We start from the raw sequence: 116884 nt of genomic DNA, 5'->3' as shown, positions 1-116884 counted from the left end.
GCTTGCACTCCAGAAGCAGTACTGCACTGTTGGAGCTACCGTCCTTTGGATAAGACATTAAACCAAGGCCACGGCTTCCTCTTGGGTGGATGTAAATGATCCCACGGCACTATTTTGAAGAAGAGCAGGGGTGGTGTTCTGACTAATATTTATCCCTCAATCAGCATCATAAAAAAAAAGATAATCTGGTCATTATCACATTACTGTTTATGGGAGCTTGCTGTGTGCAAAGTGGCTGCCACGTTTTCAACTTTACAACAGTGACCACAGTTCAAAAGTACTCCATTGGCTGTAAAGTGCTTTGGGATGTCCTGAAGTCTTGAAAGGCACTATAGAAATGCAAGTCGTCTTTCTTTATTTAGTCTATCTAAATCCTTCATGATTTAAACACCTCTTATCAAATCTCCTCTTGGCCGTCTCTGCTCAGAGGAAAACAGTTCCAGCTTCTCCAGTCTGTCCATGTAACTCTAATATCTCATCCCTGGTACCATTCTAGTAAATCTCTTTACCCTCAAGTCTTCACACCTTTCCTAAAGTGTGCCCAGAATTGGACACAATACTCCAGCTGGGGCTGAAGTAGCATTTTATAAAGGTTTAGTATAACTTCTTGGCTTTTGTACTCTATGCCTCTATTTATAAAGCCTAGGATCCTGTATGCTTTATTAACTGCTTTGCTAACCTGTCCTGCAACCTTCAAAGATTGGTGCACAAACCCCCCCCCCCCCCCCCCCCCCCCAGGTGTCTCTTCTTGCACCCCCTTTAAAATTGGACCATTTAACATAATTGTCTCTCCATTCTTCCTACCAAAATGTATCACCTCTCACTTTTCTGTGTTGAATTTCATCTGCCATGTGCCCTCCTTGAAGTCTATTACTATCTTCCTCACTGTTTATTACATTTCCAAGTTTTGTGTCATCTGCAAATTTAGAAATTGTGCCCTGAAGCCCAAGTCCTAAGTCATTACAAAATCAGCAGTGGTCCTAGTACTGAACCAACAGGATACCTCCCTCCAGTCCGAAGAACAGCATTCACCACGACTGTTTTCGATCCCTGAGCCAATTCTGTATCCAAGCTGCTGCTGCCTTTGTTTGACTTGCAATGACTATTTTTGTATCTGCAAACTTTCAGGTTTTATATCGGATACCCTCGTTCAGATTTATCTAATTTATTTTAGCAGAGGTCCAAGGCTGAAAAATGGCACATCAGCTTGGTTGGGAATCACAGGAGGAGAGGTAGTATGGAGCTTGATTATTGGCTTAACGGCAGTTCCTTGTTAATTGCTGTAAGCACATTTTCGATCAAGCTTCATACTTTACCTTGTATAATTCCTCACCATAGACACTAGTCACCTGTGTGGAACCTTGTCGAGTGGTTTCAAACGTGCCCCCTGGAGACCACACAAAATCATTTCAAGCTGAGTGTGTCTGTGTTGTGCATGTATAAGTAGATCAGGTTATTGAAGTCATCAAACTGATCTACATGCTGCTAAATAAAGATCTGAAAATGTCTGCCCTGTACCGTTGTCATTTAAAATTGTTTTTGTTTTTAGTTTCGGGGCCAGTAGAATGGGATAATGTATGACAGTCGATTGTATAGGATTTATATTTTGCTAAATTCTATCTCTTTCTCAGTGTGTCAAGGGGCTCACGGCTTGGTCAGGAACCTCGGAGCGTAGAACCAGCTTCTTTGGAAGAAGGTAATGTTTGCATTTAACTTCACCCTGGATTTGTTTTTACAGATTATTGTGTTCTATTTGATTTCTTTCTTTTTTCCCCCACCCCCCTCAAAGAAATTGCAGCTGTTCCTCAAATGTGGATCGCTCCTTCAGAGAGCAATTGCAGGCACAGGCTGCATTTTATTCTGTGCATTTCTATGCAACAACCTATCGCAATGAAATTATTCAAGTTCGGCATTCGTGAAACATGGCTGGACTCGATCTATACACAGATATGGAGGCTGTGGTATCTCTTGCGACCAGTATTCCATTCTCAGATACCTCCTCATTGAGATTGGGATTGCGAGATGTGACTTGATTGCTCAGAGACCTTCCCTTGAAGCTGTCCAGGCTGGCACATGAAAGGATAGAAGTAAATCAGACTGGGGGCCAATACCCATTCATTCAATAGGCATTATTGCTGGAGGAAGACAATTGGAGGTTGAACTACACGTGTATTTGAAGAACTGATGTACTGTCATTTGGGAAGTTGATGTGGGGCTAAATCTATCACTGCAGGAAGTTTAGGGACCAGTTTGCAGGTTTAATTTTACATCCGCATATGCAGGCTGGTAAGATTAATGATGGGATAAACTGTTGTATAGACTTTAATTCTCAACAGAAAGTACAAAATCCACAAAAATAAAGCCCATTAAAACATCAGTATGATGGAACTTGTGTTAATGTTGTTACTTTGTACTTGTACCTACCCTATATGTTTATTGTGGGAGGAAAAAACTTGTTCTAAAATTAAATAAGGGCAGAATATTTTTTCTCCTTTTGTTTTCCTCTTTGCTTCCACCCCCTCCTTATGGCTCTCAGAGCTAGCTCAGCATAGAATGAAGAAAAATTCCCAGCAGAGGAGCAGAAACCTGAGGATGCAGGAGTAGACCTGGGACTGGAATAGAGGCAGTTCAGCAGAATACAGTCTCAGTAGAAAGTGGAGGTCACCATAAAGTCCAAAAAGCCAGTGGAGAAATGGAGTTCAGCCCAGGAGAAAGTGGATTTCTGACCAGGCCCCAGCAGCAGAAGAGATTTTCTGCAATTAGTGTCCTATTCAAGCATCAGATGTACTGATGTGGGTTGATCAGTCCCCATGGCCAAGTATTGGGAATCTGGATTTGCTTTAAAATGTCATTTAGATCAGTAATTCAGAGTTAATGTGTTTTCCATCTGCCATCTCTTACCCCCACCCCACAGAAAAAAGTGCTTTGAGCAACATATATAAACACACTCTGGAAGGGTCTATCAGCACCCAATGTGTTTAAAGTTAACATATGCCTTGGGTCAAAGAGTGGGCGAGTGACTCCGAGAATTCAGTGAAAGAAAAATACAGACAAAAATCATACTGAAGTTTAAGAATGTGCCTTATTACCAGAGCCACTATCCTCTATATTGAGCAGCAATTGGGCACAACTTGAGTTGCAATTATATTGTTTCTGGTGCTTCTATAGATGGTGTGTTTTCTGAATACTCTACTGCAAATTGCATCAAACGTGTGATGGTAACATCCTGTACTACAGGATTCTAAAATGTGCTGTTGTTTTACCTTTGTCAAAAAAACTGTGTGGTTTTTTCCTCCTGTTTCATTTTTGGCTATTACCTTTGAAGATGTTTATCCTAAAGTTCAATGTTTTTATTGTAGGACAAGCAGCACTGGAACATTTTCTACAAATCTATATGGAGCCTGTGGAGGCACAGAAAAGATTAAAGATCCTAGACCCCTTCACGATAAAGCTTTTGTACAGCTGTGCATTCGACAGCTTTGTGAGGTATTTCCACTTGTAGCCAGTGGTTAGGGGAATGGGTCAGTGGTGTACATGGGTCTGTGTCGGCATGGGGCGGGTGTTACAAGTTTTGAGCCAGTCTTGGATAATCTCTCTGGTAGTGTTGCTAGCCATTTCTGTAAATGCTCTGAGCGTCCTGGCTCAGGGGTGTGCCCACACTGCCCAATATCTAATGATACAAGAGCATAACTGGGTGTAATAAGAGGAACTGGTGATCCAAACTGGATCACCCTGTATTTCTGTGTGCTCTCCACTTCTCCAATGCTTCCAATGATGGACTGAGAAACACTTGCTGAGCCAAGGACAGGTACAAGTCGTTAATCTGTCTTGTTTACAGGTGGTACATGAACATACAGTAAATTCCATCGGATTCACTCAATCTTCCTTTAAAAACTAAAAAGATAAGTAAACCACGTGGGCTGGCTCATTTGTTTCTGGCATTGCCTTTCTAGACCACTTCCAAGTACAGAAACTGACCACCTTCATTTTAGCGTCCAGTTAACATTCATTCCCTCCACCACCGACGTACCGTGGCTGCAGTGTATACCATCTACAAGATGTACTGCAGCAACTCACCAAGGCTTCTTCGGCAGCACCTCCCAAACCCGCGACTTCTTCCACCTAGAAGGACAAGGGCAGCAGGCACATGGGAACACCACCACCTTCAATTTCCCCTCCAAGTCACACACCATCCTGACTTAGAAGTATATCGCCGATCCTTCATCGTCACTGGGTTAAAATCCTGGAACTCCCTTCCTAACAGCACTGTGGGAGTACCTTCACGTGGACTGCAGCGGTTCAAGAAGGCGGCTCACCACCACCTTCTCGAGGGCAACTAGGGATGGGCAATAAATGCTGGCCATACCAGCGACGACCACATCCCACAAATGAATTTTTAAAAATAAATAAATAAATAAATCTGGGCGAAGGACTGTCCCTGCTGGTCCTTTGTTTAAACCTCACTGTCTCCTGAACATGAATTTTTCCTTTTTAATTCTGACCCCAAGAAGCAGAGGGATGTGTCTTGACAAGTGGAAGAATTTGCCAGTCGCCCAAACGATTGCTCCCTCGTGTAATATTCTCCAAAGGCTGCTCCTGCCGTGCCTACATGAATAGAATCGTCCTCACCACACAATGTTGGGCATATTTATTGTCCATCTAAGACGCTAATTGCTTAGTGTCCCCAGACATTGTGCAGATCTCTACAATGCCGGGCTCATTAACATCTCGAGCAATGACTTGGTGCCCTAGACTATGCCTTTAAAAAAAAAAAAAAGTGAATTTGCACAAGTTTAAACAGCCGCAGACTCATTCCTATTCTGCAGAAAATTGGTTGAAAAACATCAAAACATGACAGCAGACTTGTTGAACCAGATGATTTTTTTCCTGTCCTTTGTGTTCATATGGTGGAATAGTACAGTTCTTGAAAAATGCTCCATGCAAGATTGTATCATTGCCTTATCCTCTCATTTCTTTATTAAACTATTAGCTTTTTTTAATAAGTTGATTGTACTTTTTCTTTAAAAAAATCACCTTGTGGGCTAGCCTCTCAATTGAAACGGTAAATTTTTAAAATTTGAGCTCTAGGGTACAGGAAACTTTGTGTTATCCGGAGGCTAATTGTCCGGAATGCTCAAGCCACTGGCAAAAATCAGGTGCCGTTTTCGTTAGTTTTTTTTTCTTCTCGTTGCTTTTTTCCTCAACAGTCAAGGTCTGCTGAAGCTGTTGCTAAGCTACAGAGACGCTACAGAGATGCTTGGACTGCAACAGGGTTTGCTGACAGATATGGAGCTCAGAAGCTTCCGTATCTTTCAACATTAGCGCTGGAGTGTCCGGCAGTTTTGAGGGAACGGCAACAGCTCTGTGCCGGATAGCACAAAGTTTCCTGTACCTACAGATGCTGTAATGCCAGTGACTAATATAAAATAAATTTGAGTCGTTTTTAAAACTTAATATAATTAGATGGGAACCATATCTTGACTCAATGATTTGTGTAACACTGGAAATAATTACTATAAAGACTGCCTTTTCAGTGGGTAAAAACCATTGAGTGTAAGCTGTCAGGTAAGTATCAAATAACCACAGCTATTGGGCAGCGTGGAGGTACAGCATCATGATTCTCTAATGTTTTCTGCCATGAATTGGTAGAATATGGGTTGGTGTCAGTGATAGCCAAACAGGAGAAATCACACTGGTGAGGGACCCAGTAAATGGCTATCACTGGTGAGGGACCCAGTAAATGGCTATCACTGCCGTGAGGGACCCAGTAAAAGCTAAAGTGCTTTCTCGCAAGGTTGAGGAAACTCGTGCCTCTGGCATTAGATTCCTCTTGCCTTCTAAGGATATTAGCACAGGCGAATTCTTCTTGTCCTTTCTTGCCATCATAATAGTGTGTATTGGGAGGGCATCGCAGGGTGTGTGATTCCTGGAATTCTCCTGCATATACTTAGTCAGAATTTTATTTGTGATTTTGAGATTTTAAAAAATATATATATATTTTACCATATTTGTTCACCAGTTCCTTGGGGAGTTTGGTTACCCGCAATCGGTATCCATCAAGGGTCTGCAATCGCCTACTACCAAGGAATTTCTGAAGATTTTCTCCTTCGTGTATAACTTGATCGATCCATCTTATCAACTGCCTGATTCAAAGTTTGAGGAAGAGATCCCCAGAATATTTAAACTTCTCAGGTAAGACTCGAAACATTGAAGTTATGGTGTTGGTTCTGTTGACAGCATTCTCACTTCTGAGTCGCAGGATATTGAATAACCCCACTTGAAGACATGAGCAGATAGTTGGGGCTGATAATGCAGCATTCCTTCAGTACTGCCTTGACGTGTCAGAGGACTTGTTCTTTGCGTGAGATATTAACTCCCTGTTGCAGTGGCTGAGGTCGACGTTAAAGATCCCAAGGCACTTTTCAAAGAAGAGCAGGGTGCCCCCCCTGTGTCCTGGCCAGCAATCCTCCCTAACCAGGGCTACCAAAAATCAGTCTAACTGGTTATTCATCTCACTTGCTGTTGTGGAATCTTGCTGTGCACAAAGTGGCTGCCACATTTGTCTAAACAGTGTATTGGGGCTGCAATATATACGTGTTTGTGGACAGCGAGGCTGTCCCGGATTGCCACATCTGCAGGAAATGTCTCTACCTTAAGACACTCCGGCTCAGATTCATTCACCTGGTGTGCAAGCTGGAGACACACAAGGAAGGGGGAGGAATTTCTGGATAGTTTTCTCCAGAATACAGTCACCTTCCCCCCCCCCCCCCCCCCCCCCTCACCAGAGAGGAAAGCACAGATGTAGGAAGGGGAGAGTGTGATTGTCAGTCAGCAGGGTAGGGGGAACTGAGGGGAGATCGAGGAGGAGGTCCCCAGATACTGATTCTGTCCAACAGGTACGATCTACTTGCTACCTGTGAGGTTAAGGAGAGAAGTGGCGAGGACAGCCACAATGCTGACCAAGGCACGGGGAGCAGAGGCCTGTCCAAAGGAGGGAGGAGCAGAATAAAACTACAGTAGTTATAGGGGATTCAATAATTAGGGGGATAGATGGCATCCTCTGCAGCCACAATAGAGTCCCAAAGGGTGTGTTGCCTACCTGGTCCCAGGGTAAGCGATATCTCAATGTGGCTGGAAAGGGGAAGATCCAATTGTTGTGGTTCATGTCTGGATCAATGACATGGGAAAGAATAGGGAGGAGGTCCTGCTGTGGGAGTGACAGGAGATGGGAGTTAGATTAAAAGGCAGGACCTCGAGGGTAATAACCTCCTGGATTATTACCTGAGCCGTGTGCAAATTGGCATGGGGCACACACGTGATTAAAGGAGTGGTGTGGGAATGAGGGGTTTCATTTCATGGGACACTGGGACAGGAAGGGGCTGTACCGCTGGGATGGGCTTCACCTGAACCGGGCTGGGACCAAGGCCCTCGAGGAAACGATAAATAGGGCCGTAGAAAGGGCTTTAACCCAATAAAGGGAGAGGGCTCAGGCAGCAATAAAATAAAAATAGGTGAAAGATTAAACAGGCTGAGAGTGAAATCCAGGTCATCCATACTGTTAAAGGTAATTGTAAATACTTCAGGTTCAGAAACAAATGGGCAATAACAAAATAACTGAAAAATACAGAAGTGATCATTTAAAAAAAAAAAAGTGTAATCAGTAAAAATGTGTAGAAATATCAGGGCAGTACAGGGTCTATTGTTTAATTAAAAATTCTAGACACTAATGCATCTAGCATAATATAAGCTGAATATAGGGAGTTAGGAGGTAAATTTAAAAAAAATAGGACCTCAAAGGTAGTAATCTCGGGATTGCTACCAGTGCCACGTGCTAGTCAGAGTAGAAATAGAAAGATATTTCAGATGAACATGTGGCTAGAGGAATGGTGCAAGGGGGAGGGATTCAAATTTCTGGGACATTGGAACCGGTTCTGGGGGAGGTGGGACCAGTACAAAACGGACGGTTTGCACCTGGGCTGGGCTGGGACTGATGTCCTAGGGGGAGTGTTTGCTAATGCTCTGGAGGAGGGTTTAAACTAAAATGGCAGGGGGTTGGGAACCTGAGCAGAGAGACAGAGGAAAGGGAAACAAGGATAAAAGCAAAAGACAGTAAAGAGAAAAACAAAAGTGGCAGGCAGAGAAATCAAGGGTTTAAATCATACATGGCCACAGTAAATAATAATTCTGAGAGTTAAAAAAACAAGCCTGAAGGCTTTGTGTCTTAATGCAAGGAGCATTCGTAATAAGGTGGATGAATTAGCTGCGCAAATAGAGGTAAACGAATATGATATGATTGGGATTACGGAAACATGGCTCCAGGGTGGCCAAGGCTGGGAACTCAATATTCAGTAAAAATAGGCAAAAAGGAAAAGGAGGTGGGGTAGCATTGCTGGTTAAAGAGGGGATTAACACAATTGAAAGGAAGGATATTAGCTCTGATGATGTAGAATCTGTATGGGTAGAACTGAAAAATACCAAGGGGCAGAAAACGTTAGTGGGAGTGGTATATAGACCTCCAAACAGTAATGCGGAGGTCGGGGATGGCATTAAATGGGAAATTAGAGAAGTGTGCAATAAGCGCACAGCAGTTATCATGGGTGACTTTAATCTACATATAGATTGGGCTAACCAAATTAGTAACAATACTGTGGAGGAGGAATTCCTGGAGTATATATGGGATGGTTTCCTGGACCAATATGTCGAGGAACCAACTAGAGATCAGGCCATCTTAGACTGGGTATTATGTAATGAGAGGATTAATTAGCAATCTTGTTGTGCGAGGCCCCTTGGGTCAGAGCGATCATAATATGATAGAATTCTTCATTAAGATGGAGAGTGAAATAGTTGACTCAGACTAGGGTCCTGAATTTAAATAAAGGGGACTATGATGGTATGAGGTGCGAGTTGGGTAGGATTGATTGGGTAATGACACTCAAAGGGTTGACGGTGGATGGGCAATGGCAAACATTCAAAGATGGCATGGATGAACTACAGAATTTGTTCATCCCAATTTGGCATAAAAATAAAACAAAAAAGGTGACTCAACTGTGGCTAAGAAGGGAAATTAGGGGTAGCATAAGATCCAAGGAGAGGACATATAAATTGGCCAGAACAAGCAGTAAACCTGAGAATTGGGAGCAGTTTAGGATTCAACAATGGAGGACAAAGGGATTAATTAAGAGGGGGGAAATAGAATATGAGAGTAAGCTTTCAGGGAACATAAAAACTGACTGTAAAAGCTTTTATAGATATGTGAAGAGAACAAGATTGGTGAAGTCAAGCGTAGGTCCCTTGCAGTCAGAATCAGGGGAATTTATAATGGGGAACAAAGAAATGGCAGACCAATTAAATACATACTTTGGTTCTGTCTTCACAAAGGAGGACACAAATAACCTCCCGTTACGGGGATAGGGTGGGATATGTGTTGGTGTAGGGGTTACGGGGATCGGGTGGGATATGTGTCTGTGCAGGCTCGATGGGCCGAAATGGCCTCTATCTGTACTGTGAGATTTCTGTGAGGATGTCGGGGAACATAGGGTCTAATGACAGGGAGGAACTGATAGAAATCAGTATTTCTGGGGAAATGGTGTTAGGGAAGTTGATGGGATTGAGGGCTGACAAATCCCCAGGGCCTGATAATCTACACCCTAGGGTACTTAAGGAAGTGGCCCTAGAAATAGTAGATGCATTGCGGGTCATCTTCCAAAATTCGATAGACTCTGGAACAGTACCCATGGATTGGCGGGTAGCTAATGTTACCCCACTGTTCAAAAAAGATGGTAGAGAGAAAACGGGGAATTACAGACCGGTAAGCCTGACATCGGTAGTGGGGAAAATGCTAGAGTCCATTATAAAGGATGTAATAGCAGAGCACTTGGGGGAAAAAAGTGACCGGATCGGACAAAGTCAACATGGATTTACACAAGGTAAATCGTGCTTGACTAATCTACTGGAATTTTTTGAGGATGTAACTGATAAAATAGATAAGGGAGAACCAGTGGATGTGGTGTATTTGGATTTTCAAAAGGCTTTCGATAAGGTCCCGCATAAGAGATTAGCGTGTAAAATGTAGGCACATGGGATTGGGGGCAAGGTATTGACTTGGATAGAGAACTGGTTGGCAGACAGAAAGCAAAGAGTTGGAATAAACGGGTCTTTTTCCGAGTGACAGGCAGTGACTAGTGGGGTACCGCCGGGATCGGTCCTTGGACCGCAGCTATTCACAATATATATTAATGATCTAGATGAGGGAACTAGATGTAATATCTCCAAGTTTGCAGATGACACAAAGCTGGGTGGGCGTGTGTGCTGTGAGGAGAATACTGATAAACTCCAGTATGATCTGGACAGGTTGGGTGATTGGGCAGAAGCATGGCAGATGCAATATAACGTGGATAAATGCGAGGTTATCCACTTTGGTGTCAAGAACAAGAAGGCAGATTATTATCTGAATGGCAAAGTTTGGGAGAAGGGGAAGTGCAACGAGACCTGGGCGTCCTTGTGCACCAGTCGCTGAAAGTAAGCATGCAGGTGCAGCAGGCGGTTAAGAAGGCAAATGGTATGTTGGCCTTCGTAGCGAGAGGGTTTGAGTGCAGGAACAAGGATGTCTTGCTGCAGTTGTACAGGGCCTTGGTGAGACCGCATCTGGAGTATTGTGCGCAGTTTTGGTCGCCTTATCTGAGGAAGGGTGTTCTTGCCATTGAGGGAGTGCAGCGAAGATTCACCAGGCTGATACCTGGGATGGCAGGAATAACGTATGAGGAGAGATTGGGTCGATTGGGCTTGTACTCGCTGGAGTTTAGAAGAATGAGAGGGGATCTCATTGAAACTTATAAAATTCTAACAGGACTAGACAGACTAGATGCTGAAAGGATGTTCCCGATGGTCAGGGAGTCCAGAGCCAGGGGTCACAGTCTAAGGATAAAGGGTAAGCCATTTAGGACAGAGATGAGGAGGAATTTCTTCACCCAGAGAGTGGTGAACCTGTGGAATTCTCTACCACAGAAGGCAGTGGAGGCCAATTCATTAAATATATTCAAGAAGGAGTTAGATATATTTCTTAAGGCTAAAGGGATCAAGGGATAGTGAGAGAAGGCAGGAACAGGGCACTGAATTTGGACGATCAGCCATGATCTCATTGAATGGGGCCGAATGGCCTACTCTGCTCCTATCTTCTATGTTTCTATAAGAAATAAAACAAGCAAATTCAGCTTAAAGGGTATGATGTGGCTATCACTGAGACCTGCCTACAAGCTGGGCATGGGAAAGAAATCTGCCATCCTTAACCTGGTCTGGCCTACATGTGACTCCAGACCCACAGCTTTTAACTGTCCTCTGAAGTGGCCTAGCAAGCCACTCAGTTGTAACAAAGCGCTACGAAAAACAATAAAAAGAATGAAACTGGACGGACCACTTGGCACCGGCTACCGACATGGCAACTGCACACCCAGCCCAGTCGATCCTGCAAAGTCCTCCTCACCAACATCTGGGGACTTGTGCCAAAATTGGGAGAGCTGTCCCACAGGCTAATTGAGCAACAGCCTGACATAGTCATTCTCACAGAATCATACCTTTCAGCCAATGTCCCAAATTCCTCCATCACCATCCCTGCATATGTCCTGTCTCACCGGTAGGACAGACCCACCAGGGGTGGCGGCACAGTGGTATATAGTCGGGAAGGAGTGGCCCTGGGAGTCCTCAACATTGACTCCGGACCCCATGACATCTCCTGGCTTCAGGTCAAGCATAGGCAAGGAAACCTCCTGCTGATTACCATCTGCAACCCTCCCTCAGCTGATGAATCGGTACTCCTCCATGTTGAACACCACTTGGAAGAAGCACTGAGAGCAGCAAAGGCACAGAATGAAGCTGGGGGGGGGACTTCAATGTCCATCACCAAGAGTGGCTCGGTAGCACCACTGCTGACCGAGTCCTGAAGGATATAACTGCCAGTCTGGGCCTGCGACAGGTGGTGAGAGAAACATAGAAGATAGGAGCAGGAGTACGCCATTCGGCCCCTCGAGCCTGCTCCACCATTCAATGCGATCATGGCTGATCATCCAAATTCAGTACCCTGTCCTGCTTTCTCCCCATATCCCTTGATCCCTTTAGCCTTAAGAAATGTGTTTAACTCCTCCTTGAATATATTTAATGAATTGGCCTCAACTGTCTTCTGTGGTAGAGAATTCCACAGGTTCACCACTCTCTGGGTGAAGAAATTCCTCCTCATCTCACTCCTAAATGGCTTACCCCTTATCCTTAGACTGTGACCCCTGGTTCTGGACTCCCCCACCATTGGGAACATTCTTACTGCATCTAGTCTGTCTAGTCCTGTTAGAATTTTATAAGTTTCAATGGGATCCCCTCTCATTCTTCTAAACTCTAGCGAATATAAGCCTAATCGACCCAATCTCTCTCCATATGTCATTCCTGCCATCCTAGGTATCAGTCTGGTGAATCTTCACTGCACTCCCTCCATGGCAAGAACATCCTTCCTCAGATAAGGTGACCAAAACTGCACACAATACTTAAGGTGTGGTCTCACCAAGGCCCTGTACAACTGCAGCAAGACATCCTTGCTCCTGTACTTGAATCCTCTCCCTATGAAGGCCAACATACCATTTGCTTTCTTAACCGCCTGCTGCACCTGCATGCTTACCTTCAGCGACTGGTGCACAAGGACACCCAGGTCTCGTTGCACTTCCTTTTCCCAATCTATTGCCATTCAGATAATAATCTGCCGTCCTGTTTTTGCCACAAGTGGATAACCTTGCATTTATCCACATTATACTGGATCTGCCATGCATCTGCCCAATCACCCAACCTGTCCAAATCATACTGGAGTTTCTCTGCATCCTCTTCACAGCACACACGCCCACACAGATTTGTGTTGTCTGCAAACTTGGAGATATTACATCAAGTTCCCTTCTCTAGATCGTTAATATATATTGTGAATAACTGGCGTCCTACCACCGATCCCTGCGGTACCCCACTAGTCACTGCCTGCCACTCGGAAAAAGACCCGTTTATTCCAACTCTTTGCTTCCTGTCTGCCAACCAATTCTCTAACCTTACCCCCAATCCTATGTGCTTTAACTTTGCACGCTAATGTCTGATTGATGCGCTGTCAATTCCTCATAAAAGACAGAGAGTTAATTAATAGGCTTTTATTAGCAAAGAACAGAGCATGCCTCTCGTGGTTGCCTGGTATCCAAAAGGGCAGGGGCTGCAGAGCAGTCACCTTTTATACCCGGGCATGTGGGTGGAGCCAGGGGCGGAGTCAGCTGAGGCATGCATAGGCACAACAGTGTGCAACAACAACAATAACAAACTGGTTTACCACATTGGGACCTTATCGAAAGCCTTCTGAAAGTCCAAATACACCCCATCCACTGGTTCTCCCTTATCTATTCTACCAGTTACATCCTCAAAAAAATCCAGTAGATTAGTCTTTTATAATGGGCTCTAGCATTTTCCCCACTAGCGATGTCCGGTCTAATTCCCGTTTTCTCTCTACCACCTTTTTTAAACAGTGGGGTTACATTAGCTACCCTCCAATCCATGGCAACTGTTCCAGAGTCTATAGAATTTTGGAAGATGACCAGTGCATATACTATTTCTAGGGCCACTTCCTTAAGTACCCTAGGATGTAGATTATCCGGCCCTGGGGATTTATCTGCCTTGAATCCCATCAATTTCCCTAACACCATTTCCCTACAAATACTGATTTCATTCAGTTCCTCCCTCTCATTAGACCCGATGTTCCCAGACATCTCTGGGAGGTTATTTGTGTCCTCCTTTGTGAAGACGAACCAAAGTATGTATTTAATTGGTCTGCCATTTCTTTGTTCCCCATTATAAATTCCCCTCATTCTGACTGCAAGGGACCTACGCTTGACTTCACCAATCTTTTTCTCTTCACATATCTGTAGAAGCTTTTGCAGTCAGTTTTTATGTTCCCTGCAAGCTTACACTCATACTCTATTTCCCCCCTCTTAATTAATCCCTTTGCTGCATCCTAAACTGCTCCCAATCCTCAGGTTTGCTGCTTTTTCTGGCCAATTTATATGTCCTCTCCTTGGATCTTATTCTATCCCTAATTTCCCTTGTTAGCCACGGTTCAGTCACCTTTTTTTATGCCAAGCAGGGATGAACAAATTCTGTAGTTCATCCATGCGATCTTTAAATGTTTGCCATTGCCTATCCACCGTCAACCCTTTAAGTAACGTTCCCCAATCCATCCTAGCCAACTCGTGCCTTATACCATCGTAGTTTCCTTTATTTAAATTCAGGACCCTAGTCTCTGTCAACTACTTCACTCTCCACCTTAATGAAGAATTCTATCAAATTATGACCGCTCCTCCCCAAGGGGCCTCGCATAACAAGATTGCTAATTAATCCTTTCTGATTACATAATACCCAGTCTAAGATGGCCTGATCTCTTGTTGGTTCTTCGACATATTGGTCCAGGAAACCATCCCGTATATACTCTAGGAATTCCTCCTCCACAATATTGTTACTAATTTGGTTAGCCCAATCTATATGTAGATTAAACTCCCCCACGATAACTGCTGTGCCCTAATTGCACGCGTCTCTAATTTCCCATTTAATGCCATCCTCAACCTCAGCATTACTATTTGGGGGTCTGTATACAACTCCCACTAACGCTTTCTGCCCCATGGTTTTTCTCAGCTCTACCCATACAGATTCCACATCACCAGAGCTAATATCCTTCCTTACTATTGTGTTAATCTCCTCTTTAACCAGCAATGCAACCCCACCTCCTTTTCCTTTTTGCCTGACCTTCCTGAATATTGAATACCCCTGGATGTTTGATTCCCAGCCTTGGTCACCCTGGAGCCATGTCTCCGTAATCCCAATTATATCATATCCGTTTACATCTATTTGTGCAGCTAATTCATACACCTTATTACGAATGCTCCTCGTATTAAGACACAAAGCCTTCAGGCTTGTTTTTTTAACACTTAGTCCTTTTAGAATTATTATTTACTGTGGCCCTGTTTGATTTACACCTTTGCCTTCCACTTTTGCTTTTCTCCTTCCTGTCTTTTGCTTCTTTCCTTGCTTCCCTTCCCTCTGTCTCCCTGCACAGGTTCCCAACCCCCTGCCATTTTAGTTTAAACCCTCCCCAACAGCACTAGCAAACACTCCCCTTAGGACATTGGTCCTGGTCCTGCCCTGGTGCAAACCATCCAGTTTGTACTGGTCCCACCTCCCCCAGAACCGGTTCCAATGTCCCAGAAATTTGAATCCCTCCCCCTTGCACCATTCCTCTAGCCACGTATTCATCTGAAATATCCTTCTGCAGGAAACTTTGGTTTATCCGGAGTTTGTATGTCCGGAAACCTCGATCTAACGGCAGAAATCAGCAGCCGTTTTGTTAGGTTTTTCTTTTTTTCTCTTCTAGCATTTTTTTAAACGGTCTCTGGAAAGCCTCTCTGAAGCTGTTGCTAAGCTGCAGAGACGCTTCCAAGGTACGGGCTGACTGTTTACAAGCTGTTGCTAAGCAACAGTGTTTGTTGTCAGATACGGAGATGAAAACCTCTGTATCCTTCAACATTAGCGCTGGTCTGTCCGGAAGTTTTCATAGATCGGCATCACATCGGTGCCGGATATCGCGAAGTTTCTTGTATTTCTAATCTGACTAGCACGTTGCACTGGTAGCAATCCTGAGATTACTACCATTTGAGGCCCTATTTTTTAATTTACCTCCTAACTCCCTATATTCAGCTTTTAGGACCTCATCCCATTTTTTACCTATATCGTTGGTACCTATATGCATCACGACAACTGGCTGTTCACCCTCCCCCTCCAGAATGCCCTGCAGCCGCTCCGAGATACCCTTGACCCTTGCACCAGGGAGGCAACATGCCATCCTGGAGTCTCGTTTGTGGCCGCAGAAATGCCGATCTATTCCCCTTGCAATAGAATCCCCTATCACTATAACTCTCCCGCTCTTTTTCCTCCCGTCCTATGCAGCAGAACCACCCATGGTGCCAGGAAGTTGGTTGCTGCTGCCTTCCTCTGATAAGCCATCTCCCTGAACAATATCCAAAGTGGTATATCTGTTTGAGAGGGAGATGGCCACAGGGGACCCCAGCACTAACTGCCTGCGCCTACTACTCTACCTGGCGGTCACCCATTCCCTTCCTGCCTGTGCAGCCTTTAATTGCGGTGTAACTAACTCATTAAACGTGATATCTACGACGTCCTCAGCATCGCGAATGCTCCAGTACGTATCCATTCGCAGCTCCAGCGCCGCAATGCGCACACATGGTCGTCAGGGACACAGGAAGTGTCCCTGATTTCCCACATAATGCAGGAGGAGCATGCCACGGGGCCGAGCTGTGCTGCCATGACTTACCCTTTAATTAATTAATTTAAATTAAATCAAATCGATACCACTAATTACACTACAATTAAATGATATACTCAAGGGCCCTTGTTTACTAGCAGTCCCCGCTACACAACAGAGACCTTGGAAAGTAGAACCACAAAATTAAGACCTTCTAAACTTTATAAAGTATTAACCTTAACTGTCAAACTATAGAGTAGTATAAATACACACCTGGCCGTACTCGCCCAGTCAGCTGCTTCCTCTTGCCCGCGTCACTTTTTGAATCGTGATGTGGCTCTGGAACGCTGCAGCTGGTCTGCGAGATTGGTAAGCCTCTGGGGGGAAAAAACCCCGCGAAAGTGAGTTTAAATACTCACTGTACCACCGGCCCCTTGGGGGGGGGGGGGGGAAATCCCACGAAAGTGAATTTAAATACGAGGGAAAAACCTACTTGACCTTGTCCTCACCAATCTACCTGTCTCAGATGCATCTGTCTGTGACAGCATTGGTAACAGTGACCACCGCACAGTTATTGTGGAGACGAAGTCCCGTCTTCACACTGAGGACACCCTCCATCATGTTGTGTGGCATTACACCATGCTAAATGAGATAGATTCAGAACCGATCTAGCAGCTCAAAACTGAGCATCCATGAGGCACTGTGGGCCATCAGCAACAGCAGAGTTGTATTCCACCACAATCTGTAACCTCATGGCCCGGCATATCCCTCACTCTACCATTACCATCAAGCCAGGGGACCAACCCTGGTTCAATACGGAGTGTAGAAGAGCATGCCAGGAGCGGCACCAGGCGTACCTAAAAATGAGGTGCCAAACTGGGGAAGCTGCAACACAGGACTACATGCATGCTAAAAAGCGTAAGCAGCATGCTGTGGACAGGGCTAAGTGATCCCACAATCAACGTATCAGATCAAAGCTCTGCAGTCCTGCCACATCCAGTTGTGAATGGTGATGGACCGTTAAACAACTAACTGGAGGAGGCTCCATGAATATCCCCATCCTCCATGATGGTGGAGCCCAGCACGTGAGTGCAAAAGACAAGGCTGAAGCATTTGCAACCATTTTCAGTCAGAAGTGTGGATGATCCATATCGGCCTCTTGCTGAGGCATCACAAGCCAGTCTTCAGCCAATTCGATTCACTCCATGAGCTACCAAAACGGCTGAGCGCACTGGATACAGCAAAGGCTATGGGCCCCGACAACATCATGGCTATCGTACTAAAGAATTGGGCTCCAGAACGCGCCGCGCCTCTAGCCAAGTTGTTCCAGTACAGCTACAACACTGGCATCCATCCAACAATGTGGAAAACTGCCCAGGTATATTCTGTCCGCAAAAAGCATGACAAATCAGTCTGGCGAATTACCGCCCCATCAGTCTACTCTCAATCATCAGCAAAGTGATGGAAAGTGTTATCGACCGTGCTATCAGGTGGCACTTAGTCACCAATAACCTGCTCAAGGATGCCCAGTTTGAGTTCAGCCAGGACCACTCGGCTCTCGACCTCATTACAGCCTTGGTCCAAACATGGACAAAGGAGCTAAATTCCAGAGGTGAGGCGAGAGTGACTGCCCTTGACATCAAGGCAGCATTTGACTGTGTGTGGCATCAAGGAGCCCTAGTAAAACTGAGTCAATGGGAATCGGTGGTGAAGTGTTGCACTGGCTGGAGTCATACCTAGCACAAAGGAAGATGGCTGTGGTGGTTGAAGGTCAATCATCATAACCGTAGGACATTGCTGCAGGAGTTCCTCAGGACAGTGTCCAAGGCCCAACCATCTTCAGCTGCTTCATCAATGACCTTCCCTCCAACATAAGGTCAGAAATGGGGATGTTCGCTGATGACTGCAGTGTCCAGCGCCATTCACAACTCCTCAGATAATGAAGCAGTCCATTCCCACATTCAACAAGACCTGGATAACGTTTAGGCTTGGGCTGATAAGTGGCAGGTAACATTCACGCCACAGAAGTGCCAGGCAATGACTATCTCCAACAAGCGAGAATCTAACCACCTCCACATGACATTCTACGGTATTACCATCGCTGAATCCCCCATGGGTGGGCATGGTGACCGACTTAAACCAATTTTTATCAGAATATTGTACTTGCTCCTTAGAAAGCGATGGCCGCAGGGCATCCCAAAGAGCTTCAGATCCGATGAATCACTTTTGAAGTGCATTCACTGTTGCATCTGTCTACACAGCCAATTTTACACCACAAACCCACAAACAATCAATGAGATGAATAACAGTTTGGTGGTTTAGGGAAAATGTTGATCAGTGATCTCGAACTCCCTGCTCTTTCAATAGTTTTCTGGGATTTTTATGTCCACCTCCACAGGCAGATGGGGCCTCAATTTAGCATCTCATCCACAAGGGCCCTTCCGGCAATGCCTCAGTATTAGACTGAAGTGTGCCCAGATTGTGGTCCAGTCCAGAAGTGGGGTGTGCACCATGATCTTCTGACTTAAGAGCAAATATCGTATAACTATTTAAAGAGAAATCTTTTTGCTTTGTGTGTCTCCTAACCGTCTAGATGAGTGGAACTTGTATAGGAAGAGATGCTACATTCTGCGACACTGCTAAGCGTTCAGAGTCAGAAGGCTGTGGGTTCAAGACCTTGGTGCATAATCTAGGCTGACCTACCAGTGCAGTACTGAGAGTGCTATGTTATTGTGGGGGTGGTGCCATCTTTCTAATCAGACATGAAACCAAAGCCCTGTCTGCTTGTTTGCTGGTTCAGGTGGACGTTCTAGACCCCATAGCTCCATTCAAAGAGGAGCAGGGAGTTTTGCAGTGTCCGTGTTCTCCTGCAGCCAGCACTGCCAAAAACCAGTGAACTGATTATCCACCTTTTGCTTTGTGGAATCTTGCTATGTGCAGAATGGCTGCCTACATAAGTCTTTACATTTCAAAATAATTGACTGAAGTGCTTTGAGACATTGAGCAATATGAGGTGCTATATATTTTTTTCTGGTAAATGTACAATTGCTTAATGCTTTGTTTGATAATAGCTAGAATCTTATCACATATTAACCTGCTTAAATCTACAATAGTATTATTAAAAAATTTAATTTAATTCTGAATACCAAGCTGTGATTAAGTTACTTTAATATAACCCCAGAATTATTTTTTTCAAACGTGAAAGCCTTTGCTTGCTGGGAAGCAATTCTTGTTTTAGCAATGATCAATTTGCTGTGCATCAGACGTGGGGCCCATTTGTGCAATAGTTCTGCCTTGTTTGTACCAGTTCATGAAGTGTGAAGTATTGGAAGAACCGGCAACTGTGTGTCATGGGGCTTTGTGGGACAGCTTTGGAGTTGGTCATTGTTACTCCCACAGTATCTCTCTCTTCACAATAGGTGTTCCTGTGGGAATCCTACCTAGCTTGCTTTGGAGGATGAATGGGAATGGACAGCTGTGAGGGAGACCAGGTTACATTACACAAGGCAGCTTCTACCTGTTGTTACCCCATTACCCTTCCAACTGAAGTTATTGCCAATGGCAGACCTCTCTGGACTGATCCAAGAATCAGTGTTCGCAAAGGCTTAGATTCACCAGGGAGACGACTGTGCCTCATGCTTCCAAATAGCCTTCAGCCAAGCTCCAGGGTAGGGATGGCATTGCCAATGGGTGTCGCGGTCTGAACGGGTTTATCTCTGGCTCTCTCCAGGCTGCTTCAGGGAACATCAACATCATTCAGTCTTCAGGTGCATTATGGAGGTGACTAATGCGTTTGCCAAAAAAAAGCAACTTTATCATTTTCCTATAGAAAGTGCATGAGCACCCTCGCAATTCTCCTAAAGTCCAAGGTGCCACTGATTGCACACATGTAGCTGTAATTGTTCCTACAATAGTGGATCATTCATTAACCCAAATGGATTAATACAAGTCAGAAGTCATCATGGTCAAACTGAGTGGTGCTGTGGTGGGAACAGAAATTGAGGACTGTGCCCAGTTCTGGTCACCAAGACATGAGCGAGATCTTCAAGTACTGAGGGCAGTACAGAGAAGAGCCATAAGACTGATCCCTAGTGTTGGGAATCTGAGCTACAAGAAAAGATTGGGGAAAACTTGTGCTTTTCAGCCTTAAGGAGGAATGAGTGGTCATAAAATTTATATGGATCAGAAGACCATTCGGCTTGTAGTGCCTGTGCGGACTCTTGGAAACAGCTGTCCAGTTAGTCCCACTTCCCTGCTCTTTCCCCATAGCCCTGCAAGGTTTTCCTTTTCAAGAATATACCCAATTCCCTTTTGTGCATTCCAGATCATCATAACTCGCTGCATTTTTTAATATCAAGTAGTTGCCTCCTCTCCGCTTTTGTTGCAAATTATCTTAAATCTGTGTCCTCTGGTTACCGACCCTCCTGCCAATGGAAGCAGTTCTACCTTACTTGCTCTATCAAAACATTCGTAATTTTAATCGCCTCTATTAAATCTCCACTGAACCTTCTCTGCTGTAAGGAGAACAACCCCAGCTTCTCCAGTCTCTCCACTTGGTGTCGTGGTCACATTTATCACTCATCACCACTAAAGCAGATTATCTGGTCATTTTGTGTTTCACAGAATCACAGAAACCCCACAGTGCAGATAGAGGCCATTTCGGCCCATCGAGCCTGCACCGACACATATCCCACCCGATCCCTGTAACCCCTACACCAACGCATATCCCACCCTATCCCCGTAACACCACGTATTTAATCCCACTAGCACATTGGCTATGATAAATTGACCTAATCATCCTAACCCGCACATCTTTGGACTGTGGGAGGAAACCGGAGCACCCGGAGGAAACCCACGCAAACACGGGGAGAATGTGCAAACTCCACACAGACAGTCGCCCGAGGCCGGATTCGAACCCGGGTCCCTGGCGCTGTGAGGCAACAGTGCTAACCACTATGCCACCGTGCTGTGGGAGTTTGCAGAGCGCAGGTTGGCTGCTGCGTTTCCCTGCATTACAGCAGTGACTAACTTCAAAAATACTTCATTGGCTGTGAAGTGCTTTGGAACATCCTGAGGTTTTAAAAGTGCTATTGAATGCAAGTTGTTTGTTTCTGCTTTCAAATCTGTCCATGGAGAAGCCAGCAGTGCTGCTCAAGATCCGTTTGGCAGCAGCCTGAGCATTCATGACCATTAGCATTAGGTTTACTGGAGCTGTCCCTGGAGTTGTCTTTTGATCTGTGGCACAGTCCTGCTGCCATGAGTGCTCACTGAAAGCCCAGCAAAATGTCATTGTAAGATCCAACAACAAAACCACTTGAAGCTGCTGTGGCTCTCTTAATCTGTGTAGCACGAGATTCAGCAGTGTTTGGGACAGATGGCCAGCAAAACCGCACACTGCCTGGCTTGTGTTGGGTCAACACAATAATTGGCCTCATTATGTCTGCGGTTGTAGCTTTTCTTTCCCTTTTAACATTGTTACAGCATCTAGATTGGTGGAAATGTTACTGAAAGCACCACAATTGTGGTGGAATTAAGATGTACTGCTGATCCAGACAGAATTCCCGTGCAGCAATTTCTGATAAGTGGCAGGTAACATTCGCGCCACACAAGTGCCAGGCAATGACTATCTCTAACAAGCGAAAGTCTATCCACCGCCCCTTGACATTCAACAGCATTACTATCGCTGAATTCCCCACCATCAACATCTTGGGGGTCACCATTGACAAGAAACTTAACTGAACCAGCCACAAATACTGTGGCAACAAGAGCAGGTCAGAGGCTGGGTATTCTGCGTTGAGTGTCTCACCTCCTGACTCCCCAAAGCCTTTCCACCATCTACAAGGCACAAGTAAGGAGTGTGATGGAATACTCTCCACTCGTCTGGATGAGTGCAGCTCTAACAACACTCAGAAGCTCGACACCATCCAGGACAAAGCATCCCATCCACCACTTTAAACATTCACTCCCACCACCACCGGCGTACCGTCACTGCAGTGTGTACCATCTACAAGATGCACTGCAGCAACTCGCCAAGGCGGCTTCGGCAGCACTTCCCAAACCCGCGACCTCTTCCACCTAGAAGGACAAGGGCAGCAGGTGCATGGGAACACCACCACCTCCACGTTCCCATCTTGACTTAGAAGTATATCGCCGATCCTTCCTCGTTGCTGGGTCAAAATCCTGGACCTCCCTCCCTAACAGCACTGTGGGAGTACCTTCACCACATGGACTGCAGCAGTTAAAGAAGGCGGATCACCACCACCTTCTCAAGCGACGCCCACGTCCCATAAACGAAGAAAAAAAAAAAAGGTGGAAATAGGTGGTCTTAGTTATGCCACGGATATGTGGTCGGAAGCTCATTTCAGGGTCAAATATGACAGCAAGATTGCGAACAGTCTGGTTCAGCCTCCGACAGATGCTAGAGAGGGGGATGGAGTCAGTAGGCAGGGAACGGAGTTTGTGGCGGGGACCAAAAACAATGGCTTCGGTCTTCCCAATATTTAATTGTAGAAAATTTCTGCTCATCCAGTACTGCATGTCGGAGAAGCAGTGTGTCAATTTAGAGACTGGAGGGGTCGAGAGAAGTGGTGCTGAGGTAGAGCTGGGTGTCGTCAGGGTACATGTGCAACCCGATGCCGTGTTTTCAGATGATGTCGCTGAGGGGCAGCATGTAGATGAGAAATAGGAGGGAGCCAAGGATCGATCTTTTGGGGGACCCCAGAGGTAATGATGCGAAGTGGCCATTGCAGGTGATTTTCTGGCTACGACTAGATAGATAAGAATGGAACCAGACGAGTGCAGTCCCACCCAGCTGGACGGTGTTGGAGAGGTGTTGGAAGAGGATGGAATGGTCAACCGTGTCAAAGGCTGCAGACCGGTCGAGAAGGACGAGGAGGGATAGTTTATCTTTATCAGTCACAAAGGATGTCATTTGTGACTTTGAGAGTCGTTTCGATACTGTGGCAAGGGCGGAAACCAGATTGGAGGGATTCAAACATGGAGTTGCGGGAAAGATGGGCACGGATTTGGGAAGCGACAACACGTTCAAGGACTTAGGAGAGGAATGGGAGGTTGGAGATGTGGCGGTAGTTTGCAAGGCCAATGGGGCCAGGGGTTGGTTTTTTGAGGAGAGGGGTGAAGACGGCAGATTTAAAGGACCTGCAGGTACAGTACCTGAGGATAGCGAACCGTTAACAATGTCAGCTAACATGGGAGCCAGAAAAGGAAGTTGGGTGGTCAGCAGTTTAGTAGAAATGGGGTCGAAGGAGCAGGAAGTGGGGCTCATGGACAGGATGTGTGGAGAGGTTATGAGGGGAAATCGTAGAAAAACTGGAAAAAGATGTGAGTTCAGGGCAGGGGTGAACCTTAGAGGAAGTTTGGCCCGGTGGGCTAGGGGAAGGAAGGGAAGGGGCAGAGGCAGCTGAACGGATGGTCTCAATCTTGGAGACACAGAAGTCCATGAGCTCCTTACACTTCTTGGAGGTGAGTGTGGAGGAGACGGGTGGGGGGGTGATAACATTTTTATCGTACTTGGGTGGGCGGTAGAGTACGACCATGTTAAATGAGGTGAGCGGGGTGGAACAAGGTGAGATGCTCAAAGGAGGAGAAAGTGCCAGAGGAGTAGGGGGACAGACCCAAGTGTGATTTGGTGATGAGAGCCACACTGCCACCACGGCGGTCTGGGCGGGGCAAGTGGTGGAAGGTATAACCAGGCGGGGAGGCTTCATTTAAGGGTAAGGTGTCATCACCCCTCGGCCAAGTTTCTGTCAGAGTCATGATGTCGATGCAATCATCCACAATAAGTTCATGGATGGCAAGGGCCTTGTTCGCAAGTGACCAGACATTCTACAGTGAAATGCGGAGAGGGTCGGTGATCGCTGATCCACTGCCAGCGTCCACAGGGTCAGCACGGGGAGGAGATTGGCAAGATTAGTCCCTCGCAGGCGCGCTAGATGGGAAGGTCGGGGTGAGAGCAGGATGGGACAGCTGGGGTCGCTACTCGTGAGGAGACTGCGATAAGTGCCAAGGTGGGCCCTGAGGAGCATGCCAAGAGGAGACGCAGAGGGAAGCTGCAGGCTTATCTAAGAGGGAGTCAAGCCTGGGATGGCGGCATGAGAGTAGGAAGGTCGAAGAGTAATGAAGGGTTGGGCTAGGGATTTGGGAGGGCAAAGTATCAGAGAGATGAAGGGCGACAGGAGAGAGTGGTCACTGAGGGATAGAGACAAGAAAAAGGTGGAAATAGAAGTGAACAGCTTGGGTCTGGAGCGACAGCCAAAACGCACATGCGAATGGACATGGAAAAACTCAATTACATAGGCTTGGTTATGTAGCAATTATAGGGATGCATATTTCCATTGTCTGGAGTGGTGAAAGCGGAGTTTCAGTGAGTATTTAAACTCACTTTCGCGGGCTTTTTTAGAGGCTTACCAATCTCACAGACCGGCGGCGTTCCAGAGCCATGTCCCGATTCAAAACGTGATGCGGGCAGGAGGAAGCAGCTGATTGGGTGAGTACGGCCAGGTGAGTATTTATACTATATAGTTTGAAAATTAAGGTTCATAGTTTATAAAGTTTAGACGGTCTTAATTTTGTGGTTATAGTTTCTAAGGTCTCTGTTGTGTAGCGGGGAGTGCTAGAAAACAAGGGCCCTTGAGTATATCATTTAATTGTAGTATAATTGGTGGTATTGATTTAATTTAAATTAATTAAAGGGTAAGTCGTGGTAGCAAAGCTCGGCCCCATGGCATGCTTCTCCTGCATTATGTGGAAAATCAGGGACACTTCCTGTGTCCCTGACGACCATGTGTGCAGGAAGTGTATCCAGCTGCAGCTACTGGCAGACCGCATTGCGGCGCTGGAGCTGCGAATGGATACATACTGGAGCATTCGCGATGCTGAGGACGTCGTGGATATCACGTTTAATGAGTTGGTCACACCGCAGGTAAAGGCTGCACAGGCAGGAAGGGAATGGGTAATCTCCAGGCAGAGTAGTAGGCGCAGGCAGGTAGTGCAGGGGTCCCCTGTGGCCATCCCCCTCTCACAGATATACCACTTTGGATATTGTTGGGGAGGATGGCTTATTGAGGGAAGGCAGCAGCAACCAACTTCCTGGCACCATGGGTGGTTCTGCTGCACGGGGCAGGAGAGCTATAGTGATAGGGGATTCTATTGTAAGGGCAATAGATAGGCGTTTCTGCGGCCGCAAATGAGACTCCAGGATGGTATGTCGCCTCCCTGGTGCAAGGGTCAAGGATATCTCGGAGCGGCTGGAGGGGGAGGGTGAACAGCCAGTTGTCGTGGTGCATATAGGTACCAACGATATAGGTAAAAAACGGAATGAGGTCCTAAAAGCTGAAAATAGGGAGTTAGGTAAATTTAAAAAATAGGACCTCAAAGGTAGTAATCTCAGGATTGCTACCAGTGCCATGTGCTAGTCAGAGTAGAAATAAAAGGATATTTCAGATGAATACGTGGCTAGAAGAATGGTCCAAGGAGGAGGGATTCAAATTCCTGGGACATTGGAACCGGTTCTAGGGGAGGTGGGACCAGTACAAACTGGACGGTTTACACCTGGGCAGGACCGGGACCGATGTCCTAGGGGGGAGTGTTTGCTAATGAAGTTGGGGAGGGTTTAAACTAAAATGGCGGGGGGTTGGGAACCTGTGCAGGGAGACAGGAAAGGGAAGCAAGGAAAGAAGCAAAAGTGGAAGTCAGAGAAATCAAGGGTGGAAATCAAACATGGCCGCAGTAAACAATAATTCTAAAAGGTCGAAGAGTGTTTTTAAAAAAAAAAAAAAAACAAGCCTGAAGGCTTTGTGTCTTGATGCGAGGAGCATTCGTAATAAGGTGTATGAATTAGCTGCACAAATAGATGTAAACGGATATGATATAATTGAGATTTCTGAGACATGGCTCCAGGGTGACCAAGGCTGGGAATTCAACATCCAGGGGTATTCAATATTCAGGAAGGTCAGGCAAAAAGGAAAAGGCGGTGGGGTTGCATTGCTGGTTAAAGAGGAGATTAACACAATAGTAAGGAAGGATATTCGCTCTGATGATGTGGAATCTGTATGGGTAGAGCTGAGAAATACCATGGGGCAGAAAACGTTAGTGGGAGTTGTATACAGACCCCCCCCCCCCCCCAAACTGTAATGCTGAGGTTGGGGATGGCATTAAACGGGAAATTAGAGATGCGTGCAATAAGGGCACAGCAGTTATCATGGGTGACTTTAATCTACATATAGGTTGGTCTAACCAAATTAGTAACAATACTGTGGAAGAGGAATTCCTAGAGTGTATACTGGATGGTTTCCTGGACCAATATGTCGAGGAACCAACTAGAGATCAGGCCATCTTAGACTGGGTATTCTGTAACAAGAAAGGATTAATTAGCAATCATGTTGTGTGAGGCCCCTTGGGGAGGAGCGATCATAATGAGATAGAATTCTTCATTAAGATGGAGAGTGAAGTAGTTGATTCAGAGACTTGGGTACTGAATTTAAATAAAGGAAACTACGATGGTATGAGGCGCGAGTTGGCTAGGATGGATTGGCGAATGTTACTTAAAGGGTTGAGAGTGAATAGGCAATGGCAAACATTTAAAGATCGCGTGGATGAACTACAGAATTTGTTCATCCCTGTTTGGCATAAAAATAAAATTAGGGACAGCATAAGATAAATGAACTAGATGTAATATCTCCAAGTTTGCAGATGACACAAAGCTGTGTGTGTGTGTGTGTGCTGTGAGGAGGATGCCGAGAAACTCCAGTATGATTTGGACAGGTTGGATGATTGGGCAGAAACATGGCAGATGCAGTATAATGTGGATAAATGAGAGGTTATCCACTTTGGTGGCAAAAACAGGAAGGCAGATTATTATCTGAACGGCAATAGATTGGGAGAAGGGGGAAGTGCAACGAGACCTGGGTGTCCTTGTGCGCCAGTCGCTGAAGGTAAGCATGCAGGTGCAGCAGACGGTTAAGAAGGCAAATGGTATGTTGGCCTTCTTAGCGAGAGGGTTCGAGTACAAGAACAAGGATGTCTTGCTGCAGTTGTACAGGGCCTTGGTGAGACCACATCTGGAGTATTGTGTGCAGTTTTGGTCGCCTTATCTGAGGAAGGATGTTCTTGCCATGGAGGGAGTGCAGCGACGATTCACCAGACTGATACCTGGGATGGCAGGAATGACGTATGAGGAGCGATTGGGTCGATTGGGCTTCTACTCGCTGGAGTTTAGAAGAATGAGAGGGGATCTCATTGAAACTTATAAAATTCTAACAGGACTAGACAGACTAGATGCAGGAAGGATGTTCCCGATGGCGGGGGAGTCCAGAACCAGGGGTCACAGTCTAAGGATAAGGGGTAAGCCATTTAGGACAGTGGTGAGGAGGAATTTCTTCACCCAGAGAGTGGTGAACCTGTGGAATTCTCTACCACAGAAGGCAGTTGAGGCCAATTCATTAAATATATTCAAGAAGGAGTTAGATATATTTCTTAAGGGTAAGGGATCAAGGGATATGGGGAGAAAGCAGGGACAGGGTACTGAATTTAGACGATCACATTGAATGGTGGAGCAGGCTCGAGGGGCCGAATGGCCTACTACTGCTCCTATCTTCTATGTTTCTATGTTTCCTGGTAGTAACAGGGAATAGGTTGGTGACAAAGTAGGGAGTCCAGGGTCAAAGTCGGAGGTCCCGTGGAGGGAAAAAAGTCGACATAGGTGGGATAGAGTGGGCGTGGAGCATCGACAAACTGTTGTCCAAGCTCGGAGAAAGGAGTAGCAGACAAGTGAAGGCCAGAAGCTATTTGAACGGTTGAGAATTGAAGGCTGGAGGTTATTGCAGTGGTAATAATAATAATCAACTTTATTGTCATTGTTAGTGCACAAGTGCAGTACAACAAAATGTAGGCTTGCGGCTCCTGAGAGTGTACATTTAGATTAAGACATTTAAACATTCAACATTCATTTGTCTTGTAATACATTAACATAAACATAACCATAATAAAGTGCATTGGCAGATGTGCAGGCTTTAGAGTTTATTTGTGGAGTTCAGTAGGATGACAGCCCTGGGAAAGAAGCTGTTCCTAAATCTGGTCGTTCGGGTGCGAATGCATCTGTAGCGTCTCCCAGATGGCAGGAGTCGCGGTGCAGGAAGATGATGGCGAAGTTGACGTGAAGTTGGAGGTCACCCTAGATCAGAAGCAACGGAGAAATAGTAAAATCATAAGCCAGCGACCAACAAAGCAGAAAAACCAGTAGAACGAGTCACTCAGCTTAGCAGAGTGGGAGCCACAGTGAGGAAAATAATTTTTTTAGCAGCAAATTTTTCACAGCAAATGAGTCTTGCGGTGTAATCCAGTGCAGTCCAATGCAGAAATGTAGCCTTGATGTCCTGAGAAGTCCAGGAATTCAGAAACCAAATTTGCGAAGTAGGGGATGGGTATTGTAGGATTAAAGCAGATAACTTGTAGTTAACTTGTACTTGGGGCTAAAACGCACCAACCGATGGAGCCAGGGGAACTTGAACAGTGGAAGCAAGGAGATTTGGGAGAGAAAGGGCAAAGGATGACAGGAGATTCCCATGGATAGAAGTGAAGAGCTCCAGCGGCAGCCATCTTTACCCATTAAACGGATTCATAAAGCTAGAGACAGTAATATGTTAATTCACTTCACTTATTATTGACAAACATTACTCTTGGCCACCCATACAGAATAGCCCTGCATCCAAAACTCACGTGCGTCGATATTAGAGGACCCGTGGAGACGGCTTCTCCAAGCCTGTTCACCCCACCGGATCTCGAAGGTAGCAGAACAAAGTGAAAACAAGGCGTCTCTTTATACCATTTTCCTTTCTGTCCGTCTTCCTGTTTGGTGCAACCCGATCTGATGATTTGACCACCCAGTCTGATTGTCAAACGATTGCCAAACCAAGAGGGGCCCCATGCCTTTTCACACCATACTGTTACTTTCTACTATTGCTTTTCCCTGAGCCATAGCTTTGCTGTAAGCACTCTTAGCACGCACTCCGATCCGCACATTGTCTCCTGCCCTTACACTGCCCTCTGCTGTGATGAAACGCCTGTGTTTTAACAGCTTCTATGTTTCAATCTTCCTACTTTAAGTTCAGTATTACTTCACCCAGCTTATTTATTTATAGGTGCCTATCTTTGTAATACAATGCTTTGGTCCTGAAATTCCTCTTTCTCCAAAGTCATTGAGGGGAAAAGATGAGCTTTTCGAGAATATAATTTAAGCCAATTCTGTCTACATTACTTTTATTTCTAACAAATGGCAAAACAGTAATTTAAAAACATTGATATTCTTACGATAAGGCCTTTAAAAATGACAGGGAAATTGGAAAAGGAGGAGGAGCAGCAATATTGACATGGGCTGCTGTTACAGCATTAGAAAGAATGGACATCAATCTGGGTGAGCAGGCAGTAGAACCACTGTGGGTAGAATTGAGGAATAGAAAAGGATGCAAGATTTTGGTGGGAGTTGTTTATAGACCTTCAGATAGCAGTGGTAAAGTAGTGGGATAAATAAATGCGGAGGTCAGAGAAGCTTGTTGCAAAAATAGAGCAGTTATAATGGGGGACTTTAATTTTCACACGCTGGGGGAAACACAACAGTTCGAGTCCCAAAGGCAGCAAATTTCTTGAGTGTTTAAGGAACAGTTTACTGGAACAATATGTTCTTGAACCAACTAGAGGGCAGGCCATCTTAGGTTATTGACTAATTCAGGTTCATTATCCAATCTAACGGTAAGGGAACATCTAGCTAACAGTGACTAATATAACTGAATTCGATATTCGGTTTGAGAGGGTGAAGGGCGAGTCAGGAACCAAGGTTTAGGTAAGGCTGACTTTGGAGGAATGAGGCAGGAATTAACCACAATAGACTGGTCGGAGCTATTAACGGAGAAAACTGGATGTACAGTGCGAGGTGTTCAAAAAAAAAAGTATTTGGTTGAATACAAAACCTGTTCATACCCTAAAGGGAACGAGCTCTACTTCTGTAATTAAACAACCTTGGTCAACGGGCGACGAGAGATCGTGTAAAACTGAAAGAAAGAGCTTGTACGAAGGCAAGGAACAGTAGCGATCCCATGGACTGGGACAGAGATTAAGAACAGCAAAGGGATACAAACAAAGTGGTAAGAGCTGTCAAAGGGGAATATGAGAAAAAGCTTGCGAGGGATATCGCGGACAACACTCTAAAGGTTTTTTTACGAGAGATAAAAGGAAAACTAAAAATAAATCGTGGGGAGGGACTTACCAGATTCAGTATAAGTGGAGAAAAAAATGGTGACTGAGAAACTCTTGAGATTAAAGATAGACAAATCCGATGCTTATCACCCCAGGGTATTGATGACGCGTTAGTCATGATCTTAAAAAGGCATATGGGATACTTGCCTTCATTAGCCGAGGCATAGAGTATAAGAGCAGGGAGGTTATGATGGAGCTGTACAAAACGCTGGTAAGGCCACAGCTGGAGTACTGTGTGCAGTTCTGGTCGCCTCACTATAGGAAGGATGTGATTGCATTGGAGAGGGTGCAGAGGAGATTTACCAGGATGTTACCTGGACTGGAGCGCCTCAGCTATGAAGAAAGACTGAACAGGCTGGGGTTGTTTTCCTTGGAGCAAAGAAGGCTGAGGGGGGACCTGATTGAGGTGTACAAAATGATGAGGGGCATAGATAGGGTAGATAAAGAGGAACTTTTCCCCTTAGTAGGGGGGTCAATAACAAGGGGGCATAGATTCAAGGTAAGGGGCAGGAGGTTTAGAGGGGATTTGAGGAGGAACTTTTTCACCCAGAGGGTGGTTGGAGCCTGGAACTCACTGCCTGAAAGAGTGGTAGAGGCAGGAACCCTCACAACATTCAAGAAGCATTTGGATGAGCACTTGAAATGCCATTGCATACAAGGCTATGGACCAAATGCTGGAAAATGGGATTAGATTGGACAGGGCTTGATGGACGGCGCAGACGCGATGGGCTGAAGGGCCTGTTTCTGTGCTGTAAAATTCTATGACTCTATCTTCCAAAACTCTCTTTAGCAATTGTCTCCTTGGATTGAAAAACTGCCAGTTTTCTGGAACAATATGTACAGTGGGAGGTGTTCAAAAAAGTATTTGGTTGAATACAAAACCTGTTCATACCCCCTAAAGGTCACTCCATTATTTTAGAAGGGTAGGAGAGAGAAACTAGGAAATTATGGGCCTATTGGTCTAATGTCAGTTGTGGGGATGTTACTGAATCATTAGGGACAGATTGACTGAGCGCTTGGACAAATATGAGCTGATCAGTGAGAGTCGGCATGTATTTGTATAGGGCAAGACATGTCTAACGAACCTAATTGAATTTTTTCAGGAGGTCCTTAACGTGGTAGATAAGGGAGTGTCTATGGAGGTTATTTTACATGGACTTCCAGAAGGCATCCGACAAGGTTCCACATAAGAGACTGTTAACGGAATTTGAAGCAACCTATTGGCTTAGGTAGGGAATTGATTAGGAGGTAGGCAACAGAGTAGGAATAATGGGTATGTACTTAAATTGGCAGCATGTGACTCGCGGTGTCCCCCAGGGATCTGTACTGGGGCTGCAGCTTTTCACTATTTATAAATGACTTTGTTGAAGGAATAGAGAGCCGAATATCCAAGTTTGCTGACGACACTAAGTTAGGTGGCACAGTAAATAGTGTAGATGGTGCAGAAAGTTGCACAGAGACATTGGCAGATTAAGTGAGTGGGCAAAACTGGCAGATGGAGTTCAATGTGGGGAAGTGTGAGGTCATCCACTTTATATCTAAAAGAGATCAGAGCATTCTCTAAATGGCAAGAAGCTGAGAATTGTGGAGGAGCAGAGAGATTTGGGGGTCCAAGTACAGAAATCACTAAAACCTAGTGGACAGGTGCAAAAATAATTTAAAAGGCTAAAGGAATGTTGGCTTTATCGCAAGCGGGCTTGAATACAGTGTGATGGAAGATATGTTACACCTGTAGAGAACTGTAGTTTGACTCCATCTGGAGCACTGCATTCAGGGCTGGCACCAGATCGCCGGAAGAATATATTGGTATTGGAGGGGGAGCAGTGCAAATTCACCAGAATGATACTGGGGCTGAAAGAGTTAGATTGCGGGCAGGTTGTGTCGACTCTGTTTGTATTCCTTTGAGTATAGAAGATTAAGGGGTGATAAAATTGAGGTGTTTAAGATTATTAAAGGAATTGATAGGGAAACTATTTCCTCTGGGACAGTCCAGAACAAGGAGCCATAAAATGAGACCTAGGCCGTTGGGGATGATTTCAGAAAGCACTTCTTCGCACAAAGGATAGTGGGAATCTGGAACACTATCTCTTTCCACCACCCCCCACCCCTCCCCAAAAAGAAAACTGTTGAGGCCAGGGGTCAATTGAAAGTTTCAGAGCTGGATTGATAGATTTTTGTTGGGCAAGGATATTAAGGGATAGGGAACCAAGGGTGGTGGCACAGTGGTATACAGTCGGGAAGGAGTGGCCCTGGGAGTCCTCAACATTGACTCCGGACCCCATGAAGTCTCATGGCTTCAGGTCAAGCATGGGCAAGGAAACCTCCTGCTGATTACCACCTACCGCCCTCCCTCAGCTGATGAATCCGTACTCCTCCATGTTGAACACCACTTGGAATAAGCACTGAGAGTAGCAAGGGCACAGAATGTACTCTGGGTGGGGGACTTCAGTGTCCATTACCAAGAGTGGCTCGGTAGCACCACTACTGACCGAGCTGGCCGAGTCCTGAAGGGCATAACTGCCAGTCTGGGCCTGCAACAGGTGGAGAGTGAACCAACATGAGGGAAAAACCTACTTGACCTCGTCCTCGCCAATCTACCTGTCACAGATGCATCTGTCCATGACAGCATTGGTAGCAGTGACCACCGCACAGTCATTGTGGCAACGAAGTCCCGTCTTCACACTGAGGACACCCTCCATTGTGTTGTGTGGCACTACCACCGTGCTAAATGGGATAGATTCAGAACAGATCTAGCAGCTCAAAACTGGGCATCCATGAGGCGCTGTGGGCCATCAGCAGCAGAATTATATTCCATCACAGTCTGTAACCTTATGGCCTGGCATATCCCTCACTCTACCATTACCACCAAGCCAGGGGCCCAACCCTGGTTCAATACGGAGTGTAGAAGAGCATGCCAGGAGCAGCACCAGGCATACCTAAAAATGAGGTGCCAACCTGGAGAAGCTGCAACACAGGACTACATGCATGCTAAAAAGCGAAAGCAGCATGCTATAGACAGGGCTAAGCGATCCAACAATCAACGGATCAGATCAAAGCTCTGCAGTCCTGCCACGTCCAGTTGTGAATGGTGGTGGACCATTAAACAACTAATGGGAGGAGGAGGCGCCATGAATATCTCCATCCTCAATGATGATGGAGCCCAGCACGTGAGTGCAAAAGACAAGGCTGAAGCGTTTGCAACCACCTTCAGTCAGAAGTGCCGAGTGGATGATTCATATCGGCCTACTCCCTAGGTCCCCACCATCACAGAAGCCAGTCTTCAGCCAATTCAATTCACTCCACGTGATATCAAGAAATGGCTGAGCACGCTGGATACAGCAAAGGCTATGGGCCCTGACAACATCACGGCTATTGTGCTGAAGACTTGTGCTCCAGAACTAGCTGCGGCTCTAGCCAAGCTGTTTCAGTGCAGCTACAACACTGGCGTCTATCTGACAATGTGGAAAACTGCCCAGGTATGTCCTCCACAAAAAGCATGACAAATCCAATCTGGCCAATTACCGCCCCATCAGTCTACTCTCAATCATCAGCAAAGTGATAGAAGGTTGTCATCGACAGTGCTATCAAGCGGCACTTACTCGCCAATAACCTGCTCATTCATGCCCAGTTTGGGTTCTGCCAAGACCACTTTGCTCCCGACCTCATTACAGCCTTGGTCCAAACATGGACAAAGGAAGCTGAATTCCAGAGGTGAGGTGAGAGTGACTGCCCTTGACATCAAGGCAGCATTTGACTGAGTGTGGCATCAAGGAGCCCTAGTAAAATTGAAGTCAATGGGAATCAGGGGAAAATACTCCACTGGCTGGAGTCATACCTAGCACAAAGGAAGATGGTTGTGGTGATTGAAGGTCAATCATCACAGCCCTAAGAAAAAAAGACAGGACGGAGAAAAACAAAAGTGGCAGGCAGAGAAATCAAGGGTTTAAATCAAACATGGCCACAGTAAATAATAATTCTAAAAGATCTAAGCGTTAAAAAAACAAGCCCGAAGGCTTTGAGTCTTAATGCGAGGAGCATTCGTAATAAGGTGGCTGAATTAGCTGCACAAATAGAGGTAAACAAATATATGATATGATTGGGATTACGGAAACATGGCTCCAGGGTGGCCAAGGCTGGGAACTCAACATCCAGGGGTATTCAATATTCAGGAAAGATAGGCAAAAAGGAAAAGGAGGTGGGGTAGCATTGCTGGTTAAAGAGGGGATTAACACAATTGAAAGGAAGGATATTAGCTCTGATGATGTGGAATCTGTATGGGTAGAACTGAAAAATAGCAAGGGGCATAAAACGTTAGTGGGAGTGGTATATAGACCTCCAAACAGTAATGCGGAGGTCGGGGATGGCATTAAACAGGAAATTAGAGAAGCGTGCAATAAGGGCACAGCAGTTATCATGGGTGACTTTAATCTACATATAGATTGGGCTAACCAAATTAGTAACAATACTGTGGAGGAGGAATTCCTGGAGTGTATACGGGATGGTTTCCTGGACCAATATGTCGAGGAACCAACTAGAGACCAGGCCATCTTAGACTGGGTATTATGTAATGAGAAAGGATTAATTAGCAATCTTGTGCGAGGCCCCTTGGGTCAGAGCGATCATAATTTGATAGAATTCTTCATTAAGATGGAGAGTGAAATAGTTGACTAAGAGTCTAGGGTCCTGAATTTAAATAAAGGAGACTGCGATGGTATGAGGTGCGAGTTGGGTAGGATTGATTGGGGAATGCCACTCAAAGGGTTGACGGTGGATGGGCAATGGCAAGCATTCAAAGATCGCATGGATGAACTACAGAATTTGTTCATCCCAGTTTGGCATAAAAATAAAACAAAAAAGGTGACTCAACCGTGGCTAACAAGGGAAATTAGGGATAGCATAAGATCCAAGGAGAGCACATATAAGTTGGCCAGAAAAAGCAGTAAACCTGAGGATTGGGAGCAGTTTAGGATTCAGCAAAGGAGGACAAAGGGATTAATTAAGAGGGGGGAAATAGAGTACGAGAGTAAGCTTGCAGGGAACATAAAAACTGACTAAAAGCTTCTATAGCTATGTGAAGAGAAAAAGATTGGTGAAGTCAAGCGTAGGTCCCTTGCAGTCAGAATCGTGGGAATTTCTAATGGGAAAGAAAGAAATGGCAGTCCAATTAAATACATACTTTGGTTCTGTCTTCACAAAGGAGGACACAAATAACCTCCCAAAGAGCTTGGGGAACATAGGGTCTAATGACAGGGAGGAACTGATAGAAATCAGTATTTGTAGGGAAATGGTGTTAGGGAAATTGATGGGATTGAGGGCTGATAAATCCCCAGGGCCTGATAATCTACATCCTAGGGTACTTAAGGAAGTGGCCCCAGAAATAGTAGATGCATTGTTGGTCATCTTCCAAAATTCTATAGACTCTGGAACAGTACCCATGGATTGGCGGGTAGCTAATGTTACCCCACTATTCAAAAAAGGTGGTAGAAAACTGGGAATTACAGACCGGTAAGCCTGACATCGGTAGTGGGGAAAATGCTAGAGTCCATTATAAAGTCTTGGAAAAAAAGTGACCAGATCGGACAAAGCCAACATGGATTTACAAAAGGTAAATCGTGCTTGACTAATCTACTGGAATTTTTTGAGGATGTAACTGATAAAATAGATAAGGAAGAACCAGTGGATGTGGTGTATTTGGATTTTCAAAAGGCTTTCGATAAGGTCCCGCATAAGAGATTAGCGTGTAAAGTTAAGGCACATGGGATTGGGGGCAAGGTATTGACTTGGATAGAGAACTGGTTGGCAGACAGAAAGCCAAGAGTTGGAATAAACGGGTCTTTTTCCGAGTGGCAGGCAGTGACTAGTGGGGTACCACGGATCGGTCCTTGGACCCCAGCTATTCACAATACAGGAAACTTTGTGCTATCCGGAGGTGAGCTATCCGGCAATCTGGAGCCACCGGCAAATATCAGCAGCCGTTTTTTTTTTTTTTTTTTCTTTGAACAGTCAAGCTGTGCAAGGTCTATAGCTATAGCAACAGCTTCAGCTACAGAGCTTTAGGGCCACACCCGAGTGTTTAGAAGCTGTTGCTAAGCAACAGTGTTTGTTGTCAAATATGGAGATAAGAATCTCCGTATCTCTCAACATTAACTCTGGAGAGTACGGCAGTTTTCAGGCAACGGCAACAGCTCGGTCCCGTGGGTGCCGGATAGCACAAAGTTTCCTGTATATATTAATGATCTGGACGAGGGAACTAGATGTAATATCTCCAAGTTTGCAGACGACACAAAGCTGGGTGGGCATGTGTGCTGTGAGGAGGATGCCGAGAAACTCCAGTATGATTTGGACAGGTTGGGTGATTGGGCAGAAGCATGGCAGATGCAATAGAACGTGGATAAATGTGAGGTTATCCACTGGTGGCAAAAACAGGAAGGCAGAGTATTATCTGAATAGCAATAGATTGGGAGAAGGGGAAGTGCAACGAGACCTGGGCGTCCTTGTGCACCAGTCACTGAAAGTAAGCATGCAGGTGCAGCAGGTGGTTACGAAGGCAAATGGTATGTTGGCCTTCGTAGCAAGAGGGTTTGAGTACAGGAATAAGGATGTCTTGCTGCAGTTGTACAGGGCCTTGGTGAGACCACATCTGGAGTATTGTGTGCAGTTTTGGTCGCCTTATCTGAGGAAGGATGTTCCTTCCATGGAAGGAGTGCAGCGAAGATTCACCAGGCTGATACCTGGGATGGCAGGAATGGTGTATGAGGAGAGATTGGGTCGATTGGGCTTGTACTTGCTGGAATTTTGAAGAATGAGAGGGATCTCATTGAAACTTATAAAATTCTAACAGGACTAGACAGACTAGATGCAGGAAGGATGTTCCCGATGGTCAGGGAGTCCAGAACCTGGGGTCACAGTCTAAGGATAAGGGGTAAGCCATTTAGGACAGAGATGAGGAATTTCTTCACCCAGAGAGTGGTGAACCTGTGGAATTCTCTACCAAAGAAGGCAGTAGAGGCCAATTCATTAAATATATTTAAGAAGGAGTTGGATATATTTCTTAAGTCTAAAGGGATCAAGGAATATGGGGAGAAGGCAGGAACAGGGTACTGAATTTGGATGATCAGCCATGATCTCATTGAATGGCGGAGCAGACTCGAGGGGCCGAATGGCCTACTTCTGCTCCTATCTTCTATGTTTCTATGACATAGCTGCAGGAGTTCCTCAAGGCAGTGTCCTAGGCTCAACCATCTTCAGTTGCTTCATCAATAACCTTCCCTCCAACATAAGGTCAGAAATGGGGATGTTCGCTGATGACTGCAGTGCCATTTCCAACTCCTCAGATAATGAAGCAGTCCATGCCCGCATGCAGCAAGACCTGGATGACGTTCAGGCTTGGGCTGATAAGTGGCAAGTAACATTCGCGCCACAGAAGTGCCGGGCACTGACTATCTCCAACAAGCAAGAGTCTAACCACCTCCCCATGACATTCAACGGCATTACCATCACCGAATCCCCCACCATCAACATCCTGGGGGTCACCATTGACCAGAAACTTAACTGGATCAGCCACATAAATACTGTGGCAACAAGAGCAGGTCACCTCCTGACTCCCCAAAGCCTTTCCACCATCTACAAGGCACAAATAAGGAGTTTAACGGGATACTCTCCACTTGCCTGGATGAGTGCAGCTGCAACAACACTCAAGAAGCGCGACGCCATCCAGGACAAAGCAGCCCGTTTGATTGGCACCCCATCCGCCACCTTAAACATTCACTGCCTCCACCACCAGCGTACCATGGCTGCAGTGTGTATCATCTACAAGATGCAGTAGCAATTCGTCAAGGCTTCTTCGGCAGCAGCTCCCAAACCCACAACCTCTTCCACCAAGAAGGACAAGGGCAGCAGGCGCATGTGAACACCACCACCTCCAAGTTCCCCTCCAAGTCAGACACCATCCTGACTTAGAAATATATCGCCGATCCTTCATCGTCGTTGGGTCAAAATCCTGGAACTCCCTACCTAACAGCACTGTGGGAGTACCTTCACCACACGGACTGCAGCGGTTCAAGAAGACGGCTCGCCACCACCTTCTCGAGGGCAACTAGGGATGGGCAATAAATGCTGACCTTGCCAGCGATGCCCAGATCCCATAAGTGAATAATAAAAGAAAAGGGAGATGGATGGAGTTAAGATACAGATCAGCTCTGATCTAATTGAATGGCGGAACAGACTCGGGCTGAAAGGCCTCCTGCTCCTATGTTCCGTGGAACTATACTTTTTAAAAAAAAAAAAAAAAAACAATACTTGGTTATGAAGTGCTTAGAGATGTCTTGCAGCTGTGGTAAGATGTTGTGAATGTCCAAGTTTGTTTTCTTCTTGCTTTCCTTTGTTTTCAATAAATTTATATTAATCTTGGAATTGAACCAACGGAACTGTTCTGGAGATTTTACCATATTACCTAAAATGAGAATTGTGTGGAGACAGTAGACTGAGTTAGTAAGGATTTAATGATTTAAAAAGTTTTGATCATGTTTAACAATATTGCAGAACATAAGACCGCAGTGAGGTAGTTCAGTCTATCTGACCTTTCATAGAATCCTAGAATGGTTACAGCACAGAGGAGGCTATTCAGGCCGTCAAGCCCTTGCCAGCTCTCTGCAAGAGCACTTCAGCTAGTCCTGCTACCTCGCCTTTTCCCCGTAACCCTGCATGTTTTCTTATCCAATTCCCTTTTGAAAGCTATGATTGAATCTGCCTCCACCCCCCTCTTGGGCAATGCATTCCAGAGCATAACCGCTTGCTGCGTTTAAAAATAAATAAATAAATTTCCTCATGCCGCCTTTGGTTCTTATAGAATCATAGAAAGTTACAGCACGGAAGGAGGCCATTTCGGCCCATCGTGTCTGCGCTGGCCAACAAAGAGCTATCCAGCCTAATCCCACTTCCCAGCTCTTGGTCCGTATCCCAAGTGCACATCCAAGTACTTTTTAAATGTGGTTAGGGTTCCTGCATCTACCACCCTTTCAGGCAGTGAGCTCCAGACTCCCACAATCCTCTGGGTGAAGACATTTCCCCTCAAATCCCCTCTAAACCTTCCACCAATTACTTTAAATCTGTGCCCCCTGGTTTTTGACCCCTCTGCTAAGGGAAATAGGTCCTTTCTATCCACTTTATCTATGCCCCTCGTAATTTTATACACCTCAGCCTCCCCTGTTCCAAGGAAAACAGACCCAGCCTACCCAGTCTTTCCTCATAGCTAAGATTCTCCACTCCCAGCAACATCCTTGTAAATCTCCTCTGTACGCTCTTCAGTGCAATCACATCTTTCCTGTAATGTGATGACCAGAACTGCACGCAGTACTCTAGCTGAGGCCTAACTAGTGTTTTATGCAGTATCCTGTTCTTGTATTCTATGCCACGGCTAATAAAAGGCAAGCATTCCGTATGCCGCCTTCTGCCAAGCACCTTAAATCTGCATCCTCTGGTTCTCGACGCTTCTGCCAATGAGAACAGTTTCTCTCTATCTAGACCTCTCGTGATTTTGAACACCTCTATCAAATCTCTCAACCTTCACTGCTCTAAGGAGAATAACCCCAGCTTCTCCAGTCTATCCATGTAACCGAAGTCCCTCATCCCTGGAACCATTCTCGTAAATCTTTTCTGCACCCTCTCTAAAGCCTTCACATCCTTCCTAAATAATAATAATAATCAACTTTATTGTCATTGTTAGTGCACAAGTGCAGTACAACGAAATGTAGGCTTGCGGCTCCTGAGAGTGTACATTTAGATTAAGACATTTAAACATTCAACATTCATTTGTCTTGTAATACATTAACATAAACATAACCATAATAAAGTGCATTGGCAGATGTGCAGGCTTTAGAGTTTATTTGTGGAGTTCAGTAGGATGACAGCCCTGGGAAAGAAGCTGTTCCTAAATCTGGTCGTTCGGGTGCGAATGCATCTGTAGCGTCTCCCAGATGGCAGGAGGGCGAACAGACTGTGGCTGGGGTGGGTAGGGTCTTTGATGATGGTCCGTGACCTCTGTAAACAGCGTTTCTGGTATATGTGCTCTATGGTCGGTAGCCGGGTGCCGGTAATGCGTTGGGCAGTTTTGACTACCCGCTGCAGGGCTTTCCGGTCATAGTAGCTACAGCTGCCATACCATACTGTGATACAGTTCGTCAGGATGCTCTCTATTGTGCAGCGGTAAAAGTTAGAGAGGATCAGGGGTGACAGGTTACATCCCTTCAGCCTCCTTAGGAAATATAGGCGCTGCTGGGCCTTCTTCACCAGAGAGGAGGTATTGAGGGACCAGGAGAGGTCTTCCGTGATGTGGACTCCGAGGAACTTAAAGCTGTCCACCCTTTCCACCGCAGCCCCATTGATGTGGATGGGGGTGTGACTTCCGCCTTTAGACTTCCTGAAGTCCACAATGATTTCTTTGGTTTTCTTGATGTTAAGGGCCAGGTTGTTATCGGCGCACCACTTCACGAGATGCTGGACCTCCTCCCTGTAGGCTGACTCATCGTTGTTGGTGATCTGGCCTACTACCGTGGTATCATCTGCAAACTTGATGATGGTGTTGGAACCATGAACAGCCACACAGTCGTGGGTGAAGCGGGAATAGAGGAGGGGGCTCAGCACACATCCTTGTGGGGCCCCCGTGTTCAGGGTCGTGGGGAGGTGTGGTTACCTAATTTGACAGACGGGTCCAGTTGCAGAGGGAAGTGTTCAGGCCAAGAGTGTGGAGTTTGGTGGCCAGCTTGTTGGGGACGATAGTGTTGAATGCTGAGCTGTAGTCTATGAACAGCATTCTGACGTAGGTCTCTTTACCATCTAAGTGATTCAGTGCAGAGTGTAGAGCAGTTGTGATTGCATCCTCCGTTGATCTGTTTGCACGATAGGCAAACTGGTTTTGGTCAAGAGAGGCGGGAACACTGGCTTTGATATGAGCCAGGCCCAGTCTCTCTCAACACTTCATTATGATGGGTGTGAGTGCGACAGGTCGATAGTCGTTCAGGCACGTCACAGCCGTTTGCTTTGGCACAGGAATAATGGTAGCGGTCTTGAAGCATGTAGGGACTACTGCCTGGGCCAATGACAGATTTAAGATGGCGGTGAAGACATCAGCCAGCTGATCAGCACATTCCTTGAGTACCTGTCCAGGGATGCTATCCGGTCCAGCAGCCTTTCGTGTGTTCACTCCGCATAGAACACCCCTTACGTCGGAGGTCGACAGAGTGAGCACCTGGTCTTCCGGGGGTGGCAAGGCTTTGGTAGCCGGCTCCCTGTTGTCCTTGTCGAAGCGAGCGTAGAAGTTGTTAAGCTCCTCCGGAAGGGAGGCATCGCTAACTGGGGGGCTGGTGTTTTTGCTCTTGTAGTCAGTGATGGACTGGATGCCTTGCCACATGCGCCGGGGGTCCGAGTTGTTGTGGAAATGATCCTCTATCCGCAGTGCCTGTTTCCTTTTGGCAGTCCTGATACCCTTTTTTAGGTTGGTCCTAGCTGCACTGTAAGCCGCCGCGTCGCCAGATTTAAATGCTGCGTCGCGTGCTTTCAACAGCGAGCGGACCTCTCCGTTCATCCAGGGTTTCTGGTTGGGGTATGTCCTGATATTTTTATGGGTCGTGACGACCTCGACGCAACTGTTAAGTAGAATAGCACTGTGGATGCGTATTCCTCGATGTCATTATGGGCAAACATGCCCCAATCAGTGCGTTCGACGCAATCCTGAAGCTCCGAGACTGCCCTCTCTGGCCATACTTTCACTGATCTCACTGATGTTCTCACTCTTTTAATCGGTTTGTATGCTGGGGCTAGAAACAGGGAGAGGTGGTCAGACTTCCCAAGGTGGGGGCAGGGAATGGCTTTATAAGCATCTACAATGCTCGTGCAGACTTGATCCAGTGTGTTCTCCCCTCTTGTGGGGCAGGAAACATTCTGGTGGAATTTCGGTAGTACAGATTTTAGGTTTATGTGATTGAAGTCCCCCGCGACGATAAAAGCTCCGTCTGGGTGCGCAGTTTGTTCGCTGATGGCCCTGTAGAGGCCCTTCAGTGCTAGTTTGGCATTAGCGTGTGGTGGGATGTAGACCGCAGTGATGATAACAGCCGTGAATTCCCGAGGCATTGCCCAGAATGGGACATAATAGCCCAGTTGATATCGGACCAGTGTTTTATACAGGTTCATCATAATTTCCTTGCTTTTGTACTCTATGCCTCTATTTATGAAGACCAAGATCCCGTATGGTTTTTTTAACCGCTTTCTCAACCTGCCCTGCCATCTTCAACAATTTGTGCAAATATATCCCCAGGCCTCTCTGTTCATGCACCCCCTTTAGAATTATAGCCGTTAGTTTATATTGCCGCTCCTCATTCTTCCTACTAAAATGTATCAATTCGCACTTTTCTGCCACGTGTCCACCCATTCCACCAGCCTGTCTGTCCACTTGAAGTCTATCACTTTCCTCCTCACTGTTCACTATACTTCCAAGTTTTGTGTCATCTGCAAATTTTGAATTGTGCCCTGTACTCCAAGTCATTAATATATATCAAGCAAAGCAATGGTCCCAGTACTGACCCCTGGGGAACACCGCTATGTACCTTCCTCCAGTCCGAAAAACAACTGTTAAGCACTACTGTTTCCTGTCACTTAGCCAATTTCATATCCATACTACTGTCCCTTTCTTTTCCATGGGCTTCAACTTTGCTAGGAAGCCTATCATGTGGCACTTTATCAAATGCCTTTTGGAAGTCCATGCCATCTGCCTCTTCTGTATATTTGAGATTACAATCTTACACTGTGTATGGAAGAGAGCGTCAAAGAAATGAGGATATCTACCTATTCATTGGGGGCTGTTTTCTTCCTTGGTTTAAGGTATCCATTTCCCTTGTCAAAGAGCTCAATGTATACAGTCGGAGCTCCACACACCTGGCCACAGATTCTTGGTGCGTTGGTTTGGCTGATGGATAATGTTAAGGTAAGAATCTCTAATATTTATAAAACAAATGAAAAGACTGGATGTATATATTTCAAGAAGCAAGCCTGCAGAGTACCTTCGGTAAAATCTACTCCCCGGACCTGTAGTGTAAATCACACTCGATCCTACATTCCTTCACACGAAGACCCCTCATTTCTGATGTGTACTCAAAAATTGGGCTACTCCAGCGCCATATGTAAGTGGATCTCAAACTGTAGATTGCACAACAGTTTAAAAAAAAAAAAAAAAATCTGGAAATAGGCTGGTATCAGTAAAAGTGACCGTGAAACTGCTGAATTGTTTTTTAACCCAACTGGTTCGTTAACGTGTTTTAAGGGAGGAAAGCTGCCGTCTTTACCTGGTCTGGCCTATGTGACTCCAGTCCCACACCAACGCAGTGTGGTTAACTCTTGACTGACCTCTGAAGTGGCCGAGCAAGCCACATCGTTGTAGCAAACTGAAGACCCACCATCACCTTCTCAGGGCAACTAGGGATGGGCAACAAAATGCCAGCCTTGCCAGTGACACCTACCTCCTGAGAATGAATGGAGAACAATCCACGCTCCTCCAAGGCCAGTACATCCTACCTGAGGTGCAGTGACCAGAACTGAACGCAGTGTCCAGATGGGGTCTGACCAAGGCCCTGTACACTGAAGCATCGCTTCTTCCGCTTTGTATTCCAGCTCCCTTGAAATGAAGGCCAACATTCCATCAGCCTTTATGATTACTTTTTGTACCTGTGCACAAGCTTTCAGTGATTTGTGTACATGGACACCCAAATCCCTTTGCTCATCCACAGTTCCTAGTCTCTCGCCATTTAGAGAATATTCTGATTTTTTTGTCTTTTTTGGAGCCAAGATGGATGACCTCGCTTTTCCCCACCTTGAACTCCAGCTGCCACAGTTTTACCCACTCACTCAATCAGCCTATGTCCCTTTGTAACTTCCTGCTCCCACCTACGCCACTTACTGTCCCTCCTAACTCAGTGTCATCTGCAAACTTGGCTATGCAACTCTCTTCCTTCATCCAAGTCATTGATACATATGGTGATCAGCTTGTACTTGTCAAGTGCTCAGTCCTTCTGTCCCTGATGATAAATTCCAGCAGCTCTCCCACAACTATCCAGAGAACTTTGGGGAGTTAACTTCACTCATTTGCAATTTCCTCATCTATTTCTCGTAACACTCTGGAATGGGAAACCAGGTCCTGGAGATTTGTCTCTTCAGTCCCATTTTCTCCATTACCACCAATTTTACTTGTATTAAATCCATTTGGTTTATTTTTAGGTTCCCATGTACTGGTATTTTGTCCTCTTCCTCTACTGTTAAAATGGTGTGGTCTAACTAAGGGTCTATATAAATTAACATTACCTCCCTGATATTTCTATTCCTCTACAAATTAGAGGGCACAGAATTCTTAAAATGCATTCAGGAGAACTTTTTTAGCCAGTACATTTCAAGCCCAACAAGAAACGGGGGCAGTTCTGGACTTGGTTTTGAACATAGAAACATAAAAGATAGGAGCAGGAGTAGGCCATTCGGCCCCTCGAGCCTGCTCCGCCATTCAATGAGATCATGGCTGATCATCCAAATTCAGTACCCTGTTTCTGCCTTCTCTCCAGATCCCTTGATCCCTTTAGCCTTAAGAAATATATCTAACTCCTTGAATATATTTAATGCATTGGCCTCGACTGCCTTCTTTGGTAGAGAATTCCACAGGTTCATCACTCTCTGGGTGAAGAAATTCCTCCTCATCTCTGTCCTAAATGGCTTAGACTGTGACCCCAGGTTCTGGACTCCCTGACCATCGGGAACATCCTTCCTGCATCTAGTCTGTCTAGTCCTGTTAGAATTTTGTAAGTGTCAATGAGATCCCCTCTCATTCTTCTAAATTCCAGCGAGTACAAGCCCAATCGACCCAATCTCTCCTCATACGTCATTCCTGCCATCCCAGGTATCAGCCTGGTGAATCTTCGCTGCACTCCTTCCATGGCAAGGACATCCTTCCGCAGATCAGGCAACCAAAACTGCACACAATACTCAAGATGTGGTCTCACCAAGGCCCTGTACAACTGCAGCAAGACATCCTTGTTCCTGTACTCAAACCCTCTTGCTACGAAGGCCAACATACCATTTGCCTTCTTAACCGCCTGCTGCACCTGCATGCTTACCTTGAGCGACTGGTGCACAACGACGCCCAGGTCTCATTGCACTTCCCCTTCTCCCAATCTATTGCCATTCAGATAATCTGCCTTCCTGTTTTTGACACCAAAGTTGCATTTATCCACATTATATTGCATCTGCCTGCCCAATCGCCCAACCTGTCCAAATCATACTGGAGTTTCTCGGCATCCTCCTCACAGCACACACGCCCACCCAGCTTTGTGTCGTCTGCAAACTTGGAGATATTACATCTAGTTCCCTCGTCCAGATCATTAATATATATTGTGAATAGCTGGGGTCCAAGGACCGATCCCTGCGGTACCCCACTAGTCACTGCCTGCCACTCGGAAAAAGACCCGTTTATTCCAACTCTTTGCTTTCTGTCTGCCAACCAGTTCCCTATCCAAGTCAATACCTTGCCCCCAATCCCATGTGCCTTAACTTTACACGCTAATCTCTTATGCTAATCTCTTTAGGGAATGAAGCTGCACAGATGGAGGGGCATCCGAGGGAGAGCATTTTGGTGCTAGTGATTATAATTCAGTTAGATTTAGCGTAGTTATGGAAAATAGACCAGGAGTAAAAGTTCTCGACTGAGGAAAGACCAGTTTTACTAAGCTGAGATGTGACTTGGCAAATGTTGACTGGAAACAAGTACTTGAAGGTAAATCAGTGTCCGAGCAGTGTGAGGCATTCATGGAGGAGCTAGTGAGGGTTCAGTGCAAATATGTTCTTGCAAAGAAAAAGAGTGGGACTCCAAAATCTAGAGACCCCGGATGTCAAGTGGTATACAGGGTAAGAGGGGGGGTTGGGGGGAGAAAATTGAAGCTTATGTCAGATGTCAAGAGTTAAATACTACAGAAAGCCTGGAGGTGTATAGAAAGAGCAGGGATGAAATTAAAAAGTAAATTAGGAAAGCAAAGAGAGGACATGAAAAAATATTGGCAAGGAAAATCCAAAAGATGTTTTATAAGTACATAAAGAGCAAGAGGATAACAGAGTAGGGCCTTTTTGAGAAGCTTGTGTGTGGAGGCGGAAGGTGTGGGTATGGGTCTGTCTTCACGATGATGCAGACTTTGTAGTTAAGGAAGAGGAGCATGGAAATATTAGATGAGATAAACATAGTGAGAGAGGAAGTATTCAGGGGTTTAGTATCATTGAAAGATAAATCAACAGGCCTGAATGAAATGTATCCTAGGCTGTTAAAGGCAAGGAAGTAAATAGTGGAGGCTCTGATCATCATTTTCCAATCCTCTCTGGCTACAAGTGTGGTGCCGAAAGACTGCTAACATGTGTCATTGTTTAAAAAGGGAGAAATAGATAGACTGAGTAATTACAGGCCAGTCAGCCTAACCTCGGTGGTGGGCAAATTATTGGAAAAAATTCTGAAGGACAGTATTAATCGTCATTTATAGAAAGGCATAGATTAATCAAGGACAGTCAGCATGGATTTGTTAAGGGAAGGTTGTGTCTGACTAACTTGATTGAATTTTTTTAGGAACAAGGAGGTCGATGAGGGTAGCACATTTGATGTAGTCTACATACATTTTAGCAAGGCTTTTGACAAGGTCCCACATGGCAGACTGGTCAGAGAAATAAAAACCCATGGGATCCAAGGGAATGTGACAAGTTAAATCCAAAATTGGCTCAGTGGCAGGCAGCAAAGGGAAATGGTAGACGGATGCTTTTGTACCTGGAAGGCTGTTTCAAGTGGGGTTCTGCAGGGCTCAGTACTAGGTCCCTTGCTTTTTTGTTATACACATCAATGATTTAGACTTTAATGTAGGGGGCATGATTAAGAAGTTTGCAGATGATACAAAAAAATGGCCATGTGGTTGATGGTGAGGAAGAAAGCTGTAGACTGCAGGAAGAGATCAATGGACTGTTCAGGTGGGCAGAAAAGTGGCAAATGGTATTCACTCTGGAGAAGTGTGAGGTAATGCGTTTGGGGAGGGCTAACATGGCAAGGGAATACACAGTAAATGGTAGGATGCTGAGAAGTGTGAGGAACAGAAACCTTGGAGTGCATGTCCACAGATCCCTGAAGGTAGCAGGACCGGTAGAGAAGATGGTTAAGAAGGCATACGGAATGCTTGCCTTTATTAGCCGAGGCTTAGAATATAAGAGCAGGGAAGTTATGTTTGAACTATATAAAACACTAGTTAGGCCACAGCTAGAATACTGCATACAGTTCTGGTCACCACATTACAGGAAAGATGTGATTGCAATAGAGAGGGCACAGAGGAGATTTACGAAGATGTTGCCAGGACTGCGGAATTTTAGCTATGAGGAAAGATTGGATAGGCTGGGGTTGTTTTCTTTGGCACAGAGGAGGCTGAGGGGAGACCTGATTCACAGAATCACAGAAACCTCACAGTACAGATAGAGGCCATTTCGGCCCATCGAGCCTGCACCGACACATATCCCACCCTATCCCCGTAACCCCACGTATTTAATCCCCCTAACACGAAGGGTCAATTTTTATCATAGCCAATCAACCTAACCCGCACATCTTTGGACTGTGGGAGGAAACCAGAGCACCCGGAGAAAACCCATGCAAACAGGGGGAGAATGTGCAAACTCCACACAGACAGTCACCCGAGGCCGGATTCGAACCCGGGTCCCTGGCGCTGTGAGGCAACAGTGCTAACCACTATGCCACTGTGCTGCCCTGAGGTGTATAAAATTAAGAAGGGCCTAGATAGAGTGGATAGGAAGGACCTATTTCCCTTAGAGAGGCCAATAACCAGGGGGCATAGATTTAAAGTAATTGGTAGAAGGATTAGAGGGGAGTTGAGGGGGACATTTTTCCCCCCAGAGGGTGGTGGGGCCTGGAACTCATTGCCTGAAAGGGTGGGAGAGGCAGAAACCCTCATCACATGTTCTTATATCCAAGTACTTTTTAAATAAGTAAGAGCAGGAGTAGGCCATACGGCCCCTTGAGCCTGCTCTGCCATTCAATAAGATCATGGCTGATCATCGACCTCAACTCCACTTTTCCGCCCGATCTCCATATCCCTTGATTCCCCTAGAGTTCAAAAATCTATCTATCTCAGTCTTGAATATTCACAGCTCTCTGGGGCAGAGAATTCTAAAGATTCACAACCCTCTGAGTGAAGAAATTCCTCCTCATCTCAGTCTTAAATGGTCCCTTCATCTAGGTCATTAATATAGATTGTAAATAGCTGAGGCCCCAACACTGATCCTTGCGGCACCCCACTAGTTACAGCTTGCCAACCTGAAAAAGATCCGTTTATCCCTACTCTCTGTTTTCTGTCCGTTAACCAACCCTCTATCCATGTTACTAAATTACCCCCAACCCCCTGAGCCCTAATCTTGTGTAATAACCTTTTATGTGGCACCTTATCGAATGCCTTTTGGAAATCCAAATATACTCCATCCACTGGTGCCCCTTTAATCTACCCTGCTAGCTACATCCTCAAAAAACTCTAATAAATTTATCAAACACGATTTCCCTTTCATAAAACCATGTTGACTCTGCCTAATCATGTTATGATTTTCTAAGTGACTTGATACCACTTCCTTAACAATGGATTCCAGCATTTTCCCAACGACTGATGTCAAGCTAACTGGCCTGTAGTTCCCTGTTTTTTCTCTCCCTCCTTTCTTCAATAGCGGTGTTACATTTGCGACCTTCCAATTTGGTGGGACCTTCTAGAATATAGGGACCTTTGGAAGATCAAAACCAGTGCATCCACTATCTCTTCTGCCACTTTTTTTAGAACCCTAGGATGTAGGCTGTCAGGTCCAGGGGATTTGTCGGCTTTTAGTCCCTTTAGTTTCTCTACTTATATTAATTACATTAAGTTCCTCACCCTCATTCGACCCCTGGTTCCCCACCATTTTTGGTATGCTTTTTGTGTCATCTACTGTGAAGACAGATACAAAATATTTGTTTAACGTTTCAGCCATTTCCTTATTCCCCATAATCATTTCTCCTGTCTCAGCCTCTAAGGGACCAACGTTTACTTATGCTACTCTTCCTTTTTACATACTTGTAGAAGCTCTTACAATCTGCTTTTATATTTCTTGCTAGTTTTCTCTCATTCTATTTTTTCCCTTTTTATCAATTTTTTGGTCAGCCTTTGCAGGTTTCAGAAACTCTCCCAATCCTCAGGCTTACTATTATGCTTTGCAACATTATAAGCTGCTTCTTTCAATCTAATGCTAATGCTATCCTTAACTTCTTTAGTTGGCCATGGTTGGATCATTTTTCCCATGGAGTTTTTGTTTCTCAATGGAATGTATTTTTGTTGAGAATTATGAAATATTGCTTATCTACTGCCATACCTTTTAATCTATTTTTCCAATCTACCTTAGCCCTCATACCTCTGTAATTGCTTTTATTTAACTTTAAGACTCTAGTTTCGGACTTAGGCAAGTCACTCTCAAAATGAATGTGAAATTCTATCATATTATGATCACTCTCACTCCTTTACTATGAGATTGCTAGTTAACCCTGTCTCATTACACAGTACAAGATCTAAAATAGCCTGTTCACTGGTTCCATGACACATTGTTCTAGGAAACTGTCCTGAATGCATTCCAGGAACTCGTCCTACAGATTTGATTTGTCCAATCTATATGAAGATTAAAGTCCCCCAAGATTATTGCATTATCTTTGTTGCAAGCTCCTACTATTTCTTGATTAATATTCTGTCCAATGGTGCAGCTACTGTTAGGGGGCCTATATACTACTCCTACCAATGTTTTCTACCCCTTGTTATTCCTTGTCTCCACCCATACTGATTCTAGATCTTCTGAGCCAAGATCCTTTCTCACTACTGCCCTTATGTCATCCTTTATTATCAGAGCTACTCCCCCTCCTTTTCCATTCTGCCTGTCTTTTCGAAATGTCAAGTACCCTGGAACATTTAGTTCCCAACCGTGGCCACCTTGCAACCATGTCTCTGTAATGGCTATTAGATCAAACCCACTAATCCCTATTTGTGCCACTAGTTAGTCTATCTTGTTATGAATGTTTCGTGCATTCAGATAAAGTGCCTTTAATTTAAATTTTTTACCATTATTCCCTGCTTTGACCTTATTCTTTGCTGCACTGCCACCGTTAAACTCTCTGTCCCTTCCTGTCACACTCTGCTTATTTGTACACAAATCGCTACACTGCTCTATTGCCCTGACCTTTCTCTTTAAATTTCTAAATTTCCCCTCATCTGACCACTCCCCCCCCCCCCCCCCCCCCCCCCCCTCTGGCTATTTTAGTTTAAATCCCTCTCTACAGCCCCAGTTATTCGATTCACCAGATGTTGGTCCCAGCCCGGTTTAAGTGGAGCCCGTCTCGATGGAACAGCTCCCTCTTTTCCCAGTGCTAGTGCCAGTGCCCCATGAATTGAAACCCCTGTTTCCCACACCATTCTTTAAACCACGCCTTAACTCTCTGATCTGCTTGACCCTATGCCAATTTGCACGTGGCTCCAGTAGTAATCCACAGATTATTACCCTTGTTGTTCTGCTTATTAATTTAGACTCTAGCTCCCTCAGCAGAACCTCATAGGTAGAACTAACAATGTCGTTGGTTCCTACATGGACCATGACAACTGGATCCTCCCCCTCCCAGTTCTTCTCCAGCCATGAGAAGATATCCTTAACCCTGACACCGGGCAGGCAACACAGCCTTCGGGACTCTCTTTTGGGGCTGCAGAGAACAGTATCTATTCCCCTGACTATACTGTACCCTACTACTACCACAGTCTTTCCTTCTCTTCCCCTCACCCCCACCCCCGTACCACAGTGCCATGTTCAGTTTGCCCATCCTCCCTGCAGTTCTTTTCCTCATGAATACAGGTAGAAAGTACCTCGTACCTGTTGGACAAGGTCCAGGGCTGAGGCTCCTCCATCACTACATCCTGGGTCCCCATACCTTCCTGACTCGCAGCCACACCCTCCTGTCCCAGTCCACTGATGAACTCTAAAGTACTACTTAACGTAAAGGGTGTAACTGCCTCCTGGAACAAAATGTCCAGGTAACTCTTCCCCCTCCCTGATGCATCGCAATGTCTGCAGCTCGTACGCCAGCTCAACAATTCTGAGCCGAAATTCCTTCAGTTGCAGACACTTACTGCAGAGGTGGTTGCTCGGGATCGCGATGCTCTCCAGACTCCCACATGCTGCAGTTACGACACACCACCTGCCCTGTCATCTCTAACCTTGTTTGATTTATTTATTAATTAATTAGTTAAAGATTTTATTTAATCGATATTTTAGGTTTATTCTTTGATTATTTTATTTAGTTTAAGTTATTAATTTAATAAGTACTAGCAAGTTAAAGTTTCTCAGCTCTTAATTTAACCCCCTTCCCTAACTTGGAGAGCAAAAAAGAGCTGTTGCTTTAAAGAATTCAATGAGGTTGGTTAAGGAGTCTTGTACACTATAAAAAAAATGCCATCCCTTTCACCCCCTCTCTGCCAGTTTATTTGAGGATAGTTGAAATCTATCTTTATAAAATTATACAAACTTAGCACAGAACGAGGCCATTCGTGCCTGTGCTGGCTCTTTGAAAGAACAGTCGTGCTTAGTTCCACACTCCCGCTTGTTTCCGTAACCTTCATCCTCGAGTACCTATCCAACTCCCTTTTTAAAAATTATTTGTGGAATCAGCTTCCAGTTCAGTTAGTGTTCCAGATCCCGAAAACTGAGTGAAAAAATTTCTCCTCATGCCCCCGCCACATCTTTTGGCAATAATTTTAAATCTATGAAACTTGGTTATTCACTCATTCGCCATAGGGAACAGCCTTTATCAATCTATCTATCAAAACCCCTAGTCATCATCAACCTCGATGAGGTCACCTCTTCGCCTTCTCTGTTCCAAAGAGAACAGTGTTATCTTTTCCAACCTCCTCAAAATTATGATTTTATTTAATTCATTTAATAGATTTGCCTACATATTTTTCCCTCCACTTCCTTTCCACTGTTTGCTGGTTTGTAGAATGCTGCTAATAGTATGACTGATCCCTTCCTATCCTTTATCTCAATCCATATGGATTCTGTTTCTATATCTTAGTTATATTTTTCTTGCTCCTGTCATTGTTTTGATTAGCACAGCTATCCCACCTCCTCCTTCTGCCATCATTTCTAAATACATTCACTGCCAATCCTGTCCTGTCCATAGCCTTGTTTCCGTTATTCCTTTTAAATCTATTTCCTCACTTCTAATTATTGTCTCCAAATCCCCGATTTGTTGCTGATGCCCTTTACATTGCTATACAGGCAATTTAATCTCTCATTTTTCATTGCTCCTGCTTTATTTTCAAGGAATTTATTACTTCCTATAAGCTTTCCTGTTCCTGAGTATTTATTATCGTTCTCTCTTGCTGTACTCTGACCTTGCTCTTATGCTTTTTCTTGTATTAAGGTTATTATTTCCACCTGGTCTCTCCACATCCCTTCACTAGTTTAAAGTCAGTCCTAATTATCCTTTCCGCTCAGACCTTGGTCCCAGCGGCACAGCTCCTTCCTCTCCCAGTACTGGTGCCAATGTTCCACGAACTGGAACCCCTCCTTCCCACACCGCTCAGCCGCGTGTTTACTTTCCTGATCTATGCCAATTAGAACGTGGCTTGGGTAATAATCCCAAGATTGCCACCTTTGAGGCGCTCTTTTCAGTTAGCTCCTAGCTCCTGATACTCCCTCAGCTGGACCTCCTCCGTTCTTTCCCACGTTGGCTCTGACATAGATCACAGTAACTGGTTTTTTCTTCTCCCCTTTCAAGTTCCTTTCCAGCTGCTTTGAAATATCCCTTACCTTGGTACCAGGTGGGTGACCCACTCACATGTTTGAGCTGGGAGAAAGGCTGCCTGTGTCTCTGAAGATGTGGCAATAATGTGCTCTTGCATGGTCCTTGAAGACTGGAGACCGCAGGTACACCTTTTGGCAGCAGCTCTACATGCAACATAAAGCAGCCGATCAGATTTGGGAGTGCAATTTCCTACGGTCAGTGCTACTTGTATAAGTTTGACTAATTGTTGCTAATTACTTTGTCCACAGCTGATCAAGTCCGTCAATCCGGATCAGATCCTCTTTAGTGCCGATAAGGACTGGGACGGAGTAGAGAAAGTGACTGACGAAGGTGTTCATAATAATAGGGTACATAATCACTAATGTTATCCTCTTTAAATATAGATGAGATTCATCCAACTTTTTCTTTACCTTTTGAAATGTTGATCCAATCCAGTAATAAATCAGTCCAATTTTTAGCAGCTGTTTTAATAGTTGGATTTCTTTTTAACTGACTTTTTATTACTGAGTAATTGGGCTGGAATTTGCTGTCAATAACGACGAGGCTAACGACACTTGCCATTATTTTTGGGTAAATAATACAGCGTCAGGCGAGCAGCAGATGCACGGTTAAATGTGAATATCCACAACATGCTGACCGAGTTGCGATGCTCCGCCGTTAGCTTTGCAAAATCGGTATCTCTCTCCCTTGGCCTCCTGTTTTTTTTAGAAACTTGCTGTATTTGCCCATTAAACTCTCCACAGCCTGGTCATTACAAGCCTAAGTACCTTTTTAACAATGTGGAAAGTGTTGATGACTGCACTGGAAATTAACTATTACAAACATGCAGTCTCATTCCCTCAGGCTTTGAATTGTTTGGGGAGATTTTTTTAAGTCTGTCTTTTTCTGTGTCTTTTTCTCTCTCAATCCAATCTTTCATTCCAACTTTATTTCTCTTTCTGTATCGATTTGACGTTAAATTCACCCTCCTTCTCGGTCCTTCCTGTGTTTATTTCTCAATCCTTCAATCTGATTGGTTAAGGAGATTCCCTGTTGGTTGCCCTGTTCACTCGGGTCCCAGTTGCCCTCGCTGCATCGTTATCAGCTCGCACTTTGTGGGCAAGAGCTGAAGGATTATAATACTCCTCACCAGCAGTGACCTGCGTGACGCTGTATCTCACACTTTTATCATGAAAACTCAGTCTAACTAATGGCAGATGCCGTTGAATGCCCTGCTGCAGTAAATTCTGACCCCCACATATTGATAAATGCCTCATTTGAGAGCATGTTTTCCTTATGCATTTTACCTGCTGTGTATTTGTCTTGATTAGTTTTGGGGTGGTCATGGTGACCTACTAAAAACCAATTTTTATCAGAATATTGTACTTGCTCCTTAGAAAGCAATGGCCTCAGGGCATCCCAAAGAGCTTCAGATCCAATGAATTACTTTTGAAGTGCATTCACTGTTGCATCTGTCTACACAGCCAATTTTACACCACAAATCCCACAAACAATCAATGAGATGAATAACAGTTTGGTGGTTTAGGGAAAATGTTGATCAGTGATCTCGAACTCCCTGCTCTTTCAATAGTTTTCTGGGATTTTTATGTCCACCTCCACAGGCAGATGGGGCCTCAATTTAGCATCTCATCCACAAGGGCCCTTCCGGCAATGCCTCAGTATTAGACTGAAGTGTGCCCAGATTGTGGTCCAGTCCAGAAGTGGGGTGTGCACCATGATCTTCTGACTTAAGAGCAAATATCGTATAACTATTTAAAGAGAAATCTTTTTGCTTTGTGTGTCTCCTAACCGTCTAGATGAGTGGAACTTGTATAGGAAGAGATGCTACATTCTGCGACACTGCTAAGCGTTCAGAGTCAGAAGGCTGTGGGTTCAAGACCTTGGTGCATAATCTAGGCTGACCTACCAGTGCAGTACTGAGAGTGCTATGTTATTGTGGGGGTGGGGGTGGTGCCATCTTTCTAATCAGACATGAAACCAAAGCCCTGTCTGCTTGTTTGCTGGTTCAGGTGGACGTTCTAGACCCCATAGCTCCATTCAAAGAGGAGCAGGGAGTTTTGCAGTGTCCGTGTTCTCCTGCAGCCAGCACTGCCAAAAACCAGTGAACTGATTATCCACCTTTTGCTTTGTGGAATCTTGCTATGTGCAGAATGGCTGCCTACATAAGTCTTTACATTTCAAAATAATTGACTGAAGTGCTTTGAGACATTGAGCAATATGAGGTGCTATATATTTTTTTCTGGTAAATGTACAATTGCTTAATGCTTTGTTTGATAATAGCTAGAATCTTATCACATATTAACCTGCTTAAATCTACAATAGTATTATAAAAAAATTTAATTTAATTCTGAATACCAAGCTGTGATTAAGTTACTTTAATATAACCCCAGAATTATTTTTTTCAAATGTGAAAGACGTGGGGCCCATTTGTGCAATAGTTCTGCCTTGTTTGTACCAGTTCATGAAGTGTAAAGGATTGGAAGAACCGGCAACTGTGTGTCATGGGGCTTTGTGGGACAGCTTTGGAGTTGGTCATTGTTACTTCCACAGTATCTCTTCACAATAGGTGTTCCTGTGGGAATCCTACCTAGCTTGCTTTGGAGGATGAATGGGAATGGACAGCTGTGAGGGAGACCAGGTTACATTACGCAAGGCAGCTTCTACCTGTTGTTACCCCATTACCCTTCCAACTGAAGTTAGTGCCAATGGCAGACCTCTCTGCACTGATCCAAGAATCAGTGCTCGCAAAGGCTTAGATTCACCAGGGAGACGACTGTGCCTCATGCTTCCAAATAGCCTTCAGCCAAGCTCCAGGGTAGGGATGGCATTGCCAATGGGTGTCGTGGTCTGAACGGGTTTACCTCTGGCTCTCTCCAGGCTGCTTCAGGGAACATCAACATCATTCAGTCTACAGGTGCATTATGGAGGTGACTAATGCGTTTGCCAAAAAAAAAGCAACTTTATCATTTTCCTATAGAAACCGCATGAGCGCCCTCGCAATTCTCCTAAAGTCCAAGGTGCCACTGATTGCACACATGTAGCCGTAATTGCTCCCACAATAGTGGATCATTCATTAACCCAAATGGATTAATACAAGTCAGAAGTCATCATGGTCAAACTGAGTGGTGCTGTGGTGGGAACAGAAATTGAGGACTGTGCCCAGTTCTGGTCACCAAGACATGAGCGAGATCTTCAAGTACTGAGGGCAGTACAGAGAAGAGCCATAAGACTGATCCCTAGTGTTGGGAATCTGAGCTACAAGAAAAGATTGGGGCAAACTTGTGCTTTTCAGCCTTAAGGAGGAATGAGTCGTAAAATTTATATGGATCAGAAGACCATTCGACTTGCAGTGCCTGTGCGGACTCTTGGAAACAGCTGTCATAGAAACATAGAAGATAGGAGCAGGAGTAGGCCATTCGACCCTTCGAGCCTGCTCCGCCATTCAATGAGATCATGGCTGATCATCCAAATTCAGTACCCTGTCCTTGCCTTCTCCCCATATCCCTTGATCCCTTTAGCCTTAAGAAATATATCCAACTCTTTCTTGAATATATTTAATGAACTGGCCTCTACCGCCCTTTGTGGCAGAGAATTCCACAGGTTCACCACTCTCTGGGTGAAGAAATTCCTCCTCATTTCAGTCCTAAATGTCCTACCCCTTATCCTTAGACTATGACCCATGGTTCTGGACTCCCTGACCATCAGGAACATCCTTCCAGCATCTAGTCTGTCCAGGCCTGACAGAATTTTATAGGTTTTGATGAGATCCCCTCTCAATCTTCTAAACTCCAGTGAGTATAAGCCCAATCGACACAATCTCTCCTCATACGTCATTCCTGCCATCCCAGGTATCAGCCTGGTGAATCTTCGCTGCACTCCTTCCATGGCAGGAACGTCCTTCCTCAGATAAGGCGACCAAAACTACACACTATACTCAAGGTGCGGTCTCACCAAGGCCCTGTACAACTGCAGCAAGACATCTTTGTTCCTGTACTCGAACCCTCTTGCTACGAAGGCCAACATACCATTTGCCTTCTTAACCGCCTGCTGCACCTGCATGCTTACCTTCAGCGACTGGTGTACAAGAACACCCAGGTCTCTTTGCACTTCCCCTTCTCCCAATCTATTGCCATTCAAATAATAATCTGCCTTCCTGTTTTTGCCACCAAAGTGGATAACCTCACATTTATCCACATTATAGTGCATTTGCCATGTTTCTGCCGAATCACCTAACCTGTCCAAATCGTACTGGAGTTTCATGACATCCTCCTCACAGCATACCCTCCCACCCAGCTTTGTGTCGTCTGCAAATTTGGAGATATTACATCCAATTCCCTCGTCCAGATCATTAATATATATTGTGAACAGCTGGGGTCCTAGGACCGATCCTTGCGGTACCCCACTAGTCACTGCCTGCCACTCGGAAAACGACTCGTTTATTCCAACTCTTTGCTTTCTGTCCGCCAACCAGTTCTCTATCCAAGTCAATACCTTGCCGCCAATCCCATGTGCCTTAATTTTGCACGCTAATCTCTTATGTGGGACCTTATCGAAAGCCTTCTGAAAGTCCAAATACACCACATCCACTGGTTCTCCCTTATCTATTTTACCAGTTACATTCTCAAAAAATTCCAGTAGATTAGTCCAGTTAGTCCCACTTCCCTGCTCTTTCCCCATAGCCCTGCAAGGTTTTCCTTTTCAAGAATATACCCAATTCCCTTTTGTGCATTCCAGATCATCATAACTCGCTGCATTTTTTTAAATCAAGTAGTCGCCTCCTCTCCTCTCCGCTTTTGTTGCAAATTATCTTAAATCTGTGTCCTCTGGGTACCGACCCTCCTGCCAATGGAAGCAGTTCTACCTTACTTGCTCTATCAAAACATTTGTAATTTTAATCGCCTCTATTAAATCTCCACTTAACCTTCTCTGCTGTAAGGAGAACAACCCCAGCTTCTCCAGTCTCTCCACTCGGTGTCGTGGTCACATTTATCACTCATCACCACTAAAGCAGATTATCTGGTCATTTTGTGTTTGTGGGAGTTTGCAGATTGGCTGCTGCGTTTCCCTACATTACAGCAGTGACTAACTTCAAAAATACTTCATTGGCTGTGAAGTACTTTGGGGCATCCTGAGGTTTTAAAAGTGCTATTGAATGCAAGTTCTTTGTTTCTGCTTTCAAATCTGTCCATGGAGAAGCCAACAGTGCTGCTCAAGATCTGTTTGGCAGCAGCCTGAGCATTCATGACCATTAGCATTAGGTTTTCTGGAGCTGTCCCTGGAGTTGTCTTTTGATCTGTGGCACAGTCCTGCTGCCATGAGTGCTCACTGAAAGCCCAGCAAAATGTCATTGTAAGATCCAACAACAAAACCACTTGAAGCTGCTGTGGCTCTTTTAATCTGTGTAGCACAAGATTCAGCAGTGTTTGGGAGAGATGGCCAGCAAACCGCACACTGCCTGGCTTGTGTTGGGTCAAAACAATAATTAGCCTCATTACGTCTACGGTTGTAGCTTTTCTTTCACTTTTAACATTGTTACAGCATCTGGATTGGTGGAAATGTTACTGGAAGCACCACAATTGTGGTGGAAATGAGATGTACTGCTGATCCAGACAGAATTCCCGTGCAGCATTTTCTCCTATTTGAGAATCCAGTCCAGCTATAGTCTCTGCAAATTTATAATACTGTTATGGGGTGTTGTTGAGGAATTGTTGATCTGTCTTGTTTTTCTTATTCTTTCACTTAGACTGTTTTCCAAAGGGACGGCAATGTTTTTGTAACTTTTGTTTACTTTTTTTAATAGCTGTTTCTTAGCTATACGAGTAAGTGTTATTCACATTACCTTGCTGGCAAAGATGACTATGAAGAGTTGAATTTGGAGAACTTGGCTTTACTGAGTGAGTATGCCTTAGTGATTGTGAAACGGAATTTCCCCCATCCTCCTTGTTCGCCATAGCACACTGACTGGAACAATGGATTAGAAGTCTTCTAGTTTGCACTTGTGATATCTATGTGGAAATGTCTGGCCTTTGCTCTGCACCTCTCCCTGATAACCGTTGAAACTAATTTAAGTGGTGAGCTGCAATACCTTAGATCTGACGAAGGGTCATCGACCTGAAATGTTAATTCTCTTTCTCTCTCCACAGATGCTGCCTGACCTGCTGAGTATTTACAGCATTTTCTGTTTTTATTTCAGATTTCCAGCATCCGCAGTATTTTGCTTTTGTAATACCTTAGATCTATTTTTAAAATGATGTGATGCCACTAAGTATATTTTTAAAGGAAGTGGAAAGATGTATTCTGAAAGATAACCGCACAGTACCTGTCTGCCTAGAAATGCTGAAATATTATCTCACCGTAAACATTGAAGACTTTGCCATGTTTACAGGTAACCAATAGCAAAATAAAACTTGCACAGCTTTGAAAGAAAAGCTGCTACCCATCAGCACAGAGCTATAAATGTTATTTTTCTACACCGACATCCTTTGTGCAAATTTTCTCCCCTTGGAAATCTTTCCCACCAGCCCCCCCGGAAATCTTTTCCCCCCGCTTGCTGAGAATCTGGTTCCTGGATAAACTCTGAAAGGATGATGGGACTTGGTCTTTCCCTTGTACCCAATCTGAATCTGCACCAAGGAGTGTCTGTGTATACCAGGATTACTCGTACAACGCATGAGTTTTCCCCAATTATCTCCTCCCTTTTTCCCCCCTGAAGGCGTTGACTCTTTGCTGACGTGTAGTTCCATGGTTCCTGGCCTCCAGTAACTTGCCCAGATGATTGGCTTTCATGTGTGAATCTTGGCGGTGGGGATTATATTCAAATCAAATCAACTTTTATTGTCATTGTTAGTGCACAAGTGCAGTACAACGAAATGTAGGCTTGTGGCTCCCGAGAGTACATTTAGATTAAGACATTTAAACATTCAACATACATTGGCTTGTAATACATTAACATAAACATAACCATAATAAAGTGCATTGGCAGATGTGCAGGCTTTAGAGTTTATTTGTGGAGTTCAGTAGGATGACAGCCCTGGGAAAGAAGCTGTTCCTAAATCTGGTCGTATGGGTGCGAATGCATCTGTAGCGTCTCCCAGATGGCAGGTGGGCAAACAGACTGTGGCTGGGGTGGGTAGGGTCTTTGATGATGGACCGTGACCTCCGTAAACAGCGTTTCTGGTATATGTGCTCTATGGTCGGTAGCCGGGTGCCGGTGATGCGTTGGGCAGTTTTGACTACCCGCTGCAGGGCTTTCCGGTCATAGTAGCTACAGCTGCCATACCATACTGTGATACAGTTTGTCAGGGTGCTCTCTATTGTGCAGCGGTAAAAGTTAGAGAGGATCAGGGGTGACAGGTTACATCCCTTCAGCCTCCTTAGGAAATATAGGCGCTGCTGGGCCTTCTTCACCAGAGAGGAGGTATTGAGGGACCAGGAGAGGTCTTCCGTGATGTGGACTCCGAGGAACTTAAAGCTGTCCACCCTTTCCACCACAGCCCCATTGATGTGGATGGGGGTGTGACTTCCGCCTTTAGACTTCCTGAAGTCCACAATGATTTCTTTGGTTTTCTTGATGTTAAGGGCCAGGTTGTTATCGGCGCACCATTTCACGAGATGCTGGACCTCCTCCCTGTAGGCTGACTCATCGTTGTTGGTGATCTGGCCTACTACCGTGGTATCATCCGCAAACTTGATGATGGTGTTGGAACCATGAACAGCCACACAGTCGTGGGTGAAGAGGGAGTAGAGGAGGGGGCTCAGCACAGATCCTTGTGGGGCCCCCGTGTTCAGCTCCGATGCTGTACTCAGTCAATGTTTGTGCATTTCCGGCAGCAATTCGGACCCTGGCTGGGTTTTATTTCGGTCTCTGGTTACCACAGACCAGGTATCTAGCCTGGGAGCTTCCTGATCAATATGGATCAGTTCATTGGATCGACTCATTGGAAAGTTCCTAGGAATATAACCCTTCTATTCGAGTCCAGAAATAGTTTATTAAGGTATGGTTTGGCTGGTACTCTTGACCATGTACTTATTGAAAATGATTTTTAAAAATTGAAGCGAATCAAAAGCAGAAACTTTCTTGCAATAGTGCTTTTGAAACAGAACTTTAACCAACAATGATCGAGGCCTCTGGCAGAATTTACTGAAAAATGTCAATGATGTTGTTCATTGTAGAGCAGCATTTTGGGGTGGATGAAGCTCAGTTAGAGGCTGTATCTGCAGAGAACAGGAGGCTGAAGGAGGAGCTGGGAAAGCTGGAGGATGAGAAACGGAACGAACCGGTTAGTCATGTTTAGTATTTTTGCTTTTCTCATCTGTTGTATGTTTCCATGGTTAAATACAAAATTCACATTTGAAGTCTGCCTGTTTCTTGCTGTCCTAATCTCTCGAGTGCATCGTGTGATGATTGTATAAATGTGCAGCAAATCTATGCACTTGTTTCAATATAGAGGAGTGCGAAACTGGAGCTGCTGCTTTGGCCTTTCAGTTTTCTGCATTTTAATAACCAACACCTGTTCAAAATTGTATGAAACTGAATCTTCCACTTGTTTAAAGCTGAATACAGAGAGAGGTTATGGATAGGAGGTACATGATGGGTACTGGGTGTAGCAGTACTGGAGAGTGCAATGATGTGTGACTTGGTAGTGTTGGATAATTAGTCCTCGAGTCTGGGGTCACTGGTAGGGTTAGAATCATAGAATGGTTACAGCACAGAAGAAGGCTATTGGGCCCGTCGAGACCCTGCCGGCTCTCTGCAAGAGCACTTCAGCTAGTCCCACTCCCCCGACCTTTCCCTGTAGCCCTGCATAAAAAATTTCCTTCAGGTACTTATCCAACTCCCTCTTGAAAGCCACGATTGAGTCTGCCTCCACCACCCTTTCAGGCAGTGCATTCCAGATCCTAACCACTTGCTGAGTAAAAAAGTTTTTCCTCATGTCGCCTTTTGGTTCTTTTGCCAATCACCTAAAATCTGTGTCCTCTGGTTCTCGACCCTTCCGCCAACGGGAACAGTTACTCTCTGCTCTGTCTAGACCCATCATGATTTTGAACACCTCACAGAATCACAGAAACCCCAAGTGCAGATAGAGGCCATTTCGGCCCATCGAGCCTGCACCAACACATATCCCACCCGACCCCCGTAACCCCTACACCAACACATATCCCACCCTATCCCCGTAACCCCACGTATTTAATCCCCCTAACACTAAGGGTCAATTTATCATAGCCAATCAACCTAACCCGCACATCTTTAGACTGTGGGAGGAAACCGGAGCACCCGGAGGAAACCCACGCAAACACGAGGAGAATGTGCAAACTCCACACAGACAGTCACCCGAGGCTGGATTCGAACCCGGGTCCCTGGCGCTGTGAGGCAACAGTGCTAACCACTATGCCACTGTGCTGCCCCTCTATCAAATCTTCTCTCAACCTTCTCTGCTCTAAGGAGAACAACCCCAGCTTCCCTAGTCTATCAACTTAACTGAAGTCTCTCATCCCTGGAACCATTCTCATAAATCTTTTCTGCACCCTCTCTAAGGCCTGCACATTCTTCCTAAAGTGTGGTGCCCAGAATTGGGCACAGTATTCCAGTTGAGGCTGAACCAGTGTTTTATACAGGTGGTTCATAACTTCCTTGCTTTTGTACTCTGCAATAGGAACTCGCACTATACTGCACTGAAATGAGTTATGCGTCAAAAAAGGTAAACTTCTCACCGCAGAGATCGCGAGATCTGATGAGTTTTCTTCGGGGGCCAGCAGCAAACGCCTTTACTTCGTTGCTGATCGTAAATTCCGGGCCAATATTGTAGCTGAGGCCTAACCAATGATATATAAAGGTTTAGCATAACTTCCTTGCTTTTGTACTCTATGCCTCTATTTATGAAGCCCAGGATCCCGTATGCTTTTTTAACTGCTTTCTCAACCTGCCCTGCCACCTTCAACAATTTGTGCTCCTATACCCCCAGGTCTCTTTGTTCATGCACCCCCTTTAGGATTGTACCCTTCAGTTTATATTGCCTCTCCTTGTTCTTCCTACCAAAATGTATCAGCTCGCTCTTTTCTGCGTTAAATTTCATCTGCCACATGTCCACCCATTTCACCAGCCTGTCTATGTCTGGGTTGGTGGGGGTCTGGGGTCGCTGGGTAGGATTGGTGGGGGTCGGGGGTCACTGGGTAGGGTTGGTGGGGGTCGGGGGTCACTGGGTAGGGTTGGTGGGGGTCGGGGGTCACTGGGTAGGGTTGGTGGGGGTCGGGGGTCACTGGGTAGGGTTGGTGGGGTCGGGGGTTACTGGGTAGGGTTGGTGGGGTCACTGGGTAGGGTTGGTGGAGGTCTGGGGGAGCAGAGGGGTTTTGGGTCTGGGAGCACTGGGGAAGGGGATCCTTGAGTGTGGGAGAAGGGGTTGTGGGATCAAAGTGATGTGCTGAGGTGTTGCATTGATAGGATTGGGGTTCTGAGTTGTGGCAGTGTTGAGGTGATGGCGAGTCCTTGGATTGGGGCGAGTCGGGGTTTCGAGGTCGGAGTGTTGTGTTGTGCTAGTGGTAGAATGGGGGTCCCAGGGAAGAGAGGAGGGAGGTTCTGGTTAACCTTTTGCCGGCTGCGTGCTGGAAAGGGAATGGAAATTTGCTTGTTGAGGAATGAAAGTGAACGTTTAATGAGGCGGGTGGGAGGAGACAATTTGCTCAGGAGATGGGAAGACAAAATCTTTACCTTGTGGCTTTTCATGTTTCATAGCCTTTATCCCAATGAATTCTCAAGACCTTGGTTCAAGTCATGCATGTTTCTCAAACTGGTGCTTGTTCAAAAGGAGCTACATAATGCTTACATTGATTCATTTTTAAAATCCATTTAATTATTTTAAATATTGCCCAGCTGTTAGATATGTGGGTAAAATTTAAGTCTTTGACTCGAATGAAGAAACCCAGAGCTGGTGGATAATGGCATTTCTCTTCACTTGATTTTTGATTTCAGGACCGGGTTCTGGCGCTGGAGAAAACCAAAGCGAGCTTGCAAACAGACAAACAAAAATACAAGAAATACCTTGAAGAAATGGAGCAGCACAAAGCTGTGCTGGAGCAGAGAGCAAAAGGGATCAAGGATGAAATTGAATCTACAGGTTAGCTTATTTATATTCATGGTTTCGTTTTGGAGGGAGAGAAGGGAGAGGCTATTGAACAATTTTGATTGTAATATAAGATAATTGTGGAACATTAATCTTTTATCTCTGCTGCAGAATAATTGGTATGAAATTTATGAAGCTTTCAAACTTACTTTAAAAATCCATGTATAGCAACTTTTAAAGTAATCTTACTGAGTAATTGAAGGACCCCGGCATCAATCGCAAAACATACCTTGTATCTAGCTATAGTCAGATAGCATGCTCCATTCTGTATTGGCCATACTTCAGGTTTCACAATTCCTGTCACATTAAAAAAAAAATCTTTCTCAAACCAAAACCAGTTGAATTGATCTCCGTGTCTACTGCCGCTGATCAGCTTGTACAGTACAGCAAGAGGCCATTCGGCCCCACCGGTCTAGGCTGGTGTTTATTCTCGACACAAGCCGCCTTCTGCTCTAATGACCTCTTCCTACCCTGCCCCCATATCTCCCGCTATTCACTTCTCCATCGTGTGCACATCAAACCTTCCCAGAAATATGTCAATGTTATCTACTTCAACCACTTCATGTGGCAGCGAGCAAGTTCCACACTCCTGTACTCTCTGTGTAAAGAAATTCCTCCTAAATTCTTTTTGATATGAAGTGGCTGTGGCCAGAGTGAGGTAGAAGCAGGTTCCACTGGGATTCCACCCTGTTTTTTTTTTTAGCTCCAGCCACTTCCCGGTGGGGTTCTGTTGAGGCTTTCTGAAAGGCCCCAAACCGTCACCAAGTAAAGTTAATGTAACCTTCCCGTCCTGTCCCTCTGGAGCTGAAGAACTTTTAAACGTTTTTAATTTTCAGTTTCTGGGAGGGCCCTGGGCAGCAACAACTATTTGTATTTATGTAGTGCTTTTAATGTAAAAACGTCCCAAGACACTTTACAGGAGTGTTAATTTTAAAAAAAATTGACACCAAGCCATATAAGGAGATGTTAGGGCAGATGAGTAAAAGCTTGGTCAAAGTGGTAGGTTTTAAGGAGCGTCTTAAAGGAGGAAAGAAGTGGAGAGGCAGAGAAATTTAGGGAGGGAATTATAGAATTTAGGACCTAAGCAGCTGAAGGCACGGCCGCCAATTGTGGAGCATTTAAAATCGGATGTTCAAAAGGCCTGAATAGGCGGAGCAGAGGTCTAGGAGGATTATAGGGCTGGAGGAGATTACAGATGAGATGGGGTGAGGCCATGGAGGGGTTTGAAAACAAGGACGAGAATTTTAAAATCGAGGTGTTGCTTAACTGGGAGCCAATGTGTAGTGTATGTGCCTTTAAGAGCCCCAGGTGTGCTGTAATGCCGGTAATGGCCACTCTGGCTATATAAGCCTGTACATTGTGTATATCCGTTAGAAACCCCCAGACTTTGCTTAGTAAACACCTATGAACCAATTCCTGTCTTCAGTGTCTTTATCAACACACGGACACTACAGTGGCGACGAAGTGGAAACGGACTTACCTGCAATTCGGCAGCACCTCAAGGACATCGATTCCTCGGGCGTCCAGAAGACTCAAGAAAGTGAGAGAAGCTGTGGTTTCACCAGCGGGCCAAGCTGGTGTCAGGTACTGCGCTAATCCTTCCTGGGCGTCAGGCTGGGGCTCCAGCGGCTGGCTCTACAGCTGAGACAAGCAGCGAAATCGGAGGGAAGCAATAACGGACTGGGAGGGAGCACTCGGGAGATGGCCGGCGCGGCAAGCAGGTCAGCGTTCAGACCTGGAGAGAAAGTCCCGTGGGAACGAGTCTCCAACTGTAAATAAAGAAAAAAGAAAAAAAAAGAACGGGAACCGCGGGAAACAGCGTTGTCATCGGCAGCAGCGGCGGGAAAGCATGGGAAGCGCCATATCTTTGCTGCAGAAAAGAAGGAAAAGCGTGGGAAGCGCCATATCTTTTCTGAAATGCCTAAGTCTGGCAATATTGATGCTTTTGATAGCGAAATAGAGGATTGGACCACATACGTGGAAAGAGTAGAGGTATATTGCACTGCAAATGGAATAGAAGATGAAAAAAAAGCTTCAGTACTGCTGAACCTAATGGGCGCAAAGGCATACGGACGGTTACGAAATTTAATCACTCCAGCCAAACCAGTGGACAAGAATTTTAAAGAAATTGTTGATACCCTGCAGGAGCACTTAAACCCAACACCGCTGCTGATAGCGGAACGATTCAAATTCTTCAAGAGAAATCAACACAAGAATGAAAGTAACGCTGATTACCTAACCGAATTAAGAAAGCTATCAAAGTATTGCCAATTCGGGGCAGGACTAGCAGATTATCTTCGAGACAAATTCGTTTGCGGTCTCTTAAGTGAAGGAACACAAAAAAGGCTGCTTTCTGAAAAAGATTTAACATTGGACAAAGCTTTCAGTATGGCTGTATCATACGAAGCAGCAGCAAGAGGAGCTGCAGAGATACAACAAAAGACACAGGACTTCGGCACCCATGAAATGACACAGGGTTTCGAAAGATGTTATCGCTGCAGCAGATCCACCCATAACCAGAAGGACCAGCATGGTGGCATAGTGGTTAGCACTGTTGCCTCACAGCGCCAGAGACCCGGGTTCGAATCCGGCCTGGGGCGACTGTCTGTGTGGAGTTTGTACATTCTCCCCGTGTTTGCGTGGGTTTTCTCCGGGTGCTCCGGCTTCCTCCCACAGTCCAAAGATGTGCGGGTTAGGTTGATTGGCTATGATAAATTGACCCTTAGTGTTAGGGGGATTAAATACATGGGGTTACAGGGATAGGGTGGGATATGTGTTGGTGTAGGGGTTACGGGGAATCGGGTGGGATATGTGTTGGTGCAGGCTCGATGGGCCGAAATGGCCTCTATCTGCACTGTGGGGTTTCTGTGATTCTGTGACTGCTGGTTCAAGGACAAAGCATGCAGGCAATGCGGAAAAATTGGACACATTGCACGGGTATGCCAATCTGGACAAAATAAATCCACGGGAAAGAAAAAAAAATCAATAAAGGAAAGTACAGGAAGGTACAAATGATGACGGACAGCAGCTCCGAAGACCAGAAGAGCGATAGCGACTCCAAAAACAAGAGACTAAGCTGTCTCAAATTACATAATGTACTTGCCAAAGATGATTACCAAACCATTTGGGTTACCCTCACGATAGCAGGGTCCCCAGTTAAAATGGAGCTAGATACAGGATCAGCTCTAACTGTAATAAATCGACGGGATTACGAGAGGCTATTTTCGCATATACCTCTAAAAGACACATCCATTATCTTAAAAACATATACGGGGCAGAAAGTATACCCCAAAGGAAAAATAAGGGTGCCTGTTGTATACAACGGCAAAGAAATACAAAAGTTGTATTTATACATTCTACAAGATGGTGGTCCACCGTTGTTGGGACGTGAATGGATCAGAAAGATACGTTTAGACTGGCACTCCATTCAGGCACTGACGGTGACCAGTAAGAAAAAAAACAATGATGACATCATACCTGAACGATTAAAAGACATCTTGGCCAATGCCAAAGAAGTGTTTCAGGGGAAACTAGGAACCTTGAAAGGCATCACCGCCTCAATAAAAGTGGAAGATGCAGCAATTCCCAAACTTTTTAAGGCAAGACCGGTGCAATACACAATTCGTCCAGCAGTCGAGGCAGAGCTGGAGAATTTGGAAAAGGCAGGCGTATTATCCAAAATAGATTGGAGCGAGTGGGCAACACCCATCGTTCCAGTCATGAAAAAAGCATTGAATAATGATAAATCTGAAGAACAGAGAAAAATTCGCATCTGTGGAGACTTCAAGGTGACTGTAAACCTTCACACAGTACAGTATCCTCTTCCGAGGATAGAAGATATTTTCGCCTCACTATCTGGAGGGAAACGTTTCACCAAAATTGACTTGGCACAGGCATATCTACAGATGGAGGTTGAGGAGGCCTCTAAAAAGTATCTCACGATAAACACACACAAAGGCCTGTACCAGTACAATCGACTGGTTTTTGGAGTAGCATCAACTCCAGCTATCTGGCAAAGAGCTATGGAGCAAGTCCTGCAAGGGATTCCGGGGACTCGATGCTACCTAGACGATATCCTTGTAACAGGAGAAAACGACAACGAGCACCTTGCCAATTTGGAGCAGGTGCTCACTAGGCTGAAAGAACGGGGCCTACGAGCAAATCGCCCCAAGTGCGAATTTTTCCAAAATCAGATATCATATTGTGGCCACATAATTAATAATGAAGGGTTGCATAAGTCACCTGAAAAAATTGAAGCGGTCATAAAAGCCCCAGCACCTGAAAATGTTTCACAATTAAGGTCGTTCCTGGGATTATTAAATTACTATCATAAATTTTTACCGAACTTATCAACTCTTCTACACCCTCTTAATGAACTTCTACAAACAGGAGTGATTTGGAAATGGAACGAAGACTGTAAACGTGCCTTCCATAAATGCAAAGACTTAATCACATCCGAAGAAGTTTTGGCTCATTACAACCCATCACTGCCAATCAGACTGGCGTGCGATGCATCCCCTTACGGCATAGGAGCAGTATTATCCCATAAATTCCCTGATGGCTCAGAACGGCCGATAGCTTTTGCGTCACGCTCATTAAACTCAGCTGAGTGTAAATATGCCCAAATCGACAGGGAAGCACTCAGCCTGGTAAGGGGAGTGAAGAAATTCAACCATTACCTACACGGACAAAAATTTACCTTGTTGACTGACCATCAACCCCTCATCTCCATATTCAACCCTAAAAAGGGTGTTCCCATTATGACAGCGCAAAGGCTACAGAGGTGGTCCCTTTTTCTAGGGGCACACCAATACAACATAGAATACAAAGGATCAAAACAGCATGGGAATGCTGACGGTTTATCGCGCCTACCGTTGCCAATGGTAGAAGAGGCACCTACAGTAGACCCAGTAGAGATGTTCCACTCTACCATAGTGGAATGTCTACCAGTAACAAATTCTGCCATTGAAAGGGAGACAAGAAATGACCCGACTCTCTCTCAGGTCTACGATTTAACAGTGAAGGGATGGCCAGCACATGGCGAACCACTGTTGCCAGCATTCTCGCAAAGAAGAGAGCAGCTGTCAGTGTGCCGAGGAACCTTGATGTGTGGATCCAGAGTGGTGATTCCACCCAAACTCCAGGATAAAGTGCTAAAGGAGCTTCACGAGGGGCATCTGGGTGGAGTGAAAATGAAGAACCTAGCTAGGGCGTTTGTATGGTGGCCAGGTATCGATGGAGACATCGAAGAAATGACCAAGAGCTGCCTAGGATGCCAGAAGGTCCAAAATGCTCCACCACAAGCCCCTCTACATCCATGGGAGTGGCCCTCATCTTCCTGGCAAAGGGTGCACATCGACTTTGCTGGTCCATTTATGGACTCAATGTTCTTAATCGCGGTTGATTCACACTCCAAGTGGCCGGAGGTAATAAAGATGTCCTCCACCACCACGGAAAAAACCATCACAGTATTAAGGACCATATTTGCCAGGAATGGGCTGCCGGAACAGATATGTTCTGATAATGGACCACAATTTGTGTCCGAAGAATTCAGAAAGTTCTTAAAATAACAATGGGGTTAAGCACTACACGTCCGCCCCATACCATCCCGCCACCAATGGATTGGCTGAAAGGTTTGTCCAGACCTTCAAGAAGGCCATAAAGGCCATGGGCAATGAAGACATAAAACTTCAGCACAAGGTGGATAACTTCTTATTCGCATACAGGAATGCAACACATATGGTTACCAACCAAACTCCCGCCATGATGTTCTTCAATAGAAACCTAAGATGCCGGCTGGATTTGGTCAAGCCCAACATCAGAAGGGACATGGAGAACCGGCAGTTTAAAGGCATGAATGAAAGGCCAACTAGAACCTTCCAGATAGGTCAACAAGTTTTGGCCCGGGACTACCGTACCGAGAAATGGTAGCCTGGAACTATCTGCACACGACTAGGACCACTGATGTATACCGTGGACATCGGAGAAAGCATAATAAGGCGCCATGCTGACCAAATCATAAAGTCATCCGAAAAGGGACAACCTACACCACAACTCTATACGTCTAACGATGAAGTAGAGATACCCATATCTACCTCCAATCCGGTGATACTGGAACCCGATGAACCCGACACTGGCATTCAAGCCAAATCAGCCTTGCCAAAAGAACCTACTACACCACCAGAAACTACTACACCCCCGAGGCGTTATCCGGACCGAGTCAGGAAGCCTCCTGAGAGACTGACTTATAATTAATTAACTACAGCAATGTGTATATTATTTTTCTTATAACATGTAATTAATAATTACTTAAAATATGATGTACTGGTTGGCTAAAAGGGGAGGAATTGTAATGTACGTGCCTTTAAGAGCCCCAGGTGTGCTGTAATGCCGGTAATGGCCACTCGGGCTATATAAGCCTGTATATTGTGTATATCCGTTAGAACCCCCCCCAGACTTTGCTTAGTAAACACCTATGAACCAACTCCTGTCTTCAGTGTCTTTATCAACACACGGACACTACACAATGTAGGTCAGCAAGCCATAGGGAGACGGGTGAACAGGAGTTGGTGCGAGTTTGCACACGGGCGGCAGAGTTTTGGATGACCTCAAGTTTATGGAGGGAAGCTGGCCAGGAGTGCATTGGAGTAATCAAGTCCAGAAGTGACAAAGGCATGGATGAGGGTTTCAGCAGCAGATAAGTTGAGGCAAGGGTGGAGTCGGGCAATATTACAACAGTGGAAATGCTGATAGAACGGATATGAGGTAGGAAGCTCAATTCGTGATCAAATCTGACCCCACGGTTGCAAACAGACGTGGTCAGCCTTGCAGTTGCCGAGGAGAGAAATCGAATCAGTGGAAAAGGAACGGAGTTTGTGGCGTGAACTGAAAACGATGGCTCTGGTATTTAATTGGAGGAAATTTCTACTCATCCAGTCCTGGATGTCGGACAAGCAGTCTGACAGTATAGAGACGGTGGGGGCTTTGAGAGGTGGAGGAGAGATAGAGCTGGGAATCATCAGCGTATATGTGAAAATGGAGGTGCTTTTGGTCACTAGGCCCTTCCTTTGACACACTGGGATGGTGCTCGCTAGTGACCTGCCTCAACTGTGCAGATGACCCGTTCCTACAAATTGAGGCACACTTGGGGGAGCCCCTCTGCACTGGGAATTCTGGCCTCGTGGATTTTAAAAAGACCCGTCTGCCCTTTAATCCCCCAAAGGATGTGCTGAAAGCAATCAAGATCACAAAACAATTACAGACAGAGAAGGCCATTCTATCTATCTTCATCCATCCAGTGTGCCCATTGCAGCAGCCAATTGTTAAATGATTCCATGCTTTTTGCCTTCAATATCCTATCCAGAAATCTGTTCCACGTGTTCTTCTGTGTGAAGAACAATTTCCTGATGTCAATCCTAAAATGATATTTCACTCGTTGAACCCATTATTCTACAGCTGCAGTTCAGTTTAAAGTAATATTCTGGGTTTAATTCCTTTCCCGTCACATCATATCTTGGGTAACTCCTTTCTAGTCTGAAAAGCCCAGGTTTGACCAGCCTTTCCTCATAACTCGGGACTGACATTGGGATCTGGATTGTGGCTCTTGCCTGCATTGCCCTCCAGTACTTGAATGTACCTTGTTTCTTGGCAAGCAGAACTGGAAGCAGTATTCGAGGTGTGGTCTGACCAGAGCCCTATAGAGTATGATCGCTGCCTTCTCTCAGTTGTATTCTACTGTTGCGATGAAGTTCAACATTCTTTTGGTTTAGTTGATTGCTGCTCTGCAATGATTGGACATGTTGAGCTTATTAAGATTCCTCGGTTTGTTTAAGCTTCACTTGTGGCTATTTCAATACCATTTGTAGAATCCTACAGCACAGAAGGAGGCTGTTTGGCCCATTGTGTCTGTGCCGCCTCTTTGAAAGAACTATCTATTTAACCCCGCCCTCTCCCACCGCTCTTTCCCCACAGCCCTGCAAATTTTTCCTTTTAAAAGTTACCATTAAATCTGCTTCACCGCCCTTTCAGGCAGTGCATTCCAGATCACCATAACTCACTGCTTGGAAAAAAAATCTCCATCTCCCCTCTGCTTCTTTTGCCAGTTGTCTTGAATTTGTTTCCTCTGGTTACTGACCCCTCTGCCGCTGGAAACACTATTCATGGATCTGTGTATCGCCTGTGTTTTCCACCTATGCGTCATGCTTTACACTTCCCAGTTACATGCTTTGCCCAGCTCATTCAGTAATTTCCGTGCTGCTGTTTCTGATTTCACCACCTCAGCTGGTTTGGTATAATCACATTTGACCACTTCAAATTGGGTTTCTGAAGCCAATTAGACACAGTAGTAATTCCAAGACTGAGTCATGAGGCACCCCACTCCATACTCTCCTCTCCTGACTAACATAACTCCTCATCCTCTAATTACTTGTTTCATATCCTTCAGCCAGTTTCTTTATCCATTCCCAAAGTTTACCCTGAATCCTCACAGCGTTGAGCTTCACTTCTAACCTTTCATGTGGAACTTTGTCAAAAGCTTTTTCAGAAGTTAAGACAACACCATATTATAGAGCTCTTGAATCCACTTCAGTTAGGACGACTTGGTCAGGCAAGATCCCCTACTGAATCCATGCTGACTGCTGTTTATTAGGTTATTGTGCAGATAATCCTCAGGTTAATCGATCCCATTGTTTTACATGGAATGCAAATGAGATTCATGGGTCTGTAGTTGCCTGTGCATGTCATTTACTTCATGAGCAATGATAGACTTAGAGACACAAGCCTGCAATTTAGTTTTACATGCTCCCACTTTAACACCATAATACATTGTGATTTTGTGCCCATATTGGTGTCATTTTTTGCTCAGTAGTAGCAGTGCCGACTGGATCAGGATAGATGGAACGAAAGAACAAATGAATGAGCAAAGACTGGGTTCAAGAGTCATTCCAGGACTTGAACACTCAAACTCGGCCGACGCATCGGTGCAGTACTAAGGGAGTGCTGCGCTGTCCGCGGTTCTCTTTTGGATACCACGGGAATGCAGCAGTGTTAAAGATGCCCTCTTTGGGCCGTCGTACGTGTCTTCATACTGTTCCCTTTGGGGAACTGTATGAAGTGGTGGAAGGATTCCTGGCCGCGATTAACGCTCCTTCCGTGACCGTAACCATCTTCGTACCAGCCATTAGGCTGGTTAGTCCTATGGCGGGAGGGTTTTACGGGCTCCCACAACCCATATGAAGGGGGGGGGGCCACCCACACCCACGGACGCAAGTATCCCACTGGATGTCAACCCAGAATTTAGAGCCGGAGCTCCGACTCCACTTGCCGGGACTGTCTGGAGCGGGATTCGAAACCCTACACCTTCTGGCCCAGCGGTGGGGATGCTACCGCTACGCCAAAGGCCCACTCCCCCTCTTTGGGCATTAAACAGATACCCTGTCTTGCTGTTCAGGTGGCTGTAAAGTATCCCGTGAGGTTTACTGAAGATCAGAGAGTTTTCCTGGTGACCTGGCCAACATTCATCCCTCAACCAACACTGCTACAAGTAGATTCAGTGGCCATTTCTCTATTTGCTGCTGCAGAATATTGTGTACTTTAATTTTTTGCTTCAAAATCAGAATTTACTAATTTCAAAATGGACTAAATGGTCTAATAATGTTACAGATAACTTGAGCACTTTCCAAAGCATTGTGCTCTGCATTGATGCAGTTTGATGACACTCGCTGTCCAGGCTTGCGTGTGAATAAAGCTGGTTATTCACTGGCAGTTTACCCAAAAAGGGTGCTGTGAAACTCCTGCATCAGCAGAGAGCTAGAATAAGGAGTCCAAATCAATTGGGTTTCGCAAATTTCCATATTATATTGTGCCTTTAAAAATTTGAGAGCCATTATTAGCTGCAATATGCTGGAACTGTTGCACTATATCAGCGGTCAGGCGCAGGAACTGTTGCACTATATCAGCGGTCAGGCGCAGGAACTGTTGCACTGGCACAGGAACTGTTGCACTATATCAGCGGTCAGGCGCAGGAACTGTTGCACTATGATCAGCGGCCAGGCGCAGGAACTGTTGCACTATATCAGCGGTCAGGCGCAGGAACTGTTGCACTATATCAGCGGTCAGGCGCAGGAACTGTTGCACTGGCACAGGAACTGTTGCACTATATCAGCGGTCAGGCGCAGGAACTGTTGCACTATATCAGCGGTCAGGCGCAGGAACTGTTGCACTATATCAGTTGCAGCTGGGAGGTACTTCAGCTGATCCTGACTACGTGTTATTTTTTCTTAACTTTGAGAAACTTTTGATAGATTTTTGAAAATATTTTGCGTAGGTTAAAATCAAGTAACTGTACGATTTGGTAAAATCACTCTTGTCCGGGTAATTTAGAATATTTGTTTGTCACAGAACAGTGCAACAGTGACCAATCTCAGAATAATTTTGACTGGCTTCTATTGAACTGTATCCCTTCAGGAGGGGAGGGGATAAAATTAGCAGAAAGTGATCTGAAACCAACCAATTACTGAAAATGGCGGTTGTACCACTGGTTAGTTTCCTTTTAATGCTCGTCAAAGTGGCTCTTATTTGGTCCACATAAACAAAGTAAATAGCTGTTGGCATTGGATTCTTATTTGATAAGTGTAATATTAGCTGTTGGAATGAGGCTTGTTTATTTTCAATGACTTGTTAATCCTTCCTTCAAAAATGCTAATTGTTAATATAAGTGGTCCATGCTGGATTGTCATGTGTGTTTTGTGTGTTTTAAGCACTGGAGTTAGACGCAGTTAAAGAAGAGAATAACAGATTGCAGCAGATCTATGATCTACAGGAGGTTTCAGCTGTTGATGTGAAGAAAATGAATCATGAGAAAAATGAACTGCATCAGACATTAATTTCCCTGAGCAAAAACCTAGAAGATGCAGAAAAAAGGATGTGGAATGAAGAGATCAAAGTGACCAAAGCCAAGGAAATGGTGAGACGGTGGGGTGCTCTGCAGTGAGACCAAATTGTCAGATGCCTAATTAACCAATGAATGACTGTTAAAATTACATTTAGAGAACAATTAAAAGTAAAAATTACAGCTGGTAACTAAAGAACATGGGATTCTGTAGTTTGACAAGAATGCTAAGCTTATAGGAACAGGACTGGGTCATTCAGCCCCTCGAGCCTGTTCCACCATTCAATGAGATCATGGCTGATCTGCAACCTAACTCCATATACCCGCCTTTGGCCCATATCCCTGAATACGTTTGGTTAACAGAAATCTGTCAATCTCAGATTTAAAATTAACAATTGATCTAGTATTCATTGCTGTTTGCAGAAGAGGGTAATGAACTTCTATCGCCCTTTGTGTGTAGAAATGTTGCCTAACTTCACTCCTGAAAGGCCTGGCGCTAACTTTTAGACTATATGCCGTGGTCCAGGACTCCCCAACCAACAGAAATAGTTTCTCTCTATCTACCCTATCAGTTCCCCTTAATATCTTAAACTTCGCTCAAATTTCCCTTAACCTTCTAAATTCCAGGGAATACAACCCTGGTTTGTGTAATCTCTCCTCGTAATTTAACCTTTGAAGTCTGGGTATCATTCTGGTAAATCTACGCTGCACTCCCTCCAAGGCCAATATATCCTCCCTAATGTGTGGTACCCTGTCTTTCCTCATCTAAATCTATCAGCATAACCCTCTATTACTTTTTCCCCTCATATGCTTGTCTAGCCTCCCCTTAAATACATCTATACTATTCGCTTCAACCACTCTCTGTGGTAGCGAGTTTCCATATTTAAGAAAAGATATACTTGCTCTCGAGGCGGTTCAGAGAAGGTTCACTCGGTTGATTCCAGAGATGAGGGGGTTGACGTATGAGGAAAGGTTGAGTAGGTTGGGACTCTACTCATTGGAGTTCAGAAGAATGAGAGGCGATCTTATCGAAACATATAAGATTGTGAGGGGGCTTGATCGGGTGGATGCGGTGAGGATGTTTCCACTGATGGGTGAGACTAGAACTAGGGGGCATAATCTTAGAATAAGGGGCTGCCCTTTCAAAACTGAGATGAGGAGAAACTTCTTCACTCAGAGGGTAGTAAATCTATGGAATTTGCTACCCAGAGAGCTGTGGAAGCTGCAACATTAAATAAATTTAAAATGGAGATAGACATTTTCCTAGCAGATAAGGGAATTAGGGGTTACGGGGAGAGGGCAGGGAAGTGGACGTGAGTCTAGATTCAGATCAGCCATGATCCTATTGAATGGCGGAGCAGGCCCGAATGGCCTACTCCTTGCTCCTATTTCTTATGTTCTTATTCTTGCCACTCTTTGGGTAAAGAAGTTTCTTCTCAATTCCCTATTGGATTTCTTGGTGACTATCTTATATTGATGGCCTCTGGTAATGCTCTTCCCCACAAGTGCAAACGTTCTCTCGGTATCCACTCTATCAAAATTTTTCATAATTTTAAAGACCTCAGGTAACCCTCAGCCTTTTCTCAGGAGAAAAGAGACCCATCCTTTCCTGATATGTATACCCTCGCATTTCTGGTATCATCCATGTAAATCTTCTCTGCAGCCTCTCCAGTGCCTCTATATCCTTTTTATAAGGCGACCAGAACTGTACGCAGTACTCTTAACTGTGGTCTAACCAAGGTTCGATACAGGTTTAGCATAACTTCTCTACTTTTCAATTATAGTGGGGAAAATTTCGGTTGGTTAGCGCCTCCCGAGAAAAATGAACTGCATCAGACATTAATTTCCCTGAGCAAAAACCGAGAAGGAACTTCGCGCCCGAGCACGGCGATTTTAGCGCCACTCGCGAAATTGACCAGTCATTTTGCGGCGGCACTAAACACTACCGCCACGATCTCCTGCGCCCACAGATCGTGACGTCAGTCAAGCGTGTAGCACCCCGGACCGGATATTGAGTCTTGCTGCCTGCCTTGGCGCCTGCCACTAGGAACGACAGGTAGAGGGGAACGTTTTCAAGTCGGGAAGGGGCTGGGGGAGCGCTATTTAAAGGCGGGCGCTTCCTGCCTTTTCTTGTCGGCAACATTTTTGCTTTTAACGCTGTCCTAAGGCATTTTGGCCCTCAGCACCACTTTTGAGGTTCCTAAGTGCCGAGCTCTTTCCCTGGGCCTATCCATTAGTGCTTCCAACACAATTGCTTTTGAGGTCTCCAGGCCGAGATTCAAGGCTGCAATGAGCAGGTTGTGGCTGGCCAGCAAGATGGCCCCTCCCCTTTCAGAACTGGACGGCGCCAGTCTGTCTGGCTTCCATGGTAATTGGCATCACCGGAGCTTCGGCAGCGTTCTGAGGTAGCGCCTCACTCCCTGACGTTTGTGCCTTAAGAGAGGTGTGTAGCGCCTGATTTAGCACTCAGATCACCTCCAGGGGCGAATTTTGCAGTCAGAGGCGATAATTAGCGCGGGTGCTAAACTTTGCGCCCGGCCGATATTAGCACCACAAAATGGGTGATACCAAATTTTTCCCCCTTAATCGCTAGAAATAAACCCTAGTGCTTGGTTTGCTTTTTTAATGACCTTGCTAACCCATGTTGCAACTTTGTGATTTGTGTATTTGTACTCTTGGATCCCTTGTTCCTCTACCCCACCTAGACTCGCACCCTCCAAGTGATAAGTGACCTCCCTATTCTTCCTACCAAAATGTAACACAGCTTTCCCTGTGAGACGCGAGTCCTCTGGACTTCCCTTTCTCTGACCTATAAAGGATGTCCAATAACTATGCTCATTGCCTTTCCCCACCTCCCTTGATGCTGAAGTTGTATTGCTTCACATGTGCACTTTGAAATCTTACTGATTCTGGATTTGCCTTTCAATGGCAAAACTGTTTTGAAGTGGGAGTGGTGGAGGAGGTACTTGCTAGATTTAAAATAAAGCAGAGTCTTTGGAGACTAGACTTTGTTCTGAAGTCAGTTCCAAGGTAATTAATGCTGGCGCTGCTGCCGAGGGTGAATTCCCTTTCCTTGGCTCTTCATCAGTCATGGGATGAGAAAGTTCTGCAAATGGCTAGTTAATCTTGTGGTCCACTTCAAGTAGTGGGGGAAAATCCTGGGTTTGCTTCGTAGACCCAAGTGAAGTGCTGACTATCTCTGTATTCTAAAGCGGCTGAATTGTTTTTATTTGTACTAGTGTATGGGGACTCTGCTCTCTTGTTCAATGACCTTTTCTCACTGCCTTTACCTTAGCTGGAAGTCAGACTGTTGGAGTACCATACGATGGCTCGGAAACTCAAGCTAATTCCTAAAACCGCAGAAAATGCTCGAGGGCAAGACTTTGAGATAAGTCTCTTGGATTTTGCCACTGGGAAAAGGAATTTATTACAAAATACCGAAAAAATAAAAGTAAAACATTTTTAATATATTTATATTACATTGTTTATTTTTGTAAATTTCACAATATTCAGCTGTTTGGAGCATTGGCATGTAATGCACCATATTCCAATGAAGAGTGAATGATAAATACTTTACAGCTGATCACTAACACTAATGAGATGGGTCACCTTTGTTCCCTTGAAGTAATTAATACACTGAGGTGCTGTGTCACCGTGACTGCAACAGGTGTTACGTTTTGAAGTTTCTCTTACCCTTACTAGAGATTTTTTGCTTTTGTGTTCCAGATTCCTCTTGTAGGTAAACCCTATGGCCCAGATTTTGTTTTGAGAATAATGGTGAGACTATTGGCGTCACCGTTATTGTGGAGTAAGTCGGACAGCAATTTCCGGAGTCCGCACATGCGCAGTTAAATGCAGAAATCGGGAAGTTGCTGACAGTTACCCTGCTCCTCCACAGGCTGCGCTATAATAGTACCTCGCCGATAGACTTGGCGTTGAAATGCATGTTACCCACAGGTTAACCACTAAACATGCCAGAAAAGATTATGGCTAGTGCATTCAGGTGTAAGTGAATTTTAAGTGATAAGTCATAATTATTGCCAAGCAACCTCTCTGGCACTGAAAGTTTAATTTTACAAGTGTGGAGTCTCATTCCTTCAGAATTTAATTAGTGTTGGCGATTTTTAAAAAAATGTTTAATTTCTTTGTCTCCTTCATATCTCTCTTAATCCCATATTTCTTCTCTCTTGTTTTCTGTACATGATTTTACAATATTCTAATTTATACTTCCTGATTTAGACTCCACGTATCTCGGAGATGATTCTTCAATCTGATTGATTGAAGAGCCACGCTGTTTCTTTCCCTGTTCATACACGCCACAGATCCCCTGTCGAGAGTGCCGTGCTGGAAAAGATCTCTGGGAGCTGTATGTTGCCACTCCAAAGCCCACAAAGTCTGGGCAGCTGTCAGTGTGATGAACAGCGAGTGCTGATCCTTCACCACTGACTGCAAGACATAGGTCCAGATTTTCCAGTGTTCTCACTTGCCCTGGCATGCCTGGAATAATGAAGAGAATACCCTTTGTCAGAATACCACAGCTGCTAGTTCTATTTTGTTCCTTCACAGGATCCTACTCATCTTCAAAAGGCAACAGAATAATCAATTAGATCTTCTTTAGGCTTTAACTGACATTTATTAAACAGTAATAAAGCAAATGAATAGTAGTGGTTAACATCAGATATACAAGATCCTTGTAATAGCTAAACAATTTACAACTTTATACTGGGCTACATTTTAATCTTTTTATATCCTAGAATGATATAGCACAAAAGGAGGCCATTCAGCCCATCGTGCTTGTACCAGCTCTTTGAAAGAACTATCCAAATAGTCCCTTTTCCCATTAGCCCTGCACATTTTTCCACTTCAATTATTTATCCAATTGCCTTTTGAAAGTTATTATTGAATCTGCTTCCACCACCATTTTATGTCCTGTATACCCAAGTCAAGGTCATTAATATATATCACAAAGGGCAATGGTAATACCGACCCCTGGGGCCGCCACTACGTACTTCCCTCCAGTCTGAAAAGCAGCTGTTCACCACTACCATCTGCTTTCTGTCCCTTGGCTAATTTTGTATCCATGCTGCCACTGTCCCTTTAATCCCTTGGGCTTAAATTTGGTAACCACTCTATTATGCGGTACTTTGTCAAACACCTTTTGAAAGTCCATATATACAACATCCAACCACACTACACTCATCCACCCTCTCCGTTACGTCATTAAAGAACTCAATCAAGTTACTGAAACACGATTTGCCTTTAACAAATCCGTGCTGGCTGTCATTTATTAACCCATATTTTTCCAAGTAACTGATTAATTTTTTCTCTGATTATTGTCTCAAGTTTTCCCATCACCAATGTTGGACTGACTGGCTTTTAGTCGCTGGGTTTATCCCTCTCCCCTTTTTTGAACAGGTGTAACATTTGCAACCTTCCAGTCCTCTGCCACCACTCCCATATCCAAGGAGGATTGGAATTTGGGGCCAGAGCCTCTGCAATTTCCACCCTTACTTCCCTTAGCAACCTAGGCTGCATCCCATCCGGACCAGGTGACTTTTCTACTTTGAGCGCTGCCAACCTTTTAATTACCTCCCCTTTTTATCTATTTTTATCCTACCTAATTTCTCTACTACCTCCTCCTTTACTGTGACATTGGCAGCAACCTCTTGATAAGTGAAGACAGATGCAAAGTAATCCTTTAGTACCTCAGTCATGCCCTCTGCCTCCACAAGAAGATCTCCTTTTTGGTGCCTAATCGGCCCCAACCTTCCTTTAACTACCCTTTTACTACTTATATGTTTACAAAAGACTTTTAGGCTCCCTTTTATGTTAGCCGCTAATCTATTTTAATACTCTCTCCTTGCCCCTCTTATTTCCCTTTTGTACTTTCTGTGTTCAGTTTGATTCTCTACTGTATTATAGCCTGACATTTATCATAAACTTCATTCTGTTTGATTTTAATTTCTGTATCTTTAGTCATCCAGGGAGCTCTAGGTTTGGATGTCCTTCCTTTCCCCTTCGTGGGAATGTGTCTAGTATATACCTGAACCATCTCCCCTTTGAAGGTCTCCGATTGCTCATTTACTGTTTTACCTGCCAGCCTTTGATTTCAAGCCACCTGGGCCTGATCCCCTTTCAACTTTCTGGAATTAGCCCTCCTCCAGTTGCGTGTTTTCACGTTTGATTTTTCCTCGTCCTTTTCTTGAACCTAATGATATTGTGATCACTCTTTCCCAAATGCTCCCCCACTGAAACATGCCCCACTTCATTCCCCAGAACTAGATCCAGCACTGCTTCCTTCCTCGTTGGGCTGGAAACATAGAGGTGGCCAATAAATACTGGCCTTGCCAGTGATGCCCACAACCCGTGAATGAATAAACCAAAAGTTCTCTTGTACACTTCAGTAATTCCTCCACCTCCTTGCCCATAAAGGTTATTTTCCCAGTCTATATTAGGATAATTGAAGTCCCCTATTATCACTATTCTCTAATTGTTGTATCATTCTCAAATTTGCTCCTCTATCTCCTTCCCACTATTTGGTGCTCTATAGTATACACCCAGCAGTGTACTAGTTCCTCTCTTGTTCCTTAATTCTAACCAAATTGATTCTATCTTTGAACCCTCAAGTACATTCTCCCTTTCTAGTGCAATCGCAGTATCTTTGATTAATACTGCCACCCCCTCTTCTTTTCTTCCCTATCTTTCCTGAATACCTTGTTGCCAGGAATATTAAGTCCCAATTCTCCCCTTGTTTTGAGCCAGGTCTCCGATATTGCCACTATCATCATAAATGTGGCAATTTGTGCCTACAGCTCACCAACCTTATTTATCACATTCCATGTATTTACACATGCACTCCAAGCCCATCCTAGTCTGTCTTCTCACCAACTGTAAGTATCTGGCTAGCTAATTCTTTTCAGAAGTTTCAAGTTTGGGAAAGTATAGGCAGCCCCTTGCCACTTTGAAGACTTCAAATCATTTATTTGATATGAAAAGGGCCGGCTATTAAAACCCTTATGAAAACAGCAACTGAAGCCAAACAGAATTTAACCAGGTGTCTGTTAAATTCAAAAAGTTGCCAATCAGATACATTCGAACAAACCACACCGCATGTTTGTATTTGAATTGAATGGCTTGGCTCCTCTCTCAAACAAACTGCTCAGTGACTAAACAATCGTCACAACAGCATATCAAGTTAAGCAGGGACATGATTTCTGTGAGCGAAGCTGACAATTATTTCTGTGACAGAATTAAAGAAGCTAATACCAAGTTGAATCTTAGGTAAAAAATACTTAATTTTTGTCACATGGCACCACTTGCTTCTCATTCTGAGCTTCCCACATCAGCTGTACTTGCACGGGAGGCTAAGAACAGAGGATTGCCATTCCCCCCATAGGGAGAGGCACCTCGGGGTTCTTTCACCTCCTAGCAGTAAATTTCAGATAAGTATTACGATAAGCTTGGGAGTAGTTACTCAATCTCTCGATTCTGCGGGGACTTAAAAACAACCGAATAACATTGATGAGGTCTTAATCTACCAGAGTCAAGATTGTTTTTATGGCTTCAAGCCCATTACCAACTTTGCACTATGTGTATTCTGTTGCTAGCACATTCCTTTTTTATGACATTGGTACAGTCAGCTTTTGAATCCGTGGATTTCTGTATAAATCAAAATATATAAATGGCTGGATGGGGTATTAATGGGAATGGGGAGTGAGCAGGAGGGGGGATTAGGCTGGGTGGGGTATTAATGGTAATGTGGAGTGAGGATTAGGCTGGGTGGTGTATTAATGGTAATGTGGAGTGAGCAGGAGGGGAGATTAGTCTGTGTGGGGTATTAATGGTGATGTGGAGTGAGCAGGAGGGGGGATTAGGCTAGGTGGTGTATTAATGGGAATGGGGAGTGAGCAGGAGGGGGAATTAGGCTGTGTGGGGTATGAATGGGAATGTGGAGTGAGCAGGAGGGGGGGGATTAGGCTGGGTGGTGTATTAATGGTAATGTGGAGTGAGCAGGAGGGGGAATTAGGCTGTGTGGGATATTAATGGTAATGTGGAGTGAGCAGGAGGTGGGGGGATTAGGCTGGGTGGTGTATTAATGGGAATGGGGAGTGAGCAGGCGGAGGAATTAGGCTGTGTGGGGTATGAATGGGAATGAGGAGGGGGGATTAAGCTGGGTGGTGTATGAATGGGGAGTGAGCAGGAGGGGGGATTAGGCTGTGTGGGGTATTAATGGTAATGTGGAGTGAGCGGGAGGGGGGATTAGGCTGGGTGGTGTATTAATGGGAATGGGGAGTGAGCAGGAGGGGGGATTAGGCTGTGTGGTCTATTAATGGTAATGTGGAGTGAGCAGGAGGGGGAGTTAGGCTGGGTGGTGTATTAATGGTAATGTGGAGTGAGCAGGAGGGGGGATTAGGCTGGGTGGTGTATTAATGGGAATGGGGAGTGAGCAGGAGGGGGGATTAGGCTGTGTGGGGTATGAATGGGAATAGGAAATGAGTAGGAGGGGGGATTAGGCTGTGTGGGGTATTTTTGCTTCTGTATATATGACTACGGCAGGCCATGCAGGAAATATACAGCATTCATACCAATGTAATTTTAGTGTGGAGATGCCGGAGTTGGACTGGGGTGGACAAATGTAAGAAGTCACACAACACCAGGTTATAGTCCAACAGCTTTATTTGAAATCACAAGCTTTCGGAGCGCTGCTCCTTCTTCAGGTGAAGTGGAGAAATGCATAAAGACACAGCTTATATAGTCAGAGAATCATGTCAGATGTTTACAGGTAACCTTTCCAACTGCCATTTATCGCACCTCGGCAAAGAGATAATCACAGCAGTCAAAGGTGTGAATGGTGTCCAAACAGGTCAGTCAGGGAAACATTACATCAAAGAACAATGAGGTGGGGTCACAAGGGGTCAAATATTGCAGATGCTGGGGTCTGTATGAAAAACAAAAAAACAGACAAAAAACATTTTTTTGGCTGGAAATCACAGCAGGTCCGGCCGCATCTGTGTAGAGAGAACAAGCCAATGTCGACTCGAGTCTGGATGACCCTGCATCAGGTGGGGTTACATGTAGCGTGACATGAACCCAAGATCTCGGTTGAGGCCGTCCTCATGAGTGCGGAACTTGGCTATCAGTTTCTGCTCGACGATTTTGCGTTGTCGTGTGTCTCGAAGGCCACCTTGGAGAATGCTTACCCGAAGATCGGAGGCTGAATGTCCTTGACTGCTGAAGTGTTCCCCGACTGGGAGGGAACACTCCTGCCTGGTGATTGTTGCGCGGTGTCCATTCATCCGTTGTCGCAGTGTCTGCATGGTCTCGCCGATGTACCATGCTCCGGGGCATCCTTTCCTGCAACGTATGAGGTAGACAACGTTGGCCGAGTCACATGAGTATGTACCATGTACCTGGTGGGTGGTGTCCTCACGTGTGATGATGGTATCTGTGTTGATGATCTGGCATGTCTTGCAGAGGTTGCTGTGGCAGGGTTGTGTGGTGTCGTGGTCGCTGTTCTCCTGGAAGCTGGGTAATTTGCTGCGAACGATGGTCTGTTTGAGGTTAGGCGGCTGTTTGAAAGCGAGTAGTGGAGGCGTGGGGATGGCCTTAGCGAGGTGTTCGTCGTCATCGATGACATGTTGAAGGCTGCGAAGAACATGGCGTAGTTTCTCCGCTCCGGGGAAGTACTGGACGACGAAGGGTACTCTGTTGGTTGTGTCCCGTGTTTGTCTTCTGAGGAGGTCTATGCGATTTTTCGCTGTGGCCCGTCGGAACTGTCGATCGACGAGTCGAGCGTCATACCCCGTTCTTACAAGGGCGTCTTTCAGTGTCCGTAGGTGTCCATCGCGTTCCTCCTCGTCTGAGCAGATCCTGTGTATTCGCAGGGCTTGTCCATAGGGGATGGCTTCTTTAACGTGGTAAGGGTGGAAGCTGGAGAAGTGAAGCATCGTGAGGTTGTCCGTGGGCTTGCGGTAGAGTGAAGTGCTGAGGTGTCCGTCTTTGATGGAGATTCGTGTGTCCAGGAATGAGACTGATTCTGAGGAGTAGTCCATGGTGAGTTTGATGGTGGGATGGAACTTGTTGATGTTATCGTGTAGTCTTTTCAGTGATTCTTCGCCGTGGGTCCATAGGAAGAAAATGTCGTCGATGTATCTGGTGTATAGCGTTGGTTGGAGATCCTGTGCAGCGAAGAAGTCTTGCTCGAACTTGTGCATGAAGATGTTTGCGTATTGGGGTGCGAATTTGGTCCCCATGGCTGTTCCGTGTGTTTGGGTAAAGAACTGGTTGTCGAAGGTGAAGACATTGTGGTCAAGGATGAAGCGGATGAGTTGTAGGATGAACGGACACCGCGCAACAATCACCAGGCAGGTGTGTTCCCTCCCAGTCGGGGAACACTTCAGCAGTCAAGGACATTCAGCCTCCGATCTTCGGGTAAGCATTCTCCAAGGTGGCCTTCGAGACACATGACAACGCAAAATCGTCGAGCAGAAACTGATAGCCAAGTTCCGCACTCATGAGGACGGCCTCAACCGAGACCTTGGGTTCATGTCACGCTACATGTAACCCCACCTGATGCAGGGTCATCCAGACTCGAGTCGACATTGGCTTGTTCTCTCTACACCGATGCGGCCGGACCTGCTGTGATTTCCAGCCAAAAAAATGTTTTTTGTCTGTTTTTTTGTTTTTCATACAGACCCCAGCATCTGCAATATTTGACCCCTTGTGACCCCACCTCATTGTTCTTTGATGTAATGTTTCCCTGACTGGCCTGTTTGGACACCATTCACACCTTTGACTGCTGTGATTATCTCTCTGCCGAGGTGCGATAAATGGCAGTTGGAAAGGTTACCTGTAAACATCTGACATGATTCTCTGACTATATAAGCTGTGTCTTTATGCATTTCTCCACTTCACCTGAAGAAGGAGCAGCGCTCCGAAAGCTTGTGATTTCAAATAAAGCTGTTGGATTATAACCTGGTGTTGTGTGACTTCTTACAAATGTAATTTTAAACTTGATGGTCCAACAACGGCCAGTCTACCATAATCCTTTTGTACATACAATACCGTGATAAACAGACAACACTAGGAGACATTTTCCATCTCGGCAGTGCCTCCACTGAGATTTTTATGGGGAGAGTTAATGATTGCCATGCACTTTGGAGGGACTAGTCACAAAACAAAATACTTCGCTGGGAGAGTCTCCATTACCATGGGGAAATCCGCTGTCAAACACTCTCTGGGAGAGTTCCCGTACGATGGGGAAATCAGCATCAAACATTCGCTGGGAGAGTCCCCATAACATGGGGAAATCAGCATCAAACAGGAGAGATAGAGAAAACTCTGAATCTTGAACATCTAAAACAGGAATGTTGAAAATGCTCAGCAGGTCTGTCTGTCAACGCCCGAGGAAGAAAGTAGCTATTATTTTGGGTGAGGTTGCTCCCTGAGCCATTAACTCACCGCTCTGTGCTTCCAACATTTTCTGGGTTTTTTGCAGAATCCTAGGAATCTCAGCTCTGTCCTGTCTGATTGAAGTTATCTGCTCCACTTGCATTTCCCTGTGCTTTCCCCGTTATCTGCTGCTGCGTTAGATCACGCTACAGTATCCACTCTGCATTAAACAAGCACTCCATCCAAAGAAGGTGCTCATTTATCACCAGAAATGCTTTTACAGTTGGTCTGTGACTTCTAGGTGCAGTAGAGGATATTGATGTGTTAACACAATTCACCATAAAGTGGGGGTGGGGGGGGGGGGGGCGGTGAGAAGATTCCAGGCAAACCATTGTGAAGGGGGTGTGGGATAGACGAGTTGCTTTCCCAGACAGAAATCAGCAACATCGGGAGCAGCCAGTGATGCTGGCATATGTCTCAAAGCGGGTTATTTGACCTTTCCCTCAGCTGGTGAATAACAGGAAAACCAAAGCAATTAAGAATGGGAAAATCATTTCTAAGTAATTAAAAAGCAACGTGGGGTTTTAGAGTTGCCTAACTAACCCATAAAAAGGCTAAGGACCAACACAATTCTGTTTGTAATAATCTGTCCTTTCTACTTTTCATGTGGCCTGTATGTGACCTTGTTTCTTTCTACAGCTTGACTTAATGGCACTACTGAAGCAGATAAATGAAGAAATTGTTCATCTGAAGCACAAGAAGATGAGTGTGCAAGAGGCCAGTGAACAGGTATGGAAATAGGGACTAAATCTATGTAAAACATCTGCATTAGATCTGTAAAATGTTACTTGTCTGTTGAAGATAATTATTCTCTCTCTCTCCTAGGTTCAGACCATGATAGATGACAAAGCAAATGATTTGAATATGTTGAAAGAACAAATCCGAAAGGTGGACGAAGCAATTGAACAAGAAAAGGAGGTGAGGCCTTTAGGGAGATCGCTGAGTCTTTTAGTATAGATGCTAAATAATCAGACATAACAACAACTTGCATTTGTATAGCATCTTTAACTTAGTAAAACGTCCCAAGGTGCTTCACCTAACAAAATTTGACAGCGAGCCACATGAGGTATTGGGACAGCTGGTCACAGAGGTAAGTTTTAAGGAGTGTCTTAGAGAGGCAGGGAGGTTTAGGGAGGGAATTCCAGAGCTTGGGGCCTTGGTAGCCGAAGCACGCCCACCAAGGATGGAGCGATGAGATCTCGGAGTGTTGCAGGGGTGTAGGAGTTTAGAGATAGTATTTGGTGAGGCCTTGGGGAGATTTGAACACAAGGATGAGAATTTTAAAATAAAGCATTGCACGTCCGGGAGCCAATGTAGGTCAGTGAGTGTAGGGGTGATGGGTGAATGGGACTTGGTGTGAGTTAGGGTAGAGGCAGCAGAGTTTTGAATGAGCTGAAGTTCATGAAGGGTGTAAGGTGGGAGGCCGGCCAGAAAAGCATTGGAATAGTCGAGTCTAAAAGTCTGCTTACAATCTTCACTTGCATTTGTAAAGAGATACTTGGCCAACTCTTCACACTGGCTCTGACTTATGTTCAGTTTTATTGGGCATTGTTTTTAAAATTCTTAGCAAATTTTTAATACTTTGAGGGACAGAGTTAGTTTTCCCAATTTTTTTTTTTTAGGAAGATAATCGAAAAACGACAAAACAAGTCGAGGAGCTCGAATCTCTGGAAAACAAGAGGAAATGGTTGCAGAAGACCTTGAATGAAGAATTAGATGAAGCAATTGGCCAGCTGAAGGCAGCGACATACCGGTATGTACAGGTTCCAATTCAAATCTAATCGATGGACTCCTTCCTCTCTCACTTTGAGACTATAGCCAAGAATAACACTTAATTTATCATTTCAGCATGTCACACACCATAGGAGTAAAGTCTAGCTTGATTTGGTTTTAAGAACATACGAATTAGGAGCAGGTGTAGGCCATACAGCCGCTCGAGCCTGCTCTGCCATTCAATAAGTTCATGGCTGATCTTCGACCTCAACTCCCCTTTCCTGCCTGATCCCCATATCCCTTGATTCCCCATGAGTCCAAAAATCTATCTATCTCCGCCTTGAATATATTCAATGACTCAGCATCCACAGCCCTTTGGGGTTGAGAATTCCAAAGATTCTCAACCCTCTGAGTGAAGAAATTTCTCCTCACCTCAGTTTTAAATGACCGACCCCTTATCCTGAGACTATGCCCTTTAGTTCTAAACTCTTCAGCCAGGGGAAATAATCTCTCCGCATCTATCCTGTCAATCACCCTCAGAAACTTGTATGTTTCAATGAGATCACCTTTCATTCTTCTAAACTCCAGAGCATCGCCCAATTCTACGCAATCTCTCCTCATTGTACAATCGTACATCGTACCTTATCCCAGAAATCAATCTGATGAACCTTTGTTGCACCGCCTCTAAGGCAAGTATGTACTTTTTCAGATAAGGAGGCCAATATCTGTGCACAGTACTCACGGTGTGGTCTCACCAAGGCCCTGTACAAATGTAGTAAGACTTCCTTACTCTTGTACTCCAACCCCCTTGCAATAAAGGCCAACATACCAAATGCCTTCATTATTGCTTGCTGTACCTGCATGCTAACTTTGTGTCTCCTGTACGAGGACAGCTAAATCTCTCTGAACACCAACATTTAATAGTTTCTCACCATTTAAAAATATTCTGTTTTTCTATGCTTCCTACCAAAGTGAATAACCTCACATTTCCCCACATTATACACCATCTGCCACTTTATTGCCCACTCACTTAACCTGTCTATATCCCTTTGCAGGCTCTTTGTGTCCTCCTCACAGCTTACTGTCCCACCTAGCTTTGTATTGTCAGCAAACTTGGATACATTAGACTCGGTCCCTTCATCTAAGTCATTAATATAGATTGTAAAAAGCTGAGGCCCAAGCACTGATCCTTGCGGCACCCCACAAGTTACAGCTTGCCTACCGGAAAATGACCTGGTTGTTCCTACTCTTCCCTACTTCTAGAGAAAGCATGTGCTAGGGGCATGCACACAATCTTGTCATGATGATCTGAACAAGCAATACCACACATGGTCTCCTTCCTGTATCTGATAAAGCATGGAGACGTGCGGCATTGTTCCATTTCAGTTCCTCCCGCTTCTCTCCTCGCACCTCTTGCTGCTACTTCGGGGTACAGTATCGGTGCCTCTCTCTGGGAGTAGGTTAGATTAGATTGTTGCAGGATTCACAGTCCAAAAAAAGGCAGTTTCATGATTTCTTTTTGCCCAAATCCTATCCTGTGAAAAGGCCACTACTGCAGGACAAATCTCTGGAGCAAATATGAAGAACATGGAATGGTTTTAGGGCAAGAATTCAAATAAAATTAAAAATAAATCTACGCTGCCATCCCGTTTAAAGCTTGAGCTGCAAGCAGGAATCTTTCCCGATTTTGTGGCCACAACCAGTGCAATGTAGAGACCTCCAATAGTGCAAACAAGGGCACTGAGGCACACAATTGGAATCTCAGCCCCCCCCCCCCCCCCAAAAACAGGGAGCGTCGCTCAAACCCCCCCACAACCACAGGGAGCATCGCTCAAACTCCCCCCACCCCCCAACCACAGGGAGCGACGCTCACCTTTCTCTCTCTCTCCCCACCCCCCGCAACAACAGCGAGCATCGTCCTCTCACTTACCACCGCCCCCCCCCCCCCCCCCCCCCTTAATGGCACGGGGTGGAGGAGGGGTGTTGGTCCCTCCCCCTCCCCACGGCATTTAGAAAATACTCTGATTATCTATCTTGGATCCAAAGTGGATGACCTCCCACTTTCCCAGATTGAATTCCATCTGCCACAGTTTTGCCAACTCACTTATTCTGTCAATGGCCCAGAAATTCGGGTCGGGGGCTTCCCGCGGGTGCAAGCCCCTGACCTGCACTTACCTAGCGTGGCCGTTGTGCTGTGGGCCCCCGTGGAATTCCGATCCGGGGCCTGGTCCAGCTGCCGGCGCGCAGTGCTTGCGTATCCCAGGGGCGCAGTTAGTTCGATGCGTCCCTAGGGATCACGTGGGCCATGGGGAGCCAACCGGAGCAGGGACTGCTCCATTCATAAGTCTTACAGGAAGTGCTGTCAAGACTTATAAACACTACGGCCCCAAAACAACACTGAATCTTCAGATACATTTTTTTTTTATCACATTTTTTAAATAAACTATAAATTACATGAAATAACTATTTTAAACAATAATTAAAATTTTTGAAAAACATAATTTTAATTTCTAATGGGGCTAAAAATAAACTTACCTTGCTTTAAAGTATTTAAAAATTATAAACCTGTGGAAAAAATGTTTTAATTTTAATTAATTCACCACTTACCTTGTAAAAAAAAAAAACAGGCCTTACGCCTGCTTTTTACATTTCTAACTCCTGCAGGCTTACCCTCCCGGGAAAACCTGTTTTAAAAAAATAACACCGAAGTTCGATGCACACGCGCAGCCCCTCCTGCGCACGCGTTCGACCTCTGAACCCCTTCGCTCAGAGGAACGGAAGTGCCGGTTTCCCGCGCATGCGTAATGCATGCAGGAAACTGGCACTTCCATTGGGCCTACGGGTGAGTACCCCGTGCGTACTCACCCGCGGAGACCCGAATTTCTGGGCCAATGTCTCTGCAACTTTCTGCAGATTCAAACTATTTACTGTGCTACCTAACTTAGTGTCATCAGCAAATTTGGATATACGGCGCTCTATTCCTGCACCAAAGTCATTTATAAATAGTGAAAAGCTGAGGCTGCAGTACAGATCCCAGGGGGACACCACTCGTCACATCCTGCAATTTAAGTACATACCCATTATTCCTACTCTGTCTCCTACCTCCTAACCAATTCCCTACCCATGCCAATAGGTTGCTTCCAATTCCATGTTCTCTCATTTTTGTTAACAGTGTCTTATGTGGAACCTTGTCGGTTGCCTTCTGGAAGTCCATATAAATAGCCTCCATAGACACTCCCTTATCTACCACGTTTGTGACTGCCTCAAAAAAATGAACTGGGTTAGTTAGACATGACTTGCCCTTTACAAATCCCTGCTGGCTCTCTCTGATCAGCTCATGTATGTCCAAATGCTCTGTCCCGAATAACAGATTCTAGTAACGTCCCCACAACTGACATTAGACTAAAGTCTATCATTTCCTAGTTAATCTCTCCTAGTTTAGGAAGGATGAGTTGGCCATGGACAGGGTGCAGTAAAGATGCACTAAAATGATACTAGGGATTAAGTGGCTTTATTTGTAGGGAGAGACCAAAGAACTGTTTGTGCTGTACATTCTGTGTAAACAGGGGCTGTTTTCACAGAGCAGCTTAAGAGGAGACCTGATAGCAGTGCTCAAAGTTATGAGGGGGAGAATATTTCCACTGTTAATAACTAGTGGGTGTAAATGGGACTGTGGGTAGCTCTTTCAGAGGGCTGCATGGGTGTGATGGGCCAAATGGGGAACAGGACAAGGTAATGGGACTGGGTAGCCCATTCAGAGGGCTGCATTGGTGCATGTGAGGCCCCAGGAAAAATTTGATGGTGCTATTTCTCAACGTAGTTGATGTAAATATCCCACGCCTACTCCTTGCCTTTTGCTTCGCTACCACATTCTGCAAAATCTGTCTTTTACTCTAAATTATTAGGCAGACAGAGGTGTTTTCAGAAGAGTTGTTGTACTTGCAATCATTTCCTCCTCAGGTCTATTGCAGTGGAGCAGAAGACCACAGAAGCAAAGAGGAAAGTAACAAACAACTTGCAGTTGTACTTGGATACGATGAGTCAACATGTCGCCAGCGTAGAGGTAGGGCTCTTTAACCTTCAGTTATACGGTAGGGAACGGATGTACATGTTGAGGATCCGCTGTCTATACCTCTCTGTAAACCACTCGTGTAGCATTGTTTATTTATATAATGCCTGTTTCCTTGCATTTTTGAGTTTGCCTCGACTTTGATTTAGTGAGGCAGCAGTGACGTACATGTTGGCATCATGTGAAGTAATCAAAATTCAGTGAGTTGAGAGTGTATTCCTCAGATGAATGAAACTGGTTAGGTATTGAGATGCAATTTTCCCCTTGGGGTTTGGACTAAAGTCACAGTTTGTTTTGCTTTGTTTAGAACTATCTTGTGGATTATCAAAAATCTGCCGCCAGAGACTACGAAGAATTCTTGAAAGATGACTTTTTAACCGATCTGAAGTCCATAACGGAATTATGCAAAGAGAAAAGCAGCTCTCTGTGAGCTGTCCACGGCCGGTTAACATCGTACATGATGTGTCTGTTGTTTCTATGTGTACAATTATATTAAGGAATAACTTTACACCATTGCAGGAGTGTGTTGTTTCCCAGCTGATCCGACCACTATTGACTGAGACGGTGGGATGTTTGGCCTCCGTGTAACCTCTTCCAGGCAGGAAACACATTTCTGGTGTTGATGATATTGTCAGGGTGAAAGTGTTTTCAAACATGGCTCCAAAGTTCCTCCAAGGAGGATATTTGAAGACTGAGACTGGGTTTGGTTTTCTGCTGGAAAATTCCATTTGGATTAGATTTGAGTGAAGGTGATCAGTCTAGAATTATAGGATTGGAACAAGCGTGCAGAATGTGTTCAGAATTATTCACGTAATCCACAATAAACATGCAAATAAATATTACTTCATTCTTAGATTCTGTCTCTTGATTCCACCATCTACAAGGCACAAGGAGTGTGATGGAATACTCTCCACTTGCCTGGATGAGTGCAGCTGCAACAACACTCGAAGCTCGACACCATCCAGGACAAAGCAGCCCGTTTGATTGGCACCCCATCCACCACCTTAAACATTCACTCCCTCCACCACTGGCGCACCGTGGCTGCAGTGTGTACCATCTACAAGATGCACTGCAGCAACTCCCCAAGGCATCTTGGCAGCACCTCCTAAACCCTGTAACCTCTACCATCTAGAAGGACAAGGGCAGTAGGCGCATGGGAACACCACCACCTCCAAGTTCCCCTCCAAGTCACACACCATCCTGACTTGGAAGTATATTGCCGTTGCTTCATCGTCGCTGGGTCAACATTCTGGAACTCCCTCCCTAACAGCACTATGGGAGTACCTTCACCACACGGACTGCAGCAGTTCAAGAAGGCGGCTCACCACCACCTTCTCAAGGGCAATTAGGGATGGGCAATAAATGCTGGCCTTGCCAGCGGCGCCCACATCACCTAAACGAAAAAAAAAATTAAAAAGCCACTCTGGTTCAGCCCACGAGTAACTTGGCCTTACTGACCAAGATCATCCCAGTTTCAGTCCCCTGTTCATTCAGTTAACTGATCTCTGGGGGAACAGTCAGAGTGCTACAATTGACCCAGGTTAGAGTTAGACAGCACGGATAGAGGCCCTTCGGCCCATCGTGTCCACGCCGGCCATCAAGCCCTGTCTGATCTAATCCCATATTCCAGCATTTGGTCCGTAGCCTTGTATGCTATGGCATTTCAAGTGCTCATCCAAATGCTTCTTAAATGTTGTGAGGGTTCCTGCCTCCACAACCCTTTCAGGCAGTGAGTTCCAGACTCCAACCACCCTCTGGGTGAAAAAGTTCTTTCTCAAATCCCCTCTAAACCTCCCGCCCTTTACCTTGAATCTATGCCCCCTAGTTATTGACCCCTCTACTAAGGGAAAAAGCTCCTCGGCATCCATCCTATCTATGCCCCTCATAATTTTGTACACCTCAATCATGTCCCCCCTCAGCCTCCTCTGCTCCAAGGAAAACAAACCCAATCTGCCCAGTCTCTCTTCATAGCTGAAGCGCTCCAGCCCCGGTAACATCCTGGTGAACCTCCTCTGCACCCTCTCCAAGGCGATCACATCCTTCCTGTAGTGTGGCGACCAGAACTGCACACAGTATTCCAGCTGTGGCCTAACCAGTGTTTTATACAGTTCCATCATAACCTCCTTGCTCTTGCCTTCATTAGCCGAGGCATTGAATATAAGTATCCCATATGCCTTTTTTACCACCTTATCCACCTGTTCCGTCGCCTTCAGGGATCTGTGTACTTGCACACCCAGATCCCTCTGACCCTCCGTCTTGCCTAGGGTCTTACCATTCATTGTGTATTCCCTTGCCTTGTTAGTCCCCCCAAAGTGCATCACCTCGCACTTTTCCGGGTTAAATTCCATTTGCCACTGTTCCGCCCATCTGACCAACCCATCTATATCGTCCTGCAGACTGAGGCTACCCTCCTCGCTATTTACCACCCTACCAATTTTTGTATCATCCGCGAACTTACTGATCATACCTTTTACATTCATATCCAAGTCATTAATGTAGACCACAAACAGCAAGGGACCCAGCACCGATCCCTGTGGTACCCCACTGGCCACAGGCTTCCAGTCACAAAAACAACCTTCGACCATCACCCTCTGCCTTCTGTCACTAAGCCAGTTTTGTATCCAATGTGCCAAGGCACCCTGGATTCCATGGGCTCTTACCTTCTTGACCAGTCTCCTGTGCGGGACTTTATCGAAGGCCTTACTGAAATCCATATATACCACATCCACTGCGTTACCCTCATCCACACACCTAGTCACCCCCTCAAAAAATTCAATCAAATTAGTCAGACATGATCTTCCCTTGACAAGGTGTGGAGATGCCGGAGTTGGACTGGGGTGCACAAATGTAAGAAATCACACAACACCAGGTTATAGTCCAACAGCTTTATTTGAAATCACAAGCTTTCGGAGCGCTGCTCCTTCTTCAGGTGAAGTGGAGAAATGCATAAAGACACAGCTTATATAGTCAGAGAATCATGTCAGATGTTTACAGGTAACCTTTCCAACTGCCATTTATCGCACCTCGGTAGAGAGATAATCACAGCAGTCAAAGGTGTGAATGGTGTCCAAACAGGTCAGTCAGGGAAACATTACATCAAAGAACAATGAGGTGGGGTCACAAGGGGTCAAATATTGCAGATGCTGGGGTCTGTATGAAAAACAAAAAAACAGACAAAAAACATTTTTTTTGGCTGGAAATCAAAGCAGGTCCAGCCGCGTCTGTGTAGAGAGAACAAGCCAATGTCGACTCGAGTCTGGATGACCCTGCATCAGGTGGGGTTACATGTAGCGTGACATGAACCCAAGATCTCGGTTAAGGCCGTCCTAATGGGTGCGGAACTTGGCTATCAGTTTCTGCTCGACGATTTTGCGTTGTCGTGTGTCTCGAAGGCCACCTTGGAGAATGCTTACCCGAAGATCGGAGGCTGAATGTCCTTGACTGCTGAAGTGTTCCCCGACTGGGAGGGAACACTCCTGCCTGGTGATTGTTGCACGGTGTCCGTTCATCCGTTGTCGCAGTGTCTGCATGGTCTCGCCGATGTACCATGCTCCGGGGCATCCTTTCCTGCAACGTATGAGGTAGACAACGTTGGCCGAGTCACATGAGTATGTACCATGTACCTGGTGGGTGGTGTCCTCACGTGTGATGATGGTATCTGTGTTGATGATCTGGCATGTCTTGCAGAGGTTGCTGTGGCAGGGTTGTGTGGTGTCGTGGTCGCTGTTCTCCTGGAAGCTGGGTAATTTGCTGCGAACGATGGTCTGTTTGAGGTTAGGCGGCTGTTTGAAAGCGAGTAGTGGAGGCGTGGGGATGGCCTTAGCGAGGTGTTCGTCGTCATCGGTGACATGTTGAAGGCTGCGAAGAACATGGTGTAGTTTCCCCGCTCCGGGGAAGTACTGGACGACGAAGGGTACTCTGTTGGTTCTGTCCCGTGTTTGTCTTCTGAGGAGGTCTATGCGATTTTTCGCTGTGGCCCGTCGGAACTGTCGATCGACGAGTCGAGTGTCATACCCCGTTCTTACAAGGGCGTCTTTCAGTGTCCGTAGGTGTCCATCGCGTTCCTCCTCGTCTGAGCAGATCCTGTGTATTCGCAGGGCTTGTCCATAGGGGATGGCTTCTTTAACGTGGTTAGGGTGGAAGCTGGAGAAGTGAAGCATCGTGAGGTTGTCCGTGGGCTTGCGGTAGAGTGAAGTGCTGAGGTGTCCGTCTTTGATGGAGATTCGTGTGTCCAGGAATGAGACTGACTCTGAGGAGTAGTCCATGGTGAGTTTGATGGTGGGATGGAACTTGTTGATGTTATCGTGTAGTCTTTTCAGTGATTCTTCGTCGTGGGTCCATAGGAAGAAAATGTCGTCGATGTATCTGGTGTATAGCGTTGGTTGGAGATCCTGTGCAGCGAAGAAGTCTTGCTCGAACTTGTGCATGAAGATGTTTGCGTATTGGGGTGCGAATTTGGTCCCCATGGCTGTTCCGTGTGTTTGGGTAAAGAACTGGTTGTCGAAGGTGAAGACATTGTGGTCAAGGATGAAGCGGATGAGTTGTAGGATGGCATCTGGAGATTGGCTGTTGTTGGTGTTGAGTACTGAGGCTGTCGCAGCGATGCCGTCATCGTGGGGGATACTGGTGTAGAGTGCCGAGACGTCCATCGTGGCGAGGAGTGTTCCTGGTTCAACTGGTCCGTGGGTGCTGAGCTTCTGTAAGAAGTCTGTAGTGTCGCGACAGAAGCTGGGGGTTCCCTGTACGATGGGTTTCAGGATGCCCTCGACATATCCAGAGAGGTTCTCACACAGGGTTCCGTTGCCTGATGCGATAGGACGTCCAGGTGTGTTGGCTTTGTGTATCTTTGGGAGGCAGTAGAAGTCACCCACGCGGGGAGTACGTGGGATGAGAGCATGTAGGATGCTTTGAAGGTCTGGATCGAAGGTTTTGATCAGTCTGTTGAGTTGGCGGGTGTGTTCTTTGGTCGGATCTGCGGGTAACTGTCTGTAGTGTTCCTGGTTGTCCAGTTGTCGGTATACTTCTTTGCAATAGTCCGTTCCGTTCTGTATGACGATGGCACCTCCTTTGTCTGCTGGTTTGATGACGATGTTGCGGTTGGTCTTGAGAGCGTGGATGGCGTTGCGTTGTGCTCGGGTGACATTCTGGACTGTCTTGTGAGTGCGGCTGATGAATCTGGCATTGATGCATCTCCTGACAGCTTGAGCATACATGTCAAGCTTAGGGCAGCGACCCTCCGGAGGGGTCCAATTTGACTCTTTCTTCTTCGGTCGCTGCACTGCGGATCCCTCTGTCTGCTGTTCCGGATCATTGATTGTCTCATTGGGTTCGCTGCTGACATCTTGGGATTTGTGGAAGAATTCCCGGAGCCTCATTCTCCTGATGAATTCCTCTGTGTCTGCCGCGAGACCGATGGGGTCCATTTTGGTGGTGGGGCAGAAATTGAGACCTCGGCTGAGAACTTCAATTTCGTCTGGTTGAAGGGTGTGGTCGGACAGGTTGATGATGGATTTCCCTGTGGTTTCAACCGTGGTACCGGGGGAGGCTTGGTTGCTGCTGCTGGTGATGCCAAGTTTCTCAAGCTTCCTGTTCTTGGTGTGCATGTAGGTAGCGTAGTTCCGTGTATGCTCAAGCTGTCAGGAGATGCATCAATGCCAGATTCATCAGCCGCACTCACAAGACAGTCCAGAATGTCACCCGAGCACAACGCAACGCCATCCACGCTCTCAAGACCAACCGCAACATCGTCATCAAACCAGCAGACAAAGGAGGTGCCATCGTCATACAGAACGGAACGGACTATTGCAAAGAAGTATACCGACAACTGGACAACCAGGAACACTACAGACAGTTACCCGCAGATCCGACCAAAGAACACACCCGCCAACTCAACAGACTGATCAAAACCTTCGATCCAGACCTTCAAAGCATCCTACATGCTCTCATCCCACGTACTCCCCGCGTGGGTGACTTCTACTGCCTCCCAAAGATACACAAAGCCAACACACCTGGACGTCCTATCGCATCAGGCAACGGAACCCTGTGTGAGAACCTCTCTGGATATGTCGAGGGCATCCTGAAACCCATCGTACAGGGAACCCCCAGCTTCTGTCGTGACACTACAGACTTCTTACAGAAGCTCAGCACCCACGGACCAGTTGAACCAGGAACACTCCTCGCCAGGATGGATGTCTCGGCACTCTACACCAGTATCCCCCACGATGACGGCATCGCTGCGACAGCCTCAGTACTCAACACCAACAACAGCCAATCTCCAGATGCCATCCTACAACTCATCCGCTTCATCCTTGACCACAATGTCTTCACCTTCGACAACCAGTTCTTTACCCAAACACACGGAACAGCCATGGGGACCAAATTCGCACCCCAATACGCAAACATCTTCATGCACAAGTTCGAGCAAGACTTCTTCGCTGCACAGGATCTCCAACCAACGCTATACACCAGATACATCGACGACATTTTCTTCCTATGGACCCACGGCGAAGAATCACTGAAAAGACTACACGATAACATCAACAAATTCCATCCCACCATCAAACTCACCATGGACTACTCCTCAGATTCAGTCTCATTACTGGACACACGAATCTCCATCAAAGACGGACACCTCAGCACTTCACTCTACCGCAAGCCCACGGACAACCTCACGATGCTTCACTTCTCCAGCTTCCACCCTAACCACGTTAAAGAAGCCATCCCCTATGGACAAGCCCTGCGAATACACAGGATCTGCTCAGACGAGGAGGAACGCGATGGACACCTACGGACACTGAAAGACGCCCTTGTAAGAACGGGATATGACGCTCGACTCGTCAATCGACAGTTCCGACGGGCCACAGCGAAAAATCGCATAGACCTCCTCAGAAGACAAACACGGGACACAACCAACAGAGTACCCTTCGTCGTCCAGTACTTCCCCGGAGCGGAGAAACTACGCCATGTTCTTCGCAGCCTTCAACATGTCATCGATGACGACGAACACCTCGCTAAGGCCATCCCCACGCCTCCACTACTCGCTTTCAAACAGCCGCCTAACCTCAAACAGACCATCGTTCGCAGCAAATTACCCAGCTTCCAGGAGAACAGCGACCACGACACCACACAACCCTGCCACAGCAACCTCTGCAAGACATGCCAGATCACCAACACAGATACCATCATCACACGTGAGGACACCACCCACCAGGTACATGGTACATACTCATGTGACTCGGCCAACGTTGTCTACCTCATACGTTGCAGGAAAGGATGCCCCGGATGCGCGGTGTCCGTTCATCCGTTGTCGCAGTGTCTGCATGGTACATCGGCGAGACCATGCAGACACTGCGACAACGGATGAACGGACACCGCGCAACAATCACCAGGCAGGAGTGTTCCCGTCCAGTCGGGGAACACTTCAGCAGTCAAGGACATTCAGCCTCCGATCTTCGGGTAAACATTCTCCAAGGTGGCCTTCGAGACACACGACAACGCAAAATCGTCGAGCAGAAACTGATAGCCAAGTTCCGCACCCATGAGGACGGCCTTAACCGAGATCTTGGGTTCATGTCACGCTACATGTAACCCCACCTGATGCAGGGTCATCCAGACTCGAGTCGACATTGGCTTGTTCTCTCTACACAGATGCGGCTGGACCTGCTGTGATTTCCAGCCAAAAAAAATGTTTTTTGTCTTTTTTTTGTTTTTCATACAGACCCCAGCATCTGCAATATTTGACCCCTTGTGACCCCACCTCATTGTTCTTTGATGTAATGTTTCCCTGACTGACCTGTTTGGACACCATTCACACCTTTGACTGCTGTGATTATCTCTCTGCCGAGGTGCGATAAATGGCAGTTGGAAAGGTTACCTGTAAACATCTGACATGATTCTCTGACTATATAAGCTGTGTCTTTATGCATTTCTCCACTTCACCTGAAGAAGGAGCAGCGCTCCGAAAGCTTGTGATTTCAAATAAAGCTGTTGGACTATAACCTGGTGTTGTGTGATTCCCTTGACAAAGCCATGTTGACTATCCCTGATTAATCCTTGCCTCTCCAAGTGGAGACAAATTTTGTCCCTCAGAATTTTTTCCAATAATTCTCCTACCACTGATGTTAGGCTCACTGACCTGTAGTTCCCCGGTTTTTCCCTACTTCCCTTCTTGAATAATGGTACTACATTAGCGGTTCTCCAGTCCTCTGGCACATCCCCTGTGGCCAGAGAGGTCCTGAATATATGTGTTAGAGCCCCCGCAATCTCTTCCTTTGCCTCACACAGCAGCCTGGGATACATTTCATCCGGGCCTGGGGATTTATCCATTTTTAGGCCAGCTAAAACCGCCAATACCTCCTCCCTCTCGATGTGAATATGTTCAAGCATATCACAGTCCCCCCGCCCTATTTGTATGTCTACATCGTCCTTCTCCATAGTGAAAACAGATGCAAAAAATTCATTTAGAACCCCTCCTACATCTTCCGGCTCCACACACACATTGCCACTTTTGTCCCTAATGGGCCCTATTTTTTCCCTAGTTATCCTCTTACCCTTAATATACTTATAAAACATCTTAGGATTTTCCTTTATTTTGCTCGCCAGTGTTATTTCATGGCCCCTCCTTGATCTCCTAATTTCTTTTATAAGTATCCCCCTGCACTTTTTGTACTCCTCTCTCGGGCTTCCTCCGTCTTTAGCCTTTTGTATCTGCCAAAAGCCCTCCTTTTTTTCGTAATCCATTCTCGTATATCCCCTGACATCCAAGGTTCCCTGTGGTTTTTGGAACTACCCTTGACCTTTACGGGAACATGTTGCCATTGTATGATCTCAATCTCCCTTCTGAAAGCCTCCCATTGCTCTGATGCGGATTTTCCTACAAGTAGCTGATCCCAGTCCATTTTGGCCAGATCCTGCCTTATCCTATTAAAATCGGCCTTCCCCCAATTTAGAACCTTTATTTCCGGCCCATCCCTGTCCTTTTCCATGACCACCTTAAATCTTACCATATTATGGTCACTGTCACCAAAGTGCTCACCTACTAGCACTTTTTCCACTTGGCCGGCCACATTCCCTAGAATTAGGTCCAGTACCGCCCCCTCTCTTGTAGGACTTTCTACATGCTGGCTCAAAAAGCTCTCCTGGATGCACTTTAAGAATTCTACACCCTCTGAGCCTTTCACACTCTGACTATCCCAGTTAATATTGGGGAAGTTGAAATCCCCCATTATTATTACCCTATTATTTGCACATTTCTCTGAGATTTGCCTACATATCTGTTCCTCTATCTCCCCCTGACTGTTTGGAGGCCTATAGTACACTCCCATCAAAGTGCTTGCCCCCTTTTTGTTTTTAAGCTCCACCCATATGGCCTCATTAGAGGAACCTGCTAATATATCATCCCTCCTTACTGCAGTAATTGACTCCTTAATTAATATTGCGACACCCCCTCCTCTTATACCTCCCCCTCTGTCTCGCCTGAAGATTCTGTACCCCGGAATATTGAGCTGCCAGTCTTGCCCCTCCCTCAACCATGTCTCTGTGATAGCAACAATATCATACTCCCATGTGTTTATCAACACCTTCAGTTCATCCACCTTATTTGCAAGACTCCTTGCATTAAAATAGATGCCATCCAGCCTTGCCCTTATATATTTGCCCTGTCTACCAAGCTGACTTGTTTTTTTCTCTATAATTGGCAGCACATCACCCCCATTTCAGCTCCCCTCTGTATCCCATCCCCCTGCCAAGTTAGTTTAAACCCCCCCCAACAGTGCTAGCAAACGTCCCCGCAAGGATATTTGTCCCGCTCTGGTTCAGGTGCAACCCGTCCGACTTGTACAAGTCCCACCTTTCCCAGAAGCAGGCCCAGTGATCCAGGAAAGTAAAACCCTCCCCCCTACACCAACTCTTTAGCCACGCATTCGTCTGCTCTATCCTCCCATTCCAGCGGAAGTGAAGTAATCTACCCGATCGCTGTCCAGCAATCTCTGGTAATGTGCGGGGACTTTGGTGAGGATAGCATATGACTCTCCCTACAGTTGAATAGTCTGCCGGCACTTGCTGTGTAGAATTGTCACTTGGGGAAAGGTTAGTGATTACTCCAGCAAAGGGAGAGGGGAGATCATTGGCAGGAAAAAGGGGGGAAATAAATCAGTCTTCGGTTTGGCAACAGCCAGCACATGTGGCCATTGCCGTTCTGGATTCTTTTGACTATCTTAGGTACTCTATCCAGTGAGGCCCTGAAGTCTCCCCACTGCAGCATCTAGTTGTTTCGCAAATGCGTTCAGGGTTTTTGCCTCTTGTCGCTGGGAGTCCATTCCATGCGTTGATTGTTCTCTCTGCTTCCTAATCACAGTCCCACATTTACCTTATACTAGCTTGAACTTGCCCCACTCTCTTCAGCTTTAAGTATTTTTTCAGATTCACGAGTTCTTGCTTTCTATCTCGATGCTCCTATTCACGGGCCGTGTACAAATGAACTTTAACATTTTTGGGTGTTTGTTGGTAAAATGGTCAGATGAAAAGCAGTGTGTGCAAGTGTTTTATGGTTGTGTGTGCTTTATACTTCCTTGATTCTCTGCTAAAATGGTGTGTAACACTGGTCGAAATTCCAGCAACATTGTATGGACAGGGGAGCCATCATCCTGTACTGCTCGTCCAGTCAGAATAACCGCTCCAGGCCAGCAGAAGAAAGCAACCCAACCAATAACCAAGAGTTGTAACAGGGCTGTCCTGGCAATGGGCGAGCAGCAGCCAATCCCAGGCCTGGGGAACGGTCTGGAGAAAGTCTGGGTGGGTGGATCCTGGAGGAGGTGGGGGTGGTCCTGTGGGCAGGTGCTCAGTCAGGATGAAGGGTGGGTCCTGGAGGGGGGGCATGGTCTGTGGGAGGGGGCAGGTCTGGCGTTCAATGAATCGACATTCTCAGCAATCACTTGGTTGATGCTCAAGTACTGCTGGGAAAACACTTCTGAGCTGCATGAAGATGTTTGCCGTCTGATAAATTCACTGCAGAATTCCAGACTTTGGTGAAAGAGAATGCTGTGTGAGGTGTTTTCTACTAAAATTAGTGCGTGTGGCTAAAACAATGTCACCGTGGCCCCACCTGTGGTTAGTCAGTGATTTCTATTGGACGACACTGAGTTAGAGACATCAAGGGATTGATTGTGTTTAAAACAAAGCTGATTTATTAGACATGTTTAGAATATTAAAATCCAACCCCGTTATGGTAAGAACAGTCAAGATGTTTGAATCTCCCTAGGAAACATGGTAAAATGTTGGTTCAAAGTCTGATTGGGTGAGTGAATATCCAGTACATTCCTGATGAATAGAATTAGGTAACATTTCTAGTAGCTGGGTACAGAGAAAGGGTCACTGTTCTAATCTTGCTATTGTTTACTTGGAAATTGGGCAGGAAAGGGAGCACCCCAGACCATAGGGATATGAGGTCCATTTGCAGGAGTGGCTAGTGCTGCTAAACCCAAGAGAAAAATCTTCATCTCAAAATGTGATGCATATACACACACTTAAAATCCAGCTCGGTTCTTGAGGTTATTCACATCAAAATGAACAAACTCCAACTGCCAGAGTGAACATAGTTCAGTCCTGGATGTGATTAACATTAATCCACCCACTACAGTCACACGTGAACTTGCTGGTGTCGCAAGAGGGAGGATGACTGAGTGAATCCCTTCCCACACACAGAGCAGGTGAACGGTCTCTTCCCAGTGTGAACTTGCTGATGTCTTCTTCTTCTTAGGCAGTCCCTCGGAACTGAGGATGACTTGCTTCCACATTAAAAATGAGCTCGCAGGTGGCTGATTAGTCCAATGCAGGACCTACAGTCTCTGTCACAGGTGGGGCAGACGGTGGTTGAAGGGGGGGGTGGGTGGGGTGCTTGGGTTGACGTGCGCTCCTTGCGCTTGCTCCCGGCGAAGAGACTTGAGGTGTTCAGCGCCTTCCCGGATGCTTCTCCTCCACTTTGTGCGGTCTTGGGCCAGGGATTCCCAGGTGTCGGTGGGGATGTTGCGCTGATGTATCACGAGGTGGGACAACCGTCTGAAACCTTTCCCACACACGGAGCAGGTGAATGGCCTCTCACCAGTGTGAACTCGCTGGTGTGTCTGCAGAGTGGACGACTGCCTAAATCTCTTCCCACAGCGACCGCAGCTGAATGGTCTTTCATCTGTATGAATGTGCTGATGAATCATCAGTTCCTCCGAGCTTTTAAACCTCTTCCCACAGTCAGAACATTCAAACGGCCTTTCCCCGGTGTGGATGCGTTGGTGCATCATAAGTTCATCAGAGCTTTTAAAGCTCTTCCCACAGTCAGAGCATTTGAAAGGCCTCTCGTCAGTGTGAACTCGCTGGTGTTTTTGCAGGGAGGATGACTGAGTGAATTCCTTCCCACACACTGAGCAGGTGAACTCCCTCTCTCCGGTATGAACCCGCTGGTGTGTCAGCAGGCTGGAGGACTGAGTGAATCCCTTGCCACACGCAGCAGGAGAATGGCCTCTCCCTGCTGTGAATGTGCTGGTGAGTCATCAGGTGCCAGAAAGAACCTCTTCTCACAGTCAGAGCATTTCAATGGTTTAGCATCAGTATGAACACTGTTGTAGAATGCTGTATGTCCAATGAAATTTCTTCCTGCATTAGGAGAAAGGGGTCCCCAAGTGTGACTGCACTGATGAACTTCCAGCTTTGACCGTTTCTTGAATTCCTTCCGATAGTCCCCACATTTACACAGTATCTCAGCAGGTTGGACGATCAATTGAAGCCTCGTCCACACACATAGCACATAGAAGATAGGAGCAGGAGTAGGCCATTCGGCCCCTCGAGCCTGCTCCGCCATTCAATGAGATCATGGCTGATCATCCAAACTCAGTACCTTGTCCCTGCCTTCTCCCCATATCCCTTGATCCCTTTAGCCTTAAGAAATATATCTAACTCCTTCTTGAATATATTTAATGAATTGGCCTCAACTGCCTTCTGTGGTAGAGAATTCCACAGGTTCACCACTCTCTGGGTGAAGAAATTCACCCTCATCACTGTCCTAAATGGCTTACCCCTTATCTTTAGACTGTGACCCCTGGTTCTGGACTCCCCCGCCATCTGGAACATCCTTCCTGCATCTAGCCTGTCTAGTCCTGTTAGAATTTTATAAGTTTCAATGCGATCCCCTCTCATTCTTCTAAACTCCAGCGAGTATAAGCCCAATTGACCCAATCTCTCCTCATACGTCATTCCTGCCAACCCAGGTATCAGTCTGGTGAATCTTCGCTGCACTCCCTCCATGGCAAGAACATCCTTCCTCAGATAAGGCGACCAAAACTGCACACAATACTCAAGGTGTGGTCTCACCAAGGCCCTGTACAACTGCAGCAAGACATCCATGTTCCTGTACTCGAACACCATTCACAGCAGGGAGAAACTGTGCACATGTTATGTATTTTCAGGTGGTTTAATTGCTTAAAGCTCTTCCACAGTCAGTGCACTGGAACACACTCACTTGGGTGCGTGTGTCTTGGTGCTTTACCAGTCACTGATGTTTGAAATCTATGCCCACAGACAGAACATATAGACTGTCACTCCAGCAGATCTTGAGGAGATGTTTGGTTTAAGTTTCCCATCTGTAAATCATCCATTTGTAATACCCTGTAAAACGTGTTTGTAAAAGTCATTATTGTAAGTACAGGAGAGAAATACACAGGCAGTTCTAGTTATTGTAGTAAATTTGTTTTTCTCTTGTGCCTCAAGTTGTAAGTTCACTGTCTTGACACACACGTAGAAACATTCAGCTCATCGATCGTGGGCTGGTGCAAACTCTTCAACTGGAGCTGTCTCATCTAATCCCATTCTCCTGCTGTTTCTATGAATCCTTTCATATACTTCCTTTCCAATTACTTAGCCAATTCCCTTTTAGCAATGTTACCATCTCTTCCTCAATAGCCCCTGTGGTAAAGCATTCCCTGTTGGTCAAATAACCTGCTTCCAATTACTGCTGAGGCTCACTGTAGAGGGTGGCGTATGCCCAGTCAGCTCTGCCCCTGACTGTCTCTGAGCGGTTGGAATCACTCCCACACCCCGGTTCTCAACACTGGACTTTGGTACAGGCGGCGATACAGAATTAGAGTAGACAACTGGTTTGGTACAAGAAAACCGTAATTTTATTCAAGGCACAACAATATTACAACACTGGAAATTACTAGAATTACAGACATATAAAAGTACACTTAGTTGGGAATGGGGAACACACGGCACAACGAGGGAACAATCACAATAATCCCCCTACTCTTGTCCCACCCCCTATACCTAACTAGATTGAGCTAAGAAGGGCTAGGGATTTATGCTCACCAATGGGGTTTCCTTGACAGTTCGAAACCTGTCGATTAAGTCGGTTGCGGTTTTGGGGTTCGCGCTCAGTGTCCTTTGGGGCCTGCTGTCCCCACGTGGTCTCCGTCTTGGGAACTGCAAAGGTCCCTCAGTTGGGTTGAGTCCGCTGATGCGGTTATGGATTTGTCCGGTAAGTCCCCTTTTCTTTTGGTAGAAATAGGGACAGTAAAGTCTTTTGTTGGATACCTTAGGTTGTAGAGTGGAAACCTCAGATTTTGTTCTTCTAGTGGTGGTTTGGTCGTCGAGTTTCGTTGCGGCTGGGGCTCAGTTGGTGGTCTTCGGTGTAGGCTTGGTCTTTTATGGCCTAGTTGTCCTCGGTTGAGCCTGCCCTGCCGTGCTGTGACCTTGATCTTGCTGTTTGACTGTACTCCTCGTCGTGCCCCCCTCCTGCCGCGCGTTTGGCCCCCGGTGTTATGGTGGGCATTTCTTTGGTGTCGGCGCGGGACGAGAAGAGAGAGAGCTTGGCTACCGGTGGGCCTATAATTATACCGGTTCTTCCCCCCCCCCCCCCTTATCTGTGCGCCAAATCAGGTTGAGTTGTTTAATTTTGGCGGGCTCGTCTAAATTGTTTACAGTCATTCACCTTAATGGCTTCTGGGGCGGTTGTCTCCTTGCTTAACGGCTTCAATATCCTGGCTGTTTGTCATTTATGAAGTTTAATTGTCTTTTCCTGGCTTGGTAGTAACTTTGAGCTGTTACTGATTATTTATGCAGAAAGTTAATGGCTTCAAGATTAGGTCTAGCCTGACTCAATCTGTTTCAAGATGAAGAATGCATATTCTGTGTTTATCTAGCTATCTGGCTTTAGAAATGACAAAGTCTTTCACAGGTCCATGCATGCCAGGTTTCTCTTCAAAGCTTTGAATGGACCTGCTTTTTAGAATCCTCCAGACTTCTGTCACGAGGTTTCAGAAGCCATTTTCTTTGAGGTACCCTTTTTAATAAGATAGCAAAATACTGCAGATGCTGGAAATCCGAAATAACAACAGAAAATGCTGGAAAAACTCAGCAGGCCAGGCAACATCCGTGGAGAGAAATTAGAGTCGACGTTTTGGGTGAACCCTTTTTAATAACTTGTCCATTCAGGGTCCCTTTTATTGATAATTTTTGGGGATTGTGGGAATTTTGATAACCCTACATCACATATGAAGAACAGACACATAGGTGAGGTAACAAAAGGTGGACAAGACCCCTGATACCTGATGGATTGGATCCAGGATGAGTCAGAGTCTTCACCAGGAAAAATTGGAAAACTATTTAAAAAGCTTTGGGGAGAAATGTTGGGTGGATGCTCAGCATTTCACCCATTGGGTCAGATTAACATTCGCAGGTCCAAAGGTGGGCCATGCGTTCCTGCTTTGGGCATTGCTTGAGCTGGCACTTGTCCCGAGCCAGGGATCAGGGGGATATTAGACAGGAAGCTCAGGGCAGATAGTGGGATATGTGAGAGTTACAGTGAAGGCTTCAGGAACTTTACTAAACTCACACAACAAGCAGATTAATCTGATCGATCACTTACACAGGAGCAGCCAGAGGGTCCGAGCCCTTCACAACCAATATTTACAGGCGCGGGGATAAGGGAAGGAGTCTGATTAAACTGAGTGATATATTTTAAAATATTATAAACCAGCCTGAGGGGAGGCGGCTACAGGGCGGGGCTTCACTCACTCGCCCACTGCCGCCAGTGTCATCACCAGCCGGTGTCGGGCTGCGGCTCCGCGGTTCTCCGATCATTGGCTTCAGTCCCTGCTCCCACATTAGACTCGCATTTCCACAATGGTCTTTTATAAAAGGTTAAAAGTCCCTCCGAAAATCCTTGCTCCCAAATTGCCCGTTATATTCTGAAGTGTTGCGGCCCGGCTCAGGCTCCCCAGGGCTGGGTCAGGCCCGGCCAACAACCTCCCACGCTGGGGACAGGGGTTACTGACCCGCCCTGCAGGACTCATGGGCCGCAGTGACCTTCTTTGAGTCAAAGCCTCACCGCAGGCTGCGATCCCGCGGGAATTCATCGACCATCTTCCCGCAGCCGCGAGCAGATCCGAGACTTCACCAGGCCCCGCCCCCAGGCACGGTAGGCCCCACCCACTCACAGACCCCGCCCCACCGCTCCAGGCCCGGGATTGGCTGCTGCTCGCCCATTGCCATGATGTGGAGATGCTGGTGTTGGACTTGGGTGGACAATTATGAGAAGTCACACAACACCAGGTTATAGTCCAACAGCTTTATTTGAAATCACAAGCTTTCGGAGCGCTGCTCCTTCGTCGGGTGACGTGAAGAGATGCATATAGGCACAGCATATATAGTCAGAGAACACGGCCAGATGATTACAGGTAATCTTTCTAACTGCCCTTTATCGCACCTCGGCAGAGAGATAATCACAGCAATCAAAGGTGTGGATGATGTCCAAACAGGTCAGTCAGGAAAACATTACATCAAAGAACAATGAGGTGGGGTCACAAGGGCCACGGTCGCCATTTTGTAGGAATTAATAAGTGGGGTTGGGGTTATTGTCTCTGGCCAGTCAGAAGCCTCTGAGCTGCTCCAGGGACCCCCGTGCGGTTTCAAAGCGCTCCCCTATTCCTGGTTCTGACCGCCGGACTTAGTCGGTAGCGATGTAGACAGAAAACATGACTTGTGGTTGGGTGCAAAACAGACCAGTATTTATTGAAACAAAAAAAAAGAAACAAATTGAAAATAAACAATACAGCACACCTATGCTGAAATACAGCACTTTACTTCTCACAGTACACTTTAGTGTCTACTACAGCACTCGTTTGCTTAATAGAACACTGTTACTTAAATGCAGCACTTTACTTCTTAGTACAACACTGTTACTTAGATACAGCACTTTTAATACAGCTACTTAGTATTCACTACAGCACTTTTCTGCTTAGTGCAACACTTACTTAAATAGGGGAGGAGAAAACGGACACAACATGGGAAAATTGACTAAAATTACAGTTTAACAAGATTCCCCTTAATTCCCACCCTCTAAGTTGCCTTGTAATGGGCCAGAAAATGTATGCTCACCAATGAACGGCTGCCCCGTGCCCTTGCGGTCTTAGATTCTTCACCACCCTGAAGATCGAGATACCTCAGTGCTTAAAAGTAACTGCTGGGATTCCACTCCCTTGGGCGGGCTCCCAAGTTGTAGAGGGCACGGAGGCGAGGCTGCAGAGAGAGAGAGAGAGATGGCTTCTTGAGAAGCTATCTTATACCCCATTTGGGGCTGAAATCTTCCCGCCCAAATCCGGATGCATCTGGGCTAAACAAAAGGGATCCAAACTCTCCCCATTGACTGATGGGTTTTGGATGAATCACCCATTCATTGTGATGGGTTTTTGAATACATCCCCATTCTTGTGATGGGTTGAATGAAACTGTCCCAGTTTGAAAAACCATGTCTATTTCCTTTATGGCTGAGTAAACAGCCCTTGGAGGTTAGTGTAAACAAACTGATTGTCCTGTGGTCATGCCCAACCGCAATTGATTGGCAGTCTCAAGTGGTTCAACATTGTAGCAGTTTAGTGTAAACAAACCTCGATTGTCCTGCAGGGAGGGAAACTCCCTGAACTGCCTTTGATTGACAGTCTAACTACTCCATTGCTTCAAGGGCTGGTTTTCTTTTCTAAATCTTTTGTCAGCCATCTTTGATCTTCCCTTTTCAGATGCACACAGTCTGTGTGGTGTCTCCTGCCACGAGGTCGGACAGCCAGCTTTGATTATCCTTTTTCACAGACACACACGCTGCCTTTTCAGTCCTCTTTATCAGCCCGTGCTTTGAAAAGAGGCTCCTTCTGTCTTCTGCCACGAGGTCTGATGGCCATTTTGATCCCTGGATTTTTAAAGGTATATTCTACCCAGGTATTTTTAATCAAAAAAAAATCAATCTTTGGAACTGTAGGAAATTTCAAAATTATTGCGAAATCTTACAGTCCCCCATCGGATACTAAAACTTGCTTGTAGTATCCTGTCCAAAGGTGAGCAATAATTTCTGACCCCCCACAAACAACCTTCCCTTATACTTATGTAGATCTATCTTTGATCCTCTGACACCTCCATCTCCCCTACCCAGAGAGAATCGCAGTACACGGTAGGCATCTATCGACAGAAAACAAGATTAATTTAATAATCAATACACGGAGGGGTCCAATGCCCCTGCACTACTCATATTTACAATAATTCAAGCATGGAGGGGGTCCGATGCCCTTGCACCACTTGTGACATAATTTTAACATGATACAACATCTTTAATGGGATTGTCACCCCGCCAACATATCTGCTAAAAATACACATGGAAGAAAACGAGCTTCCCCTTTTTTATTACAATGCAATTGCCTGACACTTTATTAAATGGCACTATTCTTCAGCCATAAATGTATTTCGAATTTTCACCATCTGCAAGCACAACAATTCCTAGGCATATGCAATTTGTTCCCTTAACTCCAAACAAGCAGTAAAATAATTAACAAGCTTTTGTAAATTCTTAATCTTAATTGAATTTCCAATAACAGTTTAAATGTTGTGGGCATCTGCTTCCTGCAGACCCCTTCCTTCATGGGCTAGGAGTGCTCCTTCCTTGAGCATCCAACGACACGCTGGTCCTCTGTGCCTTCCGGAACTCTGAAAAAGACTAAAAAAAAAACATCTAGCCAGGTCCCCTGGCTCGGGGTGAGTATAATCGTGTCCTGCGACCTCGATCCACAATACAATTCTGGAACGGTACCATACTTAAAACTTATAACACTAATAATAATTGCAATATAAAATCTAAAATTAACACGCACTACCTTAATCCTTTAATTGCACATTACTTGCACAAAGCTATATACAAGCGCCGCCCGTCTCCGGGCAGCCAGCCTAATCCCTGTTTGGGCTGCCACAGGCTGTACCCCACGGCGTGGCTGGACTGATTCCACCTTCCAGTCCCTCGCAGCTTTTGGCTGCTGGTTGGGGACTTACGCCTTTTTGCTTCTCCCTGACTCAGGAGAACGCCCTACTCCACTGGAAAGTGGGTGACCATACTCTCTTGGGCTGGGGTACCCGAAGAGATCTCCTAGGGAGTGTCGCTGGTGGGGCTACCTCGGCGAGCAGACCCTTAGCTCAGGTCACACTCCCTGCTGGCTGGGGACCTCCTCCTTCGGGTCCCTCTCTTCCTAAACCTGGGCTGGGGACAGGCAATCCCTTGCCGGTGGCTGAGAGCCTTCCCCTTCCAGTCTAAAACCTGGTTCAAGCTCCTCCCCGGAGTCCCACAAGTGGGGGACTCGCTCGGGCCAAGTGCTGGGGGACTTCTCCTCTCATACATGTGACTGCGCCTGCGTGAGCAGTCTGTGTGTGTGTGTGTACTCGCTGCAGGCTGTGGATTTCTAATCTCGGGTACAATCCCAGCTGCCTGTTTCCCTGCCCCCTGCTTAAACAACCTGCATTGTTTGATATAACTGGCTGCCTGCCAGTAATCCTGTTCAAAATCCTTTTCCCTCACCAGGGCGGCTTTAAAGGTGGAATCTTGGGCCTGGACCTGCTTTTGGTCCGGGGCCAAAGCTATCCCCTGTGTGCCCCCCTTATCCTGGATTATTGCTATTGGACCTGCTCTACAGGGGTCCCAGAACTCTCCTGTTCCCCTGCTTAAACAGCTCGCACTGGTCATGAATGGCTCCTCCCCTAACACAAGCCACAGCGCCTGCCTGTGCAGCCTGTGAGCTTGTACCCGCTGCGGGCTGGGGATTTCTATTCTCAGGTTCACTCCCAGCTGCCTGTTTCCCTGTGGATCCCATTAAGCTAGATGGGACCTCATTAGACCGGGGTGAATTGGTCAGGTCTTCCAAGTGGACCACCGTGCTGGAGGTTCCAGTGTCCACTGAATATCTCCCCTGCACCATCTTCACCCCCATCTCAACATAGGGCCTGTTCCCCTCAGCATTTTCGCGGGGACACAGGTCAACAGGTTGCGCTGGCTCTAGCCATTGCTGGGAGTGGGATGGGCAGACGGGGTCAAAGCACCGGTGGTGGCTGCTACGCTCCCCTGGCCAGTCAGAAGAGACCGCACTGCCTCCAATAGTGACTTGACCCGGGGGGGGGGGGGGATTCCTGTCTCTACCACCTCATCCTCCACCCCCCTTTGCTGCCAGAGCTCCTGAAAGCTCGGACCTGCCTTCGGGCTGATCAGACATATCATCCCCTTTGCCCTCCTTAAAGCCATATTCAAGCTTTCTATCTCTGCCCTACAAGGGCCATGATCTGCTTCCTCAAACCCTTGCTCGCAGGCCAGCTTATATGCTGCCTTTATCTCCCTAACCTTTTCCTCCTGCTCTTTTATTTCTTGTATGAGGCGAGCGTTCTCCTCCCGCACCCTCATCTCATTGCTCTTGGCCTCTGCAACTAGGCACTTCACGTACTCTGACTCGTGCCTCGTGTGGCTTTTGCCCTCACTAAACTGGACCACCAGGCACTCTATCTTGGCCTGGTATTCTTCAACCTCCCTTTCCCTATCCCAACTCTCTGCTCTAGATTCCCTAAGCCTGCGGGTGACTTCCCCAAGCCTGCGGGCACCTAACCATAAACAGATCAAGGGCGTGAGAAAAAGAAAACCAACAACTGCTGCTCTTTCCAGACCCAAACCACCGTCTGCTACATCGCACACCGTTGCCGTCGTCCCTGCCACGGTTGCCATTTTGTAGGAATTAATAAGCGGGGTTGGGGTTATTGTCTCTGGCCAGTCAGAAGCCTCTGAGCTGCTCCAGGGACCCCCGTGCGGTTTTGAAGTGCTCCCCTATTCCTGGTTCTGACCGCCGGACTTATTCGGTAGCGATGTAGACAGAAAACGTGACTCGTGGTTGGGTGCAAAATTGAAACAAAAAAAAAGAAGCAAATTGAAAATAAACAATACAGCACACCTATGCTGAAATACAGCACTTTACTTCTCACAGTACACTTTAGTGTCTACTACAGCACTCGTTTGCCTAATAGAACACTTACTTAAATGCAGCACTTTATTTCTTAGTACAACACTGTTACTTAGATACAGCACTTTTAATACAGCTACTTAGTGTTCACTACAGCACCTTTCTGCTTAGTGCAACACTGTTACTTAGATAGGGGAGGAGAAAATGGACACAACATGGGAAAATTGACTAAAATTACAGTTTAACAAGATTCCCCTTAATTCCCACCCTTATACCTATTCTAAGTTGCCTTGTAATGGGCCAGAAAATGTAAGCTCCCCAATGAATGCCTGCCCCGTGCCCTTGCGGTCTTAGATTCTTCACCACCCTGAAGATAGAGATACCCCAGTGTTTAAAAGTAACTGCTGGTATTCCACTCCCTTGGGCGGGCTCCCAAGTTGTAGAGGGCACGGAGGCGAGGCTGCTGAGAGAGAGAGATGGCTTCTTGAGAAGCCATCTTATACCCCATTTGGGGCTGAAATCTTCCCGCCCAAATCCGGATGCATCTGGACTAAACAAAAGGGATCCAAACTCTCCCCATTGACTGTGATGGGTTTTGGATGAATCACCCATTCATTGTGATGGGTTTTTGAATGCATCCCCATTCTTGTGATGGGTTGAATGAAACTGACCCAGTTTGAAAAACCATGTCTATTTCCTTAATGGCTGAGTAAACAGCCCTTGGAGGTTAGTGTAAACAAACTGATTGTCCTGTGGTCACGCCCAACCACAATTGATTGGCAGTCTCAAGTGGTTCAACATTGTAGCAGTTTAGTGTAAACAGATTGTCCTGCAGGGAGGGAAACTCCCTGAACTGCCTTTGATTGACAGTTTACTCCATTGCTTCAAGGGCTGTTTTTTTTTCCTAAATCCTTTGTCAGCCATCTTTGATTTTCCTTTTTCATATGCACACAGTCTGTGTGGTGTCTCCTGCCACGAGGTCGGACAGCCATCTTTGATTATCCTTTTTCACAGACACACACACGCTGCCTTTTCAGTCCTCTTTATCAGCCCGTGCTTTGAAGAGAGACTGTCCTTTTGTCTTCTGCCACAAGGTCTGATGGCCATTTTGATCCCTGGATTTTTAAAGGTATATTCTACCCAGGTATTTTTAATCAAAAAAAATCAATCTTTGGAACTGTAGGAAATTTCGAAATTATTGCGAAACCTTACACCACCTACCCCATCTTCAGTTTCTAACAGGGGGTGGTGTCGGGTTTAGGTGGGAGGAGCACGGCCCCTTTAAGTGCCACTGGTTGCGGCGCTCAATATCGGTACAAAGGCCTACTGAGCACCCCATAGTTCCCAGATAGTTCATCAATGGAGCCTGCGCAAAAGCCTCATGAGCCTTCATTCCTGGAGCAACCCCCGAGCTCAGTCCAGACCCTCCTGTCGGTCTGCCACAATATCACATGGTAGTTTTTTGAGACATCACTCTCAACTCTCACTGAATTTTGATTACTTCACATGATGCCAACATGTACATCACTGCTGCCTCACTAAATCCAAGGGCTCGATTTTGCCATTGGGATCGGGCTGGGGCATGTCAGGTGGCTTTCATGTTAGGATCCCGACTCCGATGTGAAGTGGGAAAAAAGTGCAATTTCCCCCTAACTGGGCTCTTGATTTCCAGCATGTGGGAACCCCTGGCCCAATTAGTCTTTCCATCCTGAAAGTCGCCTCCGATTACGTCATCGGTGCTGCTGGATTTAAGGCCTGCAAGCAGCCTTGCTTCTTCTGGAGACTGGAAACGCTTTGGACATTGTATGAAGGACTTCATTTACCGACCATGTCCACCAGCAAGCAAAAGTGTACACCTCGCTTTGATGAGCCCTCCCTCCAAGCTCTGGTGCAGGGAGCAAGATCTAATAAGGAGGTGCTCTTCCTTTCCTCAGGGAGAAAAAAGACACCACAACAGACTAAAGCTGTGTGGCTGCAAGTGGCCCAGGAGGTTAATGCCATCTCTATGTGCCGCAGAACCTGGCTGCAATGCAGGAAGAGGTTTCTTGACCTTGTCCGCACAGGAAAAGTGAGTATTACATTCCCATCACCCTTAATCTGATCCCCATCGCCTCTCCTCACTAGCACTCTGCTTTGCCAACCTCTTCCTCCATATCCCACTTGACACTGACATCCCTGCACCCATACCCATTCCCTCTCTCTCTCTCTGGTCACATTCACTTAACTATTCGACCATGCAGCCTTCACACTCCCTATCACTGTGATGCAATGACAACAACTCACAACACACAGGGAAGGCCCTTTGTCTCCTAAGCATCTATGCTATGGATTCTCTACACTCACTCATTCATTCTAACTCAAACTCCACTTGTGTCCCTCATTGCAGGAAAAGAGAGCCCCAATAAGAGGGAAAGAGCGAGGACAGGAGGAGGGCCACCCTCAGTAGCCCAGCTCACCACCTCGGAGGAGGCGGCCCTGGGAATTGCCGGGATTGAGGAGGATTCCCAAGTGGGGGACGGACACGCTGGCGCATCACAGCAAGCTGGTGACAGAATAGTTTGGCATCTCTCTCATTGACATTGCATGAGTGACTGATAATGATTCTGATGCTCTAACAGATCATCTGCACAATTCAATGTGCGTGCAACCGTTACCTCACATCTCTAACTCTTTCCTTTCCTCCCCCACAGGACCATCGACAGCCCCCGTCCCCACTGTCCAGGAGGAACAGCCTGAGCTTCCAGACTCCTCAGAGGAAGCTGCAACCTCTGAGGGCGCTCCGTCAGCAGAATTAAGCGAACCCTGCACCAGCGCAGACACTCGCACCTCGGTGGGACCTTCGGGGCATAGAGTAGAGTT

The 116884-nt window shown here is 45.8% G+C and overlaps 2 protein-coding genes across 2 annotated transcripts; one reads left to right on the top strand and one right to left on the bottom strand.

Moving 5' to 3' along the window:
* The first annotated feature begins 3359 nt into the window (after window positions 1-3359).
* On the top strand, window positions 3360-93589 carry ndc80 (NDC80 kinetochore complex component). Its single transcript, XM_086005080.1, has 14 exons — window positions 3360-3486; window positions 6020-6192; window positions 43457-43559; window positions 53747-53845; window positions 59299-59392; window positions 61671-61777; window positions 64465-64609; window positions 75373-75578; window positions 78799-78954; window positions 87594-87683; window positions 87780-87872; window positions 88577-88707; window positions 92628-92730; window positions 93044-93589. The coding sequence occupies exons 3-14, from the start codon at window positions 43485-43487 to the stop codon at window positions 93164-93166; spliced, it is 1422 nt and encodes a 473-aa protein (XP_085861206.1). The 5' UTR covers window positions 3360-3486; window positions 6020-6192; window positions 43457-43484; the 3' UTR covers window positions 93167-93589.
* Window positions 93590-103577: 9988 nt separating this feature from the next.
* Window positions 103578-109140, bottom strand: LOC147108440 (uncharacterized). The gene is made up of 3 exons (XM_086004267.1): window positions 109106-109140; window positions 104713-105198; window positions 103578-103707 (listed from the first exon to the last, which is right to left on the bottom strand). The coding sequence occupies exons 1-3, from the start codon at window positions 109138-109140 to the stop codon at window positions 103578-103580; spliced, it is 651 nt and encodes a 216-aa protein (XP_085860393.1).
* Window positions 109141-116884: the final 7744 nt, after the last annotated feature.

Source organism: Somniosus microcephalus, chromosome 13 (genome assembly GCF_052327205.1).
Source record: "Somniosus microcephalus isolate GS21.2 chromosome 13, FLI_Smic_1.0, whole genome shotgun sequence".
Classification (NCBI taxonomy): domain Eukaryota; kingdom Metazoa; phylum Chordata; class Chondrichthyes; order Squaliformes; family Somniosidae; genus Somniosus; species Somniosus microcephalus.
The sequence above is the reverse complement of the archived record's forward strand: the minus strand, read 5'-3'. Positions and strand labels throughout refer to the sequence as shown.

What these genes read in the sequence shown, in the direction of transcription:
- ndc80 (XM_086005080.1), top strand. Translation starts at nt 43,485, where the DNA reads ATGTATACAGTCGGAGCTCCACACACCTGGCCACAGATTCTTGGTGCG. An exon ending in GGATGAAATTGAATCTACAG is followed by an intron (nt 64,610 to 75,372) that starts GTTAGCTTATTT and finishes GTGTGTTTTAAG; the next exon opens with CACTGGAGTTAGACGCAGTT. An exon ending in AACATGTCGCCAGCGTAGAG is followed by an intron (nt 92,731 to 93,043) that starts GTAGGGCTCTTT and finishes TGCTTTGTTTAG; the next exon opens with AACTATCTTGTGGATTATCA.
- LOC147108440 (XM_086004267.1), bottom strand. Translation starts at nt 109,140, where the DNA reads ATGGTCGATGAATTCCCGCGGGATCGCAGCCTGCG. An exon ending in CCGCGGGATCGCAGCCTGCG is followed by an intron (nt 105,199 to 109,105) that starts GTGAGGCTTTGA and finishes TCAGTCCTCCAG; the next exon opens with CCTGCTGACACACCAGCGGG. An exon ending in CTGGCCCAAGACCGCACAAA is followed by an intron (nt 103,708 to 104,712) that starts GTGGAGGAGAAG and finishes ATCTTCATGCAG; the next exon opens with CTCAGAAGTGTTTTCCCAGC.